Below are 140,712 nucleotides of genomic sequence, written 5' to 3'. Positions count from 1 at the left end.
CTTTATACCTGTGAGAAGTGTGTTGTTACACTCTGTAAGGATAAAATTCAGTTCTGTGCACTAGGCTTTTCCAAGAACCAAGGGCAGATCCTGATTTAAATCCTTAGAATAAGTGAAGATTTTATGATTAGTAAGACAGGAGTGTATTTCATTCACAAGCTCACAGTAGAAGTTGGAAAGACAGCTCTTTACAGAGCTGGTGGGTCTTTGCCCACTGAGAAGGTGTGTGTTCCTAAGACAGCTTGGGTGACAGTATCCTGTCCTCATTGTACTTATGCTATTATCATTGGTTATTTTAATTTCCTTAAGTTTGCCAGTCTGGGTTAGAAAATAATTCTTTTCACCAAAGAATTAAACAAAGGAAGGTAGCAGAAAGAATACAGAAGGAAAGAAATAGTAAAAGTAAAGGTAAGTAAAAAAGTCAATTGAGTATCAGGTTATCGATTTAAGAGATCTCATCTGTTCTTGCTCATGCTTTGTGTGATACATTTATTCCTCAAGGAACATCTGTTCAAATACACTGTCAGGGTTACTTCAGAATATTTATTCTTGTAAACAACTTGCAATTAAATACAGAAGGCCCAAGACTGGATATGAGTTTTAACCCAAATATTGGCTACGTTTTCCTTAAATTTGTATGCTAGTTTTTTTCTTCTGCTGAACAGACCTTTACAACAATACACATAGCATGGTGAAACGTCCTGAAAGGAGATATTGTGCATGTCTTAAGAATTAATTGCTAGTGCAATTTACTGAATGCTATTTCCCTGTTCACAAGAGTAGCAGAGGCTGATGAACCCTCAGGTTCAAACATAGAAATTGCTTTAAATGGACAAAGCTGACTTTCAGATGTGGAATTGACCCAGACTAAATTGCAAATTTGTTATGTCCTCCTGGCTCCCCTCATCAGATTGAGTTTTACGTCAGATTTACAAATATTTTTTGCATAGCTTTGCAAAAGTAAAAATGAAGCAATTCTGCATTTTCTTTTTCTCATTCAGAAAAACTTCGCACCTCTCAAACCATGGAAACATTGCATTTGCTCAAATGGGGTTTCTGAATCGTCCCTCTGTTCCCAGGTTCTGTCTTAATAACTCCTTTGGCAGAGTTCGTAAACTCCTGGTGACAAGGGGACCTCTGGGATGACACCCCAGTCTGTCCCAGATGACCTAATTTGGCAGGAATGGTTCTCTCTGAGCATAGCCTAACCTTTCCTACCGAAACGCTTAGGTTTCCTTTTCATAAAAACTACAGCGAAGGGGAAAAGGAGAGCTTGTGTGCACCTGTGTCCTGTTGGGAGCAAGGACGCAGACACATCCAGACACAGGAACTGGTATCATTCCAGCATCTAGCCTTATGGCCAAAGCTCATCATTCTTTGCAGTCAGTGATCTCCATCGGAGAGGAGAATTCATGGCATTTTGTCTCAGCAATTATAAGATTTAGGGTCTTCTCAGCTAGGTCATGTACCGTTTTTTTGGCTACTCCTAGGAACGTGAAGGTTTCCAAGTCAAAAATAATCAGCAAACAACGTGTACTTGAATGAGTAACACAAAAAAATAAGCTCAAAACTAGATGTATGTCTTGTGTCTTGCTGTAAGTCTTCCTAGGCTTTTTTTTTACTACGTAACTTCTTATTTAGTAAGTAGTTTTGCAGGGTGTAACTTTTTGCTCATGAAGCGTCCTACTACTTTGCCTCTGATTTCTTTTATCCTGGAAACAATTGGAACTTAAACACATGAAAGTGTTTGATTTTTAGTTGCCTTATATACCTTGTATTTCAGAAGCAAAATCACAAGACCTTTTATTTACATCTTCAATGCATACTTAATATCTGTGAATACTTGCAATTCTTCTGCCTTTGGGACTTGCTCCAGAAGAAAGGAACAGTCTGTTGCTATTCCTGGGGCTTACCCTGTACCAACTAAGGACCAGCTCCAATTACGTTGATATATTCAGAGAACCTTCTTACCTTCACCTGTATTGTAATTCTTTTCACTCCATTTAGGACCAAAATCTGAATTAAGTGCATGCCTAAGTCTTTGTCTAACAACCTGCATGAGTTTTCCCATTGAAATGAATGGAACACTTTATGGCAGCATGCACCTTCGCAGTGTGTGGGCATGAGAACTACAATTAGTTTTATGACGTTATATGCCACAGCATTATTTAGTCACTGTGTTTGACACCCGGTGATGCGCAAAAATGAAAGCGTCTTTCTGAGTTTGAAGTCTAATGAATGTACCTACCAAAAAACCCTGTAGATGCGTAACAAAAAATCTCAGAAGAATCTGAAGCTACGTGACAGGAGCACACTTTCATCGAGAACGAAAACTCAAGACTCTCTAAAGCAGGGGATCTCAGTCTCTGAAAGAGGGAGACAAAATACAGGAGAAAAATTTATTTACTTTCTTTCTTAGTTCCAACTGGGCTCTTCCTTTTGCAAAACGTAAGTCCACTTGTCTTTCCTTTCGCATTACTCATCTTAGCCTAGATTAGATTTTCATAGAATTTTGACTTTTTTAATCTAGATATGGGTTTTAAGGCCAAGGTCTGCTGTCCCTCCACAGAAAGCTACTGATTTTACTAGCCCTTTTAGAAACAGCAGTCCACACAGATTTCTTTCTTTCCATGGTTTGTCCTTCAGGGGATAGTTAAAAAAAAAAAAAATTGGAACCATATCCAGCTTTAAATGGACTGTTAGGCTTTGTGATAAATTATCATTTTTCTTCCCATCTGTACACCACAGCTACTACAGTCTGCTACTAAAGAAACATAGAATTTTAGTATGCAAACGAATGAATGAAAGCCAGAACGTTTGCAGGGTTCTACCACATTTTGTGGACAGATAGCAGAGCTGAGATCTGCATGCCGTGATTTCCGTGGCATCATTTACTGGTAAACAACCAGCACTAGTTGAATTTTTGTGGAATTGCACGCATGATTGACTCGCCTCTGAGACTTTTGACTTTAAATAGCTCAAAACACTGATGGTTTTCTATACATGACATAATAATAGTGTTTAACGTGAAAGACAAACTGATTTGTGAATATGCTGGAGGTATGAGGTTGAGTTTATTAATGTCCCCCGTGTTGATACCTCATTTCAGAAGCCTTTGCACCGAACTGCTTCCAGGACACCAGTGGCAGGACCCCAGCCACCCTCTGCTTTGAGCGGTTTACTCAATGGCCTTTCATTAAGAAATTCTAATAGGTAAGGGACATTCAGTTAACCTCAACGTTTAAGATTAAACATTTGAAAACATGGTTATTGTGTTCCTGCTAAGACTTTTGATATGCCGGGTGCCTGGTAACAAAAAGAGACTTTCTTTTTACAACAGAGACTGGGAAAGGTGCATTCCCATTTTGCAGTATGTTGTCTTAACTCTATTAATGCCAATGAAGTCTACGGACCTTTAGAGCTGCCAGGAAACTTCTGTTTGCATGAATATTGGCTACAAAGTTGATACAAATTTGTCCTTCCTTAATAACGATTGTACAACCACACTTCAAGCTTTGTGACTCAAAGCAGCAGGATATTTCTTAGAGACACAGGGGTATAATGGATCTCCACATCTCACCCGGAGTGAAATCTTCACAACTATTTCCAAATAGTTTATGAACAGGTTTAAAGAATATTTAAATAGTAACTACGTACAGACTGTGAACTATATAGACTGCCATATTTTCCTGTGTTTCAGATGTAAAGATAACTGGTATTTTGTTCAGAGCCTTCAGCTGTCAAAGCAGAGAAGACCACGAATGAGGTTCCTACAAATACTGAAATGACTTACAGCTTTTCTACTTGAGAGGTGAAACTTAGTTTCTACTGAAACAAGGCTACAAGGCATTATAGCTACATCCTCTTAATTAACCAATTCAGAACTGAAGGAATCATAACCAAATCAGCAGCAGTCTGCAGTTAAGTGCGTCACGATATTTTTTAAGACTTTTTCCTGTTGCTCATTCCACTGCCCGTATTATCATCATTACGGAGAGAAGAGGCTATTCCTGCAGCTCCTTTGATCTGCTCAGCTATGCAGCTTAGAATGACACGAGAAAGTCACATACACAGGATGAGACGCTCTTCACCTTCTATTTCCCGCTAGTCCGCATTCAGTATGAGTACCTGACACCAGAGCACTGACACTGATGCTAAACTGAGCCGATAAACAAATGAACTATCTATCTTCTTTTGGAGTACAAACTTGGAAGATTTAACTTATTCCAGGAATCACTTAAATTCAGGTATTTCCCTTGATAGCAATGGCATTTGTTGACACCGGTAATACTTAAAAGTTGTGGGGCTTTTATTTGTTTGTTTTCAATATTCACTTTTCATTATAATATTTTCAGTTTTAAGTTGAAATAATTGTCTATTCCTCCAGCATTATATTTTTGGACGCCAATAGAATATTAGAGACCTTTTCAAGAGTTAACTTCCCCATATTAAAAAACAATGGAAAAAAGTAAACACATTATTACAAAACCATGAAAAAAAAAACAAAACAAAACAAGTTTATTTCCAGATATACAAAACACCTATTCTCTCATTTCTCCATCTTCTTCCTCTTCTTCCACACCTCTGATGTACAAAACATTATTGCACCTGTAAATAAAAACAAAGAGTTCCCTTAACTATGTTTTAATTTTCCACCCCTTAACTACATCGCTTTATGCATTCCCCTTCTTGAGTGTAGCCTGGCAACAGCCAAATTCCGCCTAAGGAATTGCTGTTCACCTTGTGCAGCTTTCTGCAAGGTTCATAACAAGTGCAAAAACCTCAAGCTTATAAAAGCAGTAACTGGTTGACAATGCTGTACAAGAAATTTTTACTCTTCAGTTAACAGTTATGGTCAAGTTTAGTTCCAAGCATGCAAAATGTTTTCAGTAGCAATACACTAATATACTCATGCCGAGGAATTAATAGATGTACAATAATCTGGAAAACTAAAGTATTTAATTATCTGAAACAGGGATTGTAAATACTACTTTAAAAATATTTCAAAATTCATTTTTCCTCCCCTCAGTAGGGATCTCATAGCCTTCACGTAAGAGTTACATTGACACTTAGCGTCTTAGTTACACAAAAAACACAGCACCTAGCAACGCAAGTTTTAACACAAGTGATAAGAAGATTTAAAGCAACCCTTCCTCTGTCATAAATACCCCAATTACCTTATCAAAACTTCACCCAGGTGTCCAGACAACGCGCCGTCTATATACTCCTCTGTGTTTGCCAGCTTAGGAAGAAAACCAGCAAGACTCAGAACGGTTATAACAGCAGCGGCTTCGCAAAGCACACGCCGGTTTTGCTCGGCAGTGGGCGAACAGAAGGCGGCCAAGCGGCCCCGCTCTCACCGCCGATCCTTCAGAAGCGCCTCACTTTGCCCCCCCGCTCCGCCGGGGCCGGGGCCCGGCGCCCCCCTCCGCCCCAGGTGCCTCGCCGGGAACCCCGAGACGGCTCCTGCCCCTCCGCCGCCGCCCCGCCCCTCACCTGCATATTCATGTAGCCGTCGACGGAGACGAGGTAGCCCTTGTACTCCATCCCCCACTTCAGCTTCACCATCACCGGCTTCCCCGTCAGCCCGTTCAGGAAGGGCTTGGGGTTGAGGGGCAGGCTCTGCCGGGGAGAGCACCGGGTCAGCGCCGTCGCCCGACCCGCTCCGCTCCGCCCCTCCCGCCCCGCTCCGGGACCGTTAACGGCCGCGGCTCCCTCCGCCCGCGTGCCCCCCGTCCCCGTCCCCGTCCCTCACCATGGCGGCGGCGCGCGGCAGGCAAGCGCAGGCGGGAAGCCCTCGTGCGCGCCGCGGGCGGCGGGAGAATGGGAGGCAGCGCCGCTCACGGGCTTCCACTTCCGGGGCCGCCGCCGCTCTCACCTCTCACCCCTCACCCCCGCCGAGCCACACTTCCGATAGGCTGCGGCAGCCCCCTCACGCGCGAAGCGACAACCGGGGCTGCCCATTGGCTGGGCTGCGCCGGGGTGTTCTCTCTCATTGGCCGGGCTGTCAGCCCTCCCACCTGTCCCAACCAATCGTGTGCCGTGCTCTGCAAGGCGGGGGTGGTGCTGCCGTTGCCGGGCGCTTGAAGCTGCCATGGCGGGGGCGTCCGCCATCCTGCGCGCCTCAAGGCCGCAGGCCTTTCCCTCCCTCTCAGCTTGCGGTCTCCTCGCTGACCCCCAGCCCCGCAGGCCCCAGGGGGCCGGCTTTGCTCCCTCTCAGCCGGCAGCGAGCTTATTTTGCCTTTCGGTCGGACGGGCAGGGCAGCAGCTGCCCTCCCGGCCCGGAATGGACGCCCGGCTTCGGAGCGGTGGAGCGTGCGTGTGTCCGTGTCCTTCCCAGCAGGGTGTTGCTTGCTTTTCGCCCCGCGATTTACCAGTTTTGAGGGCCGTGTTCAGCTCCGCAGCAGTTAGCCCCTGTGTGTTTCCATCTCTCTTTATACCGGTAGATCTCCACGAGGTGGCAGTGCTCAGCTGGCACGATGGCTGTGGCACATAACGGGAGGCCTCTGATACACTCCCCCGATGTTACTGCGAGCCTTGCGGGCGGTGAAAGTGTGGCGACATCGGTTTGTGTTCAAGAATAACTTTGCGGACCAGTATGTTTTCGTTACTCCACACGCACGGATAGAAAACCACAGAGTTTATAAGACGCATAAGCGATGTCCTTGCCCATGCGCGAGTGCTCTACTCAGTCTCATTTGACTCACAGGTGAAGTTGCTGGAGCTTCCCTTGACTCTAGAGAGCATCAGCCTGCTCACACTCACGAAATGTCAGTTCTGCTGCAGCTATAATTTGTGACTCTTAACCTTTGACTGGCAAATATGTTGAACCAACGTTTGTACTGTGTAGTAATTGTCATGTCTATACTAATGTCTTCTACTACTCTATGTCTAAAGTCATCAAATGCCACAATGTGTATTTGTGTTCCTGCATACAGCATATTCCCTTCATCTTTAATGTATTAGATGCTGAATGTGGAAAACATGCATTTGGGAACTAACCTTGCTGTAACAGAACTGTTACACTTTTTTGTGCGCTTTGCCTTCCAAAGGTCAGTGTGGTACCCTAGTGTTGAAAGCAAAACCATCATCACCTGCTTAAATCTGAGTGTTTAATGCTGTTGACTCAACAACCAGTCTCTTCCAGATCCAGACTGTGCTCATGCACAGTGGTTGTGGTACCTTTATGGATGGGTAGGAGTGAATAAGAGTTGGAATTGTAATTATTTTTAACTAGTATTAAAACTAGTGTTGACAGTGCACTCAAATACTTGTTTCTATGATCATCAGAAATGAGTGTGGTTTTCTTTTTGGGTGTATTGGATGGTCATCAGAGACAACATCAAAATTATTCTAATAGTCTTTCTGGTAGTAAGACTCACTATGGGCCAGCTGAAAGAGTAACTAAGTTATAAGATTTCTGTAAGGAAGCCTGTGTTAAGCCTATATAGGAAAAGCATGAACACAATGGGAAATGGTATATATAGCAAAATTTTTCATGCTGCTTGGAGTAAAGAACAGCTGATTTCAAGTGATGACCTGTATAGTGTGTCAGAACACAATGAGCTTAGAGTGAGTGTCTTGGATAAAATCATATTGTGGGAGTAATTTTTGCACTTTTCTGACAATTGCCAAGGATAAATATGTATATCGGTGAATGGCAATATAACAGGTTTGGTATGTTATCTGTAAACAGCACTTCTTATTTTTACATATTGAACCAATTTTGATCACAACGCCTCCTACTCATGTTGGGAATACTTTTTGTGTACCAAGAAATACAGAAGCAATTACATTCACCTTTTAATACACTCTGTTCCTCTGACAGATGAGTAAATACTTCAGCCCAGTTGTTATAAAGTTATCAAAAAACAGAAGAATTTCCCAGGGTCATAGATATCGGCATAGAAGTCAGAGAGCCAGAGTGCTTGACTTCTGGTTTCATAATCGGTGCATGAAATCACGCGTCAGTAATCTCATCAGCTGTAGACTGGGTCTGCAGCAATTTTGTGTGGCGGTCGGGAAGGAAGGAGCACTGAAAGCACAGAATGCGTGACTACATCTGATGTAGTTAACTGGATAACTTGGTTAATCAGGAAACAAAATAGCTTTTGCCTTTTTTTCCCCCCTCTGAGGAATTTGCTGTTTACCTTTTTGACTGAATCATTCTGACTCAGAGACAGTTTGCTTACGCGGGTCTTCTCCTGACCTTCAGCACAGGGGTGAAGTTCACCTTTTGTCCTCTTTGTATTTCCCTTTGTAATAGGGGAAGTAATCGTTCGCATTCTTTTCTGCCTGTGGTTCAGGGTATTTAGGCTGCTGCTCAACAGGAAATGAACAGGAAAGAGTTTTTGTCATAGATTAATCCAAACCTTAGATCTTGGGTGGATGGATAGGATTTTCTCTTACGACTCAAGGGTGGGAATTTAGCACGACTGCCTACACTCTGTTCCTAAGGAAACACATTAAGCAGCTGGGCATCTGACAGCAGCAGTATTTCTGGTGGAGGGACTTACTAGATGTCGTTATCTCTGTAAGTGCAAATGCTCACCGACATCATTAAGACTCCATGTCACCATAATGCCAGGCAGAGAGAGCTAGCCCCTGTACCCTCACATTGCTGAGAGAAAGCTGAGCTGCCCAGAAATATTTCCTGATTGAGTGGAGTTTGCCGAGACAGGAACTCCCTGCAATAACCCCCACTTCTGCCTGCCGTAAACACATTTCTTAAGGAAACTTTCAGAGCTACCCCATGTTCCAGCTTCTCGACTGCACTTTAATGACCATCCAGTGCCTTTTCCTAGTGATATCCCAGTGTAAATGGGATTTTGATCTGCTGCGCTTTTCTCCCACATCAAAGGAGTTATTTCTGATACCACGCAGTTCATCTCCACTGGGGTAGCGGCAGCATCAACTTTGCCATCACACCGAAGACACCATGAGATGGGCATCAGTTACAATCACAGAACTTAAAGCAGCTGTGAAGGCATAGCCCTGAATTAAGAGTGGGGAGAGTTGAGTTAACAAAAAGGAAGGTCCACCAGGAGAAGGTATCTTCAAAGGACAGGTTTGCATCAAAATCCAGTGTAGTGGCACGGAGTTAGCCCAGCTACTCAATGAATTAGCCTCAGCTTCTGGTTCTGTTGGGTTCATAATTGACAAAGCAGTGTAAGAACCCGTTGCTCTCCCCATATGAACCTATCCCAGGTGAAGATGTACCATCCTCCTTCCTCCTCCTTGCCAGTGTCTGGTTCTTGAAAATGTGAGGAGATATGATGGCTCGGTCTAAGCTGGACAGTTGTTAAGTAGCCTTGTGCAGACCAGGAGTTGATTTCTGACAAGCTCTCTATTCTAACTACTTAGGGATGCAGTGGTTATCACGCTTACGGACCTAGAAGGATTTTGAGGCTGTGTGCACCCTTGGAGAGTTTTGCTGCTGTAGCAATACTGCTGAAATGCGAAGAATATCTAGGACTCAGCCTAAATCTTGCAATGAAATAAATTTATTTTTTCTTCAGCAATGGGCATAATGGAAGATTTGCCATTATAAATCATACTGTAATGGAAAATTTGCTCATGCCCACAAATTTTCTGTAGAAAGTATCTGATGAAATTTTGTCTACAAATCTTTTTCAATAAGGAATACAAATTTTTTGTATGTGCAAAGGATCTGTATCAGTTATCAGCTCTTGGTGACTTGGGAACTGCTGTGGCAGTATGTGTGGATTGTCAACAGACCTCACATGAGGTATAATCCTGACCTTCTGGGGCTTTGCCAGAATAAGTTTCTCATCAAGCAGCATTTTCCCAGAGATCACTATCGGTAAAATATCTTTCCTCTCTCTGTCGATTGTCATTTTAATAACATCATCTTTGATCGAATCTCCATGAATGAGGCAATAACTGTCCACCACAGACCTTCACTGTGGATGAGGACTGGGATCCCTGGAGATATTTAAATGATGTGTAGGCATGGCGCTTAGGGACATGATTTAGTGGTGGACTTCGTAGTGTTAGGTTAATGGTTGGACTCAGTGATCTTAAGGGTCTTTTCCAACCTAAATGAATCTATGATTATATGATTTTATTATCCAGTAGGTAGTGACATCAGGCTCCGGAAGAAGAGAGGTTTTTAATTTCTCTCTGACATCCTAGGATCATCAGCCAAACCAAAGCCAAGCTGTGCTGCAGAGGTGGGTATGCAGAATCCAAGTGCCAGGAGCCACAAAATTGGTCAACCTGTTTCAGGTTTGATCCAACTGACATGCCTCTCTCCGCATGCTGCCACATTCACATTTGTTGCACGGCTGTAGCCTAGGATAGATGTTTGGTCTTGCTGAACAACACTTGGAACAAGCTGAGTGATGTCCTAGTGATAGGACAAGGGATAATGGCTTCAAACTGGAAGAGGGTAGATTTAGTTTGGATATCAGGAAGATCTTTTTCACCATGAGGGTGGTGAGGCACTGGAACAGGTTGCCCAGGGAAGTTGTGGGTGCCCCATCCCTGGAAGTGTTCAAGGCCAGGCTAGATGGGGCTTTGAGCAACCTGGTCTAATGGGAAGTATCCCTGCCTGTGATTCTGTTAAGGGAAGGGCACAGAGGAACCCTGAAATCCAAGAGAGACTTGCCATCAGCTGTGTGTGCCTGGTGGTGGCTGGCATACTAATGTGAGGAAACACAAGCGAGACGCAAAAGTCTTTTTAAGGTGGACTTGCCCAATGAGCAGAGATCCTGCTGTGAAGGGCTCGCAGTGCAGGAGGCAGAGGTGAGCTTGGGAAGAAGGGAACGCAGTGTTTCTTCTTGGGTGAAGGATTTGTGTGCAGTTTTGCCTGCAGAGCGACGTAGGTATGAAATGAGGTTTGGGGGGTGGCAGGTATATGCTAACAAAAGCCCAGATCTTGATGGTGTCACAAAAATTTTTTGCCCCCCACCCCAGGAGGTTTGCCGGAGTGTCCCTGCTGTGAACCTGTCACCAGGCTGGCCTGTGCCAGCGAGAAGGGGCATGGGATGGGTATTGTACAGAAATTAAGGGAACATTAAAGCCTCCTTTTATGCATATTGAAAACCTTTATTTGTTGGTGCAAATAGTATTCATGCAAATCATGCAGCTACACTAATGGGAAGCCCTTTAAGAATGTGTCTCTGAAAACACAGGCTCCTTTGCCAAGAAATAATGGGACTTCCTTAATTATCAGCTGTTATCTTCTGGTTTTGGCAAACTTTTCTTGCTTTATGTTGTTTCTTTTATGCTTTGACATTAATGAATTGGAATTGAAATTATGTGCTGAGGAAAACAAAGTGATCTGTATAAATAATAAAATGGCATTCTTGTGTGTGTCAGAAAGAGCGGGGATCAAGCATTGTGCAGAAGGAATTTGGAAACTGTGCTTTCACACAAACATCTTAATGGAAACTAATAGCTGGCTCCAAATCACAGAAGTGCTTCAAGAGTTGGTGTTTTGAGAAATCTGTCTGAGCAGAGCTCAGAAAATCTGGCTGCAGTTGGAGGCTCTCCATGTTAGGTGGCAAGCTGTGTTTTAACAGAGGACCTCGTCTGCATCTTCTCTTGTCCTTCTGCTTCCAGCCATGGCTGAAATTCCAGTTGTGGTGGTGGTACAAACCTAACAACAGTTTCTAAACCTTAATAGTGTTTAGAAAAAACAGTTTCTAAACCTTTCTAAACCTTAAGTCCATGGGAGCTGATGGGATACACCCACAGGTACTGAAGGAACTGGCGGATGAGGTTGCTAAACCGCTCTCTATTATATTCCACAAGTCATGGCAGTCTGGTGAGGTCCCCACTGACTGGAAAAGGTGAAACATAATCCCCATTTTCAAAAAGGGAAAGAAGGAGGAACCAGGGACCTATAGGCCAGTCAGTCTCACCTCCGTGCCTGGTAAGATTATGGAGCAGATCCTCCTGGAGGCACTGCTGAGGCAGAAGAATAACGAAGAGGTGATTGGGTACAATCAACACGGCTTCACCAAGGGCAAATCGTGCCTGACAAGCCTGGTGGCCTTCTATGAGGAGGTCACAGCATCGATAGACAAGGGGAAAGCAACTGGCATCATTTACCTGGACCTGAGCAAAGCCTTTGACGCTGTCCCGCATGACATCCTGGTCTCCAAGCTGATAAAATATGGGTTTGATGGATGGACAATTCAGTGGATAAAGAACTGCCTTGACGGCTGCACCCAAAGAGTGGCTGTCAATGGGTCCATGTCCAAGTGGAGGCCAGTGACAAGTGGAGTCCCTCAAGGATCAGCACTGGGACTGGTCTTGTTTAACATCTTTGTCAGCGACACGGACAGTGGCACAGAGTGCACCCTCAGCAAGTTTGCCAATGACACCAAGCTGTGTGGGGCGGCTGACACGCTGGAGGGAAGAGATGCCATCCAGAGCGACCTTGACAGGCTGGAGAGGTGGGCCCATGCCAACCTCATGAAGTTCAACAAGACCAAGTGCAAGGTCCTCCATCTGGGTCAGGGCAATCCCAAGCACCGATATAGGCTGGGCAGTGACTGGCTTGAGAGCAGCCCTGAAGAAAAGGACCTGGGGGTGCTGGTGGAAGAGAGGCTCAACATGAGCTGTCAGTGTGTACCAGTGGCCCAGAAAGCCAATCGTATCCTGGGCTGCATCTGGAGAAGCGTGGCCAGCAGGTCAAGGGAGGTGATTCTCCCCCTCTACTCCACTCTTGTGAGACCCCACCTGGAGTACTGCATCCAATTCTTGAGCCCCTACTACAAGAAAGATATGGACGTGCTGGAACGTGTCCAGAGAAGGGCCACGAGGATGATCAGAGGGCTGGAGCACCTCTCCTATGAGGACAGACTGAGAGAGTTGGGGTTGTTCAGTCTGGAGAAAAGAAGGCTCTGAGGAGACCTTATAGTGGCCTTCCAGTATCTTAAGGGGGCCTACAAGAAAGGTGGTGAGGGACTTTTTAGGATGTCGGGTAATGGTAGGACTAGAGGGAATGGATTAAAACTAGAGATGGGTCGATTCAGACTGGACGTTAGGAAGAAGTTCTTCACCATGAGGGTGGTGAGGCACTGGAACAGGTTGCCCAGAGAGGTAGTGGAAGCCCCATCCCTGGAAGTTTTTAAGGCCAGGCTGGATGGGGCTCTGAGCAACCTGATCTAGTGGGAGGTGTCCCTGTCCATGGCAGGGGGGTTGGAACTAGATGATCTTTAAGGTCCCTTCCAACCCTAACAGTTCTATGATTCTATAATCCTTTATCCATGCTGAAGCCCTCTTGGACAAACTGAAAAACAGAGGGAAGTAATTTTTAACAGTGAATCTTGTGGGTCAGAAGGGGAAGAAGGAGTGTTTAGGCCACAGGGCAGCCAGATGGGGACACGGGTCACTGGGGGACCTCTGGTAAAGGGAGATCTGGTAGATGTCATATGAGAGGTTCCCTCACTATTTCAGGGAAAAAGCAGAAGGAAACTAGCTGTAGAGGAGAAAGTAAGAGAGAGAAGCACTGCTGGGTTAAAAGAAGGAGCTAAATCCAGGGCTCCTGAACTTCTTAGAAAACTCTGTCTGAGCCCAAGCAATATTCTGGAGAGACGAGGCAGAGAAATAGGACCCCAGGCCGCAAAGAAACCAGTGACTCATCAAGGCTGACTAGCAGCTGTAGGGACAAATGCATCCTGAATTCCCTCCATTACACTGTGAGGCTCTGAATGTACTGTGGTTTTATTAATTTGGCCAGATACGTGTATTTTTGTGATAGCCAAAGGGAAGAGAGATTTGGGGTTGGAGCCTCTGCAAAGTCTGCTGGGCTACTTGCTGTTTGCACCTCTCCCAGGGGAGCCAGAGCTGATCCTGGGGCAGCTGGGCCAGAAAATCTCATTTCCAGGAAGGGGCTGCAGACAGAAAAAATCCCCAACCCCCCCTGTACTCTGAAAATGTTCCAGAGGCAACGTCTGCATTTCGTGTTTGACTTGAACCTGAGCCCAGGGCCCACATCTCAGCTGGGAGGCAGCGATCGCTGCCCTGCATCAGAGACCGGTGACTTCTGCCTCTCCGCTAAACTGCTGGTCCTTTTGTGAGGGCCTTTCCAGGGCCAGGGAGTGGCGAAGGTCTGCTGTAAAGTCAAAAATACACGTACAAACCTTCCCCATGGAGCAGACTGGAGGAGAAGCTTTCACACAGCCAGTTTCTGGGCAGCTACCAGAACCTCTGAGCATCTTATTGCGTGCCTGAAACAGGCAGGAGTCCAAGCTCGCGTATATGGGCAAGCTTTTCTCAGACCCCACAAACCCCATGGGCTTAGACCACCCGAGATAGGGGGGGTTGCGGGGACCAGGAATTAACCGTGGGGATGGTCATTGGGTTAGAACCAGACACACCAGGCAGACAGCACAAAAGACTGCAGCGTGCTCAAGGCAAAAATAACTCAAAATCCCATGGTTCAACAAGCAACATCTGATACAAATCCAGGAGAGAGAGCATCGCTGTAGCTGTTTACGCTGGTTTTATGCCAACCGTTCCCAAATTACCAGTGCCCTGACTTTCATACTTCTTGGGGCAGTGCCCAGCTGTATGTGCTGGGTGCAGCATGTCACCACAGAAATGCCTTTCTTCAAAATGCTTTAAGAGTTCAGTAAGTCAGAGTTTTGGCCAGCCAAGTTTCCACTGCATCGTGGCAGCGGCAACAGTGCTCACTGGGAGCAACTTTACCTGCTTCATTTCTAGCTTGGGAGGCCATTGATGTGCTGGTGTTCCCTTGTCAAGTGCTTTCTGTAATGCTTTAGATTGCTATTTAGTTTGCTGTTCTGCCTTCATTTTGCTGAGTACTCAGTTAGATCACTTACACAACTGTTACTTTTTCCCAAAGTGCACAGAGGACGGGAGCTGATGTCTGTCTTTGCCCAGCAAGTGGTTCTGAGGAGGCAGCTGAGGTACCATGGGCTTCCCCGCTTGGGCACCAAGAGCCTGGAGAGCCACCACGAGCAGTTTCAGTGCTCCCAATGGTGCACTGGCAATTCTTGATACTCCTTGTACATCCTAGGTGACCTGACCTCGCTGCCACCCTGCTCCCTTCAGGTCTTTTTCTGTTCTTTACAATCTTATGGCAGCCACTGTCGCCTGTCTATCCTGGGGCACGGGTGGCTGCAGCAGCATAGCATGGACGTTTGCCTTCGTTTGGTGCCTTCCTTCTCCAGAGCAATGTCTTCTCAGTGGCAATTCACACCATGATAGGAATGGCCAAGTAGGTAAGCGGAGGGTGCTCTTGTAGTAGGACCCAGAGGCGGTCAATAGAGGATCCGTTCTTCCACCCAGGAATGCAGTGACAAACACACTTGCAAGGGTAGGTACTGACCAGGCAAGTGAAGAGAAGATCAAGCCCTGACCAAAGTGTTTACTGCAGTGCAGGATAGAGATACTTAAGCTAGTTTGGGTAATAAAAACAATTGAAAAAAGCGTGCTTCTCTGCCAACAAATGTACTCTGATGTCTGAGCCGGCTCGCTTGGATGAGCACGTGCAACTACGATAATTTGGAGGATTAGGGTATGTTCAAGGGTTAGACTGTATCCACATTTCAGCAGATTTTCACAAGCACAGCAAAAGGTGTACCCTTTACAAAGACCATTTATTTCAACACTCAACTCTTTGCTCCAAACCTCATTACTTTTCCAGAAGAAACATGTTACTTTTTTTTTTTTTTTTTTTAAATACGGGGAAAGGAACCTATTTTTTTTCCCAAACAACATTCTTGGAAATGACCTTCTTGGCTGAAATTTTCTTGAAAAATATCAGCTTGGTGCAGATATTTCCTGCTTCCAGGAAAGCTTTTCTAGAGATCTGCCTCCTGTAAATGTTTATACAAACAGTTAAAGGCTGCCAAAGTTATAAGCCACTAAGAAAGAGGAGCTTAAACAGAAAACAGTGAAACCTTAATAATAGCATTGCCAACTTCACTTAATAAGCAGACGCATTCAATATGGATTTGATATAATAAACGCTAGCTTAGATATGAAACTATTGTACCATTTTTTTTGCTACACAATATACAAAGATTTAGCATGTCCATGCACACTGTTGAGTATTTTCTGGCAAATGTTGTATTTCTAAAATCATCCTTATGGTTGGTCAATCAGGTGTAGGTTGATCAGACTGATATTGATGTTCCATTCATATGATGCTTCACATAAGGTGACTACTTGTTTTGGCAGATTGTAAAAGATACGTAATCAGAAGGGGAAAAGGGCTAGTTCATACCTGTGACACTTTATGGATTTGTAAATTTTTATGACTCTGTGAATTGGATATAAAACACTTCAGCTCATCTGTGGTTTTGTGGGTTCTTGCTTTAAATGTTCAAGACAAAGCTCTTATCATTTTTTATCTCTGGGAAAGGAGATCTCCAGGATCAAATGATACAATTAAAGATTTTTTTAACAACAGATATCAAATCCACAGCTAAACTGTCTTGTTTAAGTTTGATGTGCAGTACTATCACGTTGAAACCCCAAGAATTTTAATGGAGGTATGACTTTACATTAACTAGTTGATAAGATGATTCACAATAGAGTCAAGTGGATGGCAATTCCTCTGCCCCTCTGAACTGGGCCGTCCGAGGAGAAGCACGGTCATGGTGGTGGTGGGTGACACTGCTTCTGTCCCAGCATTGGGACACCAGCTCCCACTGGAAGACCCCAGCAGACGCTTTACCCATCCAGAAGATAAGAATGACTGGAAACCTGACTGGCGTGATACTTGTTCACCATTTAATAATTAACTGAATTTAGGTCTCTGCAGGACCTTTCCTGTAGGCCGTGTTGACAATGACCTTTATAATTCGGCTCTACTTTTTGTGGTGTTTGGGGAGCAACACTTACCTGACTTAAGAACCTGTATTTTGTGAGGTATCTTTGAGGTTATATATAACTGATCTCCATTCCTCTAATACACTATTCATCCAATAGATTTTCTTTATGGGTCTATTAGTTGCAGTGCTAAGCTTGACAGGATTTCAGGGAGTTTATTCGGAAAATAAAAAGTTCATCTGCATGAAACTGATTTTTTCCCCCCCTGAATAGTCAACGCGAGTAAATTAAGTATAGATGGAAAATACTGCAGACTAGTGTTTCTGATGCTGAGTGAATATATGAGTGTATAATAGCTTATACAAATGAAAAATACAACCTTTTTGATGTTGCCAAGTTGACTCCAGCCTCAGATAATGGGCTAAAAGGTGCAAGCTAAGCACATTGATCGGAGCTGTAATGTCTTTAGCAAATGAGGGAAATTGAATACCCTTTGCCTACATAACCTTTGCCTTCATTGGTTTTGCTTTATTCACATTTGGGAGTACACGTCGTCTCCAAGTGTGTTTAAATAGCAGCAGGATGGAAGTAACGACTGCGCTTTCAAGGGCAGAATGCCCCTGAGTTCCATGGGAACTGGATGCTAAATTATACTAAAAATTCATAAATCACACATGACTCAGACTTGCGTTGTACATCCGAAATGTTGTTGTAATGAAAAGCATCACTTAATTGTATTTTTTTATTTATTTATAGAAAAGGAAAATCCATTTTATATCATTTTAACATATGTTTTACTTTCCATATATTCTATGATTTCATATTCATATGTGTATTTTATATATATGTGATACCACAAAAGAGTGCAGACAATACCATGCATATTAAGCTATATTTCTGTGCTACGTATATGGATATACTCTATATTATTTACTAACAAGCATTTTATTCCAGACCTCAGAAAAATGTGGGATTCCGCTGTGTCTGAGAGCACTGATTACATTCACAATGGCGAACAGATTAACCATTTAGTTGCAGGTATCAAGGTTGTCACTCAAACTGGCAGCACCTCAGAATAGCTAAAGCTTATCAAAAATTGTCTGGATTGGAAATGACAGCCATACATGCATGAATGCGTCTGTATGGCTGGATGATTGTTGAAGTGTGAAGCGAAGAAGTTCACTTCAGTTTATTTTTTATCATAATTACTGTATTTCATGAGGGAACATTGACTTGCCACATGATAAATACAAGGGGAAACAGAAAGAAACTTCATTCTCTTATCATCTTTGTCTCCCAAAGGTCACCACATTTGAACAAAGCATATTTATTTCATTCCTTATGCATTTATGTAGCCATTTACTGTACTCTGTATAAGTGAAGCAGAATAATTTTTTGCGAGACTAATTAAAAGTTGCATGGTAGAAAATGTTTTTGTGATCACACCACCGTAACGAAATTGAGCTGTCTTTAGTGACGTGTGCTCCATTTACTGTGTTTTTAAAAACATATTTCCCACACTTTCAGCAGGTCATTGTTTTTTAAGAGCAAAAACATAGTCAAGTTTTTCATCCTAAGCAAAGCAATATCCTTAATGAACATATTTAGAAAAAAAAATCATGGCAATTTATCTCATCTTTATTCTATTTGGTGTGCAGGTTTATACTGCTTCCTCACTCTAGAGCATCTTAGAAAGCTTCCATGTCAAACCAAGAACAACCAAATTGCCCCCGAGTCGATAGGATCGATGCATAAACTTTATTTATCTCCATCCAAGTGGCATTAAAGTCTCCTTCAGTCCCAGCATAAAGTACCAACCAGGCAATTTTACCACGTGCTACATTTTGGATCCCACGTGTAATAAACATTTAGTGAATGGAAGAAGCCATTAATTTTGTTACATGATTTCATCATAGAGCATTAATGGAGTTGAGGGTTGCACTGAGAAAGCCTGGAGGTTTTAGCATGACAGGTGGACAAACCCAAGCTTTTATTAAAAAAAAAATTAAATTAAATTCCCCCAAGTTAGCGCAAACCACAGTTAATTCTTCCCAAAGACTGCCATAGGTGGGGACAGGACTTAGCTCTGTGGCTGACATTTTTGAGGGCAAAATGGTCTACCAAAGAAAAGAGAAGGTCCAGTTTTAACTGGCACAGCACTCCAAAGTACCCGTTTGGCTTCCACAAAGAATTTGGGAAGCTTTCTTTTTCAGGTGTTATGAGCCTAATTAAAATGGAAGAATTAATGCCGGCTGGGTATATACTTAAAGGCAACTGCTGTATCTGAACTGGCCAGTGGATAAAGTGTTGATAAGACCAGAAGTTCATACTGTGTCCCAAAAGACTAAAACATGTGGCAGCTTTGGTGCACTCTGTCATCATAGGCGTGGGGTCGGGGACTGGTCTTACCTCTACCACTGGTCCAGCAAGTGGCCTTCAGCAAGTTGTGAAACTCCCATTTGCGAAGCAGGGACATTTTTTATTATTCTGACTATGATCACATTATTTTGTGGATGCTACGATAGCACCTAGAAGACTTATGCAAGATTGAGGCTCTGCTGTGTGGGGCACCCGACAGAAAAGAAGAGGATGCCCTGCAGAGGTATCAAACCATGGGTTGGGGAAAAGGAAGCATCACTGAAAAGGTGGAGAATGCAGGCAAGAAAGATAACCTTAACGCTCTACCTGCCATTCCAGAAGTGAAAAGGACATTGCCAGGATATATTAGTTTTTGTGGCAAAGCTGCGACTGTCTAAAGTGCAAACCCATACGTATCTTTTTCCCTTCTCAGTGGCTGACCTCAAGAGGGAAGGCAAAATGCCTCCCTTTCCAAATGCGTGGAAATGGCTCTGAGATATGGATAGATATGGGATTGTCAACTCTAATTAGTTGGTGAAATGACCTACTGTACTTCTCTTCTATAGGTATTACAAAAGCCGTTCCGCCCATGAATTAGGCATCGGTGAGAAGCTGAATTTAAGCCCACTATTGTATGGGAATGTCCACTCCGCTTTGCCACACTAAAGATATTCAGGCAGGCAGAACACCCTCCGCCGACTCATTAGGGCATACATTAGAGGCAAACTCGCTGCGCTCGCCATGAACCCACAGTGCTCTCTTGAATGGTAGCCCTTGGTGGACGCTTGCAGGGCAGGCCGGTTCCCACAGCACCCCGCTGATCCCCTGTGAACAGATTCGCAGCTCCCCGCTGGCTGCAGAAATGGATTGCTTGCCCCATCCTCACCCGCCACTGACAGCCCTCATAATAATAACCTGCCCGGGAGGCGAGGGATGGGGACGGGTTTCTGACAACTCATTAGCCTGAGATACGGTCGGTTCCTGCCAGGGATCGCCACCACCACCACAGAGGCAGTGGGACGATGCGGGGCAACACCGGTCGGAGCCTTTTGGGGCCATCCTTTCCCGAAAGAGTGACTTTTGTCCTCAGAAAGGAGCACCTGCAAAGGGTGGCTCCGTGAAGAATCCTGAGGGGGGAAAAAAAACCCGAAAAATTGGCAGTGCAAGAAGCGCTGAGGAGAAAAATGAGGCCAGCAGGGGGTCGTATGATACTACAATGAAACCGCAGCTGCTCAGAGGGATGGGAGGCTGCCCTCCTCTGAGGCATGCTCGCACACCATCCGCCCTTGAGGCCGCAGTTCAGTTCTGAGGTCCTGGGTCTGACTTCTGTGGCGCTGTCTCTCCTCTTCCTTTGGCTTCAACAGGACATCACGATCAAGGTATCAGCCTGAGAAAAGAAATCAAGAAAAGAACCGGGAAGACTCTATTAAATATTGCATTTTGCTGTTCTCTGCAGTTTATCTTTTAAAATCCAGGTGCACTGAACTACCTGAAAACAGTGATTTTTTTGGCCCAGTCAAGAACTACACAGGAGATCCTGCCCACTCCCCGCTGCCACTGGTGTGGTAGACAGGTCACTTCTGAGTCTGGCAGAAATGCTCTTGGGGTGTAACTGGTCTATGAAAACCACCAACTAGAAGTTCCTGAGGCTGGTTCAGCAGGAGTGGTTGTGGAAGGCTGTCCACAAAGAGCCATTTTTTTCTGGCTGTCATGGAATGTTGTTACCTCCAGCTTGGAGGACGATGCTTGCAAAGGAGACATCTTCACTTGGAGCACCCAGCAAGAGCAATGTGGAGTAGATTGGTCACTACAAGCGAGAGATGCCCTTGCTTCTAATGGGATGGGTGCAAGACACGGGAGGTCACATATTTCACCTTTTGCTTTCTTTACTTTGATATCTTGTGTGACATCAGAGGCAAGTTTCTATGCAAACTGAAACCCTGGACTGCATGTTCTCTACCTGATGTTTTCTGGTTTAATCATTAGACTCAGAAAGAGCAAACCAGTTGATTTATAAGGTCTTTGTCTGGCTGCATACTGGTAGACAATGAAAATTTAATGAGTTTTCTACAAATTTTAGTGCAGAAACAAGAAACGGCTTCACTAAGGGAAGTAATTTTCAGCACTACTGCAGACAAATGCCATGTAGCAGAAATGGAGACAGTCACTCTAAAACAAATGCCAGCAAGACCAAATTTGTCAGCAAAGAAAGTAAAAACCAATTCAGGCCATAAATAAGTAAATAAATAAAAAGAATCATCACAGTGTGCTGTTCCCATAGCTCAACTACTTTGGAAATAAGAATGAAGACTCTGAGCCACAGCTCTGAAAGTATTCGAGTGTTGTGGTCAGGGAAGGCTCATGGCTATTGCTAAAGTTTTGGGAGAATGTAAAATCACAAGGAAACAACTTCTGTTTCAGAAGGGAGGGAAACAGGGAGGGGTGAATCCACACGTAGCGGTCTATAATTGTGTTATTTTGTTGCTTCTGTCTTCTAAACAGCCTGTCTTGTAGGCAGGACTTAAACTATGGAGATGCAGAGATATCCCAGGCACACTGGAGACATTCCAGACCCGCTAATAGTCCCCCTTAGTCATGGAAGCAACAACACATACTAAATCATATTGAAAGCCAATGAAAGGTTTTTAACAACTTTATTAATGAACTCAAAAAGGAGGAACATTACAATGACATTAGTAGAAAATGTGAAATTTGGATGTGCTGCAGGCAGAAAAATTGCTCAAAGGCAAATGTGGAGATTAAAATTATCAGGCAGAATTGATACGAAGTCAGTCAGTTTTCAGAACTATAGCTGTTGAAAAGGAAGACAGATATATAGATCTAAGTTTTACATTGCTCCTCACAACTTATGCAGTCTGTCCAGAGAGCCAGAGGAACCGACCTCTTGTAAAAGTAGAGGCCCAGCAGATGTACACCAAGGTGACATCACCTGATGGCAAGTGACAGCTGGTACTGTCCTGTTGTCCTAAAACTCAGCTATTGATGGAAAAAGGTGAAAAGAGAGAAAAAGAAACTACATCCAAATGAAATGGCTGGCTGACATGGTCTAAGGCTGTGGTGAGATACAGCTAAACCAGGCATGTGTTGTTCCCAGACTGTCTTGAGAAAGACGTGAAAAAACCTGTAGATGCCGTCCTTTGTGTGAGACTCAAACAGGAGAGCAAAGAAATGGCTGTGGATGCGTGCTTTGTCAAAGGCAGGGGAAGTCGGAGTTTGCTGTTGGGGTAAACCACAGAAGCATCTTGTCCTTCCCACCAGGAAGGCTCAGTTGCTAGAGGGAGAAACTCTAACTTTGTGAAGAAGGAATTATGATCAGTGGTGTAGGCAGGAGTGCAGCTGGGGTTTTGTACACAGTAAAACGGTCTTGGGAGGGAGGCAGCCGCATACAGCTGAGAGGCTTTCCTCTGGAAACCTTCCTCCGGGGGATTCACCAATGACACCAGTGTCCAGTTTTCTGGAGCAGATTCATATTCCTGAATTGCCTTTAAGCCCACAGTACAAAACACAAAAAAAGCTTTATTATCTGTTTCCGAGGAACTCTGGCTTACCAAACTGATATCAAAGAAATTTCTTCAAGTACTAAAAGCTTGCTCGTGCAGAAAAAAAAATTGCATGACTGTGAAAATGCACATTTTGTTGGATTTATTTGTCTTTAAGTGTTTTGTAAATAATGATCTTCTTGTATGTGGAAATTTCTTCTAGGATGGAAAATGCTGATCTTCCTGGAGATGATTATGTGTTTTTGAATTACCTTCAAATTTTGAAAGTGATTGCACTTTTGCTAAAGGCTGTTGTTTGAAGTGGTTGCTGCACTTGCCCATGGATGGACTCCAGCTGATGGTGCTACACCTTCCAGGAGTGCAGCCATAACTAGAAAAAAGGTGCTTTGTTTCCAAGTTCATTTTCTGCACTGAATTTGAAATGACTTTGAAAGACCAAGGAAAAAGGAAAAACAAAACTTGACTGAACCAAAAGAGAGAGAGTCCAAAGAGGCAAATATTTCAGCGTTGCATCTCAGAGACACTAAGAGTTGTGTTCGTTGCAGCCCTCCAGTGACACATGCATCCTAAAAACTCAAATAAAATACCTGCTCTGATGATCTCTCTATGATCCAGACCACGGATTTGCAAGTGAGGTGGAATCCAATGTTTGAAGCCAAATGTACCTGGAGAAATGCAGGAGTCTGGAGGGAAGCGAGTCAGCAGGAATCCACAGAGGAAGAGGATCCTTTAGAGGAGACTGATGCCAAGGGCCACCACCTCTGTGGATGCAACAAACAGCCGCTCACCCGATATTCCTCGGCGCAAAGGAAGGAGCTGATGTTACTTTTCCTAGCGCATGAACAGCTTCCCTTTCTGGGTCTGCGTTCGTATGGAAGTATATAAGACAAGGAAAAAAATGGTTTCAGGAGATGAGTCTTCCCGCTTTATGATATGGAGGATATATACAAAAGGTATTTTAATAATGTTTGGAAAGGCTTCACAGCAAGTCATTTTGATATGTTCCACTGAAACTACTGTTCAATGGAAAAAAAAAACAAAACACATGTAAAGAAAAAAAGAGGATGTTTTTCAAGCTCTCCAGGAGATGTTTTTGGCTTTTGTACACTTCCTTCCAAGCCCATTAAACGCTCTTTCCCAAAGTCAAAGCACTTCTTTCACTGCAACAAGCAGAATGAGTTCAGAAAAGCTGGCAGCCCTAAGTTCTCGGTGCCATTTCTGACCTTTCTTATAATATTTTAGATACCTCAGATATTTCTCCATCAAGCTCTCTGAAGGCAAGAACTATTAAGTCACATCTGTAAACCGAAGCATGGAGAATTCTTTACACGTGTAAAATTCCCTCTCATTATCTAGAGAGAAATAGTTTACAGACTGCTCTAAGTACAAGGAAATAACTCACCAGAACAATAGGAATAATATATACAAGCCTGTTAGCCTTGATGGTCTTGTTTGGCAACACATGTCTGAATGGCTTGACTGGATTACTTGAAAGTAACTAAATTAAATACTGTCTTTTGTTCATCAGCTGGGAGATTTCTTCTAAGCACTCTACTCCAGTCCTGAAACGCGTGTTTCAGCGTGTCCAGAGAAGGGCTACAAAGCTGGTGAGGGGCCTGGAGGACAAACCTTATGAGGAACGACTGAGGGAGCTGGGGTTGTTTAGCCTGGACAAGAGGAGGCTGAGGGGAGACCTTATCACCCTCTACAACTACCTGAAAGGAGGTTGTAAAGAGATGGGGGCTGACCTCTTCTCCCTGGTGACAAGTGATAGGACGAGGGGAAACGGGTTCAAGTTACGTCAGGGGAGGTTTAGATTAGATATTAGGAGACATTTTTTCACTGAAAGGGTTATTAAACATTGGAATAGGTTGCCCAGGGAGGTGGTGGATTCACCATCTCTGGAGGTGTTTAAAAAAAGGGTAGATGGGGCACTGAGGGACATGGTTTAGAAGTGGCTCTTGTCAGGGTAGGCTAAAGGTTGGACTCGATGATCTTAAAGGTCCCTTCCAACCTCAACAATTCTATGATTCTATGATTCTATGAAACATCTGCAGATAAATGAGAGAAAGAAAAGAAGGCAAAATAGTACATAAAGGGGATTTAACTCTCTCTTAAACAGAAATGCAAATGAAAGGATGCTGGCTAGCTTGAGAGATCCCTGCTCAGGGAGATCGATGCTGGAAACTGGGCAAGAATGGTATGAACATACATTTCTAAGAGCATCCATGTCACCCAGAGCTGCAAAACCGGGGGGCATCCATGGTCATATTCAGAAGACACGATAAATTATCATTTAGTAGTTATATAGGAAAATGTCAAAAGATCAGATCAGAAGCTGGACTCTCATGTGCTAGACTGAATTTAGACATATGAAGACACTCTCTTGGAGAGCTACTCCCCTCCTGAATACTTGAGATGTATGGAATGTACTAAGCTGTGTACATCTGTTGGTGCATAGGTTTGAGTGCTGTCTGACATATTTTCAAACATATCAAGCTCCGTGTATTCTTTGTGCACTCCTGCTGAGACAGCAAATCCCTGGATAAATGCCTGCACTGCGTCACTGAGTGGAAGACTCCCATATTTTATTTCCTCCAGTGCTCCCTGCATCACGTCTGTGCCCTGGTCAGAGGTGCTGCTCCGAGCCCTGTGGTTGCCCAGTCCATGATCTCTGAGGTCACAGAATCACAGAATGGTAGGGGTTGGAAGGGACCTCTGAAGATCATCTAGTCCAACCCCCCTGCCAGAGCAGGGTCACCTAGAGCAGGGTGGACAGGAATGCGTCCAGGCGGGTTTTGAATGTCTCCAGAGTTGGAGACTCCACCACCTCCCTGGGCAGCCTGTTCCAGTGCTCTGCCACCCTCAAAGTAAAGAAGTTCCTCCTCATCTTTAGATGGAACTTCCTATGTTCAAGTTTGTGCCCGTTACCTCTTGTCCTGTCCCTGGGCACCACTGAAAAGAGCCTGGCCCCATCCTCCTGACACCCACCCTTTAAGTATTTATAAGCGTTGATGAGATCTCCCCTCAGTCGTCGTTTTTCCAGACTGAAGAGACCCAAATCCCTCAGCCTTTCTTCATAAGAGAGATGTTCCAGTCCCCTCATCATCTTGGTAGCCCTTTGCTGCACCCTCTCCAGCAGTTCCCTGTCCTTCTTGAACCGGGGAGCCCAGAACTGGACACAGTACTCCAGGTGCGGCCTCACCAGGGCAGAGTAGAGGGGGAGATGACCTCCCTTGACCTGCTGGCCACACTCTTCTTGATGCACCCCAGGATGCCATGGGCCTTCTTGGCCACAAGGGCACAATGCTGGCTCATGGTCATCGTGTTGTCCACCAGGACTCCCAGGTCTTTTTCCACAGAGCTGCTCTCTCTATGGTCCAGCAATAGAAGATCTGTATCCAGGGAACAGCCAGAGCGCTGTGTCACAGCCATGGGGTAAACCTTCACAAGGTTTTTTTCCTGGACAATTCCTTTGTTTTCCACCTGGAAGCTTTGCTTGGGTGGCTTTTGCCAGCTTCCCTGTATGGGCCATAGATTTCCTGACCTCCCTCTCAAGCAGGGAGGCTGGACCATGCTGCACCTTCCCAGGCTGCTCCATAGCACTGGCTGCTCCGGTCACCGCAAACATGCCACGCCATCCCACGGGCAGGTATTTCTGAAGGGGAGGGCCAGGCCTGTGCTTGGCAGGGGCCATGGGCAGGCTCCCTCCTGCTGCAGCTGAGTGCCACTGCCCTCCCAGGCACCTCATCCCACCTGCGAGGGCTGACGCCCATCGTGGGACCCCAGGCATGCCATGTTCTTACATGCTCAGAGGTGGATGTTGAAAGGTGTGTTTTTAGAGTTACTAGCCATTTTTTTCTGAAGCATCTGCTCTGCTGCGTGCTTTCTTGCCGTCTCTTATTCCCTCAAACAAGGAAGAAGCCAAGGTTTTGCGAGCCAAGTCTAGTCCTGTTTACATGATGCTTTTAACTCCTGTATTACTAGTTCAAAGCATGTGTCCAAATTTAGAAGCAAGACTTACACAACCTCGGGCTTTGCACTCATCAGATCTCACTAATTAAGCATGTTCAGGCCTGGTCAGTGCTGGATGGAAAGTTGTCAAAAAATTATCTGCCTTAGCGAGGAGTGGTCTCAGAGGCTGCAGATGATGCACTTCTCTCAGTAATCAACTGCTCTCACAGCCACCCTCAGCTTGGCAGTTTTGAGCATCTGGAGCAGAGTTCGATTTAATTACATGCATAGAGCACTTCACACTCATTTTTTCCATGTGGAGAGGGAAAACCAGCCTGACTTTGAAGACCAGCACAGGGCTACTTGGCATTTAAATCCCCAAATTCCTGTCTGTAGGACAGAGGACTTTGATGCTGCAGGACATGCGTGCCGGCCATCTGCACAGCACCATCTCCTACAGCCATCCCTTGAATACATGATGAAAATGCTGACGGTTCAGGCTGGGCTGGTGCAGATGCTCATTTATCATCAGTAAAATACCAAAATATTTTTTTGCTAGAGGAAGGATGTTGATTGAGGTATTAAGCTCCAAAGAGAACGATTCTCTTCTTTTCTGTATTCTTTGTCCTACTTATCCATCTGATCCCTAAACTCATTTCCTCACGTTTGAGTGAAACTCAGCCTCTGTTAAAATGGCTAATGTGAGACACACGAACGGCCTGTATAAGACTTCAGTATGAACCAGATTTATCACTTCATAGCTGACAGCTGAGTTTAGCCCTAAAGAAGGTTTTGCAAATGGATTAGGGAGGATTGCAACACAAATGGTTGCAATAAACCGCTTTACGTAGGAGACACTATTTTGCCAATGACAAATGCTCTACAATTGCAGAAAGGTTAGTACATACGCATACAAAACTTTGCAGCAGAGTTTCTGCTACAAAGTTTTAACAACTCCGTAACTCCCTAGCTGTGTTGCAAACACAAAGCTCAGCCCATCAGGTGACAGAAATGCCCACAAGGCTCATCATCTTTGCCACAGAACTGATGTCTGGTCCAAAGCACAGGCAGGATCAACGTCTTGAAGTCATGACGTGCTTCTGAGTTCACCTGAATTGTACCAAAATCAAAAAGAGATAGAAGGTAAAGGGGCAATTTAGAGATCTAAACCAAAGGCAGATTCGTACCTACAATATGGTACTATCTTTAAACTCTTTGTTAAGAAACATTGTCACATTCATCACAGCTTTTGAGAGTGTCAACTGGCTTTTCTGTAGCCAGTAAAGGGCAAAAGTAATTATTTTTTTTTAAATACAAAGGTTTTTTGCAAACAGTGTCTAATTCTTTTTATATAATGCGGTCAAATTTAGAAATACCATAGCACCATAGAATGGTTCAGGTTGGAAGGGACCTTAAAGATCATCTAGTTCCAGCCCCCCATCGGTGTTCCTCTTGCAGCTAATTGCTAATTCTAGGTAGGCAGAAACTATCAATATGTTTCAATTTGAACATAAAAAGCTCGCTCTTCTTTGTTAGCTACATGCATAATCAGCGCAGCTTTGCTCATGTTTTCCATCATTTACTGTGACTTCTAGCACATCTGATTGAACAAGACGGTGTGTTAGCGGTGGATGTAATGACAGATCCACCTGTTATACGGTAGTCTAGTATTAATCAATTTTTTCCATTTCTACTTCTCCCAAGTAAGAAAGTACTCATCCAAAACCTGAGTGCCTTTGTAATTGTCATTGACCAGTTAACACTTTAAATGCCCGACCTTTCTCAGGGATCGCAGCTCTGAGAGCAAATCCATTTCAGTGACTAAGGTGAGTGCTTCTATAGCCCCGGTGAGAAAGCAAGAAAAGGAAAAAGAAGGTCTTGGTGTTGTTGGGAGTTTGCCACTGCAGTTGTAAACTAGCTTTGCTATTTCTCTGGCATACCAGGATTTCAGCAATAACCCGATACAAAGCAGGTATGGAAACATCTTGACTGCTGCAGGGGAAGAAAATCTTGGCTGGGGCACCATCCACCTTCAGTGTTTCCAAACAGAGATGTCATCATGTTTCTGGTAACATATCAAAACTTAAAGAGGGTTGGGCTTGAGGGTAACTTTTCTGGTTGGATTCCTCCTTCTCTGCTCTGGCCGTGCGCCCTTCGGTGGAAAGTGCTTAATCTGACGAGCCTTGCTGTGAATCCTTGCTGCGCTGGGGAAGTGGGAGCCCATCACCATGGGATGCCCCCAGCACCATGGGATGCCCCAGCACCTTTTCAACCCACAGGAGGGAGGTGTGTGTGCGAGTGGGCTCCCGTACCCTGGTCCCTGCTCCGTCCCCTCACTCCTCAGGTGGACTCCCCCTGCCTCTCAGCCCGCCACACATGCCGTCTCCTTTTGTAGACGCGTCAGTCAGGATAACGACCTTGACCAGGCAAATCACAGCCACTTTTCAGCTGGAAACAATGCTCGAGCCACAACGCGGCATTGTGCTCAAAGCGGATTACACAAGCAGGGCTGTCTGCCTGGCATGATATTATTATATCAATAAGACTTTTCTTTCTCCCAGAAGACGTAAGCTCTGTCATCTTTTAACAAAGAAACCCAATGCCAACCTGCTGCCAGCCGGCACTTTTAGCAAAACGCTGCTGTTTTTCTTGGAAAGCGCTAACAACTATGGCTTGTTCATGACAAAAGCATCGGGGGCTCTGGCAGGGAGAGAGGGGAGAACTTCATCAGTGGTCCAGATTCCTCTTTACAAATCCAGCGGTGAGCAAACAAAAAAAAAAAGGGTTCATGTGAGCAAAACCCTGCCCTGATGCAAAACCCTGCCCTGATCCGAAGCCCCTGCATGTTGGTGGAAAGCCCCCAGCCAGCAGGTGAGTGCAGTGGAGATGGACTGTGGATGGTGGGGTTTGTGTCCCTGCGGCATCCACGGGGTCCGTGTCTGGCGCTGATGGTGAGGCAGGAGGAGGAGGAGGCCAGCAGTTGTAGCAGCAGAAAAATAGCCCTTGCCAAGAAATACTTGCTAGTTCAGGGCTGTGTTTCTTGCCGCTCCCAAACGCTGTGGAGAGCTTCGCTGCTGGCTGACAGAGGGTCAGCAACAGCCAAAACATCCCCCCAGCTCAGCTTATTCCTCTCAGTCCTTGGGTTTATTACATTCAACAACTTCTAGACGCATTTTTCTCCCTGAAGAAATGTAGTACCACCATTGCCTTGCACCCTCTGTTTATCTCTGGCTCCATCTGGGCTATTTATTTCTCATTACATAATTCCAATCAAGTTTCAGAGTGCTTGATTCCTGTAAAGCGACATGAAAAGGCTGTAGCTGCTGTCTGTGCCTACTGATTTTGGATTGAAACAAACATGGTTCCATCTGGTTACATCAATCTGTCGTGTTCGCCCATCTGTGGTTTTGCCTGACAGTTAAATTCATTTATCGTTAGAATAAATTCCTTTCAAAAAAAGGGAAAGGAAAAGGGAGGCCATTTGTTGGGTTGAGTTTTGTTTAATTTGAAATGCCTGCCTGAATCTACCCAAGGAAATTTGTGAGCAGCATTCCCAGCCCATGCTGGGAAATGTGCCTGTCTTCACAGGTATTGGGTGTATCTGCTTGCCTGGGAGGGGTGGAAGACAAGCCAGATACATGCCCAGGTATTGCAGGAAGATTGTCCGAGGGACAGTCTGGTCATATTTGTGCACGTCAAAAGAAACCCTACTGAAATCGGTGCAGGGCATTGATATAAATCTAGCATATGCCTCATCAGAAGGCAGTGTGTTCAAAAATGCTAAGTTACCCCAGGTCCCATTTTCAAAGGTGACCCAGTAGAAGAGGCCAAGATTTGCCGGTGCCTATCAGCATCTGTAAATGCATATGTTCACAGTATAGAATCTATGCTCTTTAGCATAGATTTTTCCTGTCCTTCTCTATTGTTCATCTATGAGTTGTGTTTCCAGAGAATAATCCTTTTCCCATTTGAAATGACCTAATCCTAAATCTTGCAGTCCCTGCTGGCCTGGCAGTCTCTCCATGTCCTTCATCAACTTCTCTGCACTGCTCCTTGTTCAAGGTGAGGCCACTGACATTTCCTAATTCGATGTTTAGTTGCCATCTTCTGTGTGGTACCTACTCTCCCTGGGTCAGTGTTTGTAAAGCTGCTTGCACACCTTCTCTTGAAGATAGGAAGGGGCTTGGAGCCTTCACACAAGTCCTGGTTGCCCTGAGATGGAGCATGTGTGTGATGCAGCCAAGCACCAGTACTCCTGTGGGTCCTTGTCCTACAGCGGTTCTTGTAGCATCCTCAGGCACCCACCACCTTCCAGATGTGAAGCAATGACCCAGAACTGGGCCAGAGATGCTGGATGTAATGCTGGAATAAACTGCAGAGCCTCTAAACATGAATAAGCCAGTCAGCTGTAGTTCATTACCACCTTAGTCATTACTTTGCAAATATTTGGACTTCTGCCAGAATTCATCAACATATTTCTGGATTCCAGGAGTGTCAAGAATTCATACCAGCTGTTCATTAGTCACTGCTCACCACTCAACTTGCTCATGCTAGGAAACATCAGTGTTTGCTTAGGGAGCCAGAAACCACACTGGCTCACTCACCAGGCACCCCGGTAACAAAGGTTCATTAGAGGAACATGGTAGCCAACATTTTGCAGGACACTCATAGCTGGAAAATTATTTGCCCGTATAGCCAGCTAATGTTTAAAAAAAAAAAAATCAACCACAAATGCTTGAGACTAATTTCTCAAAACAACACAGTCTCTGCTGCGTGACTGCCCTGAGCGGCTCTGACCAGGGGATCTGCAGAGGGCTGGTACTAGGCTCCTGCCTGTCACTTAGTTGCTGCTCAAAGCCTTTTTGAGTGGCTACGTGGAATTTCAGGGATACTTCAGGGTCTAAAGTTCACATTGAACAAATCTCTGGAGCAGATCCCCAGAATCAGCTCCTGCTTCATTGCATTGCTGCATCTGAGTCTGTCTCATGAGATGACCTGACAGCCTCACCCAAGTCCACTTGTCCCTCCTTGAAGGTGAGGCTCGTACGCTGAGATGGCTCCAAGCAGGAGTCAGCTACTTCTCAGCGAGGACTCCCGTTTGATCAGACCAGCCTCAAAGCTTACCATTACCCAGTGACGGGGCCAGCACTCTTTGAGAGAAGGGAGAAGAGGTGAAGCAATGTGATCAAAACAGGGTTCTTGGCCTACTGCAGAGGTACATCAAAGTCCCCAGTATGCGACTCGACGTGCAAGCCTTGCTCAGACATATTCCCTAAACACTTGTACACTCCTGCGAAGCTTTTCTTGAAACTGAAGAGGCTGCAGCAGCTGCTCCTTTCATGTTTTGATACAAAACAAGTAAATGGCCACCTCCCAGTGACTCTGCTGGGTTCAGATTAGCCAAAGCTGCCGCCCACCTTGAGTCACCACAGAGTGGTAACGTCAGCTGGGACACAGCCTCTCCCATCAGCTGGTCCTGGATAGATTCCCTCCTCAAAGACAGCCCTTCGCTGTCTTTGTTTAGTGCCAGCATTTCCTTTCTCCTGTTTCACATACTCCTTCAGCATTACCGACCAAAGTGCATGGCCCTGGCTTACCGCTCAGCACTGCCCGGGGAAATAAACCTTTGCAAAGGGGCACGTGGTCCAGCTCAGCTTCCCTACTTTTGCTCTGGGCGTCCTTGTGCCAGCAGGATGCCACCTTCTGCCCTGGGCCTCCGGAGGGTATACAAGAGGAAGGGTGACTTCCAGGAGATCTCTTTATGTTAGGAGAATCTGCTCCAACAGGCAGCATCACCTGGTTCTGGTATTTTGGGTTGGATGTTTGTAAATGTTGGTCGCTGACAAGAGATGGGTTTGGGATGAATGTCGCCAGCATCCAGAAGTCTTTTCCATAAGCTCGCTCATGCCCATCTTTGCTAAAAGATCTCAATTGGGAAATTACTGAGGAGAAACTAAATGGTAAATGTGGAGTCCAGTGTACTACATATTTGTGCAGATGAAAGGAAATTGCCTCTATTACAGGGAGATAAAGAAGATACAAACATAGAATTTAACTAAATGGTTGATTTCCTTCAGTCAGTCAAAAGGAAAGCTTTAATTTCCATAGAAAGGACAAAAGAAAGAAAAAAAAGCACAGCCCAAGGGAAGGGAGGAAAGAAAGACATTAAAAAACATAAGACAGTACTTCCCATTATGAAAGGGGCTTTTTTGGAGACATAATACTCAGAAATACATTATTACAAGATTTCTTGTGATTTATGACAAATCTTATAGCTGACAGAAAATACTTGACATAATTCAGTTAATATTACAAAAGGTCTTTGGAACAAGCTAGCACAAGCTTTAAACTTTTAACTTAAAGTAAATTAAAATTCTTACTCCAAGAGCCCATAGAGACAGCGCATGTCCCAGCAACATCATGAATGTTACGGTTGTCATGTGGACATACGCAAACTGGTTGCTGGGTTTCAGGGGTTGTGCTTTAGTCTTCTTTTTTTCAAAATAATCTTGAAAATTAACTAGGGAAAAGAAACCCAGCCTGTGTTTCATATCCATTTTTGCTTTCAAAAACACAAGCCCTCATTGCTGCTCGCTGAACACTAAAATCGGCTGTCAGACAGTTCAGTGTCAATCCCACTGGACACTGCTTTCCACAAAATACAGAGCTTCTGTGCGTAGGAAGCCACAGATAAACCCACATGATTACTCACTGAAAAAAAAAATACATTGTCCCACACCAGAAAATCTAAGTCACTGCACTGAAGATCAAGACAGGGGACTAACCCTTCACAACTGCAATCTAATGAGTCACTGTTGACGTTTCTCCTGGCTCTGTTTTGAACCTGTGCTCTTGATTCTGCCTCTGCCTTCCTTTGCAGGCGGGGATAATTAGATTACTTTCATTGTGTCTTCATTCCTCTTCATAAAATGTATAAAAAACAATGCGTCCGACATCTCCTTGCCTTTCAAAGTTTGCTCAGATTTAGTGATGTATTGCTGCAGCAACGGGGAACGTGCTGTGTGTTCAATAAAGCAGCAGATCAAAATTAGTATTACTTCCTGTTGGAACACTTGAGAACAGAATTTTTAGTGAAATGGCTTAAAAAATATAGTTTCAGACAAGTATAATTTTTTTTTATTTAAGCCCTTGTAGAAAAAAATAAGTGACTTTCATTTTTGCTTCTTCCTTTTCTCTGGCCTTTCTATGCTAGAAAAGAGAAATAAAGACTACAGGGTAAGATGAGCAAACATGAAGGCAATATTGCTTTATACACTGGAGGATGGGAGGAGAAAGAAAAATGACCCCTTTAATACCTTTTAAACCATGTCAAACCCCCAAACTTGTTCTGCTTCCATGCAATATGGAAAGGAAATTCATGGCTTGACGTGTGTTTAGAAACTAGAAATTATTTTATTATTAAAATCAGAGACATTTCCAACACATCAACATGTTTTTATGGAACGAAAGATCCTTTTTCACCTGACCTCATTAGACACCAGTGCTGACATGGCAGTCCTCTGCTCAATACACATTTTGAGCTGGTGGTTTCATGCTTTTTTCCATTCTCCCCTTCAGCTCCTTCTTCTCCCCTTTGTTCTTCTCTGGGTTTCTGAACGGCAGCTTCTTTTTCTTGGCTGCCTCTCAGGAACGTCAGTTGACATCGGATCACTGGATCTCATCTTCTTTGATCTCAAACCTATTTTAAAGCCCATTAAAAATCTGAGCCATTTGTCCTGTGGTGTTCCCACTCCTGCCTGGTTTCCAGGAGCTCAGACCTATTTAGGCAAGGGCAGTAAGGTGCCAAAATACCTCCCAGCTCTTGGTCTGAGGTTCGTCCTGGCTGTCCCTCCCTTGCGAGTGCTGCGGTTACACACGGCTGCTGGAGCCCATGGCCAGGCCCCGGCCCGAAAAAGGGACCTGGGAGCACCCTGTGTCCCTGCCAGAGTTGTTAGAAATTCCCTCCCTGAAGCAGCAGGTTTCTGGGAGGCATCAGGCACGGGTAAGCTTCAAAGCTGTTATTTCAGTCTACCGACTCCCGTAGACATTTCTGTCCAAGTACCTATAGCAGGGTTAGGATATCACTGGCCTACAGGAGCTACAGGAATTCGTTCCCACCACGGGGATCTGCAGTGGTCCATGCGGGACATGGGGAGAATTTGTTACCCCCTTGCGCTTGGGAAACCCTCCCCTTGACGATGGTGAGGTAAAGCCCTGGCTTTTTCCCTGCTGAATTTCTGACAGCTTGCGTCCACGGCTCTGTCCAAGTCTCACAGGCACTCCAGCTGTTAGAAATGTCTAAATTTATCCTTTATGAAATGTGAATAAGTGGCTTCTTATCGGCTCGTATCTTTCCAGATGTTTGGGGATCTCATCTGTCAGGAATGTATTTAGAATTTTGTCCGATGCCAGAATCGCAAAGCTGTAAAAAATATTCCCAGCCTTACTAACTCCTGGATCATTCTGAATTTTCCTCTTAAGCATTGCTTATCTCTCTTCATGCTTTTCCGGTGCTTTCTGTTTTTAAACCAAGGAAGAGCATTATCTCAGTCATAATTCAGTCATTCAGAGTCCCATCTCTGAGAATGGCCGAGACCTGGTGAAGAGCCAAGTAAGCCCAGAATGGAAAACTGTGAAATGATTTGACCATAGTTAGAGACATTCCCCAGCGTTTAGTGTCTGTTCTGTGTCTTAAAAAAGTTTTTGATCCTGGCTATTGCTACAGACTGTTCATTCATATGCAACTATGTATGTGTTTATTTGCTTCCCTTAAAAATCTTAGCTTTGCAGGTCAGCGCATTCTGTTTTATGGTCTGTAAAGATACAGAAACCGGAGATGGAAATAAGAGTCTCTCATCTGTCTCGCCCTCTGAGTGCTGTGATATTCCTATATTGTGTTTTTTAATGGAGCTGGAAAACCCCTACAATTCTTTCACTTCTTCTTTCATTTCATTTTTCCTGGAATTCAGTTATGATTTTCTTTTGCTCAGCTGTGCTGCGCACTGTACTGCCTCGAACAGCCATGCCACGACTCGTATACCGTCAGTGTACCGTCAGTATTTCTCTCCAGTTGATGGTCAGCCAGATCAGACTTAGTTCTCTGTCTGTCTGGCAGAGGTCTGTCCTCCCCCTTTCATTCCTCCTGCTCTCATACGGATTCCATTCAGCGTGTCAGCATCTTTCTAACAGTGGGGTTCCCAAGGTGGTGATCAGCCCTCTAGGTCCCGTCTAAGGAGTTTTTCTGTTACAGAAAAGGTCTTAGGGCATAAAGAACATGAATCCATTGCCTGGGTTGTCGGTGGGCAGTGAGCCCAATCCCCACGTCATCATAAAACTCAAGCTAAAGGACTAGGATTGAAAGGCTTAGTGGTCCTTCAGTGAGTAGGAATGCATATTCCACTGGGACCAGGGCCACAAATAGATAGGAGTGTTGCAAATCTGAGCATCCTGTCATCTGCTTTTTAGGCATCTTGCCAACTTCTTGTCCCTGAGTGAGCTGTCTGTGCTCCCTGTAAGGGGACGGAAAGCGCTGGGTGCCTGGGAATGGGACTACAGGGGTCAGGGCATTAGAGATCCAAGATATGAGCAGGTCATGCTAGATGGATCAGTAGATCAAAGCAGCATCTACCCTACGCACATCCAAGGGTTGTTCTTTGGACTGTAATGTTCCTATCACACATGTGGCTTATAGCTGCCCAAATGACCGGTCATTCATGTGCCCCTGGGTGCTGGAGGGCTGCTGATGCTCACCTGGAGCAGAGCCTCCGGTTTAGTAGCCTCCGAAGGAAATCTCGTTCTACGTGCCAGAACTGCTCTGCAAATCCAACCAGTGAGCAGTAAGTGGAAATTATCAGGGAATTTGTTTACAAGCTGCACTACCACTCCTGCAGTGCCAAGACTACTCCCATGTTTGTCTTTCAGAGATTTTATGGGCATAACGTGGGAACATGCCACTGCATAGCTGGACTTCAATGTTTTCAGATGCTAAGCACAACAGTTACTTTGTCACTGCGGTACTGTGCTTGTCCTGTGAAGGAGGGATTTCAAGGCTATCAATGGACGCTTTCCAAGAGGTCTAGACTCATTTTATAACGACAGAAAGCACAAAGAGTGAGTATCTCACGTTTTTTTACTTCTGCAGATCACTTGGATTTTGGACTCATGCTTTGTAGAACAAGGTAAGGAATGTTATAATGACCCAGAAAAGTACAGTCTGCCATGCTTGGACATTTCCTTTATTATTTGACTGTCTGATATTCTTTAGGGGTAATTTCTTACACACAATCTTGTACTAATTTGGTAAAAAAGATACCAGCAGAAGGGAAATGAGGGAAGAAAAAGAGATGGGGATGCAGAAGGCAGGGATGAATGTCAGATCAGGGATGAGAAGACAGATAGCAGGTGTGGGCTACACGGGTAGGATTGGCTTTGTGAACAGGGGGGAATTAAAGACCATGATGGCAGGAAGTAAAGGATGGGTCTAGGCTGCAACATGGAAAAGCAGGGAAAGTTTGAGACTCAAGAAGAACTGATAGTAAAGAAAAAAACAAGAAGAGGAGATCAAGAAAGACACAATAGAAATGAAAGCTCATTTGTTTTTATTTTCCTGCCCAAACAAACCATTTTTTTTTTCTTAAAGTATATGGTATGTGTTTCAGCTGATCAGTTCAGGACAAGGAGAAAAAAAATCCCTGTCAAAGCCTTCATTCACTAAAAGATGCAGTTTGGAGTAGCTGAAAATATTTGTGGATTAAGCACATAGATTTGCCTGTAACAAGAAATAATGATTTGGAAATGCTGGAATACACCTTTTCATAATATCCACAGCAACTTTCATTTGTGATAAAGGCAAAAATTTAAATTCAAGCAGTAATAGTGTCAACACTGACTGCTACAGGTGTCATGCCAGTGGGAATAGCATTGCATCCAGGACGCATCCTTCAGGATGCAGGAGACCTTGGTTCAAGCCCTTTCTCTACCTACAGATGTTCTCACCTGTATCTCCTACCACGCTGCTCTGGGTTTTGGTGCACATTTTAGGATCTGCTGCTTTTGCTTGCTTCTGCTTGCTTCTGCTGACACTGTGCCTCTTTGCACATACATTTACTTTGCACGTCATGTATATTGTTGTAGAGATGGGCCGTTCTTCCTAGTGTGGTCCCCAAAGCACCAGGTGATAAAGCCATCCTCTCACGTACAATCTCTCTGCTGCAGCAGGCTGCGAAATTTGCTAAGGAAATCCAAATGAGCAAGAAAAACCACTGGGAACAATTCAGCCTGCAACAGCTGGTTGGTTAAGATGCTTTCCTGAGAAGGACGTTTAATTCTGCTCAGGGCTCAAACCAATGCTTTACTGTTCATGGGTGAGGGCATCTTTCACTCCTTCAGCTGCTTTGGGAACTTGGCATTTCAGTATGCTCAAAATGGCAAATAGCAAAACCTTCAGGGACCATAGCCAGTAACAACACCTAAGGATATGAAGAAAGGTGCTCCAAAAATCAGTGATGTTCAGATTTTCATTTCAGGTATGATTAGTGTTGTTCAAGATTCAAGAAACTGGTATGATTAGTGTTGTTCCTTTTGTTTAATGTGAGGTTGTCCAAGAAGAAAACCACATTTCTGATCAGATGATGAACAGAAAAAACAGCTACTGACTCAGTCCTAGGTAGCAGTTTTGATTTTCTTGAAAATGATGCTTCCATGGCCTTCAAGTGCTACAGAAACACCCTGACCTGCCGTGATTTCAGGGGCCCGCCAGTGAGACAGCTTGGAAATCCATGAGGATTGACAGTGTAATGTCTGCCAAGGACCTTCAGCAGCCTCAGTAAATGAACGATCTGAATCTCCTTAAGCTAGGCATCAAAAGCAATCACACTTCAAAGGGAAGCTGTGCCAGCTGACCCCAAGGAGAGATCCCACCTAAGGCTTAACAGCAAACCTGGCAGGGAACCAAATCAAGAGCAACAGCAAAAAGAGAGCAAGCCCTCCCATTCTTGGCATGTCCCACTCTAAGCATACATAGCAAAACAAACTCCTTCAAAAATACCGTAAAAATGTCCCAGTTCCCTACTGAATTAACGTATCATTATGAGCAAGAGTGTCAGGGCTGTTTATAGAATGGTCTCATTTGTACAAACTAAGTAGCGTCTGGCTGGTATCTGTCCCTTGTTGTGTGCTTTTTCCTCCCCTTCCAAGCAGTCACAGCATCAATGGTACTTGAAGAAGGTGCCAGTTGCCCAGCAAAAGTGGTCTTCAGCCACCAGCTATCAAAATTACCCTGCAGATTTCAGGCAGCATTTAAAGCAATCACTCAAAGAAGGCTTATTAAAATGTCTTTATATGAGTCCACAGGGCCTGAAAGATGTAGATAAACCTGGCTGCATTCAGATCTGGTGGTCCCTTCTGCCCTTATGTAGGACCAAGGCAAAATGGGTGACGTCTCAATATTGCCCAAAGCCCATTTGCAGAAGTAAATTGGGCATTTAAGGCATCCCAACCCTGTAGCAGCTATACCCTCTCTTCCTTCCGTTGATTTATCAGACCAGCCTCTGTCTATGCTGGATGAGAAGAGGCTGTGCAGAGTGAAGCTGGCTCAACTTCTCTTTCTCCCCTGGGAGCTCCTCCTAAATCTCTTGGGTAAAGGCACGTGGCCAGCGTGTCCTCTGATAACAATCTGTCATTTTGCTGGTATGTACTGCAAAATGTCTCCAGATCCCCATGTTCCTGCTGGATGTTGTGGAATCTGAGGCGCACACACCAGGGCCTGGAAATCTGAGCTGCTTTGAGGAGGATGGAGATTCCCCAGAGGACCCTCTCAGAGGAGATCAGGCTTCTTTCTGGCCATGCTGATATTTCGTGTCTTCACTGCTGCCTCCAGCATGGTTTAGAGGTACCAAAACTAGCTGTAAGCAAGAGCTTTATACAGGCTAATTTAGCTTAATTGCTCAATTTTCAACCAGAGCAAAAGTCATGAGGCCCCTGGCATCTTTAACATATGCCGGAATAAGGCAGCTGGGAATAGTGTTACTTAGGCTGGTTGCTTGGCTGTCTTCGCGCTCTGTACGTGTCCTACATCCACGGACACACTGAACAACCAGGGCTGTCATATTTAAGTACCTATAAACAATGATGTTTAAAAGCTCCCTAGTGATCCAAGCTTGAAAGCAGCCAAAGGGTGACTAGACTAAATGCAGACTCACACGCACGAGGTACGTGAATCCATAGCTCTGCTACATTATGCTGCCCCAAGAGTACAGACACAGCACATTCCACATTTGTGGAGCTCTTTTCGTTTAAAGAGCTAAGTGGTCTTCCATTTCCACTTATTAGAAGGTAATCCATTTCACTACATGATGTACTCCAGATCATTCGCTAGATAAGCGTTAGATGTACAGAAGAAGAAATTCCCTCTCTAAGGTGCATTTTCCACTATAAATTATGCCAGCATTCAGTGATACTCACACCCAGTAACCTGTAGCGTGAAGTACAACTGTAATGAGTGCACCTAGACTAGCAAGAGATCTTTCTGGCACCAAGTCTTTCTACTGCATCCCAACGTGATGAGTCTTACTGTACGCATTTTCCTGCACATCGGTCCCATGCGGGTCAAGGAATTGTAAATATGAAATGGCTTTTTCCTCTGCCTATGAAAAGAGAGGAGATTATTGTCAGAGACCAGAAATAGCCATGATGTCACCCTGCGTGTACATCCAGCAGAAAGCAAAACAATGTCTAGAGTGGGTGGAAGGGCTGCCAAGACCCCATAGCAAAGGCAACATCTGAGCTGAGATTTTAATGCTAAGGAAAGGGGCATGGGGATAGAGAGACTTCTCTAACATGCTGTGGAGCTCCAGATTTTAAAGACAGCCTTGTGGCTTGATCAAGAGAGTAGTTTATTTACCCTGTATATTATTCACACTCTCCTTAGTATATACAAGCCGTCTCAGATGTTTGATTTTCTGGTGGGGATGCTTAAGTCCCCTCAGATGTAAAGACCATAGGAAGCACTGATGATACTGCTGCATCACACGCATTACGTTTTGCAATTTACCTGCACAAATGTTACTAATTTTGCATCGGGAGAAATAGAAGCGTAGCAAAATTCAGTCCCAGTCTGTGCCATGAGAGCTCTAGCTCTCAGATAGATAGCATGACATACCTGACCCCAAAGAGAGGCATGACCAGCACACCAGAATTTGTCTATGCCTATGTGCCTGCATGGGTATCCTCCTCTGTGCCCAAAAGGTTCTAGTACATCTCCAGGCTGCATTTTTCTGGTTCCCAGTATGCCCACTCTGCCTTGCCAATCACAGAATCACAGAGTCACAGAATGGTTTGGGTTGGAAGGGACCTTAAAGATCATCTAGTTCCAACCCCCCTGCCATGGGCAGGAACACCTCCCACTTAGACCAGGCTGCTCAAAGCCCCATCCAGCCTGGCCTTGAACACTTCCAGGGATGGAGCATCCACAACTTCCCTGGGCAACCTGTTCCAGTGCCTCACCACCCTCACAGTAAAGAATTTCTTCCTGATATCCAATCTAAATCTCCCCTCTTTCCCCTCTTTCAGTTTGAGGCCGTTACCCCATGTCCTATCATTACATTCCCTGATAAAGAGTCCCTCCCCATCTCTCCTGTAGGCCCCCTTTAGGTGCTGGAAGGCCACTATAAGGTCTCCTTGGAGCCTTCTCTTCTCCAGGCTGAACAACCGCAACTCTCTCAGCCTGTAATCCACAAATGCTGGCTGTAAAAACGGCATTTTGGACCCTGAGCTAACAGACCAAAAGATGACGTTGACCCAGCAGGACAAATTACACCTTTTGCATCTTCCACCAGCACAAAAGGCATAGCCTGAGCCCACCATCAGATCCAGTGCCTGATGCTCCACCATATCCGTGCTGCCACATTCCTTTTACCTTAGCAATACTATGCGACACACTCATTCGCAAGCGGACAAAAGGACCAAGCTATACAACACTGAATTAAGACTTTGCGTGTCTGGGGATAATGCAGGGCTTTTTCTTGAGTCTCATGGAAAGGAGCAGCATTAGTCCTCTAGCAATGGGCATCACCGTGCTGGGGCTCACCAGACTGCACAGGTAACAAGACTGGGAATGGTAAAAGTGGCTGTGTGACCATGCTGGTGCCCCAAAGAGAGATTCAAAAAAACAAAGAAATCATCACACAATTCCCACTAGTAAAAAAGCAAAGCAGCCAAGGAGTGGACAAGGACAAAGGCCAAGGTTTTCCAGCTTGGCTTGACTTTCAGCGCCTGATTTTTGAATGCCCCCCCCAGAGACACGAAGAGGGTGGATGCAGATTGCAAGTATTCACACTGCATGTGCTCATTTTAGGTGCCTGAAAATGGGGACATTGCAGTGTGACTGAAAGTGCCAGTGGCAAGGTGCCACCATCAACCACCATCAAACCTTTCTGCTGTTTCTGGCATGCTGAGATCAGCAATTCCTGGGCAATAATTCTTACTGTCATACCAGGGTCATGTTCGACGGAGTAGTTTTTAGGCTGCTCGAGACTGCGCCCAGCACGTGCCCGCTCCTTGCTGTTACTGGCAGACATGAGTGATGTGCACCGGTCGGGTTGACACTGTGAAGAATGGTCTGGAGGCTTCCTCTGAACCAAATTAACCTGAAATCCATCCCGTGAGCCTGAAAATATGGCCTGAGAAACAGCCACAGCAGGGCTTCCGTGGGGCCCCATTTACCTTGCCAGGCTCTGCATCTCCCAGGACAGGTGCATTCCCAGCACATCCCTCTGTGAAACAGCCATTGGCAAAGACGGTGGCAGGACACAAAGTCCATTGTGCTTATGGCTACTTAGAAGCCAGGCTTTCGTGCCAGCATAGGTGTAATCATTAGACGAAAGGAGCTTTGTGTGACAGGGCTGGTATCCTCCGCTGAGCCAGGGCTGTGTCTCCTTTGGGTTCTTCCTGATGTCCTAGCTGAAGATACTCTGTTTTTCAAAGAAAGGAGGGAAAATAGACCTTCTGCAATTAACTTCTCTGTCAGGAGAGCTTTCCCACGAGCACAGGACAGACATAATTTCTGTCGTACTTTTGCGGAGTCTCTGCTACACAGAGGTGAAGGAGGAGGGCAGCCGGTCATGTCCCTGCCCTGTCTGGCCATGCTGTCCCCCTCAGGAACATGGCTCCTTCCATCTTTGCTACTGATTTCACCAGCACAAACTCCCCATTGCTCCTGTGTGGGGCTCTACCCGCCTTGAGAGGCTGCACCGCACGCCCTGCAGCAAGCCTGCTGGGCCCGTAGGGAGGGAGCCCTTCTGTGGCTTTCCAAAGGAACTCGGGATCAAGAGGGGACCAATGCTCACGGCACCTCTTAGACCCAGGGAGGAGCTTTCTATTCCAACAGCTCGTTCAATCAAAGGGCAATCATTTAGTCAATGTTTTTCCACATGCTGTTCTGACAGTCATTTCTGTTTCTTTTTCAATAGAGTCCAATGAGATCACAAAACCATAACCTACTTTCTCTAAACGCTGCCTTTATTGCTATGTTGGATAAAATGTCACTATTTAAATTGACCTGTAATGCCTGAAGGGGGTGATTTACAGCCACCTAACCCTCCCCAAGTTTGCCATAAAACCACTGCCAAATACTTCCTTGAGCATTTCTAAATTCAGTTTGTCATATTTTCATTGCTCATCCTGTTCGCCAGGCAGACAGAAGCACATTTTTCCAGTCTTGCTTTCCACTAATACCGTCTTTCCTCCGCATGAGTAGTGATTGTAACTGAAGGCTATTAAACCTCATTTAATTCAAATGTAATGTGGTTCTCAAACAGTCCTGCTGGGGAGGCAGGTTCAGCAGCGAGTCACTGTCCTGGAGGAAGCCCTGACCGTCTAGTGCCTCCTCCTGACTTATGAAGTTATATTTTAAGCCCATTTTCTTAATTAATTCTGTGTTTGCATCTGAGAGTCCTTGTGGCTGTCTCTGGTTAATTACCTTTCTGTTAAGTGAGCTGCAATAGGCTTGTGCATGCACTTCAGCACCAAATTCCCGTTAATCAGGTCACCGTGGAAGAGCTGGATGCTGTGACAGTCCCCGGGGCATCCAGCCTGCTTGGCAGCCCAGGGCTGAGGAGGATTATGGAAGGATGATGCTCAGGGACTCAACCAAGAGGCAAAGAGCAGATGCCAAAAGGGGTGGCACAGGCCCACCAACACCTGTATGCCCATAAACCTGAGCTCCTGCTAGTGGGTCCTGCTGGCAGATGCCCTGGTTAAGAGGTGGGAGCAAACACGGCTGCCCTGCCCTCCCTTCCACCTCTGGAGAAGGCACAGAGGGGAGCATGGCATGCTCTGTGCCTTCTGTCTCCAAACACGTATTAACACCCGCCGGCAGAGGACACATCTCTTGGTCACCCTGAGCCCCAGCTTTCGAGGTTTGGCTCGCCTTAACGTCAGTGGTGAGGCAGAGCTGATGAGAATCATTCCCCCGCCAAGAACTGAGCAGCAGGCTGCAGTACGCCATGGCCAGCCAGGCGTTTCTCAGACATGAAAGATGTGCTGACCCTGCTGCACTTGATGGCTTTCCAGCACAAGGCAGCATCCGGACCAGCTCCCAGTAGGGCTCAGAGGGTGGCGGAGCGGGGATAGCAGGTGTCCTCACCTAACCCCTTCTCCCTCTGGCCCCCAGCTCACTCCTCCTGGCCCCACATCCCACCGCTGCGGCCGCTGCCGGCTGCTGGGCTGCCCTCCGGCACCTCGGTCCCAGCTTGCGGGCCGGGCGCCAGGGCTGAAACAAGAGCCAGCCAGCACCCGGGAGGGATGTGCCCGGCCTCATCCTGCTGCCAGCCCCAATGCTGCCGGCCATGGACGGCTGCCTCACCATCCCAGCCACTCTCCCTGGCTGCTGGCAGCGTTTCAGAGGCTTTCTGCCAGCTCCATGTCGAAGTTGGCAGAGGTAACATCCAGGAAGCAGCCGGCAGGTTAATCCTCCTAATAATTTGTAGCATGCAGGATGGAGTGGAGAACTGACGTAGAAAGCCTGGGTGCTGTGGGTTTCTGTGGCATTTGAATTTCATCATTGTCTTGATATCTGCATATCAATTACCCAGGAAAGGAGGGAAGGAGGAGGGGCAGAGGTTATGTGGGAGCTAAGAAAACAGTGACGGCAATAATCCGGCAAGAGCGGGTCCTATTGCAAAAAATTATGCCAACTGCCTACCAACACTTTTCTTTCTTCAGCAAGTCCTCCCCATCTCTTTCTCTCTTTTGCTTCGCTTTTTTCCCTCCCAAATCCCCTGTAAAAGGAACATGGGCAGATTAGCTGGTTCCCCTTCATTCCTGCTTGTCCAAAATGGATGGTAAGAAGAGAGGGAGAGAGGGAGAGGGAAAAAAAAATCTTAAAATGCCTGGAGCCATGTCTCATGGATAAAAACCAGCTGCACGTGAAAAACAATTGATGCGGTTTTCAAGCTACTATGGGTTGGAGAATAAAATGCCAACCTCACCCCTTACTTTCAGAAAGGCAGCAGAACCTTTAAAGAATATTACTGAAAATAGGGGGTTGGGTTGGGTTTTTTTAGCAGTGGCTGCAGAGAATCTAATGCACCTGGATCCAGCCCTGTGTGCTGCCAGGCTATCCCCCGCGGCTATGGGCTTGGGGGCTGACCTCCCTTCCTAAAACAAATCCCTGTCAGAAGGCATTTCGGCACTGTTAATCAGAGAAGTGTAGCAGCTATCGGACCTCCTGGACACCTGAATGAGCCTTAACCCTCTCATCCCTCCCATGAATCCTAGGAGAGGACTGTAAGTGGAAGCGATACCTGATTTCATGACCAGGTGATGAACTCTTGCTGGAGTGCAGGGGTCCCTTTACCTGGTGCAAGGAGACCCTTTTGCTCACTAAAACTATAACCAAAGGGAGAAGGATTCAAATCTTTACCAGGCTACACAGTAAACGGGTTTGTCTGTGCTCAGTAAAGGGATTTATCATTACGTGCAATGTGCAGAAGTTTACCCAAGGACTGTGATGGTCTTAGCTTTGCCCCCATATAAAATGAACTGCAGTGTTTCCAGGGTTTCTTCTTCCTCTCTTTTTGAGGTTCCCTACTGCCCTTTTGCATTTTTCCCCATGGTGGGCAGAAATAGGGTCCTTTCCATCCTCATTACACAATTCTGAAGAGCAGCGCTATCATTGCCATAATTATTCTGTGACTTGACATTTAACTACCAAATCCCATGAAAGTGCTCTCATTCTTTTATATACACTGGTCCGGCATGCAAAATACTCCAAAATGTCGATCACCGAATATAGGGAAAAGTAAAGGCACTTCGGTTCCCTCATTTTCTCTAGATGTCTGTAGGGTGATGCCTTATATCAGAACTCAGCTTTAACAGGAACTTAAACAAGGAAATATGAAGCTTGAATCAGTAATTATTGCTCTGGATTATCCTTGGGTTTATTTTCATACAGAAAACTTAGGAATCAAGCTGTTTCAAAATGCGATGAGTCAGTGAAATGTTTTCATTGCTCATATGATGACGGTTGGAAGATTTTCAGTGATTTGCAAAAAAATGGAAAAGCGCAAGACTTAACAACAGATTTTATTAGAAAGGATTGAAGATGTGGTGCCAAAACAGACAAGAAGAAGGTGGCTTCAGACCCCTTCCAAAATCCACTGTCAAGTGCCATTGACTTCAGTGGACTTTGAATCAAGACCATCTGTCTGTTTTCTCGAAGCAAATTTCTATTCCTTTCAACAAAGCCATTTTAACATGTTTAAATTTGTATGTGGTATATTATCCTCTGTTCATGGCCGGAGGAGTGGATCGTCTCCTGAGAATAGCCACCAGAAAATCTGGATCAGCCAAATTTTCTCTGAAGTCAAAAGGACACTTTCTGCTGATCCAGTAGATCCCTCATAGAGACAGTAGCATCACCGTCTCCCACGCAGTAGAGCAAAGGACCAGGACCATACCACTTGATATTTAATATTGGTCACCCAAAACATTGGGAAAAGGCAAAACAGGTCAGTGAAAAGATATGGAGCAAGGCATAGTTGCCATGGGGAAGGGCTCTGCACAGGAGTGTGGCGGCTCTTCTTGCACAGCACAACACACTTTGCGCCAGTGTGAGGGGGGGATCCTTTCACCCCCATCTCTCCCACCAGCAACATACTGCTGAGCAGCGTGTGAGGTACATCCAGTCCTGCCCAGAGGACACCTGAAAGGGCTCCTCAATGAAAAATAACTACCGAACTAAAAATATGCATCTCTAGAGCTAAAGCATGGAAGTAATTGTTCAGCCAGAATTGCTGCCCTGCAGTTACACTCCTCAGCGGAGAGCGTTCCAATCCGGTCCCTCATCTTCCCGCTGAAGGATGATGCTCCATTTGGGTATCACCCCCGCTCCCTGCACAGAACCGAGCGGGCCATGCCCAGCTCGTGGAGGAGCCATGAGCGCACGGGACGGCGCAAGATGGTACATGTGACACCACTTGAAATAGTCAGGTGTGTCTGAGGGACTGCGTCGGCCCCAAGGGCCTCCTGTTAAACTGTAACAGGAGTCCTGCATACTTACGCGGATGCCAGTAGAGAAAATGGTGATCTTTGAACAAGCCTCTAGTTAAAAAGTAAATCCGATCTTTTGAATTTTTGAGATTTTTATGATAAAAGTCTAAGCCAGATGGCTCTGACTGGGCAGTAGGTGAGGAGTTCTCCTCATGGTTTGCTTCTAAAATTAGCTTCACACGCTGATTTGAAAATGTTAATCCCCACTCATGCCTACCCTTGGCAGGGGGCTTGGGAGAAGAGATTCACAGAGGATCCTCTCTCATCAGCCAATTCAGGGGCCAGGATTTCACCCTGACAGAAAAGGCCGAAGAGCTTCTGCTGTGTCTCCCCAGGGACGGCATCACACCCCTGGGGACATCTGTCAAAGCAGAGGGCTCTGCTCCTTCCTCCAGGTTACCTCCTCAGAGAGGCAGAGGCCATGCCCCGAGCCTGTCACTCCTGCTTATTCCTCTCTAACTTACTGGGACATATATATTCAGGGAACATCATAAGTCTTTAAAGACTTCTTAAGTGCAATTAAGAAATGCAGACACCAGACAAAGACAGGTGATCTTCACATTTCTGGGCCTTTCCATCTACCTGGCTACCATTGCAGGAACGACAGCTGGAAACATCTCTTGCTCTTCCTTAACCAGTAGGACAGTATGAACCCAAAAGCCTATGATCCTGAAGAAAGTTTGGGGAGAGCTGAACACTCTCCTCCTCGTAACTAATGTGGCTTTCTCTTCCAGCACCTCAAGAGGCAACAGTGACAGACAAAGAAAATAAAACTGTGCTGAAACATCTCTGTGTGCTTCCTACCCTCTGCTGAACTCCCACCAGCCCTGCAAAGCAGCAGGCAATCATACCTGCCCTGGGAAGATGCCCACAGCTTGTGGCATCACAGCTGTGCACAGCTCTGCAGGGGGTATTCACTCGGCCGCCAGCTTGGGTGCACTCATAGGCACGTGTTTGTGCAGGTCCCGTGAGGTGACCAAGAGTCACGAGAGGCTGTTGGGAGGACCTGAGCTGCCCGTGGCCAGGGTTGCAGACTGCATGGCCTCCAACAAGTAAAACAAATTCATCTAAGATGATCAAACAGGTTTTATCAGGTTGCAGAGCTGCTAGGCAGGGAAGTGCGTGCAACCCAATTATTTGACTTATAAGGACGAAGGCATGAGAGCCAGCGGCATCTCAAAGGAGCAGCCTTATGCTACCAAGGTGAGGGCAGTTCAACAGCTCTTAATTTTTGCATACTCCAGCTGACTTTTGGATGTCCTACCTAGGGTTATCTGGAAATTGTCCTTTATTCTTATTGATGATCAAAGGACTGGGAAGCCCGCCATACAAGGAAAGGCTGAGAAAACTGTGTTTGTTCAGCCTTGAGAAAAAAAAGCCTTAGGAAAGACCATATCACCATATTCCAGTATTTAAAAGGGTGGCTACAGAGAAGATGGATACTCCCTTTTTACAAGGAGTCACGTGGAAAAGATGAGGGGTAATGGGTACAAGTTACTCCTGGGGAGATTCCGACTGGACACAAAAGGAAAATTTTTCACCTTGAGAACAATCAGCCATTGGAATAATCTCCCCTGGGAAGTGGTGGCTTCCCCAACATTGAACACTTTTAAGATCCAACTGGACAGGGCGCTGGGCCATCTTGTCTAGATTGTGCTTTTGCCAAGAAAGGTTGGACCAGATGATCCTTGATGTCCTTTCCAACCTGGAATTCTATGCTTCTATCATTATCTCCAGTTTCCTATGCAATGGATCTGTTGCAGCAATATCAGACCTGCCTCTGACACTACTGCAAGTATGTCCTTACCACGTGCTCTTTCCCTCTCCTGTGCCAGTGATTCCTTACCCACCACGAAGCCTCTCTCCTCCCTTTTTCCCTGGCTGGCCACTGCTCTTCCCTCTCATTTCTAACTCATGACAGAGTCTGGTTGCTCTCTTCCCCTCCAGCCACTGACACCACCATTCACCTCCTCCCCACAGGATTTTGTGCAGTTTTTCAGTCTGGATCACCTCCTTCCCTCCTGCCCCAGGGATTTCTCCAGAGCCACCCTCTGCCCCAGCCAGCCCTTTCTTCTCCTTTCCATATAATTACTCCTCCTTCTCATGGACCTCAACCTGCCTTATGCTCCTGACGCCACATGGGTTGACACAGTAGTGAGCTTTTGCTCAGGTCTGCCCAGACTTATCACCCTACAGCAGACTTACCACCTGGCAATTTTGACGTAGGAGGAATTACGAGTGATGACTTACAATGGAAATAAATTCCACTTTCACTTTCCTAGACCTGCATGATGTGACTGCTGCAACTTGGCTGTAACAACACAAACCCCAGTGTGATTCCTCAGCCCCTTTTGCGAGGCGCGAGGCAGAAATTCTCCAGAACATCCTTTTCCTCTGCCATGGCCACTGCCATGAGGAGGCTCAGAAGAGTGGGTGCAGCTCTCGCCGTGACGGGCAGGCTGCAGGACGAGCCCCCAAGTAGCCCGCAAGCGGCCATGGGGGCTCGATGGGTGCCCGGGGGCTGGAAGTCCCTGTCTAGACGTGCTCATCTGGAGGGCAGAGAAAATTACAGCGGCAACGCAAGCAAAATACTTCTCTGTGGTATGTAAGTCAGCAGTGAAAAATTAGAAAGATGCCAAAGATCAGCCTGCCTGTACCTTTTAAGGTCCAGAGATAACACCGCCCCATGAGTCAGCTGTTCGACTGCTATCAGCAGATTATAGACTAAATACCTCTCACGGCACATTTTGGTGACCATATAACCCTGAGCAGCCCCAAATGTGTGGCATTTTTGAAATGTGTTGCGGAAGGCAGCATGGTGGCCTTAAGATGCCATCACGCTAGGTTTTAAAACAGAGCCGTTCCTAAGTTATCCCAGGTCTAAGTGCAGAGAAAGAAGTACGAAAACATTTTGTAAAACGCTTGCAACACGCTCATCTCCCAGGTTAGGTTCAGATAAGTTAAAAAAGTGACTGCTCAGAAGCGCTCCACCCTTGCTCTCCTAAAGTTCCTCTGCTGAGGTCTAAAAAGGTAATGATCTGGCGGTGAAAAATAGATGGAACTGTGTCTATTCCTATTTTCAGAGCCCAGAAACTTCTGTTGAGATATGATGACCAGTGCTATTGAACTGATCAGACTACATGGGACTTCACAGCTCTTAAAAATTGTGAGTTAAGCCACAGATTGCCAAATGATGGGAAAGAAGGGAAAACCTCTTGGGTTTTACGAGGCTCCATCCCTCAGTCCTTCAGTCACCCGAAAAGAGCTAATTAAACAAGGAAAGTCTTCAAAGTTTTGAGCAACTCGGGCTTGGCTTGGGGCTATTTAGTTCGCTCTGTCAAAGCCGAGCCTGGCCGGCGTTTCAAAGCCGGGCTCCCCCCGCCTCCGCCCCGACGGCGCGCCCGGGGCGCGGGTCTCTCTCCCGGGCACCAGCCCTCCCGCCCGGGGCTGCGGGGGCTGGCGGCGGTGGCGGCTGCGGTGCCCTCCGCTGCAGTACCGCGCCTCGCCGCGCACCGGCAACCGCCCCCCCGCGGCGGGGAGGGCGGGCGGGCGGAGTGTCGGCGGCGGGGCGGTGCGCGGTGGGCGGCGGGGCGCGGTGGGCGGTGGGGCGGTGCGGGGCGGTGCGCTGCGGGCGGGCGGGCGGGCGGGTGGTGGCGGCGGCGGGGCGGCGCGCGCCCGCCCGCCGGTGCCGCGCGGGGCGCTGATGCCGCGCGGGGCCGGTCGCGCCGCGGGGCGGCGGGGCGCGCGGGGCGGGCGGCCATGGGGCGCGGGATGCGGCTGCCGCCGCTGCTGCCGCTGCTGCCGCTGCTGCTGCTGCTGGGCACCGCCGCTGCAGGTGGGTCGCGACCGTCCGGCGCTCGGCGTACGAGGCAGGTTGCGGGGCCGTATGGACGGACGTATGGGCGCGTGGGCAGACGTACACGCGCGCGCGCGTGCGTGCGTGTGTGTGTGTGTATGTGTATACGCGTTATGTGCACGCACGCCTCTGTGCACCGCGTATCGCGTACGCCTGTGCGCACTATGAGCACACGCGTATGCCTGCGTACGCGCCTTTCTGTATACCCGCGCGTACGCGTGTACATACGCGTATATATATATATATATACACACGTACATACGCATATATGTATGCACATGCTGTGTATGCGTGTGCCCGCACACGCTGTGTGTGTAGGTAGGCGGTGTGTGTACGCGGGAGCGCTGGGGGGGGTGGGCCGGGGCTGCGCTCCCAGCCCCTCGCCGCAGACAAAGCGGGGTCCGGCCGCGCCGCGCCGCCGGCCGAGGCTCCCGAGGGGCGGCGGGGGGGGGGGGGGAGCGGAACCAGGGCCGGGCGGGCTCGGCTCCGGGGGGCTGAGAGCCGGGGAGCCGGGGGATGCCCACGAGAGCCGGGCACGGCTGCGGGGGGGACGCGGAGGAAAGACGGTGCGTGGGCTCCGCAAGCGCTTTGGGGCGGCGGTGCCCCCCAGCCGTCGGGGTGCGGAGGGCAGGGCAAGGCGGGCAGGGTTTTCAAAGCCCTTCTCCCGCAGCGTAAAACACTTTGCGGTGAGATCTGCCCGCAGCGGGGTCCCGCCGCGCCGCAGCAGAGGCAAATGGGCATAAACAGTTTGCGTAACGTTTCTTCCCCGGCCCGTCGCAAGCCGGGTGCCAACTTTCTTCTTTAAAAAGAAGAGAAAAACCCAGATGGGAAACAAACATTTAATCGGGCACAAGATAAAAATGAAACATCACAAGGCAAGTGTTGCTAAAATGCTTAAGCAGGAAGCATATGATTTTCCATGGATGTTTTACAGGTGAGTCATGGTATTAGCTGCATGCTCTTACTCATTGCTGAAGATCCCGGTCCGGTGGCATGTACAGTATATAGAATGGGAGTATTTAGTCGGGCAGATTCATTAAGTGCAAGAAAGGAAAAACACCTTTTCCAGGGCTGTGGCAGAGCAGTTGCGCGCGTGGGGCTGACGGCATGGAAATCTTTATCCTCTCATTTGTCCTTTTCCTGAATTCCTGTGGCAGCCAGCATTACACTAGAAAGCTGTCACTTTTCATAACAAGCGGTGCTCTGCATCCGTCGTCGTGCAACTCCTTCCAATTCAAGTGAAAACAAACACCCGTTTCAAAGGGGGTTTCCTCTCCCCACTTCCCTCCCCTGGGACGGGAAGTGGGGTCTGCGTGCCAGCAGCATTTCTCAAATCCTACTGAAGCCAAGGTCCCCGGCCCCAGATCTGGCCCCAGGTGAGGAAGGGACCCTCTGTGCCTGGCCCAAAGACAACTGCAGTCAGTGACCGTGTGTGACCAGGGCTGGAGCATACCAGGAGCTGGGAGCACTCGAATACTCTCAGCTCACAGGGTCTCGCATGGGAATTTGGTAGCCAATCCCTCCTGGACGGGCTCAGGCAGAGCCTTGCCCCTGCCCCGGGACAGCTATGCTGAGCCCTGCCACCCCTGTCACCAGGAAACCTCCCACTGACCAGCTCCTGCTCCACTGCCTCCTGGGGGACGGTACACCACCACGAAAAACAGAGGGACTTCACGAACACGAACAATAATCTCGACCTGTCTCAGGGTGCTGACTGAGCCCCCCTCTATTTACCTCTTCTCAAATCCGCCTTGCAGTCCCGCAACTGAGGGAACCGCAGTAAATGTTCATCTGTTTGTTCAGCGAAGAACTGCACTGTGTTACGTGTAGCCAAAGAATCTAGGAAAGCAGCCAAAGACATAAATTAGGCCAACTTGTGGCAAGCCTAACTGATAGTATGATAATAGCACTTACTTACCTACCCCTCAGGAGGACTGCGTAGGTTAGTTAATGTTTATACAACACTTTGAAAAGGATGTTCAGGAGATGTAAGTGATATTGCATTAATTTTACGGTTACATTTGTTTACTTTTCTAGACTAAACGTATTCTGCACAGTTAATATATATCATCTCAGACACAGTTTTACCGGGTCCCTGTAAGAAGCTAACTTGACTGAGCATTTCTTGTTCACTAAAAATTTCCCAAGACTGTTCACCTGGTGAAATCTAGAGACTGGATTCAGAAGTGCTTTGTAATGGGTGCATAACTAGCAGTGGTCCACATCTGTTCTGAATAATTGGTATAGAAAACCTGTATAGACCTTTGGTGGTAGAAATGTTTTCTTTCCAGTGTGTTTCTTGAGGAGCAGGAGAAGTGGGGAATGCTGTCAGGCTTTGAAGGCTTAGCCTCTGCTAGTGCGTAATATAGCTTAATTGCAACTATGAGCCTGTAGACAAAAGTTGAATAAACCCCAAATAAAGGATTTATTGGATGCTAAACTGAAACAACCTTTGGACGTGACAAAAATGCCAAGAAGAAGCAATAATAATTGGTGCACAAAGCTGACTATGTATGACTGGCCCGGTGATAAAAATGACATTACGTACCTCAGATGGTTTGGCTTGCCCACATTCAAGTCATCAGAGCCTTTTTTTTTTTTTAATGTTAAATAGTTGTTGTTCATCACATACAGCCTTGACCTTCTGTTACATTTATTAATAAAGAGGTGGAGAGCCCCTAATCAAACATTCCTGCACCAGGAGGGTTACATTGCAGATGTTTTCACACCAAACCCCATGGTGATTTTATTTTTCTTTGACACTTTAACTGTGGATTTTTAAATGGACAAGGCTTCCAGAGAAACTGGAACAAAAACCACAGAACATCAGCTGCGAGGCAGCTTGCCAGCATCATTTCAACCAAGGATTATTTATTTTTTTTCCCCCTCCTTTACACACAGCAGTGACAGCCTTTCTAAACTTAAGCGGTGCTTCATTCAATTCGACCCTGACCTCAGCAGCAGTTTGGGGTAGGGACGGAGGGCTGGGAAAGGGGGTGAAGATTTGAGGTCATTGGTGGCAGAAGATATTCCTGCAAGGAGGGTGAAGATTGAGGTCATTGGTGGCAGGAGATATTCCTACAAAGGGGGTGAAGATTTGAGGTCATTGGTGGAAGGAGATAATCCTACAAGGAGGGTGAAGACTGAGGTCATTGGTGGCAGGAGATATTCCCACAAGGAGGGAGATTTGAGGTTAGTGGCAGGAGATATTCCTACCAGCTCTCACACCCCTGGCACCCAATCTGCTGCACGGTGAGCTGGGGTACAGCAATGCTGTCCCCCTTGGCCGTCTCCTCGTCTTGGCTTCCCCGGTGTCGCTGGCATCCCGTCTTTCTTGTGGTTCCCTTCCTCAGGACCACCTGGATGCCCTTGGAGGCCTCGGGGCAGGGGTGGCATGGCCATGGCCGCTGCCCTCAAAGCCTCAGTCCTGCTCTGGGTTCCTCGGGGTAGTAGGGTGAAATGGAGGCATCTCTCCTCCCGTGTTGCCTGCTCTGCTCCACAGCTTCCCATAGGGATTTTCCCAAGTGCAGGGAAGCCCTGAGGGTTTTTTGGTTTGTTTTGCTGTTATAGAGACACTGAGCTCCATGGAGGGGAGAGCCGAGGAGCAGTGCTGCCCTCTCCCTCGGCCCCTCTTAGGGGTCTCGTTGGGGGACAGCAGCCCCAAAAAGTGTCCGGGGGATGGGGTGGGATGTGCCCACCTCGGGAGCCGGCTTCACCCTCCTCCTGCTCTCTATCTTGCAGGTCTGGGCAGCCCCTGCGAAAAGGCCTGCAACCCCCGGATGGGCAACCTGGCGCACGGTCGGGCGCTGCGGACGGAGACAGCCTGTGGGCGCCATGCAGCCGAGCCCTTCTGTGCCTACGCCGAGGATGCCCAGCGCCGCTGCAAGCGCCCGACTTGTGGCCGGTGCAGCGGATCCCATGCCGGGCTGGCCCACCCCCCCGCCGCCATGGCCGACTCACCCTTCCGACTGCCCCGCACTTGGTGGCAGGCGGCTCAGGACGCCCCCCGCGAGACCATCCAGCTGGACCTGGAAACCGCCTTCTACTTCACTCACTTGATCTTGGTCTTCAAGTCGCCCCGGCCAGCCGCCATGGTGCTGGAGCGCTCCCAGGACTTTGGCAAGACGTGGAAGCCTTACAAATATTTTGCTGCTAACTGCTCAGCCACCTTCGGGCTGGAGGATGACGTGAGGCAGAGGGGAGCCATTTGCACTTCCAGATATTCCAGTCCCTTCCCCTGCACCGGAGGAGAGGTAGGTCTGCTGGGGTCGGGAAGAGAAAGCCCTCGCTTCAGCCCTCTTTCACTCTGCAATCTCTGCACAGGCATTTATTCCTCCTTACCTCACAGCCATCCCTTGTCATTGAATGTATTTCGCAAGATGAATTCACATAATTCATTCCAAGCTGATAAAGGCATCGCCCTGCCCCTCACTTTGCTGAGGGGCTCGTAATCTCCCTCTTTTTCCTAAAAATTCCTCTCCCCTCTCCTGGGGAAACTGCCCAGCACAACTGCAAATAAGTCGGATGCTGCCGATTCCTCGGGAAAGCCAACGGGAACGTCATCGCTCTTGATGGTCTTCTCTGGGTCTTGCAATTGTGTGGTTTGGGGTGACGCAAATCAGTCCAACCTGGACCAAAATGCAACTAGGTTAAAATTAACGGTCACCACATTCACTTTTAATAGTGACCACCTTCGCTGAGAAGTAAGCATGTAACCAGTCAAAATAGCTACTGACCACACTGAAGTATGGTTCCCATAAACCAGATTAGCCAGGTAATTAAGGAACTTACAATTTATCTTTCTTTTTTTTTTTTTTTCTTTTCTGTGCACGCTTATGCTCTTGTGAAAAGAGCTTGACAAAATGAAGAAAAACGTCACATTTGCTAAGAGGAAAAATATATGGGAAGAAATCAGATTATTTTCAATATCAGAAACAGCAGATAATAAATCATGCATTTGGAGGTGCTACCAATAATGCTTTTCCCTTTGGTGCCTAAGCCTGTCCCGTGGTGCCAGAGAGCCTCCCCTGGGAACCACGGCCGTGGGGCTGTCCTCCGGGGTCCCCACTTGTGGGGAAGTCTCCCTAGTGACCAGCTCTGGACTTTAAAGGCTGCTCCCTCTAGTGGCCTTATTTAACGAGCTTGTCGGAGGGTTTAATGAAACTTAAAATTGCCCTCTGACCTAACTCAGAGAAAGGAGCAAATTCAATTAGTGAATCAGGTTATATCATTTTAGATTCTGCTGGTAACATGTTTTGAGGTGAAAGCCTGGTTCTTGGAGACCAACATTAATGTCTGAGAAAAATTACGTGTTCGGACGCCTTTGCAGTCATTTGGGGTCACCTCTAGCCATGCTCCAGCTAGGAAGCCACTCTCTGCAAAAATACAGAGAGCTGTTTGTTCACCAAAGTGCATCTCTTAGCTGCATCTCAGGATGCATCCAATGTCCTGCTCTAGGAGAAGCTGCTCTGTGCTCTTGTCAGCTCAGGAACCAGGATCTCCAGACTTACCAGACAGACCCAGGGTGGTTATTCCACTAGCCCAGAGAAGAGTTTAAATCAGATGGCTGGCAAGAGAAACTGCTGTCTTCCTCTATTCTCCTGCCTCCTTTTGCTCGTGCCCCCAAAAAGCTGCCTGAACTTCCTTTCACAGTGAAATATGTAAAGGGGCTTATAAGAAAGGTGGAGGAAGATGTTTCCCCAGGGCCTGTTCTGAGAGGACAATGGGCAATGGTTTTAAACTGAAATTGATTTAGATTGGATATAAGGAAGAAATTTGTTACAGTGTGGGTGGTGAGACACTGAAACAGGTTGCCCAGAGGACCTGTGGATTCCCCATCCCTGGAAGTGTTCAAGGCCAGGCTGGATGGGGCTTTGAGCAACCTGGTCTAGTGGGAGGTGTCCCTGCCTATGGCAGGGGCATTGAACTAGATGATGTTTGAAGGTCCCTTCCAACCCAAAACACTCTGTGATTCTGAGTCGGGGCTAACTACAAAGTGAGACCTAAAAAAAATGATGGATGTACCTTGATGGGAATTTTCCAGGCCCTCAGCATTCCTGCCAGTCTCTGTGTCCCACCACCTGAATCATAAGGCCTGTGATACAGGGCAGGGGCTGAAATCTATAGCTCTCAGGCCAGCCAGCAGGACGTGTCTGGGCTTCTCTGACTTGCACGCTCCTTTTTCAGCTTTCCCAGGGATAATTCTCAGGGGTGAGAAATGCAAGGCATCATGCAGGGCAGTATTTGTCCCGTTTGTGCTGGGTCCTGTGTAGCTAGCACCTCAGTGTGCTTTTCACCGTGGTCACCTCATTCATGTGCCTGCACACCAGGACGGGGTCTGGCGAGAACCTCTGCAAATTCCGACCTCGCGAGGGCTCCTCTGTAGGTTGGTGCAATGCATGGTGACAGTAGGATGGAGGTCTTGTGTGTAGAGACCGGTGCCTGTCTCAGGAGGGAAAGGAATTTGTTGTGTTTGATACATCTGCAGTAGCATGCTGCAAAACCAGACTATTTACCGAGCTTGCTCCTGTGGGATCTGTTCTTTTGGCATCGCTTTAGCTTGTGTTATTGCAAAGAAGCTATAAAAGTCAAGATCATTTCATTATTCCAGGTTTTAAACAAAAGTTGAGTCCAAGGGGCTGGAGCTTATAAGGTTTTATTTATATGGCACACTTCAGTTCCCTGCACTTAAACACCACTTTTTACCTGCAAAGTAATAACAGCAGCTTTCTGGTGACCAGATGGCAAGCCTGCATGCTTAGCAAATATCACATTTAATTTATTACAGTGCGCTACATTCCAGCAATTACTTGTAACTGCCAATGGCAACATGTATCTCACCTAAAGAAACATCAGAGTTTTGTGTTCTGTTTGGAGTTATGTTGTGCCGTACTCCCACTTCTGGTAGCACCTAATTTCAGACATATGGAAACAGTAATTTCACTTGAAACAGTGGTTTCAAATATGCAGTCATCTGAAATGTCCAAGTCTGAAGGGTATTATTTAATTGCAGCTCAGTTGCCGCCGTTTTCCTTAAAGCGCAAGCATAAGTTCTGCGAGTGCTACCGGATTTCTTTGTTAACTTTTTAAAGTTCTTTGGAATTGCGATGTAACAACTGTAACCCGTCATCCAAACTGCGCATCCCACCATCTGTATAGCACTTTCTCCCACTTCAAACGTTTCAACGCCACACGTGCGTTGCCAGGCGCAGAGTCGGGGCTCGCAGGGTTGTGCGGGACGGTGGGGTCTTTGCACGCTGCCCACAGCTCGGTCGCCTCCGCCTTGTCCCCCTGGATGAGCAATTTGCAAAGCTCAGGGGAAGGCTCAGGAGACAGCGTCTCACTCCAAATGGCGCCGGAGCTGATCCGCCTGCGTTTCTGCCGAGCATCACGGTGCCTGCGAGCCCCGTTTCAAGGCAGCAGCATGCAGAATCTCATAGTACTCGGGGGCTCACGGTCTCTTTTTTAATAAATCACGTGCTAATTTGGAACAAACATGTACCTGCTTCAGTTTTTATTGAAAAGAAAAGTCAGGCTTTTTGCATTTCTTCTGCCCTCGTCATCATGAGTCATTCCTTAGATGCCTAGTTCAAGTCTTATGACAAATATCCTCCCTCATCACAAATTTGCCATGATGTTGATTTTGAGGAGATTTATGTTACCGCAGAAAGCAAGCTGCCAGGCCTCTGGGTTCATTGCAAAGACCCAGAGCTCCAAGCTTGTGGAGAAATGAGAGATGCTGAATTGGCTCTGGGAGATGCCTTTCATCTTTCTTCTGTAGTAGAGTGGCTCTGGGCTTCCCCTTGCGGTGGTGGGACTGGGGTGGTGAAGGGCGCTGGGAGAGCGGTCTGTGCTCGGAGGTTGGCACCATGCTGCAGTCACCCAAGCTGGGTGCCACCACAGAGGTGGGGGAGGTAATGTCACATGCCATGTGTGGCACTTGGCAGGTCTACTGATGGGTAGAGTTACCTCAACAGGGACTTGGCAGGTCTCTGCTCTTCTTTGTTACCTGTCACTGATGCTGCAAAACTACCAGGCATGGTTGTGCTCTGCTTAGTGTGCACCTGAGTCCTCTACCCTGAAGCAGGCATGAGCTGGAGGATCAACAGCCCAATGGTGGGATTAGGAAGGAAAGGGCACATCCGGACAAAACCAGAGAGGAAAGAAGTTGAAGGCTGCATGGCACAGTGGTGATGTCAGGAACACTGGACCGATGCCCTGGGTTTGGTCTTAGAGGCTTTCTCAGTGGAAGTAAGCATGAGTTCACAGGTCAGCACATACTCAGAGACTTTGCCGATGCACATGCTGGAGCAACCTGGCCATAGTCTGGCCTCATGCGAAGAAGAACCACCCTTTCAGCAGCCAGGAAAGCTTCTCTGCAAGGATCCAGGAGCCAAACAAAACATCTGAGCCCCTCCTCGGTAGGGAACAGAGGAAACGAGGCAGATGGTGGGCGCCCACCTCCTGCCCCATCATCCCCAGGGACTCAGTCCATGTTCATAAAATCGCCTGCAGGCTGGCACTGCTTTTGGGACCTCTCACCACTCAACATCTAGGGCCAGGCTGTCCCCTGTCCTGGGCCCCATCCAGTATGGGTGAAGGAGAAGCAAGAAGGAGGTGGAAACCTCAGTACAACCAAGTTGGGTTTCCAGCAAGCTTCAAGCATCTGCCAGTTTGAGGGGTTGGATTTGCAACACTGATCAGCTGCACACAGAGGGGCCACTAAAGTCTTTCTCCATGCTTAATTTAGTGAATTAATTGTCTCACAGCAGCAGTTGGTTTAGCATAGGCAGAAACCTCTATATGCTGGCCTTATATGATCGGTGTTTTAAAAGAAAGGCTAAGTTTTAGCCTGAATCATCCAAATGTGCTACAAACCCAGAGTATTTCCACTGTTTTCCAGGGTGTAACCCTTCAGCCACATTATTGCAAGGGAAATCAGAACTGGATTCAGCAGCCAAACATAATCTGATCTAAGTAAACAAGATGCAGAAATAAACTCTCTCATGCTCAGATAGGAATGCCAATTTTTATTAGTAGGCGTAAAAGGCTGTCTTCCCTCCCATAGTTCAGATCGTATTAATATTTCTTCCTTTACAGCCTAATCTGATCGCTGTTAAGGGCTCATTGACAAGGGGCCCTTAGCAGATGTTAATTCTTTAACCGTGAGCGAGAGTGACTGTCCACTCTGCAATGCAATTATCTCATTCACTTTACATTCCCATCTGTGGTCAATTCAGATTAGCTCGCCTGAGTGTCCCCATTTAGACAAGCTCCAGGATAAAAGGACTTAGTGAAGCAGAGTCTCCTTGACAAGATTTTAGTAAATTAGTAACTTATTTGAGTGTTCATCTATTCAGAATACTGCTAATAAATCACTTTGAGACCTCAGCTATTGTTGCTGTTTGCTATTAATAGGAGAGGCGTATTTGCAGCTTGACTATATTCCAGCAACAAATTCTAATGTGCTTTTAACTTTTGAAACATCACATGCTGCTGTTTTACTGCGGGGTGTGTGTCTTGCTGAACATTTTATTGATCTCATGTGCCTCTGTAGCAGAAAAACCTTCAAATGTTTTGCCTCGCACTGTTACTGCATGCAGCCTGCCTCTTGTTCCTTAAGGATCTGGGCACCAGTCCTACTGGTTCTACCTGAAATTAGCTGCGTAGAGGACAATTAAATTGTGTCCTGCTACTCACAAGTTTGGCCCTGATAGACAGTAAGGAACTGTAACACTTGCCGATGCAAACAGGAGTTAAAGATGCTCAGTGATTTTTATTTTGAAGCCCTAATTTTGGGTTGTAGAAATACTATGTCGCAACCTAGAAGCCTTTGCCCATTTTTTTTGCCTGTCTTTTAGGCCTGAGTAAGGTTATCACTGCTGTCCTTAACTGAAGCTACATCTCCATTGCTCTGACATCCTCCAAGGATCTTGTGGGTCACGGGAGGTTTGAGTTCAGTCACTCGCAGGACTTGGGACTCCACAAAGAACCTGGGCAAATATGCAAGAATAACTTCAAAACAGCCTGGGATGTCAGCCCATTAGAAGGCTGCAAATGGCTTTTTTAATTGTTCTGTGCCACTGGTGTCTGCACAGAGAGAAAACAAAGGCCCAAACTGACACGAAGAAAAGAGGGAAACTGGCTGGTGTTCAGTTGTGCTCAGGACACATGAGGACGCAGCTAGGGAACTGTGTTTTCCAGTCCCATCTCTACACTTTGTAGAAGTGCATTTTGCGGGGGGGGGGGAACAACCACAAAAAAATCCTCTTTAACAGCATCTTCCTGTTCATTCGGTCTTTGGAAAAACACAAATTGTCAGTCTCTGTACAAAAATGCCACATGCGAAAGAGAGTTTGTTCAGCTAGGGGCCAGGGGTGATGGGGCTGATGGCCAGACCAAGCCCAACTCCTTGCATTATATCCGTGAATTTAGCAAAGCATGGGGGCCATTATTTCATAAGCACAAGAATAACGATTTCTAGGGGAAAATTTAATGAGACGAAGTAAACAAAGTCAGGCTGGAGTCAATGAAATGGTGTAGGAACCTGGAAATCCCAGGCTGCAGCAGCTGGCCATTCATCATGGGGTGGCTGGGGAGGGTTCCTGAGAGCCGAGCAGGATGCCTCCTTGCCGGCCCGCACGGCACAGGGCTCGCTGCTTGCAGCAGTGCTGGCAGCTGCGGCACACCAGCAGGATGCCGTCCCTCCACCAGCCACCTTGCTGATGGCTGTGGTGGGATGCATCTCTTGGCTTGGCCACCAAGCTTTCCCTCCTGGCAGGGAAGCCCGTCTTCCCAAGCCCTGTGCGGGGTTTCCACTGGCTTTAGCACAGTGAGGTGGAGGGGAGCTTCCCCCTTTAAATAATGGGGCAGCAAAAAGGGGATTCAGGGAAAAAGGGGAAACCTGAGCTTAATTTTTAATCTGTGCCTGAGAGGACAGGAGATGAGGGCAGTTCTGGCCACATGTGGAGACAAACCTTCAGTCTCCAGGGAATTTTACCATGAAAGGTACTTTCCCTCTAGAGATTGGGTGCCATCAGGGCCGAGTGACACAACTGCTATTTTCCGGGCACTGGCACCTGCTTTTTAAGCTTTCCGTACGTGGAGTACCAGGGATGATACTGTCAGGTCTCTGGGCCAGGTTGTGTCAAAACACTCCCTCTCTGCTGCAGGCAGTCCCAGAGCAGTGACATGTCCCTTTGCTGGGCCTCCCAGGTGCTCAGCATCTCTGGAGGACCAGGACACGCAAGGGGCAAGACGCTTCTTCAGCCTGCCTGGTGATCCTCCGCATGATTCTCCCCATTGCAGCTAGCCCACGGGAAGGTCTCATCATCTCCTTTTCTCCCTGGCTTTCCCAGTGCTTTTGACACTTGGAGGTTGGCCCTCCACTTGGCCAGCTCTTGAAATGCAGCCGTCCCTGGGATGGAGCATAGCCAGTGTTTAACAGTGCATATCGGCGGTCCTCTGTTGAGAACAGCAAGTTTCTAACAACGTGTGGATCAGAGCTTCTGGATCGGCCTCCAATTATGGCTAAAACAAATTATTCCTCAGAGTGAGCTTGACCGGTCTGTGAAAGGGGACATATTGTAGGCTGCCAACAGCAGGAGGGAATGAGTCCCAGGGCTCCAGGAGACCCTTTCCAAACTTCTTATGTAGGAAGTGAAGAGCACTGTACCCACACGAAACAAGAGGAATTTGGGTAGGCTGAATTTAATTCTCTAAATTGGCATCTGGCCTTGTTAGCAGGGACTATTGCTTCCCTTGAGAAAAGTGCTGAGGGGTTTTAGCAGCGCAGCCAGGGCTGCTCTTCAGGCACTGCACCCCACGGCTTCATTTTCACAGTTCATTTTTGGCGTGAAGGGCGGACTGGCCCACTTATTTGTCTCCCAGTTCGCTGGCTGGAAAGTAGGGCTGCCATGTTTCTCTTTGGGATTCCTGGATACAACCGGTTACACGGGAAGTGTGTAACCTAAAGCAGTGAATCGACACATCTCAGAAGTTTTGGATCAAAAGCTCATGGGGACTTAATCTGAGATTAATCGCTGTGCACAATGGGTGTCGGCGTGAGATATCCTGTCTACCAACATTCAAAATCCTACACAAATGGTGAAGTCCTGAAATTCTCCCTGGGCAACATTTCCAGGAAGAAAAGAAGTTAATGTCCAAAAACAAACTCACTAGACGCATATGCCACGGCTCCCTCACTGGTGTCTGCGCAGCGTCACTCATTGCTGTGTAGCCGTGAGTTGAAACGGCAGTGCTGTTTCTCATGGCCTTTTTGACTAGGCGTATTTACATATAATTCAGACAGGTGTTCTCTTTCCCAAAATTAAGTGTAGCTCATGGTAACTGGATGGTTTAAGCAGCCAGCTCTATAGACAGAAAGCCTTTTCATTATAGGCAAGAGCAATTGAAAAATATTCATGAAATCGGGTTACTCTTAGGTTGAAAGAAATCCCCTTGATCCCTAGTACTGTTGCAGGCATTCTTGCTGAAACGCTAACCTGCTGCCTTGCAGCTTTTGCAGTGCTGCATCATGCTCAGAAGCTGTTAAAGGAGTTATTCTGCAGCTCTGGGGAGTGAGCCAGCTTTTCTTACAGCCCTGCCTACAAACAAGCAAGTCCAGTTCTCTGTTGGGCTCTTTGGAGGCAGCTCCAGGTTTTCTTGGTCTTCCATATGCACAACAGGTACTGCTGGCAGGCCAAGGCTGAGAACATAAATCTTTGTGGGGATAGGGAAAGGAGGGGAATTGCTGGAGGGAAGAATATTTAAATACCATCTTTCTTGCCAAGCAGTCGAAGGACTTCTTCATATCATCAGCTGAAATGTGCTGGTTCATTTTCCTATGCGGGATAGTGGAGCCTTGGAAACGGTGATTCTGAAGATGAGAAAAAAGCAATAATTATTTTCCTTGATACTGCACAGTCAATGATATCATGCATCTGGAGGGTTTTGTGAGCCAAGAAACTGAGTGTTTTCTGTTTGATGAGTGAAGGTAGCGATTAGGCAAAATAAAACCATTGTGGAATAAACTGTCAATTCTTGGAGCAGCACTGTTAACTGGAGGTGAAGAAATCCAAGTGTTTTGAGCTGTTTGAGCTGGAGAGAGATTTTTCTGGTAAGAATATTGCCTCTGTGATCATCGTCTGCATGAAGACAGGCATGACCTAGCAGTGTTTCATTTTCATCTAACGGAATTGTGCTGAAGGGAAGCTGAGAAGATGACTCTTGTCTGACTGATTATTGCCAGAGATGTCATGGATCCTGGAGAAATCCCAAGGCTCTTGCCTATCTCTCCTCGTGCTTTTTCCAGCCCCCCAACCAGCTGGCTGCTGCGCATGAGTAGGAGTTCGTCCCATACAGCTTCTTGCCTTTGAGAATGGCATAAGAATGCCTTGAGTTTCCCAAAAGATAAACGTTGCCTTGGTATAAATTAACTTGCCGAGGTCCCCGCAAGGGCTGGTTATTTGAAATAGTTGTATTTTCCTCCTGAAATCTTCGTAAGACTGCCTAACTTTTGGATGGCGAGACAAAGGATTATTTGCCTTGTTTTATGCACTGTAAAAGATTGTAGAAGGTCTGTAGGCATGGGCCAAATGCTGTCCTTTGTTAAAATATATGAAGCAGCCATAACAGCTGCAGGAGTGCCATTTCTCCAGCATCTTGAGAAGCTCAGGGGCTGCTGCTAGTGGTTCGCGGTGGGTTTCTGTCACCGTTGCTCGGGGATGTGGACAGTGTGCTTTAGGCCGTTGCTTGAAGGACAGGCTCCACTGCTCACTTTGTTCTTAGTGTCTCTGATGGTCACCTCTCTGCAGTGGCCAGGCAGGTTTACCAACTTCTCTTGCTGTTTCATCTCACCCGAGTGATGCTGAAGTGTGCACCGTGAATGTGAACATGCAGGGGATGGTCAGAGGTCTCCAGGAGAAAAAGAGAATCTCTTCTTTCCTGCGATCCACTTGGTGTGACAGGCAGAAAACCATATTAGAGGAGCTGGTGGGTGATTATCTGCCCAGTTTAGGCTGATGAACTTCCCACACCATGTGAATTATTTACAGCATCTGCCAAAAAAATCTTTTTTTAGCCCAGGGTCATTGCAATGAACATAGCACAGAGAGGCACATGGGTTTCTCTCTTAAAAGCTCTTTTACTTGGTGTGGTAATACATCAAATAAGTCCGTTTTGTCAATAGAGCGTTACCAGCATTGTGGCTCTAGCAGTCTTCTTCACAGGGCAAGGAGTCCATGAGGCTTGATTTTGTGAAGGAACAAGATTGTTTTCATAAAACTTTTAGGAGCTTAACATCTTTAAGATATATTTTGCAAATGTTGAAGTTAGCCAGCAGTTTCAAAAGTTTTTAGGGTGGACTGATGGACAGGCACAGAGATACACATGCAGTGCAATGGCACAAGGCCTATTTCAGTAGGGAACTAATCTGAAAGATATGGCTGTAAAGGCTTTGCAAGCGAAACACTCCTCTGCAGGCACAGCTCTCCCCTCCAGGAAGAGCCAAGGAGACAGCCTGGCAGAAGGTGACCACACTGACGCAGAAAATGCTGGCATGGGGTTGAGCCCTCAATACTGAAACTGGGAGACAAGAAAAACCCATCTGCAGGATATCTGTCTCTCTCAGAGGATGTATGTGGGCAGGGAATATGGTGGTTGTTGTTGGCACTAGGTCTGGTGGTTAGACCATGCATCTGACAGATGAGACGCCTGAGCTGCTCCTGCTCTGGGAGGGCTGAGGGAGCCCTGTTAGACAGGGTGGCTTCTGTGCCTGAGGCTTCCTGATGTAAAAAGGGGTCCCCAAAGGTGTCAGGTAGGAATGTTGCTGCTCCCCGTAGGTACCAAATAGGATTTATCGCTGTGGAGTGGGTCTCACTGCTTGGCGCAGCAAACCTTGCAAGTCAAGCCATCCTCACGTGTACAGTAAGACAGTCTCACCTCAGTCTTGCATGTGTTGTTGGGTGTTAGGCTTAATTAGACTTAATTACTCTTTCCTGGGAAGGTGCAGTGGGATGAGCAGGGAGCAGTCCCAGCCCCAAGGCTCCTCTGTACCACCAGGAGGTGACCGAGCAGGGGTGAGCGAAGGAGGTGTGATGACACTCTCTCTGAAGCAGGAGCAGCTGGCTGGTGCTGGATTTTTGCAGCTAAATTTATATCCAATTCCCTCTGCAAGTGAAAAAAAGAAAAGGCTTATCAGGCTTTTGTGGTGATGATGCAGTTTCTTGGGTGGAAGGTGAAATCAGACGCCGTGGCAGGTTCGTGTTGTAGAAAGCCCCAGGGGGCACACACATGTCATATCATTGTTACTATTCTTTCAATTACCCATTTCTACAACTCAGCCTTATTGCCCCCTGTGAGCTTTCTGTAACACTTACCGGGAGAAATGATGACGACTTTTAACTTTTACATCTGTTGAGAAGGAAAACCTTAATTGGCCCAATAAAATTTCCCAGCTAAGTTTCTCCTGAACAAGACTAGCCAAGGCTGAAAGCGGTTGCCACTTCTGGGTAGTCCCTGTGGGAAGGGGCCTGGGCTGTTAGATGGTCTGGGCTGGCTGTGGAGAGAGGCACAGGGGGACGGGGCACGGGTGCAGGGACACAGGAGCTGGGGGTGGCAGAGGTGTCCTGGGCAGCGGGTATAGCTCGGAGCATCTCAGCTTGAGCCATGGTTGCATGCGGCTGCGAGCAACAGCCGGGGCCTGTGGGCACCAGCAGATGTGAAGCGATGCTGGGCACACAGCTGGAAATGCTGGGGTCGGGAGGTGGGGGACGAGGGCTCCCCTTCGCCTTAGCCCCAAGCGCCTGGCAGACGGTGCCTAACCTCAGCCATGTGCCGGGCTCCGGGGAAATTCTTCGGGAGGCAAAAGGATGAGGTCCTGGACGCGCTGGCAGAGCTCTACCACTGCCTTTACTGCCTACACTTTCAGAGCGTTGTCCAGGCACTAAATAAACCAGATAGCGTCGAGTGACATGGAGATTCAACAGGGCCCCATAATACAGGCCAATTAGCCACATTTATTTAGTGCCTGCGTACCAAGAGGCACTGCAGACTCCTAATGCAAACCTTTTCTGTTAAACACTTACCCAGATATCACATGCCCTTTTGTAATGTGGTGCATGTCCCTCCTTGCTTTTGCTCTCTCTCTACTTGGAGAAGATAGCAAACCTTACATTCTTTTTATTCTTCTTCTTATTTTTTTTCCTGTGTTCCTGTAAAATACATTGAAAGGAATAAAACCACCAGCAAAAATCAAATAAACCAGTAATGAATTTATCAAATGCCCATGAGCCAAATAGGTGAATCAAAAATATGGGTAGGTCATTATTATAGAGTGCTCACAGAGGCATTTTCATCAGACAATACAGGGTAGAGTCCATCAGTCTCTTTTGGCAAGAAAACACAGACACTTCATGCAGTGCTACCACCTTGGTTTTCATTTACAACCAAATAAAAATGTGGTTATGTTTTTAATATTTGTTTATTGCTTTTATTTCTGCTGTATTCCTGTTTGTTGGCTTGTTCCCATGCATATATGCTTGTTGAGCCTCCCGTCCGTTTTTTCTCTCTGTAATTTGCTAGTGTTGTCATTTTGTGAACCACCCCCTGATGCCTTCCAGGCTTGGAGGGGAGAAACTCTGGCCGAGGCCGGGCTCCCACTTGGAGTTTGGAGCGTGGCACCTCTAGCCAGGCACTGGGATCCGTGGAAGAGGCACGTGTTGGGGGGCTGCAGGTCCCTGTCCACGGCCTCTGTGGCTGTGCCTATTTTTGAAGGTCTGTGAGGAAGAAGCTTCTTGTGGATCAAGTGTGTCTCTTCAGTGTCGTGGCCATATGCGACCCAAAGGGCCCCACTTCATCAGTGTGGCCACTGGTATCTTGACAAAAGTCTGGGCCCTGTAGCTGCGGTGGGTGGAGGCTCCAGTGGTCTGAGACGCACCCGTGACTCATCGAGAAGGCTTTGCTGGCAGCAAATCTTTCATTGGATTTGTTGACTTCCTCAGGCAACCTTGACTTCAGAGCCTATTTTGTTGCTCTCAGCATCGTTCATTACCATTTTCCTTCCCACTGTGGATATATATAAAGATGTCCTTTCATTGCCTCTCGAGTGTAAACATACTAGGGTACTTCTTGCAAAGGGACTTTTATGTATTTATAAATCGAGGTCATTGTGGTGCAAGCGGTTACTTGAGTGCACCATGCTCATGGCTGCCGTTTTATTTATATACAGGGCTACATTATTGCATCTGCGGAATGGCAAGTAGCTAAGGCTTCTTGTGCCACTAAGACAAAATAAAGTGATCAACAGAGCAAGAGCTGCTCATGACAGCCCATAAGGAAATTGAAACGCTGTGAAAACGTATAAGAGGGCGTCTATGTAATGATGTGCCCGAACTGCAGACAGCTGGGAGCGGTCTGGCTGAAGAGCAGAATATTTTTACTCCGTGGCATAAGCAAGGCACCGCGGGGCAGTTTCTCTGCTCCCACTTCCCTGGGAGGGGAGAGGGCTCCCTCCTGCCACCCACCTGCCGGACATCCCACATGGAGGTGAACCCGACCTTCTTGAGGCATAGCAGTGGCATTCCTCACTCAGGGATTGCAGCCCATGGTTCCTATTTGGCTGTGTAGAAACACTTCTCCCCCACCAAAAAAATCCCCATGCAGCTTTTAAATCCCTCCTCCATTGATGGTCCTTCATGCAAAGGTTGCATTTATAGGACATGGAATCCAACAGCATTAATTCCATGTGACGTGGAAGTAACGTTACCCCAAATACTAGATATTTTGTTTTAAAGACAGAAGTTCTTTTTATTTGCCTCCTGGTTTGTTACATGTGCTGTTCAGATATGAGATATTGCTCGATACTTAGTTTTAAATGGAAGCTGAGATAAAGATTCGGTTCCTGGGACTGCGTTAAAGAAGAATCCCAAATATCGTAAGATTTACAGTGAGCTAGCAACACTGGGAATGAAAATGTCTTTCTGATAGGATATATTATGGCATGTCTAGCATAGAAGTCCTGTGGATTTTCCATTTATTACTTCCTACTTGTTCTACAAAATAGAAAATTTGGATTAGTGCATGCACATAAGAGTCACTGATGTAAAGATCCGAGTCTCCCACCCTTTGCTATCATACGTGGTGCTGACTACTGGGAGAAGTCACATCGTCTACCTAATGTTGTAATGATAGGTTTTGACACGTTGTTGGTAAGATACATACACAGAGACAGACTTGAGCAGAAAAGCTGCAGGTCTGGTCACCGTGGGGTGCTTTCTGATGAGGCTTGCTGCATGCAGATGGCCAGATTCTGCTGCCATTGCTCCACCGCCAAGGGGGTGTGTTCCCCTGAATGGGGTGGAGCTTTCTACTAGCAGATGCCTCACTCTGTGAAAACAAGAATGGTGTCATCTATCAAAAAGGAAGTTCTCCTGTACCTTATTGAGCTATTTATCTCCCTTGTGTAATCACAGCGCGGCTCTTTGGCAGGACCCTCGGGCACGGTTTCTTCCAGCACTTTTGGGATAAGAAGAGTAATGGACTTGATGGCTCTGCAGGCAGTGACTTCGCTGTGGGGGGGTGGGAGGGAACTGCACTCCCCCCGTAGTGTCTGGCTGAGGAGCTGCCCCAACAGCTAAAAAGCTGACATGACATGTGTCCGTGACAGCCAAGACCACGACTGCGGTGGCAGAGTCACTGGGGAGAGTTTCTCTCCCTGTTAGTTGAGCCTGGCACACATGGTTTCTATGTGGCTTTAGCAGGATAAACCCAGAGGGCTTTGGGAAGCTGTCAGGAAGAGGAAGTGATGGCTGTGGGTTGGGGACATAACCACGAGCATCCCAGAGCAGCTGGGGAGCCCTGGACCAACAGCGTCGATCAGAGGAGCTGGCTGCCTGCGGCCAGGCAGCGGGACCGAAGTCCTGCCCAGTGGCACCAGGGAGATGATGGGCTTGCAAAACCCCATCATCAGATGCACGTGTATGTCAGCAATGCATTCTTCTCAAATCCTGCCTACATGCTTCCCCTGCACCATTAAAACTAAAAAATATTTTCATTGAAGAGGCCTCTGGCTGTGGTGGCCAGGGGTGCCAGCAGAACCACAGGCGTGAAAACCCAGTCAGGTTTGCTGTGCGAACCATGGTTTGTTCGTAGACAGGATGCTGCAGTCCTGGGATGGTCCTGTCAGTGGGAGAATTGCACAGAAAAGTCCAAGGAGAGGTAAAAGCAGGAAAACTGTCACCCATGTATGTGTGTACGTGGGGCTGGGGTGCTGGGCAGCACAGGGGTGCAGACCCATAGCAGCTGTACGAGGGTGTTGTGGCCCCAGAGATGTGCTGACTTCTGAGACGGGCTGGAATAAATCAGCGAGGTTAACAACTGAACGGGGAAATCTTGCTGGGAAACACGTCCTTGACCTTATTATGCAGCCTCTGGGGGCTCAGCTCAATCGGCCTGGGGCAGAGCAGAGAATTGCTGTTTGTATGGCGTCCCACATGTTATAATGACTGGCTTGTATTTTATTAAAACAGAACTACTAGCGTCTGGGATGGAGGGATGAGGGTGTTTACTGTGTTGGCAGCGCTGAGACCAGGCTCACTGTGTTATGTTGCCCTGCTGCAGGGTCCAGCGCGGCTCTGGATCCGGGGCTGGGGATGCTGGGCATGGCGGGAGCGATACGGGGCAGCTGGGGGGAGCGGGTGAGAGCCCTGGGAATTACAAATGGGGCTCATGTTTAGCATCACTGTTTTCAAGTGGCCATAAAAAGAAATGTTTGTAACGTTTTAAAGCCTGAGAAGGAATACTGGCTCCATTGAAATCTGCGGTATAACTCCCCCTGAATTCCACACAGGCAAGATTTAACTCTCTCTGCACGAAGGCGCCTCAGGGTTATTGACTTCCTTGCTGTGATTGCCTTTACTAGAGCTGCAGGCATCAGTCACGCGCATTAAATGGGCATAGATAAACAAGAAAAACTGAAAATTATGAGAAGAAAGTCTGCTGCTAAATCTAGTGTTAAGTTGTTCCCATTTATGTACTTCCTTCACCATTCACATCCAAATCAGGACGAACAAAGAATTCTCTGAGATGCAATTTATATAATCGCAAGGAACCCAAACTGCTAATTTTTACTGAAAAATTTCAGCATGGCATTTTCCATCATCTCCACTAAAAGGAAATCAATGTCTTCAGTTTGGATGTTTCCCAAGGAATTTTCTTTCCATATGTGAAAGCATCTTGTGTTCACAAAGCCACTAACGAGTAAATGTGATCAGAATGACATTGATTTAAATTTGGGTAAATAACAAGCCTTGGGGAGGGGTGCAGGGCCTGGTAGTTGGGTTCTCCTGTGTTTCTGTTCATATCAGCTTGATATTTTTATTTTACGAGAGCAGAAAAAACTCTGTATGTTCCTGAAAGAGAGAGGGAAAAAAATGTTTTTAAAATGTGTCACTATTTACTAATATCCCTCATCAGACTCAACACTTCTGCACAAGGGGTGTAGCGCTCACCAGCCTTGCCCTCTGACCACCTCTCCCAGTTAACCTTCTCCCTTATCGACATCTTTCTGGCAGAAGACGCTGGAATACCTTTGGGAGGAAGCGTTTGCAGGATGGCAGCATGGAGATGCAGCCACGATGTCCGTGCCAGCACGCTGTGTCCAGCACCAGCAGGCCCAAGCCCCGCTGTCACTGGCACGTTGGTCGCGACCGTGCTTGGCAGGCTGACGGGATGCTCAAAAGCACACTGCTGCCATTCAGCTCCAAAACCAGCTCTAAATCTCCATCCAGGCCGGGACAAAGCTCCCTCCGGCTGGATCCTGGCAGTCCTGGAGAAAAGCCAGGTCGCGGCCAGGAGCGGTGCCAGCAGCCGCGGGGCTGGTGGAGGCGGTGGCTGGCAGGCAAAGCCCACGGGCAGGCAAGCTGGCAGCACCGGGGTCATTATTTCCAGGATATGTGAATCCTGGTGATATAAAAGGGAAGCCTTCGTCAGCTGAAGGTGTATCAGCCACAGTTGGGAGGAGTGGATTTAGGGAGAGGTAGCTGTGATCCCCGTAAGTGTTGCCGGCAGGCTCACACGCTTCCTTTTGCTGGGCACCTCCTGGCAAGAAACGATGGTCGCCCTTCGCTGCCTCACACCTCGGCAGGAGGCTGGCCGGCATTTCAGGTGGTGTGGGTGCTTATCGGCAGGGCAAGCAGGGTGGTTTGAGGAGGTTTTAAGCCGCTGCTGGGAGCAGTGCATCAAGCCATGAGACGGCATCACACACTCGAACACTCGTCGAGTGGCTGTTTGGATGTTGCTTACAAATATTGTAGTTCATCGGGCCTTTGGCGGCTACGCAGTGAAGAGCTATTTAACTGCTTAGAAAGTGTCACTGTAAATTAAATGTACAAGTAACTGATACACGTGTTGTAAATACGTTGTTTTATGTGAATGGTAGTTATATGAATTATATGCTGTTTCTGGTGTCACGCTTTAGGCAGCTAGACCAAGTTTAAAATAAACCTCTTCAAGAAAACTGGTTATTTTTATCCAGTGCTCTCAATTTTCAGCTTGAGCCAATATTTACCTATCCAATCAGGCCGAAGTTAAAATAAAGACTGACTGATAAGTATCTGTTTAAACTTCAGAAGCCCCCCACTTTTCTTTCTTTCTTATCTCGGTTTTCTCAACTATCAGCTTGCTGTCGCTAATTGCCATGCCTAATCACTTTTCCACTAGGAAGCAGCCTGGGACTGATAGGAGCCAAATATTTGGAAAACTGAGCTTTATTTGCTAAAAAAACCCCACCCATTCTGAGGGAGGGAAGATTAATGAAGAGTGCCCTGCCTGAGCATCACCTGCAGCACTGCTGGTCCCCGTGCTGGGCCACGCCATGTGCCAGCAGCACCAACCTCTGCTTTAAGTTAATGGCAAAATGTCGCTTGATACCCGTAGGGTCCAACCTTCATGTGGAAAGGGGCATAGGGGATCACAGGGGGTCACTTCGCACGCACTGGGGTGGAGGTGGATTTGCTGCTCCCACTGCTTGTGGAGGGGGAAGAGCATCACAAGAGCCTGGTGCATGCTCCCGGGGGATGCTCCCACCGCCATCCCAACCCCCAGCCCACCACAGGGCTGGCTGCAGTCAGCAGTCTGTGACTTCATCTACTTTGAAACAGGCTCAGTAGAGAGTTTATCAATGAACTGTCTAGTAAGACTTATTTATTTTTTAAAATAGCACCCCCCTAAATGTGCTCCCCTACCCCAACTTTCCATAGCTTGTGTCTCCCATGCCAAATGTATTGCTAGAAGTAGCTGAACTCTTCTAGTTGCACCTTCTGAAAATCAGCTTTGCAAATCTGAGTGTGCATCTGTATCACAAAAAAATGAAAACTGTCTTTAAACCAAAAGTAACAGCCTGCCTTGGCTATGTGCACTGTTATTTCTACCTTTTGTTGGATAGATACGAAACGATGATTAGTTTTGAGTACTCTACCTCTGCAGCTTATCTGTGTAATATATTCATGTATTTTCTTTAATTATATCCGTTTAACTTGATTAGTTATGGAGTTAAGACGTCCTCCTTTCTGCTTCCCTTGCTGCGTTTCTCTGCCCAGGTGATATACCGAGCCCTGTCACCGCCTTACGCCGCAGAGGACCCCTACAGCGCAGAAGCCCAGGAGCAGCTGAAGATCACCAACCTGCGGGTGCGGCTGCTGGAGCGGCAGGGCTGCCCCTGCCTCCCGGCCACCCCGGCCCCCCGGCCCCCGCAGCCCCCGCCGCCCCTGCACTACGCTGTCTATGACTTCATCGTCAAGGGCAGCTGCTTCTGCAACGGCCACGCTGACCACTGCGTCCCCGTCACCGGATTCAAGCCCGTCAAGGCAGCCGGCGTTTTCCACGTGGTACGTGCGCGCATGCAACAATGTCTGCACTGCAGGACAGCAGAGTTTTAAAAATGTTAGGGAGAAGTATAGAGTATGGTATAGGTCCAAGTAGATGGTATTTGACATGTGATGCCCTTCAGGTTTTTCTAAGTGGTGCCCACTGACAGAACAAGGGGCAACAGGCACAAGCTAGAACATAGGAAATTCTGTCTCAATATGAGGAAAAACTTCCTTACTTTGAGGCTGGCAGAGCACTGGAACAGGCTGCCCAGAGAGGTGGTGGAGTCGTCTTCTCTGGAGATATTCAAAACCCGCCTGAATGCATTCCTGTGCAACCTGCTCTAGGTGACCCTGCTCTGGCAGTGTCTAGATGATCTCTGAAGGTCCCTTCCAGCCCCTACGATTCTGTGAATTCCAAGCACAGTGAGCAAGAGCGGTGTTTACACAGGGGGTGGTCTGAGGCTGAGGTGCTGGACTTCTCTTGTGCCTCAGTGTAGGATCCACCGGGACTCTCATTCTTCAAGGGTGCTCCAGAGTAATTTAAGTTTATTTATTTCAGGTGGATTCTTAAAATAAATCAAAATTGCTGACTCCCTTCTTCCACCAAATGCTAACTCTCGATAACACAATATCTAAAAGATAATAAATGCAGGCTATTTTGATGATAGAGTTTTAATGATAGAGAGGGAGGAGAGCTTCCTCGAATGTACTAGGTATCTTGTGATTGCCATTGCTTCTGGAGGATCCTCAAATACTGAATTGTATCCTGAGCTGAAAGGCAGGAGAGCTGGGATTTGCCTCTCACTCCCAGGCTTTCCATTGCACTTTGTGATACCTTTCTCCGGATAAAAACCTGTTTTAAAACCTCCAGTTTTGAGGGGACTCCCATCACAAGAGCTCTGAGCTCAAATCCCTTGGGAATGACCAAGACCTGAACCCCAGTCCTCCCACATCACAGAGAAGCGAGAGCTGCTAACCCGTTGGGGAGGTGACGGGCACAGCAGCAGCTGATGTGTTGGACACCTGTGGCATGGCGTGCCCGCACCCTGCCAGCCCGGGGACACCCCGATCTCATTGCCCTCAACACATCATGTCCTTTCTCTGCCTGTCTTGGCTGGCTCTGAAAGTACTGGCTTTGGTGACGGAGGAGCAGTAGGGAAAGCCGGGGCAGTCAAACATATTGTGCTGAATAATGTTAGAAAGGGAAAGATCATAAAAAAAAAACCCAAAACATCAGGCAGTTACTCGAGGTAAGGAGGTCTGGCGTCTGGCCAGCTCTTCGGGGAACTCTCATTTCACTTAAATTATGGTCTCAGACATGAAGCAGACAGCATGTTTCCCTTCTAATAGAGCTAGTCCTGCAACAGCTCAAAAATACGGCAATTTGAAAGCGTGCAGCGCTATGATTGATAAGGCTGTTTCAAGTAGCGCCGCTCTGCTTTCCACAGATGTTCCCTGAGCGAAAGTCTTTGAAAAGGGGCTGTTTGCTCAGCATTATTTCGGTGGGATACAATTGCACGGGAGCATGCCTCGGAGCACCGCTGAGAGTTGTGACAGCCTTTAGCCAAAAACGCTTCTGGTGCAGCTATAGCCTATGGAAACCATAGTGCACAGGTAACAGGCGGTGCTGTGGGAAGGAATCAAGTGCCAGAATCGCACAGAAAACCAAAGCAAGAAATAGCAACAAACCCCTGCGCCAGCCCCGAGGGGACTGGAAATTCAACTCCGGTTAGAAATGTTTCTGTGGCAGGATTCCCAAAGGTGACGTTTCTGCAGTGAGGCTGACTCATTTTACTGTGCCTTACAGCTTATCCCGCGTGTCCCATAAGGGATGTGCCTGTGTAGGGGTGACGTAGCCCTGTGGTTTGCAGGGCGGGCCAGGGAGTGGTAAGATGTTTCCTCTCCCAATTCCACTTTTTCCAACATAGGACTGGGGCTTCTGGGGCCGAGCCCGGTCCGTGTCAGGCTCCTGCCTGGCATGAGGCTGCTGCCATTTGGGGACTGTGGTGGCACCGCACAAGGCTGGGGTTTGCCAGTATGTTGCTTCAAGATGGGAAGAGCAGATTATTTCCAACACGTGTGTGAATGAACAGAAAAGGGATGAAAGACTGTGGGGTGTGTGGCTGATTAGCTGAGAGAAGTCGGGGGAATTTCTGAAAAGAGAGTAGGACTCCAGAGAGGGAGCATTTTTGCACATTTCACCTGAAGAAGTCAGTTACATAAAAGACAATTCTGAAGAATTGTGGTCAGTCTGTCAAGTGTAAGATGGGGACTTTAGTCTTCTTGTCTTTATGTAACGGTATCTATAAGGGGTTTTGGCAGAACCTTTGCTGTAAAACCACAGACAGCAGAAGCTGAGAAACACATTACCATTTCTCAATATAGTTATAAAATCTAACTTCTTTTTTATGCTTGTTTTGACCAGAGCATTCCTGGAGAATATCCCCTAAGTTAGAGAGTCAAGATCAAAATTTAAGCAAGTTTAAGATCCTTTTAAAAAAAAAACCAAAACCAACTTTTCCGAAAAAGTTATACACAAGTTTTCTTAACCGCCTGCTTGGTCTTAGCCCACAGGCAAAATCTGACCTGCAGACTTTAGTTTCAGTCCCTGCTTGACCAGTGGAAGAACTGGGGATGATATATTTATTTTTCTCTTGGGCTGCTCTGGGCAGTAAGCCGGGGTGTCCTGGCAGCACTGGGCATGGCTGCCAGGTCTCGGGCAGATCTCACAAAGCCACCAGAAGCATTTCAGCCATCTCACCCAGAGAGGATCTGACCGAGCCACGTGGGGATGCAGGGATGCTGCTGGCTGCTGCTCAGGCCGGTTTGGTGCAGGAGCCTGACCCAGGGGGGCAGGACGCTCCACTCAGCCTGGGACGTTGGCCCGGCTTGCTGCCAGGGGGTTCCTACCATCAGATACATTTTTTCTTCACGGCAGGGCCATTGCGTGCTGGGAGTGCCTGAAGGGAGGCTAGAAGTCCAGCCTGGCCATGAGATAATACTGACCCAGGACATCCTTGGGGCATGGGAATGAGATGCGAGCAGGGTGGCTTTATGGACAATAAGGGGCTCCTTCCACCCCAGCAGAAGCAGCTCTAGCTCCATTCACTGGGGTGGGATAACCCACTTTGTGATCCCTCTGAATCAGGTCAGAGCAAAGGGGGACTAAAGTCCAAACACTTGCTGTGAGAAAAAATTGCTTCACGTTAGCCCCAACAGCAAAAGTCGATAGCCGAGACCTGGTAAGAGAAGAGGTTTGGTCCTGTGCCCTCACTACTCTCCATCTGCAAAACTCTTGCCTACGTCAAGAATCGGACCTGCTCTGTAATCTGCCCGTGATCTGAGTAGAATCATAGTTCATAGAATTGTTCAAGTTGGAAAAGACCTTTAAGGTCATCGAGTCCAACCGTTAACCTCTTACTGCCAAGTCCACACTAAACCACGTCCCTCAGCACCACATCTACACGTCTTTTAAATACCTCCAGGGACGGTGACACCACCACTTCCCTGGGCAGTCTGTTCCAATGTTTAATAACCCTTTCAGTGAAGAAATTTTTCCTAATATCCAATCTAAACTTCCTCTGGCACAACTTGAGGCTGTTTCCTCTTGTCCTCCGGAGCCATCTGATCTCTCTAGGCTCCTTCCGTAGTTTTGAAGGGGTGGGGGGATACAGTATGGCTAGGATCCCGGGTAGACCAAGCTACCATGCTAAAGCACTTCTGTATAGTCGTGAAGGGTGAATATTCCTCCCCCTTCCCACATGGCTAACCCAGTGGCTGTTATAAATTGTTATCATGCTACTGACATCAAAAGATGCTGAAGGTCTTCTCCAGCAGCACTGACAGAAGCCTATTGTACAAGGAATTAAAAAAAACCCCACCAGACAGCCCCCACACCCTGGACAACAAGCTTTGTATTCTTTCACAAGAACGAGATAGGATATGAGAATTTTCTCATGCATAAATTTGGTTGTCTGGTACTTTGGGAAAGAATACCTCCCTGCATGCTGACAGCAGCCAGTACACATCGGTTCTAAAGTTGGCACAGTGGCTCGACTGCAACACAGTTTAAAAGCTATCGTTACAGAGTCGACGTGAATGCCGTGATTTTCCTTTAGGCTGATATCATGCCCGTTTTCCATGAAAGTAAAAAAAAAAAAAAAATAGAGAAAATACAATTTTAGCAGTTCCAAGAAAGAGACTCTATTAAAAGCAGTCGCCCCTCCCAGCTATTTAGCCTATTTAGACTATCAGGTCTTTGGGACATTGTTTTTCTGTTAGTATGCATTTGTGTTGGACTCTATATAGTGGGTGAATTTTTGCCATATAAACCAATTCATAACAGGTGACTGAAAGCATTTTTCCCTCAACGCAGCATTTCTTTCTCACTGCCCAACATTTTGGAACATGATAAAGAGGGAGGAAAGTATTTTATAAGCCTCAACTAAAGAAGAAAACCCATGTATTTGCAATCTGAAAGGAAGCGCTGGAAGGTTATAATTCAGCAACAAAAGGCTCTGGAAGGAAGCATGCCCTAGCAACTGTCTTTGTATAGAGAAATCAGTCGCTCGTTTATCTTACAGAAGTCAACTTTTGTAACACTGTTTGCATTGTGCCCTCTAATGACTGACGTTGCGACGGGGCTGTCGAGCTAAGAAGGGAAACAGTGTGAAAGTGAACTGGGATGTAAAGGCCCATGACAAAATGAAAAATGGTATGAGAAGGCTTTGCCGCTTAAATGAGTCGAGAGCCGTGTGAATGCTTAAAGGGGGGAGACGTACTGGGAATTGTGTTTGTGTACTTAGCGATGCTCCAGAATGACCCAAGTGGGTGCGCCTTGCAGTTAAATGTAAATCGAAGCGAATGAAAAGGGAGGGAAAAATGTCCTCTTTCCCTTGTTGATGTGTGGGGGTCACATTCTGCCTTCCGAAAGGTACTGAGATGCCAGAGAAAATTCCATGGCCAGGTACATCATTTCCCTGCTCTACCTTGGGTCCCAGGAGAGCTGCTGGGCTGGTTTCTCAGCCCCGGCTCCCAGACGCTCCCGGGCATGACAGGGAGTTTACAGGGCATCGCAGTCTCGCATCTGGCCTTCCTACAGCTCTTACAGGCATTAATTTCGCCTGGTGTAGGCAGTCGGTTGGCTGTTTTTCACCTGCCACTGCTTCTGTTTTGCTTCTGTTACCCCTTCTTGTCCTTTCTTTCTCCTATTTTCAGCTGTCACAGTATTTCTTTATAACTAAAAAAAAAAAAAATACCTGTCTGCCTCTGGGCTGCAAGAAAGAGCTTGATAATATTCGCCTTCTTTTGTTGTTTCTGATGCATAAAAATCTCTTCTGTCATGCTGGAATTATGTAGAAGAAAAAAGAGATTTTCTTCAATGGGATAAAACTAGGATGGAGAGATATTTAAAGCAGAGCTCTTTTGGGGAGTAATCATCATAATGCTACGGAAAGAGAATGAATACATCAGCCTGAGGCAAGGTTTTTGAAGCACTTAGGTCCGACTTTCATTACATTTCTGGAAAAAAGCAATAGGGAAAAAAAGGTATTAAGTAAACAGTTGTACTGAGGAACAAGTTATTAAAGAGCTGGTTTCCCTCCCCTCGTTTGGTAGAGATGGGCCATTTAGCTGTTCAGCTTGTTCATTAGCAGGTCTGCACCCCGCTCTGCCTGGCTGAGAGGGGTCAGGGCCACCGTGGGACCCAGGGGGACCTCGCAGAAGCAGAGTTTTCTCAAGGTCCAGCCTGTTTGAGTAGCGCCACTGGATATCTACTCATCCTAGGCAGAGGTTTTGCCCCACAAAGGAAGAACCAGGGATAGCACAAAAACCATGAGTGACCTTTACAGGCTCGGCACCACGGGAACTGGGAACCCAGCTGCCTTTTTCAAAGCTTGCTCCCAAAGACCGGAGCCTGAGCGGCTGCATCTGATGCAGAAGCGGGGCCAGCCAGGCCATCGCATCCTGAGCCCGCATGGCTGCTCACCCGGACATGAGTCCTGCTGAGATTATGAGTCACTTGCCCCACGGCAAGCAGGGGCACACAGGTTTGCAGAGCGTATGGCAGGCTGGGCCACTGAATGGCCATCCCAGCCCACGCCGAGCTGAGCAGCTCCTGCAGAGGGGATGCAGGACCCACAGCAGGATCTGGGCTTGGGAGGGAGCATCTGTTGAAGATGCCGAAGCATCTGGTTGTGATAAACCCTGGAGGAAAGGAGACGGCAAAGCAGCACACTTACGATAAGGACCGGGAACACGAGGTTTCTCCTGACCCAGGCTGAGACAGCCCCTGCCGGGTGCTGAACAGTGGCCCTGAGAGGAGGTTTTCAGCTCCCACTGGGAGCCTGCACCCATGGACCACTGTGCTGGTCCAGTACTTGCCATTACCCAGAAGTCAGAATTGTGCTATTCTGTTATTTTTTAAGCTTTTCAGCTAGACCATTCATTTCCTTCCCCTAGGTGCATGGTACCTTTACAAGCAATCAATACCAGGAGCATCATGCCCTGCTCTGCCTTGGGGACTCTCTAAACACTGGCTGGCTTGATTTGCACCATCTCCAAATTTGGCTCTTTTGCAGCACTCCTTGCCACAGCAAGTGAGAGCCCACAAGCCTGCTGTTGCTGCAGCAGTTTTTTAAGTTTATAAAACCTCTTTCTTTAGCATTCACATACAGATTAAGAAGTTGGCGCACAGCTATTCAGGGGTTTACTTATTAGCTCTGCATGCCAAATTAATGGCTGCACATCAGGTTCTTGGGATACCCATCCTCTTCTGTTTTATTTTCCCCCACCTCCCCCTATTCTGGCAACGTGGCATGCTCTATTATACAGTACTCGGCCTTTCAGAAAGTGTGGGCTCTTATGCCTTGGGACCGTGAATGCTCCTCGGCGGGGAGTTTTGCCCTGCTCTGTGCTGGTGTCTTGGGTTGCTTAATCCTTTGAGGGATTCTTAGGTGCTGCTGAGTTTCAGAGTCGTATATTATTAATGCTGAGCAGCCGCTGGCTGATTGATTAAGTCCCCACTGATTCTTTGTGCAGCTTTGGCAAGGGGAGAGTTGAATTTGAGGGGTGAAGCTGCAGGCTGCAGGCACAGAGGCACGAATCCCCACAGTAATCCCAAGAGTCACCGTGTCTGAGACATAGCCTGTTTGCAAGTCTTCTCCCACATCTCCCTTACTTCAGCATTATGATCACCAAAGCACCAAAGAACCACTTGGTTTTGACCATGGCACCCTCTGGCTCCCTCAGGTTGCCTTCCCAGGTCTGGTTGGTCCCTCTACCCTAAGAGCTCGGGCAGTCTGGTGAGGAAAGAGCTGAAGGATTTCTCTGGCCACAGGTGTGGTTCAGGCTACTGCAGCCTGTTTAGCGCTAACCGCTTAATGGCCAAAGGACTTGCAAGAAACCCCTACCGAAAATAGCATCAGAGTTAGGGCTCCATCAAAACCAGCAGAAAAAAGATGACCTCGTGACTAATACAAGTTTAACCAATTTCTGTTTCCACGCAGGTGGATCATAGAATCATAGAATCATAGGGTTGGAAGGGACCTCTGAAGATCATCTAGTCCAACCCCCCTGCCAGAGCAGGGTCACCTAGAGCAGACTGGACAGGAACGCATCCAGGCGGGTTTTGAATGTCTCCAGGGATGGAGACTCCACCACCTCTCTGGGCAGCCTGTCCCAGTGCTCTGCCACCCTCAAAGTAAAGAAGTTCCTCCTCCTGTTTAGATGGAACTTCTGATGTTCAAGTTTGTGCCTGTTACCTCTTGTCCTGTCCGCGGGCACCACTGAAAAGAGCCTGGCCCCATCCTCCTGACACCCACCCTTTAAGTATTTATAAGTGTTGATAAGGTCCCCCCTCAGCTGTCTTTTTTCCAGATTGAAGAGACCCAAATCCCTCATGCTTTTAAATATGTGTAAAGTATCTCTGTAACATTGGTTTGTGTGTGGACTTTGCCTAAAAAATATATGAGAGAGAAACTTCATCAAAGAGTGATAATTTAGGAAAGCAAGGCATCTGAGAGTTTGAAGAAGAATGCTTTGTAGGTGGTAGCAAAAATGAAAATGTGAAAACATGAGACACACATTGAGATCTAAATGTTCCCTCTGCAAATTTGTTTTGTTTCCTTTCTATATTTACTTCTCATTCTTTTCAAACATTAGCACACATTCAAGCATATGTCAATACAATAAGCCAGACAGACCAACTAGTATCTGTGGTGAGACCAGCTGCTCAATGCGACGAGGCCAAAACAGCACAGAAAGCAATGTTATCTTGGTATTTGCGCTTTAGCTCAGATGCTTGCATGTTCTGTCTGACCCCATCTGTACCTGTCCATTGCTTACCCAGTCCAGTTGCTGTACTGTATTTTCTTTATTCCTACTTTGATGATCCAGACATTTTAATAAGGCAGGAAAGGATCACTTGAAAAGTTTTCAAAAGATTTTGTGGTTTGCATTGCTGCTAAAATGTCTTTTAAGTACCTTCAAGATAAATTTTGAAGTTTTATCTGTACTGATTACAGCTGACCCCTGTGAAATAGCAGCTAAAATCTATTTGTGAAAAAGAAAAATCAGAAAGTCATCATTAGTCAGGAGTGGCGGTGCGGGGGTGGTGCACCTACGGAACAAGCGGGAGCTGTTTACAACGTGCTCAAGGTCCTCTTCTCTTTTGTTTACTGGTCAGGCTTTTCATAGGAACCTTTTTTGTGGTAGGTCTCGGCAGCAAGTCATACAGTTAGGAACTGCACACTTGTAAAACCACAACTTACACAGAGTGGAAGGCAGCATTTTCCAGTAGCAGTTGAAGCCACGCCCGAGCTCCGGGCTGGATCACCAGCTGCCGCTGCCCGGCTCCCGATGGCGAAAGCAGCTGGAGCTCGTGCAGCTCCCCAGCTCTGCTGGTTTTATGGCCAACCTGTGGCATGAGCGTGGGGCCACACTGGCAGGTCAGGCTGAGGTCTCCGGCTTCTACCGAGCAGCAGGAGAAGTGAACCACACTTGGTTTATTGCCTTCCTTTCTCTATCACTTTCCCTGAGAGTGGTGGAGGAAGGAGCACCAGGGTGGTGAGGCACCGCTCAGCTTGTGTTTCATCAAACAAGATTTCAAAGCCAGGCTGGATGGGGCTTTGAGCAACCTGGTCTGGTGGGAGGTGTCCCTGCCCAGGGCAGGAGGGTTGGAACTAGATGATCTTTAAGGTCCCTTCCAACCCAAACCATTCTGTGATTCTGTGAAACATAGGACACCGGTCGTGCCTTTACCCTGGCCATGCAACAGATGTCTGGAGACACTTGCAGCTAAAATGCTCTTAGTAAAACTGTATTTAAAAGCAAAACTTTTAAAGTAAAGCTGCAAGCACAGGCAGCCACCAAAATAGCTATGGTAGGTAGCTGCCCACCACCCTCCATGGAAAAAGGCAGGGCCTTCAGCCTTGCCAGCAGGGCCACACTGCTGTGGAGCTCGATTTCATTGCATCTGGGGGCTGCCGGGCTGCTCTTGCCCTCTGGCTACATCCTGTTTTCTTTGCATTTGCCAACAGCGTGAGTAATGCCAGCAGCTGACAGGGCAGCTGGCATCGAACGTGCTACGCTGGCTTTTCATCCCTAATTACCCCCTTGCACTACACTGTCTAGCTGTTAAATTACCTATCTGTCATGAAGATATCCGAGTATAGTCACTCATGGTCTTTGTGCTATCCCTTCCTTTGTGGGGCAAAAACACTGCCTAGGATAAGTAGATATCTATGGTTCAGGGGGCTGAATTTCTTTTTTGCTCATACCTATTAATGTTGGGGATGTCTGGGCACATGGAGCTGGGTGCTGAGGTTGTGTGTGCTATTCCTGCAGGTGTGCAAAGGTGTGTTGATGTTTGGGAGGGTGAAAAAGAGAAAGGTTTTGCAGGATTTCCCAAGGATGCTTTGGATCTTGGCTTCTTTTAATCTCTCCTGGAAATTCATGCTGCAGCTGGAAACTCTCTGCTAAACGTTCTTTTACATCCCAAAAAATAAAAAAAGCTGCGATTATACAATACCATGACATGCAGATCCACAAATACTAATCTAATTGAAAGTTAACTGCAGAATATTTGCCTTTGACTGAATTAGAGACACATCATGCTAGCCCTCTTTCCAGATAATAGAATCATAGAATGTGTTGGGTTGGAAGGGACCTTTAAATGTCTAGTCCAACCCCCCTGCAGTAAGCAGGGACATCTTTACTAGATCAGATTGCTAATAGCGTCTGTCAAATAGCATTTAGCTTGCGTGGTATCTCCTGTACACGGGCATTACTCGTGCCCCGGAGACTCTTTGGGCTTTGCTGTGGGTCATCCTTGCTCTCTTTCCCCTACTAGGTCCATGGGAAATGCATGTGCAAGCACAACACAGCAGGGTCCCACTGCCAGCACTGCGCCCCGCTCTACAACGACCAGCCTTGGCAGGCTGCCGACGGCAAAACCGGAGCCCCCAAAGAGTGTCAGTGTAAGTAGCCAGCCAGGAACAGCATCTGCAGAGCCTCTGTGGGAGCAAAATGCTTCCTTCCTTGTGTGCCTTTCTTCTGTGTTTCCAAGAGACAGCAGATAGTGGGGTGGTGGGCAGGTGCTTGTGAAGCAGCTCAGCGAGTGGACAGCCAACGCCACATTCCTGCCCGGCACAGACCACATGTTTGTACGGCGGGGACAGCCCTATTCACAAGGCTCCTCACTTGGAAGTCCTCAAAAGACCTCTGTTAGTTTGACCTTTCTGTGGGACCCAAGCACATCTCCTTGAGATATGGTCTTCTGCTGTGGGCGGGCTGCAGCCTTCCAGGGTGCCTTGGAGGTGACGGGGGGCCAGCAGTGTCCCTTCCATGGGTACCACTGACAAACGCATTTGCGGGAGGTATGGCTTTCTGTTGCTGGATATGGGCTGTGCTCAACCCTCAGGCACTCGGGGCAGGAATAGCCACAAGCTCTGGGGAGGTTTGAGGATTGCTTCTGCGGTGCCGGGGAGGGATGCTGAGGGTGAGTGCAGGCTGCAGGGGATGACAGAGGTCGTGGGGCGATCTGCTTCAGTAACGGCAGCAGGCTGGCCAGAAGGGTGTTGAGGATTAACAGCATCACCCCAGGAAGTTTTGCAGGCATGCTGAGTGCTGTCCTGCCATGGCTACGATGCTCTCAACACTTAAGCTAGTGTCAGCCTGCCTATGGAGGCTGTGGTCATACTCACTGCCGTATGGATGTTCCCCAAGGGAATGACAGTGAATCCCTGTTTCCACCAGCAGCATTTGATGAGCAGGGCTTGGAACACATCTCACTTGGCCCCTGACTTCAGGCATGTGGGCATCCAGACTTTACTCCACTGCCTGCGCAGGGAAAGGGGGATGCTCGCCCTCTCTCACACACCTCTCCTCCGTCTGCCTTTTCCCTCCTCAGATGCAAGGAGCATCCTGACAGCACCCACACGGCAGATGCTGTACAGGGCACTGCTGATTTCTAAAGCAGGGAGGGAAGGATCCTGCCCCAACAGGACCAGTGGGAGCTCTCCCTGCGCCAACCTGACCATGCTGCTGTCCTTGTACCGGGAAACCCATGCTGGGAATAAAAAGAGATAAAGAAATTATGTTTTTTTAAATGTCGCCTCTAGAGGTTGGGAAGTGTGGATGAAAATGTGATGATACTTGATGCATTTGAATGAATAACAGGTTCATAGGTCAGGTCTCCCATTCCAAAACATGGTTTGGAGTTTTGTGTCTCTTTTTCATAAATCAGCATCTTTCACTGCCTTAATGAGTCTTTCTGTTCCCCTTGGCCTTGTCTCAGCGTGCAAGTGTAATGGGCATGCCGACACTTGTCATTTTGACATGGATGCGTGGCTGGCATCGGGCAATCGCAGCGGCGGTGTCTGTGACAACTGTCAGCACAACACGGAAGGGCAGCACTGCCAGCGCTGCAAGCCGGGCTTCTACCGGGACCTCAGGAAGCCTTTCTCTGCCCCGGATGCCTGCAAACGTAAGTCAGCGATCTTTTACTTGTAAAATGCTTCTCAAGTGGCAGGGTGGCAAAGAAAAGGTGAGAGCTTCCTGCCCCTCCTTGAAGCAATCTTCTTGCTTCAGTGAAGGACAGGCAGCTCTTTGAATTCCCTTTTTGATGCTGTTTGCAAAAAGCAACGGTGCGGTTTGCAGGGCAAAACCTTGCAGATGCTGCTGACAAATCTATCCCGAGGCAAATCTCCTGTAGCTTGGAGGCAGGGGAAGAGAGATGAGTCATTAACTTTCTCCTGCTATTTTTGGAGGGCAAAAGCTGCATCATGTTTGCATGCTCTCCTTGTTTGGTGCTTGCTGCAACCTCAGAAGTGGGGTGCCTCAGCTGACAGGGGTGCAGCTGATAAATAGCATCGCCCACCAGTACGTGTTCACAGCAGCAGCAGGTGGGTACGGGGGGAGAGATGGGAACACGAGTTAAGTGATATTCCAGAAGGCGTGACAGCGAGGAGGCCCGGCCAAAAGCAATGACTTGGCCACATGTGAAATTAAATATTTCCCAAGCAAAAGCAGCGATCCAAAAGCCACGCTCCCCAGGGACCCCAGTGAGCAATGGTGACTCACCGCGGGGGACTCCGGATCCCCAAACTGGGCTGAGCTCGTTACTCTGGTCAGCTAAATATAGGGTGCTGGCATGCTCTCTGCTCTGCAGCCACCCACCAGTTTCACCAGATTTCTCCTCACTGACCCCAAATCTAGAAGAGGACCCTCATGGGTGGCAGAAAAAAAGTCCAGCTAACACCCTGCTTGTGTCATCTGCGGGGGCCCCGAGCATATCTCTCACCTCCAAAGGAGAAGTACCCTCCAAAGGAGAAGACTTTTGTCCCACTCCCTTGCTGTGCATCATCCTTGTGAGACTCCCGGTGTCCCCAGTGTCCCCGCCAGCCTGTCGCAGAAGCCCTCCTCCTCTCCACCTTTCGCTTGTTGCGAGGAGGAGCAGCAACAGCTGAACCGCCTGTTTTACAACCCTAATTCTCTTTATGAAAACAGAATTGACCACAGTTCTCCATTACTTGTGTAAATAATTATTTCACTGCTGTAGTATGTACACAAATTTGTTTTTTTAAACAGTGAATTTAACGACTTTTTAAAGCTCCTTTACCTACTTGTGCACATTGAAGTCCCAAGTCTCCTTCTCTGAAACATCAGATAGTTTCCCTCCATAATTACTGACACAACTTATACAATAAACTTTTGTTTTGGGGTCTGATTAGTAAAAAACCAGGTTTAAATCTTGCACTTAAATCCAAAGCAGGGGTCTGAGGAGCTTTTTTTAACACCCATGGATTCAGCCTTGATGATTTAAAAAAAAAAAAAACTGCATTAGGTGACTCCAGGTAGATAATGCAGGACGAAAGACTGAAATAAATTCTGTATGGGATTGTCAAGCTCCGAAATGCACTTTTACTGGGGTTGTGCTCCTTTGCTAGGATTGTAATTCCTGATGCTCTTTGTGTGCCAGTTCCCATCAGGGAAGAGCACGCACTTTTCTGAGGCCACTGAAGCCAAGTCAAGCTTTGGCACTGATTTGAGTGTAGTCTTCTGAACAACTGAAAATAACACCCTTCACATTGGAGGTGGTAGAAGTGTCCGCCATCTCCTCCGATGTCTCGTGCAGTCCATCAAGGAGGTGGAGTTTCACAATGGACCCATCATAGCGTTTTCCTGGTGCCAAAACGCTCAGTCTAAATCCTGTGGCTGTTTGGAGGGTCTGAGATGAAGTGATAGAATCATAGAATGGTTTGGGTTAGAAGGGACCTTAAAGATCATCTGGTTCCAGCCCCCCTGCCATGGGCAGGGACACCTCCCACTAGACCAGGAGGCTCAAAGCCCCATCCAGCCTGGCCTTGAACACTTCCAGGGATGCATATCCTGGGCCGGCCAGCACAGAGCCTTGCAAAACCAGATGGAAACAGAGGTCTTGGGACATATCGCTGCAAAACAGCCATGGCTCAAAGGGAAGGCTGCCAACAGTGTGCGCATGCCTGTGTGCAAGTCAGACCAGCGCTAATGAGGTCAGGCATTACATCATGTCATTAGCTATATGTTAGCCAAATCCCAGGGGACTTGATTAAAAAGTTTCTCCCAGCCCTTCTGGGCCGGAGGAAGCTGTGGAGATGAGATGATTAATGGGTATTTTTGTTGACGTGTGACGGTGCTCAGTCCTCTTGGATTTCTGCATTCATCTCTAAATCACTAGCTCATGGCATTCCACTTCCCACTTCCCCCCCCCCCCCCCCCCAAAAGTGTGCCTGACATAAAGACTATAAATTTGTTTCTGTTATTCTTTAATGCAACAATCCAGCCTCTTTATGGACCACTATGTATTCATGAACTCTGGTGTTTAAAGGCCAAAGATAACATATGTTTGACAAGAACTGTAAGACAGCCTTGAGTACAGTGAGAAAAAGTCTACGTTTATTTACCTTCTGCATTAAGTACATCTACTTTGTTGCTCTATTTTATTTTTTTTTGGTATTTATAAATTACAGAGCATGAAGTACTCAACATCTCAGGGAGACAACTTTCCGCGGCATAAACTGGGTTCCACAAAAATGTTGGGATTGTCTGAATGCTTTCCTTTCAGGGGCCTTATTGCTACAAAAACATGTATTATAACACAAACCCTCACAAACTCTCTCCTCCCTAAGAACCCTTCACCGTTTTCCTCCTGGTCTCCTGCTGCCGGGGCTTCTCCATGTACCCGGGGACCCGGCATCTCGCAGGGGAGCCCGAACGCTTGCAGGGCCGTAGCAAATGGCTAATGACTGTTAAATTAAATTATATAAGACCGATTACAGCCTATGCCTGGCACGTTTCCAAGGACCGTGCCATGGTCTGCAGTAACAAGGGATGTGCGTGGTGTCCTGTTATTTTTTCTGGGAAGGCCACAGCGTTGCCTGCTTGCCTTCTGGCTCAAGGCACCATTATTGCTCAACCGCGGGGTAGCATTGAAAATTTAAAAATGCCAAGGTCAAAGCAAATAAAGGAGTTGTTAAGCCATAATCTTTAAGGATACTTTAAAGATTCTTGTAGGCAAAGAGTGTATATAATATTTGCTCAGGAGTAGGTGTGTACCCGATAAAACGAGACGTTCTACCGTTTAAAACAGCAATCTGATGACTCTTTCCCCCCGCCATACCTATCGGTCCGTTTCTTTACACCCCTCATGAATTTTTAAGCCTCAACTACAGTATAATTGCAGACAATAAATCAGGTTTTATAATTGCCGAGTTTATTTTTGCTTTTCAACTGTAGGTTTTTGAGGGTAAATATTTGTAATTTCCAAAGGTTAGCTGGCAGCTGAAGAAAACACAACAGTATCATCGATCCCAGGTGGGGAAATCCAGCCCCGCTGGAGTCCCGCTCACTGGGTTTCGATCCCAGTCAGCAGATGCAACACTGGGACGGGAGGTTGTTAATCCGTATGTACATGTAAAGTCCCATGCAAAATATTGGTACGTAGTACAGGGTTGTAAATTGGCATTTTAACGATGCTGCTTACAAATCAAAAAGAAAGGAAAAAGATCAAGCTTGTGGAAGGTTTCTCTTGGTCCCAGGCTAGTGGTGCCCAGCCAGTCCTTCTCCCGCTGGAGCTCCCTTGGCCATGGAAACCCCCAGCCTCCCCACGGCACATGAGAGAGGCACTGTCCCGAAGTCTCACGCTCTGCGCCTGCGTATCCACCACAAAGTGACATCCAACACTGTCTGTAGCTGCTTTATCTGCTGCGCGGCTGCTCCTCTCACCTTGCCGGAGGTGGGTCTCCTACTACCTGTGCTACAGTGAGGTGCAGATTGGGTGGAAAGAGGAAAACCGGGTCTAAACCCAACACTCAGCACAGCAGCCCGTGAGGGAGCAGTAGCTGCAGCTGCCAAAATGTTGTACAATCTGTCCTGCAGTCCTTTTCTTCCTGCCATTGCCATGGTATAGAAGCACTTCGTCCTATTTTCATACATTTCTTTCAAAGCCGGTACTACACACTCACATTTGAGCTCCAGAATCTCATTTCTGTGCTTGGTGTGTAGTGATGGGCTGCCCTTTATGTCTCTGCATTGCTCAGCACATTGCCACTGCAGCACATCACAAACGTTTACCGTGTTGTACATTTGCCACCCAGAGCACCCAGATAAACGCCACTCTAGTGTCATCTTGGGCCTCCAGCCAAGGTGCAACACCAAAAAGCTTCAATTGACCGGCTGCCATTGGAAAGCAAGTAGGTGCTTTGGTAGCTCACAGAGGAGCACCCAGAAAGGACAGGGTCCATGGACGTGAGTGCACAGCCCTTGTAGAAATGACCAACGCTTACAACACATCGCTTTGTAGCTTTTATTAAAAGGTATAGCCAACTGCATTCTTGTTTTTAATTGCCATTTGAATTGCCTATGAGCTTGCTGCTGTACTTTTCAAAATAGCTTTTGTAGATTTCATATTCTTGCCTCACCATGGTGTTGCCACTGCCATTAAATTTTCCATTAGGAAAAAAAAATGTGCGAAAGCATTGTCTAAAACATAAAAAACCTCCAACCCCAATAGGGTTGGGTGTAAAACTCAGCTGAAACCCAACCGAAACGGGACCCTCTGAAACTCTCTGAGCAGTGGGTTTAGCTCACTGACTGCAGGAGAATAGAAGAGCTTTAAGTGCTTGATATTTCCCCTGAAGGGGCTGAGGAATGCCAGAAATACCCACCGCATCTAGTCAGAAAAGAGAGCATTTGGCTACATGTGTCAGGTGTAAAACACTTCACAGACTTCAGGAGAAAGGTATGCGAGTCTCGGTGAGCGCCGTTGAAAACTATGCTATTAAAGGAGGTCACTGCCTGCAGCTAGTTATGCAGTTTGTGGAGAGGCTTTCTAATCTTTTAATTTTATATAATTATATTTGTTTGGGAATCGAAAGGGCGGGGAAAATTTGGGGATTACTTTGGCAAGGATTTTGGAATCGTAGTCGCCTCTAAGTTAACTGCCAATATTAATCTATCCTTTAATATTTTGAAACGACACTCCAGGTATGTCAAATCCTTGAAACCACAAAAATGTTGTCAGAGCAAAATTAAATATACGTATGCAGCGATAAGTATTTTAAGAGAAAGAAAGGTTGTGTTGCATGCAATGGCTTTGCTGCTCTATTGCCTTCACAGCTGCAAGATAAAAATATTCATATTAGAATTTGGTGAAAATTTTCTCTCCGAATGAAATTTTTATGTAAATGGAGTTTTAGACAAAGGTCTGTCAGCAGGGATTCCTTTGCTATAATGCACAAGGCTGACCGTAACACGTCCTGGTCAGAGAGCCAAACCCTGAGGGAAGGAGAGCACGAGTCACCCGGCTACTGGTCCTGCGGGGCACCGCATTGCCAGCTGGCCAGGCCAGATGGCCAGAGGTTTCACTCACGCTTTTGATAACTGTATTTCTGATCTTTGAAAAGATTAACATCTTTGGGGGAAAAAAGATCGTAGTCTTGCAACAGACACAAATTCCATTTACGCAAAAGAAAAATCCTAAGAAGTAGGTAAGGAAAATTTCACACCGCCTATTTTAGGGCATCCTTCCTGATGTGTGAGAATGACCATTTCTCCCAGAGTGTCCCAGTATGCTTCCAGGGCATCGTTCTGCTGCAACGGGCTGTTGGGGGGGGAGGAAAAAAGAGCAGCCGGTGTTTCTGACATGCACTCTGCAAACCCGTGTCCCGAAGTATAAATCTCTGCATCTCTGAGCCATCCGTGGCCTCGTTCATTTCGTAATGTTTTGAAATGATGGCTTTAGAAGAAAATCAGACAAGAGGCAGAGGGGTACCTTTTGCTCAGCCTCCATTTTAATTAAAATAACCATTCTGAGGGGTTTTTTAACCTCCTGGCAGCAAGGCAGCTGTTACTACTTTAGAAAGCAGTTGCGCTCTGATCCATTTTTTGCAAGGAAGCACCTCGACCCTGATTCCACAACTACTTAAACATCTACCACAGAGCCAGGCACATCCCTGGGTACTTGGCTGGATTGGAGTCCAGATGCTATAGGGATAGTAATAAAGGCCTGTTTGGCAAAACATAATGTGAAACCAGGGTAAGTTGACTAATTAAGATACTTCACAAAAGTTAAAGTTTCTAAAGGGCAATTCTGGTCAGATTTGTATAAGCAAGAGGGAAAAAAAGCCCAGAAACATCATTGTCCCTAGGCAGAGCGGTGGTTTTGCAGGCATCTCCTGCGCCTTCGTCCCGTAGAGCTTTTGCACTCACACACTCTTCCCCCACAATGTCCCCCGCAGCCTGCTCCTGCCACCCCCTGGGATCGGCCACGCTCCCCCTGGGCCCCCGCACCTTCTGCGACCCCAGCACCGGTGACTGTCCCTGCAAGCCTGGCGTGGCAGGGCCCCGCTGCGACCACTGCCTCCCCGGCTACTGGGGCTTCGGTGCCTACGGCTGCCGCCCCTGCGACTGCGCCCGCAGCTGCGACCCCCGCACCGGCGACTGCCACAGCAGCAGGTGAGTTGGGGGCGTCCCAGCCACCCCCCTCCAGTCTCAGCAATCCCCCCGTGACCTCCATCCCAGGGAAGGCACTGCTCCGACCCGATTGATGCGTGGCAAGTGGTCTGAAAAATATCCATTGTATAAAATATTTGAGGTTTGGTAGGGTCAGGAATTGGGGATGGGGCGGGAGCTGAGGCTGCAGTTCACCTGGGTGCCTGGCACACCGTGGCAGGGCGCCAGCCAGGTGGGATTATTGGCTCTTGGTGCTGATGTTAATGCGTGGGAGAGTTCCCACAACCTTCATCATTGCTTCCTTCCTCTCCATGAGCAAAATGTGAGTCTCGGGGAGATCCGAGTGAGAGGAGACCAAAGGGTTAATCTTGTTGCTGTTGCAACTCAGCTTGCATTGACTGCGCTGGACTTAGAGTCAGTCTCTGACTTTTAGAAGACAGCACATTTTAATAATACCCCACTCTCTGGATCTTATGTGTTGCTTTTTTTTTTACCATGCTGGGGATATTTATAGCATATAGAATCATGGAATGGTTCAGGTCAGAAGGGACCTTAAAGATCATCTAGTTCCAACCCCCCTGCCATATATAAATCCCTATAATGCATTTTAAACCTGAAATGGATTCATGACCCACTCTGGCAACAGTCAACCTGTTTGTTCACGTTCCAAAACTGACCCTTGCGTTTAACACCACCAAGATGTCCAGTCACATTGTGCCCAGAGGATGGGTTGGCTGTGGCCCAGCTTTCTGCCAGCTCCAGGAGGAAGGCTGACCATCTCTCTTTCCCCCCAACAGCTCGGATGTGACCTGGCACAACGAAGCACCTCCTTTCCAGGCAGTGCTCAACGAGAGCGAGCCTGCTTGGGACTGGGAGGACGAGCAGGGCTTCTCGGCGCTCCGGCACTCCGGTAGGACGATGGCTTCTCATGTGTTTCCCTGCCCCATCCCTCCTGCCAGCAGCCAGTGTGGATACAGTCTTCTGCACTGCCTTGTAATTAGTGCCCTGGCAGTTGCAGGAGGGAAAGGACGTTCCCCCGTTAATGTCCCGTGTGACCACCTCCTTCCCCTCCACGAGCCGGAGGAGCCGTACAGCTCATCCCACCAATGTGAGGACGGGCAAACTCCGTAGGGAGATGCTCCGTGCTGCAAGCCGGCACCCAGCCTTTAGCTGTCGGTGAGGCAAGAGTTGCCTGCCTGAGTTTGCAGCCCCAGCTCTGAATTTCAAGGCTGAACACTCTCTTTATTTTCATGATTTAAATGTGGTTTTGTATTCACTAGAACTCCTACATGTTGGACAAACTAGCAACGTTATTTAGAGGGTGGCTTTTGCCACTTCACAGGCAGGGAATTGGAAATTTCCAAATTTCCCCGATACCCACAACAATTTTTGGCATCAGTTGCAGCTTATGATGCAATTCGAGATTGCCTCGCATTTCAGCCATGGTTGTTTGTTATTTCCCCCCCGCTAGTCTGGAGGCGGCGGGTGCTGCGTGAGGATGCTGCGAGGCAGTTTGTCCCCGCGGCGCAGCGTCAGCCCGTCCTCCCTTGCAATGGCTGCATGCAAGCAGGCAGGCGTCATTTCCTGCGCTTTCAGAAAGCGGCATAATAAAATCGCAAAGATACAATAATTGAGTTAATTGAGGGGAAAGCTCCGTCGTTTGTCTGGACAACTTCATTTTAAACGTAAATAAGTATATCATGTTATTCTTTGTTCTAAGATCACGGAAGTCATTAATCTGCCTTAACCTCTGCAACATTTCCTTTTAAAATTTTGTCTGGGACATTACGGTGTGGAAAATACCGCGGGCAAAGACACGCGTGTTATTTGCATCCCGAGGCAAAATAATAAGGCCTTTGTTTCCCTTCGCTTCAAATTGTAAACAAGGAATAACTGCCCTTGGACTAAGATTGCATATTCAGCCTGGATCTGAAAATAGAGGGTTTTTTTGCATGGGGCTTTTGGACCACATGAAAACCTCTGGCAGGTTCCAGGCTCTCCGCACGCAGGCTCCCGTCTTTTAAGCACAATCCACACCTGTTTGCTTCCTTCTGTTTCCCCAGGTAAATGCGAATGTAAAGAGCAAGTTTTAGGGAATCCCAAGGTCTTCTGCGGGATGAAGTACACCTACGGTGAGTTTCGGGTGAGGTGGCAGGGGCGTAAAGGGAGGTGCTGCGAGGCAGCGCAAGAGCGCAAAGCGTGGGAGGTGCTGCTGTGTGCACTGCTCCATCGCTGCAAACCCAGGGGCTACTTAGCCTGGGCACGGGTCTTTGACCTTTCCAAAATATATAGGTAACGTGGTGCCAAGTCAAGGTGGGTGAAGCGTCTTGCTCTGTTACCCACCTCTCTTGCTACCAAAATACTCTTGTGCCGAAATCATTGGGAGGACAAGAGCTGGAAGGGTCCCTAAGAGGTTGTCTAGGTCCCAGACAGAGTGGAAAGCACCATTAACAAAAACAGGTCACTAAAACTCTATCTGTGGACCAGATGTCCCAAGAATGGTCTAGAAATCGCTAAATCTGAATTACACTGCAGGTAAGGAGGGACAGTGACCACCACACAAGCCAGGACATGGAGGAAGTGTCTCTGGCAGCTACTGAAGCCTTCCCCCTGTCAACAAAGTTCAGCTGTTGCAATGGGGGGATGTATATTGTCTATGTGCCTTTTGGGTTTAAATGAATGAGAGGAGGCGCTTTGTTTCCCAAGACCTCTCCGGTGTGTGCCAGTGAACCGCCTCCTTCATACCACAGCAGAGCAAGGAATGCTCTGTGGAGCACTCCCTTCCTTCACAGTCTTCCAGGGGTCTCTTGCACCTGCTTCGTCTCGCACTGAAGTTGAAAATGCACAGAGAGATAACCCCTACCTCTGCAGGCGGTGGAGCGACCCACAAAGGGAAGTTCAAGGTGCCGCCAGCTGTTGAAATATAGCCCTGGCTTAGCGATATTAGGAAAAAATCTGATTCTGCTTTGCTTTGCTCCCTGGCTGCGATAGCGACCATGTTTAATCTTGCAAAAGATAAGAAATAAAAAAAAAAAAAAAAAGTCACAAAACCCCCAAGTTCATAAATCTTATCTAAAGTGCACTCAGGCTTCCCACCCTTTCATCACTCAACATGCAAAGGTGTCAGCTAAACTGGAGAGACAGGTGAATTATGGGGCTCATCATGAGCTTCAGGAGACCTCCTACTGTAGGAGGAGAGCTTTCCCTGAGCTTCCTAATGTTCAGCACTGAATAAAGCACCACCATACGGTGATACCTACACGGCATCGGCACAGTCGGGGGGAGGCTCATGTGTGGGACCTGAGCCCTAAGCCTCAAAAAATGACCTGAAAATCAGGTCATTGGACCTCTTCTACTGAGGTCCAGCGTGGCAGGTCTAGGGGCTGTGGCCAAACCAACCAGCAGCGTTCCTGCCCAGGGGTATGGAAACGTATGTGCTCCCCCGGCAGCTGCGCTGACCCCGGGCTCCCGGGCAAGGAGCATTGGGCTGACTCTACTGTAACGAAGTAATTGTCCTTAATGCTTTGCCCAGACACCTGCATTAGACCAAAAAAAACGGAAGCAAACAAAAAAGACTTGTAAGTAGTTGATATATTCCTGGGTTTGAATTTGTGTCTTCCCAGTGATCAAGACAAAGATCTTGTCAGCTCATGACAAAGGCTCCCATGCAGAAGTCAATGTGAAGATCAAGAAAGTCTTGAAATCTACAAAGCTGAAGATCCTCCGGGGCAAGAGGACACTCTACCCTGAATCCTGGACTAACAGAGGCTGCACTTGTCCCATCCTCAATCCCGGTAGGTTTGAATCCCTGAGCGGTACATCTCCACCACATTTACACAGATTTCATTCCCACCCCTTGATCCCCTCATGCCAATGAGCTGAGATTACAGCCCAGTGTTGATTAAATTACTAGCTGTTACTTCATTTGTATTCCAACAGCAATCTTCATCAAATTTGGATTTTTTTAGATAAAGACTTGGTTCATTCTATAGACTTTCAAACATAGGATTCTCTTTTTGAAGCTTAATGACAGTCTTACATCTTTACCAGTCTTAGTCTGTTCCCAGGCAGAGGTCACACCATGGCCACGTTACGTATCTTTTCAAAACTAATGCTAATTTGAATCCATAAAAATGCATTTAAATCTAATTTGAGTCATGATATTGTACTGGAGTTCTAATCTACACTCAAGGGAAGATGTCTCTTTGAAAGTAATACTAATTTGCATCTACAAGATTTGGAAGAGATTCCCTTATGCAGTGAGAGGGTGGTTTTGGCTTCACAGTTTTTTCTCATCTTTGACTGAAATGGAGTATAACCAGTGGTGGCTAAACTGCACATGCAGTCTCTGGTGCGGACGAGGAGGTGCAGAATCGGGTTTCTTCAATAGAACAAAACTAAGCTCCAGCTGACACACCTTTCTTTACAAGTCCGAGATAAACCGACAGTTACCAACTCATTCAGACAAAGGGTTTTCTTTTCGTGAGGCGCACACTTCACTTGGAAATCACCGATCGAAACGTCGCCTTCGGTGCTGAGAGGTCCCTTACGTGTGCAGCACTAGGAACTTACTTGGGGGGAAAGGGCTGTCTGTGAGGCTGGATCACAAACAAGAAAGGTTACTCATTGATGAGGTGTTTGCAGTCTTCTTTCATCTCCACCGGAGGGACTGTCTTTGGCTTTGAAGGCAAGCTGCCGTGATAGCACAGCTGTAGTCAGGAAGCCTTGTCAGGTGCAAGGGTCGGATGAATCAGCAGCATTAGGCAGGACTTTACTGTTTAAGCACAGTAAGACTTTGGATATTGGTAAAGCACCATAACTCTATAATTAAATAGATACAGCTGGTTTATTTTTCCATACGCAATGCAAGCGCAAGCAAGAAAGTCTTAATATGAACCTGGAGGAATGCTGTGGAAGCTGTCAGACATTGATTGTGCAGGGCAGCCCCGCACCTGATTCAGAGGAGCTTCACTGATTTTCCCCAGCAGAGGAAAAGACAGCAGTAATCACAGAAGATCCCTTGGACATCAGTGGAAGGGTGGAAGTGCAATTGTCTTTAGGGACAATCCAGGCATCTGACCCATCAGGTGTTACCCCCTTGCCAGCTCTCATGATTTACACTGCAAAGCTTAGTGTTTTCTTGAAATGCAGCTGCTGGAGTCTCATGAGTATAAATTAATCTCAGCTTTCATGTTGGAAAGAAGTTGTGAAGTTTGGTCCTAACAAGAAACTTGAAAACATCATCTGAGTTCATCTTTAAGATTCAGTCATTTCAAAGCGGAAAAAAAAAAAGATCACAAATGTTTTTTAAGATTTCATTTTCTTTAGCTACCACATTCATTTCTGGATGGTCAGCGATAGTATACTAGCAGATTAAACCCTCTCTCTGAGTAAGAGCTTCTGGCCTCCAGATGAATAAACCAACAGCAGCCCGATAAAAAGCCAAGCTGACATAAAACAATTTCCTGACATACAGCTATAATGGAAACTCCATTTATCAAATCTCCACGGGCTGTTTTCAGATGATGAATGTGCTTATGTTCCCGTGAGAGGATATTCACTACCCTTGCACACCTTCCCCTGTGCATGCACCCACAGAGGCAAGCTGGACTTCTGGGGGGACACTGAGCTGAAAGGTTTAAAGGACTCAGAAGCCCCTTCCCCTCCTCGTCTCTGCCAAGCACAGACACAAATACGCAGAGAGCTGCCTGCCAGCGATGCAGGGCAAAACTCACAGCCTCAAGTCCTGGCTTGTGGCATCTCGGTCATTTGATTCCTTTTGTTGTTACCTTTCTGTAACGTCTGGTTGAAAACCTAGAAAGCCCTACTGCATCAGCAACCACAGCAATATCTGCCTGCTCTCTGAGGGTGCATGCCACATTCCTCTCTCAAGGGAGATAGATTTGGGAACCCCTGAAGAGTGATGTTTATGACATTGGCTTGACATGACCAAAACAAATGTCTTACAACGGGTGATACTGCCATACACATATCCTGTGTTTACTTGGCAGAAGAGAGGATGTGTGTGCCCAAAAACTCAGATGAAGTAGATAACAAATTGTACTGAATTAAAGAAAAACATGCTTGACCTTTAACTAGGGGACACTCTCCTTTTATTCTGAACCATAAAATGAAAATCCAAGCAAACATGAGCAGACTCCCTGCTGTGGCCGGGACACAGAGGGGTGACTGAGAGTGCTGGGGGAGACCCATCACCCCCAGGCTTCTTTGTACCACCATGTGGTGCTCCCTGGACCAGCGCAGGGAGGAGGGTGTACAGGGAAGGTCTTATGCTTGCCGTACCCTAAGCGTGCTGCAGCAGGATGCTGGCCCTGGCAGGGAGCTCCTCCTGCTACGGGAGGAATTATTCTCCATCTTATACCAATTTATGTAATGTTTGTGGCCCATTTAGGCTGTTGGGGTCACAGAATCACAGAATCACAGAAACTTCAGAGTTGGAGGGGACCTCTAGAGATCATCTAGTCTAACTCCCCTGCTAGAGCAGGATTGCCTAGAGCACATTACTCAGGACTGCATCCAGGCGGGTCTTGAAAATCTCCAGAGAAGGGGACTTCACAGCCTCCCTGGGCAGCCTGTTCCAGTGCTCTGTCACCCTCACTGTAAAGAAGTTTTTCCGTGTATTTGAACGGAACTTCCTATGTTCCAACTTGTGCCCATTGCCCCTCGTCCTGTCACTGGGAACCAATGAAAAGTGTCTGGCACCATCCTCCTTCAGCCCACCCTTTAGATACTTGTATGCCATAATAAGGTCTCCCCTCAGCCTTCTCTTCTCCAGGCTAAAGAGTCCCAGCTCTCTCAGCCTTTCCTCATAAGGGAGGTGCTCCAGTCCCATAATCATCTTGGTTGACCTACGCTGGACCTGCTCCAGTAGTTCCCTGTCCCTCTTGAACTGGGGAGCCCAAAACTGGATGCAGTATTCCAGTTGTGGCCTCACCAGTGCAGAGTAGAGGGGGAGAATGACCTCCTTTGACCTACTGGCCACACTCTTCCCTATGCAGCCCAGGATTCCATTGGCCTTTTTGGCAACAAGGGCACACTGCTGGCTCATGGATAATTTACTGTCTACCAGGACCCCCAGATCCTTCTCCTCAGAACTACTTCCCAGCAGGTCCACCCCTAATCTATACTGGTACTTAGCATTCTTCCTCCCCAGGTGGAGGACCTTGCACTTGCTTTTGTTGAACCTCATTAGGTTCTTCTCTGCCCAGCTCTCCAGCCTGTCCAGGTCACACTGGATGGCAGCACGGCCCTCTGGAGTGTCGGCCACCCCTCCCAGCTTGGTATCATCAGCAAACTTGCTGAGGATACACTCTGTCCCATCATCCAAGTCATTAATGAATATACTGAACAAAATTGGACCGAGTATTGCCCCTGAGGGACACCACTCGTTACAGGCCTCCAACTAGACTCTGTGCCGCTGATCACAACCCTCTGAGTTCTGTCACACAGCCAGCTCTCGATCCACCTCACCGTCACCTCATCTAGCCCATACTTCCTCAGCTTCCTAATGAGGATGTTGTGGGAGACACTGTCAAAAACCTTGCTAAAGTCAAGGTAGATGACATCTACAGCTCTCCCCTCATCCAGCCAACCCGTTATAACATCATAGAAAGCTATCAGATTGGTCAGGCATGATTTGCCCTTGGTAAATCCATGTTGACCACTTCCAATAACTTCCTGTTCCTCTACGTGTTTGGAGATGACATCCAGAATGAGTCGCTCCATTACCTTCCCAGGGACAGAGGTGAGACTAACCGGCCTGTAGTTCCCTGGCTCCTCCTTCTTGCCTTTTTTGAAGATTGGAGTGATGTCAGCCTTCCCCCAGTCCTCAGGCACCTCTCCTGTTCCCCATGACCTTTCAAAGACGATGGAGAGTGGTCTAGCGATAACATCTGCCAGCTCTCTCAGCACTCGCGGGTGCACCCCATCAGGGCCCATGGATTTATGAATGTCCAGCTTGGCCAAGTGGTCTCTGACCCGGTCCTCCTCAACTAAGGGAAAATCTTCCTCTCTCCAGACCTTCCCCCTTGCCTCCAGGGTATGGGATTCGTGAGAGGCAGCTTTAGCAGTGAAGACCGAAGAAAAGAAGGCATTCAGTAGCTCTGCCTTCTCTGTGTCTTCCACCACTAGGGCACCCATCTCATTCATCAGTAGGCCTACATTTTCCCTAGTCTTCCTTTTTCTATTGATATACTGAAAGAATCTCTTCTTATTGTCTTTAACTGCAGTGGCCAAGCTGAGTTCTGATTGAGCTTTGGCCCTTCTAATTTTCCCCCTATATAGCTTTGTTATATCTTGATAATCCTCATAAGTTGCCAATCCCTTTTTCCAGAGAATGTAAGCTTTCCTTTTTTTCCTGAGGTCCAGCCAAAGCTCTCTATTTAGCCAGGCTGGTCTTCTTCCCCGTCAGCTCGTTTTTCGAGACATGGGGATGGCCTTCTCCTGTGCTTCTAAGAGCACCTGCTTGAAGTATGACCAGCCTTCCTGGGCACCTTTGCTCTTCAACACTGCCTCCCAAGGGACACTCTCGACCATGCTCCTAAACAGGCTAAAGTCTGCCCTTCGGAAATCGGGTCTGTGGCAGTTTTTCTTTAGCTAATTCAAGCCAAAGGTCTCGCTCCATTCCCCCGCTTAGCAGTTATTGCCTGGCTCCAAGCACTCTTTGAGTCATCCCCCGAAAGCCAAGCTGAGATCTGGATGCCTGGGGCGAGCCCTGTGGTGGGGCGCTGCGGGACTGTGCTCCAACCCTTTCTGGCAGCTTCTGGACACCAGGCAAGGCTTCACCAGATGCTGCTGCTGTCATGTCTCTAAAACATCTGGCGGAGGCGGAAGTTGATGCAGCTCTTTTAAGTGTGACTGCCACCGCCTCGGGCTCTTCTGGGGTGCTCGCGCTGGCAAACCTAGTATTGCCTCTCGTCAGAGTCCGGCGTGCCTTTGCCTGCAAGGGGGCACTGGCCATTTTGAGCAAGACACCAGCACTGGGCCATCCTGCACTGTCATTGCTGGAACATGCTGAACTGACCCATTTCCAGGCCAAGGTATATTCAGGGAGGCATGAGGCAGGTGGCTGCCAAATGAAGGTAATAGCAGTTCACAAACAAAGTATAAAAACTTGTAGTGCAGCCCCAGACCTCAGCTTCCATTCATATTTAGAAGCCCCCCAAAGCAAAGTTTGTATGCTGCATGTCACTGACAGATAGGCCACAGAGATCATTTTTCCATAGATACAGATAGAGGTATAGATATACAGATATATGAGAGAATCAGTACGTATAAATATTTCTTCGTGTGTTTTTTTTAAATGCTACTAGATATCCAGGTTGAGTTTTCAGTGTCAATAGGCCTCTTGAGCATAGTGCTGTGCAGTTCCTGACCACTTTGCTGGTTTGCAGGCTTGGAGTACCTTGTGGCAGGACACGAGGACGTCCGAACGGGCAGACTCGTCGTCAACATGAAAAGTTTTGTCCATCAGTGGAAGTCGGCTCTCGGAAGAAAGGTCCTGGAGATTTTGAAAAGAGACTGCAACTAGAGGTGCGTGAGCGCCTAAGGGCATTTCTTTATGCACAAAATGCAACAGCCTTCACAGAGAGAAGACCTCTAGGATGAAAACTGGAATGTAAGAAAATAGTGCCAAAACCTGTAGCGAGGCATTCGGAGTTGTAAGCGCTGTCTGATTTAACCCTTCCTGGCCAATGTTCACTCACTCACCTGTAGCTTCCTTGCCAGGGGCTCACCTGAGCCCAGCTCATCACTACGTTGAGGGAAACAAGAGGAAGGGCAGACACTTGTCTTGCTCCAGTGAGATGTTGGAGCAACTCGAGTGAAATGATGAAGCCACTGGTTGCCCCAGACTAAATTGCCACCTTAGAGAGGGAAGGTATGCCTGTGAGCTACAGCTGAGAAGCAAAACACTGCTGCCAGTGCCACCAGCATGGATCCTGAGTGACTTCCAGAGGCTCCATGAGGATGCTGTGGGGAAGATGACGGCTGCAGCGGTGGGCAGGCACTGGTGGCAGCGACAACCGCGTTTTAGAAACACCCCCTCAGGTTAGGACATGGCACCTGTCAAAGAGAATCGAGCACCGCGTGCGTTTAACCTGGTCACCCCGCTGAAGGTTTCGGGGGCTACGTTCTCTGGTGGTGCTGGTGAGAACGGAGCTGCTGGAGTGAATCGAATCCCTCTGCCATGGCACAAGCGCGGCGCGAGGCAGAGGCCAGCTCTCCACCCACCACATGGCCACAGAGAAGAGCCGGCTCCGGAGGGTGCAGCATCTCTGAGCTTTTGTCCTTGAAGTGTTAAAAAAATGAACCTAGCCCTAGTGTAAATATTTCATCGTATAAAGCACTTTACTGCCTGCCACTTCACGGTGTGGGAAGACTGTTTGTGTTGGGGAAAGAAGAGGTTGAAGGCGGCACGTGAAAAAAAACCTCCCTGAAACAGAAGCACTCCTGAAGACACCCGCCCCCGGCTGAATGGCGTTAACGGTATAAAGGGAACGGCCAGCCTGGCACTGGCCACTCAGAGTATCTGAGGATACAATCTGAAAGATAAAAGTATTTGCACTGAAGTCCCAGCTTCAGACCAGCACTTGGACCCCGTGGGCAGGACTCCAGCGAGACTTCCCAAGCAGCATGAGAGGAAGAAGAGACTTTGAGACAAAAAAATGCAATTGCCAGAGGAGAAAAACTCTGCCTGCAGGAAAAGGAGTGGATGCGGAGAACGGAAAGGACTCGCATTCGCATATCACAACCCAGTGATTCATGGTGGGCCTGGAGTTTATTTTATTTTTATGTTAGTATTTAAAACCGAACATTTTATTTGTTTTCTTCTGTGTTATTGTTTGCAATATATACGGCCATTATACTTCCTTATTAACACCAGTATGGAATATAGCACAGTTTACTGCAGTTTTCAGCACTAAAATGTATCTTTTCTGTAAAGCATCTTTAAACCACATTGCATAGAGTGTATTTTGTTCATGAGTGTGAGGGGAAAAAAAAGAAAGACATACAACACCAGAAAAGTCACGAGTCTACCAATCCGCTTTACGTATGTATTTTTCTTTCAAGGTCCTGTGGACTCACAAAAAAAAAATGATACTATTTTGGTAATTTGTTTTTATATCTCATGTATGTAATAAATATAATATGATTTCAACATCATCATCTCCTGTTACTGTTTACGCCACTGGCAATGCAGTCTTCATGCCTGCACTAGGAGCACAGCGAAGATGGCGATGGGTAGGGAGAAGCTGCCATGGGGGATGTTTTCCTTTCTGGGGAGTAATATTGACCGTATGAAAAAAGCCAAGCAGTGCGGGCGGCTCACAGAAATCCCATTTCACCTCTATTTTGTGAGGCTTAATCACAGGCTCTTCTCAGAAGAAGGGGAATTGCACCTAAATGTTTTCAAAGCTGGCCAGATCCTTGCATCCACACAGGCCCGATGGTTGACCTGCACAGCAGTTACCCACAAAAAGCAAGCCGGGCGTGGTGGAAATTAGGCTTGCTCCCTACATTTGAAACATTGGAAACTGTAAAGGGCAGGGGGAAAAAAGGCTGTGGGAGTCGAGCACTGGGGCAAAAGGTCTATAAAAACACCACAGAGTGAAGTCAAGCATCAGAAATGAGCAGCCAGGGGGTCGAGGCGTAACCCGCAGCGTGGGCAGCAGCTCCCCGGGCAGGCGGTTAATGAGTGACCACTGGGGCAGCAGCCGGCTCCCCGGCAGAGGAGAAGAGGGCATTGAAAGTCTTCTCCTGTGGCAACACTTGGACACTTAAGAGCCTCCAGTATCTCCATTTCGATGTAAAACTTTGTGGTTTTACCTGCTTGACATAGAAAATATTTTATTTTAATGCCACCAAAACTACATTTGCCAGGGCGAGCTGGTTAACGTGGCATCGTGAAAGCTGGAAGGTATGAGCGGAGAGGCCCGCAGTCCCAGCTGACTCAAGCACCGCCGGGAACCAGGATGGCTTCCTTCGGTAGTGGACGCTGCTCATGGCATGTTGTCTGATCCCCGTCCTAACCTTGGGTCTGGGCACTGATGGTTTTATGAAGGAAAGGGATTATCTTCCATAGGGCAAATCTGCCCATGAGAGATTTCTGCGAGCGAATTTTGGCTGGAAGGAGAAGTATCCCCTTACCGAGAGCAGGGCAAGCTGGATATCCCTCCGTCCATATGTGACAGGATGGCCAGCCAAGCCCTTCCCAGCAAGAAAAGCTTGTTCGGACAGTAAATCTTTGCAGCTGAGTTCATGGAAGCAGCCTGCTTGGTTTACCTGTTTAATCCCATCTGTTACATGGATAAGAATAGGATGTCTTCCCCTGCCCACCTGAATAGTGGATTTGTTGTTTGACAACTCCGGGAGTAGCAATGCCTTCACCGGTCCTGCTGTGTGACAAAAGTCAGTGGCAGGAAAACCAACCCGATCATAATGAAGTTGGCAGTGAGCTGGTTTGGGTGCACAGCAGTATCCACAAAAGCGTCTTTTCTTCCACAAATGACCCTCTGGCCTTACAGACAAGAGCTGCTGTTGGAGGCAAAGCTGGCAGCTTCCCAGAGGCTGAGCTGCCCCTCTCTGGACTGTGCTGCTCCTGGCAAGAGGAAAGCAGAGGTGGGTGCCAGTGTTTCAGGGACCAAAGTGGTGACAGTGGCACCAGGAGCTGCAGCAGCTCTCCCCAGAGCATCCCCATGCTGTCCTCATGCCTCGCCTGCACCTAAAGAGCAAGTACCACCCTGCCACTGAAGGAAGCACGGCGGTGTCTTCGAGGCATCCCTGTTTCCCATGCAGGCTAGATGTAAGCAGTGGCCGGGCGACAGTGACAGGGGCTAGGGCTGGCTGCCAGAAACCCCATGCTCCTGGTTGTCTGTCAGCATTGCAGGAGTGACGCTCAGATGGCGACACACAGCTGGGTTGGAGGAGGTAAAGCGGGTGTGTTGGAGCCAGTTGCCACCACAGCACAGACCCAAAGCAGACTGTATTTCCCCCGCCAGTGTGTCTGCATATGGCCCAAACCTGCAGCAGATGTTATGGTCCAGAGAAGGGGAATGCCCAGCCCCAACAGCAAGTTTTCAGTCCCTCCTTCCACGGTACATCTCTCCGAGCTCATATCCTGGTGCCATGAGGGTTCTCAGGACCAGGCACTAAGCTAAATCCATATGCTGCTGTGCAAGTGAAGCTTTCTCCACTGTCCTCTGACACCACTGCTACTTATGGAAGAAAGTGGGATGAACCACCCAGATCTGCTCATTAGTTTTCGCTAACTTGAAGCTGGGTGCTTGGAGGAGGCTGTACTCAGAGGTGTCCCACATCCTCCTTCAGGGAGGTGACCTTACACACATGATTGCTCACAAGTAAACATTTGCAAACGGGGTGAGCGCTCCCCTGACTCTGCAAGGTCTGTGGGATGGGTGCTTCTGCCCAGCCTGTTCAGCAGGAATTAGGAGGTGACCGGACAGAGGTGTTCAGGTGAAACATCTGCTTTTATTCTGCTAAAGAGCATTTTGCTTTTCAGACCACCTCAACAGACATCAACTGTGCAAGGAGGGACGGGGGAGAAGCCGCCACCAGCCCTGGCCACATCTTTTCCTGCAGCAGCAGCTGGCCATAGGGGTACTGGGCAGCCCATGGACCCCAACAGCATGTCCCATCACTTTCCAGGAGGTCATAGAATCATAGAATCATAGAATTGTTGAGGTTGGAAGGGACCTTTAAGATCATCGAGTCCAACCTTTAGCCTACCCTGACAAGAGCCACTTCTAAACCATGTCCCTCAGTGCCCCATCTACCCTTTTTTTAAACACCTCCAGGGATGGTGAATCCACCACCTCCCTGGGCAGCCTATTCCAATGTTTAATAACCCTTTCAGTGAAAAAATGTTTCCTAATATCTAATCTGAACCTCTCCTGACGTAACTTGAACCCGTTTCCCCTCGTCCTATCACTTGTCACCAGGGAGAAGAGGTCAGCCCCCATCTCTCTACAACCTCCTTTCAGGTAGTTGTTGAGGGTGATAAGGTCTCCCCTCAGCCTCCTCTTCTCCAGGCTAAACAACCCCAGCTCCCTCAGTCGTTCTTCATAAGGTTTGTCCTCCAGACCCCTCACCAGCTTTGTAGCCCTTCTCTGGACACGCTCCAACACGGAATCACGGAATCACGGAATCTTCAGAGTTGGAAGGGACCTCTAGAGATCATCTAGTCCAACTCCCCTGCTAGAGCAGGATTGCCTAAAGCACATCCCTCAGGGCTGCATCCAGGCGGGTCTTGAAAATCTCCAGAGAAGGGGACTCCACAACCTCCCTGGGCAGCCTGTTCCAGTGCTCTGTCACCCTCACCGTAAAGAAGTTTTTCCGTGTATTTGAACGGAACTTCCTATGTTCTAGCTTGTGCCCATTGCCCCTTGTCCTGTCGCTGGGAACCATTGAAAAGAGCCTGGCTCCGTCCTCCTTAAACCCACCCTTTAGATACTTGTAAACATTAATCAGGTCCCCCCTCAACCTTCTCTTCTCCAGGCTAAAGAGTCCCAGCTCTCTCAGCCTTTCCTCATAAGGGAGGTGCTCCAGTCCCATAATCATCTTGGTTGCCCTACGCTGGACTTGCTCCAGTAGTTCCCTGTCCCTCTTGAACTGGGGAGCCCAAAACTGGACACAGTACTCCAGTTGTGGCCTCACCAGTGCAGAGTAGAGGGGGAGAATGACCTCCTTTGACCTACTGGCCACAGTCTTCCCTATGCAGCCCAGGATTCCATTGGCCTTCTTGGCGACAAGGGCACACTGCTGGCTCATGGATAATTTACTGTCTACCAGGACCCCCAGGTCCTTCTCCTCAGAGCTGCTTCCCAGCATGTCCGCCCCTAACATATACTGGTGTTTGGCATTCTTCCTTCCCAGGTGCAGGACCCTACACTTGCTTTTGTTGAACCTCATTAGGTTCTTCTCTGCCCAGCTCTCCAGCCTGTCCAGGTCACGCTGGATGGCAGCACGGCCCTCTGGAGTGTCGGCCACCCCTCCCAGCTTGGTATCATCAGCAAACTTGCTGAGGATACACTCTGTCCCCTCATCTAGGTCATTAATGAATATATTGAACAAAATTGGTCCAAGTATTGACCCCTGAGGGACACCACTCGTTACAGGCCTCCAACTGGACTCTGTGCCGCTGATCACAACCCTCTGAGTTCTGTCACTCAGCCAGCTCTCAATCCACCTCACTCACCTCGTCTAGCCCATACTTCCTCAGCTTCCTAATGAGGATGTTGTGGGAGACAGTGTCAAAAGCCTTGCTAAGGTCAAGGTAGATGACATCTACGGCTCTCCCCTCATCCAGCCAACCAGTTATAACATCATAGAAAGCTATCAGATTGGTCAGGCATGATTTGCCCTTGGTAAATCCATGCTGACCACTTCCAATAACTTCCTGTTCCTCTATGTGTTTGGAGATGACATCCAGAATGAGTCGCTCCATTACCTTCCCAGGGACAGAGGTGAGACTAACCAGCCTGTAGTTCCCTGGCTCCTCCTTCTTGCCTTTTTTGAAGATTGGAGTGATGTCAGCCTTCCTCCAGTCCTCAGGCACCTCTCCTGTTCCCCATGACCTTGCAAAGACAATGGAGAGTGGTCTAGCGATAACATCTGCCAGCTCTCTCAGCACTCGCGGGTGCATCCCGTCAGGGCCCATGGATTTATGAATGTCCAGCTTGGCCAAGTGGTCTCTGACCCGGTCCTCCTCAACTAAGGGAAAACACCTCAATGTCCCTCTTGTAGCGAGGGGCCCAAAACTGAACGCAGTACTCAAGGTGGGGCCTCACCAGTGCCGAGTACAGGGGGATGATCACTTCCCTAGTCCGGCTCACCACACTATTCCTGATACAGGCTAGGCTGCTGTTGGCCTTCTTGGCCACCTGGGCACACTGCTGGCTCATATTCAGCCAGCTGTCAACCAACACCCCCAGGTCCTTTTCTGTCGGGCTGCTTTCGAGCCACTCTGCCCCAATCCTGTAGCGCTGCATGGGGTTGCTGTGACCCAAGTGCAGGACCCGGCATTTGGCCTTGTTGAACCTCATACCATTGGTCTCAGCCCATCGGTCCAGCCTGTCCAGATCCCTCTGCAGAGCCAACCTACCCTCAAGCAGATCAACACGCCCGCCCAGTTTAGTGTCATCTGCGAACTTACTGAGGGTGCATTCGATCCCTTCATCCAGATCATTGATAAAGATACTAAAGAGAACCGGCCCCAGCACCGAGCCCTGGGGGACACCACTTGTGACTGGACACCAACTGGATTTAACTCCATTTACCACCACTCTCTGGGCACGGCCATCCAGCCAGTTTTTTACCCAGCAAAGAGTATACCTGTCCAGGCCATGAGCAGCCAGTTTCTCCAGGAGAATGCTGTGGGAAACAGTGTCAAAAGCTTTGCAAAAATCCAAGTAGATAACATCCACAGCTTTTCCCTCATCCACTAAGTGGGTCACCTTATCATAGAAGGATATTAGGTTTGATAGGCATGACCTGCCCTTCACAAACCCATGCTGACTGGGCCTGATCACCCTGTTCTCCTGCATGTGCCATGTAATGGCACTGAGGAGGATCTGTTCCATGACCTTCCCAGGCACCGTGGTCAGACTGACTGGCCTGTAGTTCCCCGGATCCTCCTTCTGGCCCTTCTTGTGGATGGGTGTCACATTTGCTAACCTCCAGTCAGCTGGGACCTCCCCGGTTGTCCAGGACTGCTCATAAATGATACCAAGGTCCTGCTGACGGAGATCTTCTCCATCCTTGACACCTGCCAGACCAAGCTGGTGAGCTGCAGAAGCGGTGTCCCCTCCTGCCACCACGAGAGCCGGGAGAGGGCTCTGGGCTGTGCTGGCTGCACGTGTGTGTGGCCTGTCTGGCCAGCTATTGCTCGCCCCAGAGGAATGTGATCTTCCAGTCACAGTGGAAAATTACAGGCATGTTTAATATAGTTGCTCCGTCGGGCTAAGTCTTCTGGGATATGACCATGTTGCTGAAAACGACTGAACATCTGGTACTACTGGCCTGCCTAAATGGAAGGCCGGGCTGGTATGGGTAAACATAACAACTCGGGAACAAATAGCTGCACTGTATTTTATTATTTTTTTTAATCTTTATTTTTAGTTATCGTATTGACTTCAGTATCAACACTGGATAGAATAAACATCTCAAAAATGTCCGGTGGCTGCTGCCCCAGCATCCAGAGGAGCCCTCTCTCCGATAAGGCAGGAGGAGATCGGCTGCCTGTGGTCCTTCTGGGCTGATGTGTTGACTTTTTGATGACGGTCTTTCCAAAGCATGCCCTTGCCCAGGGGTCACAGCTTCTTGCCGCTCTTTTCCCACAGTTCAGCATGGAAACATCACGAATGCCTTTTATTGCTTCAAGGGAAGGCAACGAGGCCTCGGCAAGGCTCACAGGCTGGGAAATATACTATATATGGGAAACTTGTTGGCATACTGAAAATGTTAGCATGGCCGAGAGGCCGATGTGCCGCGGCCAGCATTGAGAGAGCCGCTCTCTGTGCCCAGCCCTGCTCCAGGCTGTGCCCATCTCCTCTCTTCTCCATTACTCTGGTTGGGTCCTTCAGCGCAAAAGTAATGCTGGGCTGCTTGCAGATGTGATGTGCTCATGGGTGTGATGCGCTCACGGCTGTGATGCGCTCACGGATATGCTTAGGCCCAACTGATGCACGCAGCCCAGGGAAAATTTTGTCGTGCCCAAGCCTTGTTGCCTGCGTTGCAATCTGCAGCCCAAGACATCTCCAAGCTCTACGTGTACACTTTCTCAGCAGCAGAAGATGCATAAGAGAAGTTTATCAGGCTGCTGAGAGGTCAGGGAGGGGTGTAGGTGTGGGCGCGGGTGCGTGCATGTGCGTCCCCATGGGACCGCTCACTGCTTCATTTCCCAGATGGCGTTTTCTCTGCTCACGTCTCTGATCTCCCCCTGTCCGGGCAGGTTGCTCACACTGCTGGCATTTCTTTCTTTGGCCTCTTCTCTCAGTCTTACACATAGAAGTCATATATATTTATTGAGCACAGGACCTGGATTTTAAGTCATCTGGAAAACAGGGCTGGCAAAAGGCCCTCGGATCTGTATGAAAATTGCTGAGAAGAATAAAACTGTTCCTAAACCTAACCTAACCTAAATTAGTGAAGTTTCCCTGAACTGACTTGCTGTAGACATGGATATGCACCCTTTCAGTGGGTGCAAAGCACAGTCTGGCTGCAGACTCAGGACACACACTGAGGTCCTGAAACTAAGAAAAAACAGGTAAAAACCGAGCAACCAGCCATTAGGATGGCGTTAACCTGGGGTAAAGAACGTTCATCACTGTATTTCCCACGCCTGATTCACACAAGCCACCACTACCTGGTTCAGTAGGAGATAGTTCTAACATTATAAACATTATAACCTTAAAACGTATAGCTGCAAAAAACGCAATTGCTCTCTGTCTCTGCTCTTCGTAAGAGCTGGTTTTCCGCTCCTTTGTTTGCATCAGGTGCAGCTCGCTCCCGGACCTTGAGCATTTGTGCAGCCTCCGTGTGGTCAAATCCGCTGCATAATCTCTACTTGGGCTTTATCTGAATAACACCTGTAGGAGATAAGGAAACATTATTTCAGATTTACAAACGAGGACTGGAGATTCGCCCCACCTAACATGAGGTGGCAGTCTTGCCAGGATCCCCTGATCTCCCCAGGGCTGCAGAAGAGACCCAGGAGCACCCCGAGGGGGCCATTACAGCTGCCCAACTGCCCCACAAGGGCAAGTCAGGGGCAGGAAGGTGCACAGGTGCTTTTGTAGCTCGAAGAGCATCACCAAGATGCTCTCAGCAGAAGAGCAGGGGATCAAACACACCTTCCACAGGGGCAAGGAAGTTAAACAGAGCAGAGGCCCAAGCGGGGACATCGTGCAGCCTCTTCTGCTGCCTCCGCAGCTGTAGGCAAATGCAGGGACAAGGGACCCCAGCAGTGGGAGATGAGGAAGCGTCAGCCATCGCTGCCGTTTTCCCTTGCTTGGCACGGCTGCCCAGACCTGAGCAGCCCCTTCCCCCAAAAGAGCTGCAACGGGGTGTCATTTCTTGACCTGCAAAGCAGGTCTTTGAAGAGCTGCTGGGGTGACAGGAACAGGGAGGACGATTTGGGGGAGCCTGAGCCTGGTCACTGCAATGCACACCGGTGGCAGCCACCTTAAGGAGGTTGAAAATGCTTGTACGGAGCTGCATGTGCAAACTAAACGTGCCCATGGCTGCTCTGCTGTGCAATCAACACTCCTCTGTGCCACCAAACACCTCCAAACCAGACATTTTGGGAGGGACCCTGGCCCCCGGCAGCCCCCAGGCCAGTGGGTCAGGAGGGGACGCAGTGGCACAGGCCACAGCTGTGCCAGCAGCCGTGCTAACAACTTGGCGGCACAGATGATCACCTTCCAGCACCCGGAAAAGTTCCTGAAAACTATGTAATTTATTCGCATGTCCATGCCTCCAGAGAAGCAGCACATCCTGCCCCGTGACTTGGCCCCAGCCGCAGCCAACAGCTACAAAGGCAGGAGGAAAAAAACAACAACAAAAAACCAGTAGCCAAGTTATGCAGCGCGGGGCGGGGGGGGTGGAATATTTCCCTGGTCGCAGCGGGTGACCGACAGAAACCCCAAAAGGGGCTGAAAATACAATGCAACATGGACAAACAGCCCGGCCCCGGCTCTCCTTCCCCGCGCCCCAGGAGCCCGATGCCCCACAGCAGCACTTTGGGGACGGGGACGGTGGGACAGGCCAGCACTCCCAGTCCTGCTCAGGGACGTAAACAGGACGTCCCACCCCGGGCTGATACCGATCAGCTGGACGGGGCAGAAGAGGGAAACAAGGCCCCCGCTGCGCCCTGGTCACCTCTGAAATGACAAAGCGATATTGCAAGTGACAAAATAGGAGCAAGATTGCAAAGAGCTTCAAGACTGAAGGGTGAAAGAAGGAGACGGCCCAGAGGACTTCTGCCACAGGCTGTCCCCTCTCCTGCACTCCACGCTGGGGACTATTTAACTTCAACACATTAAAAGCGATAGCGACCGAATTCTTCTGAGCAAAAAAACCACTTATAATTGGATAATGGCCACTGAGCATCAGTAGCTGGGTTGCCTAACGCCTGAAGGAAAGCAGGAGAATTTTTTTTCCACCCACAGACCTATTATGAAGCTGACAAGGTCCTGCTCTCTGCAGTTCCCATTAATTTCACTGCTGGGCTTGAAGATTTATGACAGCTTTGTCTGACATTCATGAGGCAGACAGGTATTGTTACATGCCGACATAAGCCAGGTAGCAGCCACGGGTTGTTCTCCACAAATGACTGCACTCCAGCCAGCTTTGGAAAACTCCCGGCTTTTGTACAGGGAAATACTAAATAAATAAGAATCGCTCTAAATTCCAGTCTCCCTTTCCACCCTCAGGGAAGCCCTACACATGCCAGAGAACAGGGATCACTGCTCATCTTGTATTCAAACAGCAGGCAAGCTTAAATCCTTAGAAATCCTTGAATACCCAGCACATGATGACATACACCAAGGACATACCATACCTGTCATTTAAACCCTCTGTGATTTGGAAAAAATCAAACACGCAGCAGTTATATTAGCCAGGGGCAAAGGAGGAGTGACCAGCGGGCATCCTCATTCTTCTCCTTCCAGCACTCTGTTTTCTCTAGCTGTGCAGTCTTTTTTTTTTATATATGTAAAGTCAAAAATAGAGAGAAAACAAACAGAACCAAAATAGCAACAGTACAAGAGAAAATACCATCAGGAGTTCCTGTTCACAAGGCTATCCTGGCATTTATCTGGGGCTGTTGACATATTTAATAGCCATCTGGTCTCTGCCAGCTGGATGCCAGCTTCAAGCTCGAATCCACAACTGAGATAACTTCTTGCTTCGTGCTACAAGTTCTGCACTGTTATTTTTCCTGTTGTGTGAGTTAGCAGCATAGCTGGGGCGGGGGGCAGCTTATCCAAAAGCATCCTGAAAAATAAACCTACGTGCCGAATACCTGAGTTTCCCTCACCTGGGGAAGCAAGGATTTTGCTTTCATGTTATGTTAAGGATGGGGTTTTTTCTGAGTGAATTGCAATGAAGAAAGCCTGTTGCTTTGCTGGTGAAGGACTGGGAGTGTTGCCATGATTTTAGTATAGTTTCTGAAATCCTCTGAATCTTCAGTATACTAATAAACTTTTTTGTTTTAATTATCTGTAGTCCATGGAGACACATCCATGGAAAAAGGCTGGGGAGTACCAGAGCTATAGTTTTGCCAGTCGGTGCAGCAATTGCACCCAGCTTGTTGGTGGAGGCTGGTGGTGAGTTATGCTAGATGCTGCCCAAAGAGGTTTTCCCCCAGATTGCAGGATCTGAGGGCTCCAGGGAGACCAGGGCTTTGGGGAGAAGTGGTGTCACCCTTGTCTTGCTGGGAAGATTTTTTTTTCCTTCCCTGGGATTACTGAGGAGCAGAGCAGGGCTGAGCTTTTTTGACCCGCATTGTTCTCATGGTGAGACCACCACAACTCACACTTGCCGCAGTCCCAACACAGATTTTGCAGAAGCTCGGAGAGTCCATCCCCTCCACTGGCAGGCCACTATCGAGCAGCAGATGCCATGGGGGCAGAGGCAGAGCCCACCGTGTGGCTGCAGGACCCCAGGTCCCAGGGAGCACATGTGCTAGCACCCAGCTTGCTGGTGAGGGCTCTGCTGCTGTGAAACAAGCCTTCAAACTCTATATGGTTTTAAATCCCCTCACCTTCTGTTTTCCAGAGCACATGAAAGCCATGACAAAATGCAAAGCATGGATCCAGAGCCCACCACAGCCCACCTCTTGTAGGCTTGGGGCAGGGAGGATCACTCTGCTGAGAGAGTGTGGAGGTTTGAAAGCCAGCCGGGGGTCACCTATTGAAAACCAGAGGTGCTACGGGCCCTAGTTGCTGTGGCCAAGTGCGTTTATCCTAATGACTCGCAAGCTGCTGAGCAGTGACATCCACTCCAATTCTTGCCTTGACGCTCCTTGAATAAATGCTATTTTAATAATAATGAGCCATAAAGGTTACTGACTCGTCCTTCCTCTTCCAGTTAAGGAAATGAATTGGTCAATTATCTTAAGACTCACGTAACTCAAAAAAGCAAAGATTTCTGTCAAGGGCTCCACTGTGTTGCCCATGATAAACTGAGAAACAACCTTCAGGTATCAGTTCCCAGCCAACACCACATTTGTATGTGTTATAATTAGGCAAGGGTTTTGTTGCTGCACAGTCTCGCGGTTACGGTGCTTTCCACTGTAAACCCACTCGAACTGTGTGACTTAGCCAATGACTCTGACCTTGTCTCATCAATGAAATACAATATAAGTTATTTTTGAGAGAGCTGGTGCCTCTGAATGCTTTATTTCCCTTGACACTGTCATGCAACCATGATTACTTTATTAAGCAGAGGGGAAAATAACAACAGTGGCCTATTCTAGTGTATACTGGGAAATATTTTTATCTTTTTTAATGCAAGTGGTACGCAGTAAAATCCATTTTGATTCTGTATCACGTTATGTGACAAGAGAGTGAAAAAACAGAGACAGCTACCCTTCCCATGCAAACAGACACAAATTAACACAGTTAATAAAATTTTTCCTTGACTTTGCCTCCCTCACATTCACAGCCTTGGAGCCCTCCGGTATCTTTAAGCTGCTGATACGGCGGATCACCATTCCCCATGCTGTGCCCATCCCTTCAACGCTCACTGCCCTGGGAAAGTCCCTCCTGGCCCTGGCCACTGTCACATCCTTCACACAGGAGCACCAAAGTGGGTCCTTAGACCTGTTTATCTGTGTCATTCACAGCAGCGTTCAAGGCACACGTTTCAAGGCACCCTGGCACAGGCAGCAGCCCTGCTGGGGGACACCCCTATAGGCAGTGGGGGCCACCAGCAGCCACGGTCTTTGAGTGCAAGGGCAGTGCTGGTGCTGAGGGTGAGCGTGGGATGTGCTGTGCTTGCTGAATGTCGGAGTGCTGGGGTGCTTCTCCAAACCTGACTGCGAGCAACAGAGACGGGGAAGGAGATAAAGTGATAATAATGTCCAAACGGGACAGATCTGATTGATCGCTGTAGGCAGAAACATCCCTGCTATGCGTGGGTACCATGTATGGGCATTGTGAGCTTCTTAGAAGAGTGCATGTAAAAATATCCTTTTAAAAAGAGAAGAAAAGTGACAGACACCGGTTGGTTGCAAGGAGGAACCTGTAGAAAGACAGCAAGTATGGCAAAAAAACTGGAAGCGGGCAGAAAAGACAAGTGTTCAAAAAAACCATCTCTAATAACTTAGCAGGAGCTGGTACCCAAGGGCTTGAGCACTTAAAAGAGCTGAATATCCATAAGTCTTGTTTTGGTCTCCATTCCAAATGCCGCTTTACAAACAGTGACAGCTTGCAGTTCATGTTTAGTAACGTGTCTGAGAGGTGCACAGGCCTAGGGGAAACTCTGAGCAGCCATCTCAGCACAGGTACCTGAAGACTTGTCTTTTTTTCAGCTGTCCCTCTTGGTTTAGTAAAAAGCTTCACTCCTTGATGTGTACCTTCTTTCACCTCTTTCCTTAGACCACCACAGGCACCATGTTAACGTGATAGCATTCCAAACCGCAGCTCCCCAAAGGCAGAAATGGTTTCACCACCACCACCACCACCATCTGACCCCACTTGGGTCAGGGTCTGGGTTGTGCCTGCAGTCAGCCAGGCACAGACTGGGAACGATGCCCACAGCGGGAACAGTGGCCTGGCCAGCGTCTCGCCGGCCTTGCTCCCGGGCAGCCGAGGGCAGAGCTTGGCTCCTCGGCTTGAGTGCCGTGCCGAAGGTCTGCAGGGCAAATTGCACCACGCTACCTGGCGCTCAGCAGGGGGCACGGATGGGCAGCCGTGGGCCTGCAATTTACATTTAAAGAATTAATAAAAATTCCAGGCCAGAGAGCTTCTGTGGGGTTTATAACCTTGACATTTTTTTATCACCCCCTGGCTTGTTTCTTTTTCCCTTTATAACCAAACAAACCCATACAAATTAGTATTTAAAAATATGCAATTAGCAAGCTGCTCCTGCAGCTATGCAGTTCTCCTGCCACCCAGTTTCCCAATGGGGGGAAATCAACAATGAAGAACAAAGAAAAGAATTTGCTGCCTCATATTAATGACTGCTGTTTGAGGACAGCATTTGTATTTTAAATGAATAGCTTGCTGAGGACAAAAAGGTCAGAACTGCATTTTATGGTAGCGATAGAATAGCAGGAGGACAGAAGAAAGGCGAAAGCTGCGAGCAGACAGGCGGAACACCACGCTCTGCTTGCTGGAGAGGCTGGGACCAGCGCCCGGCCATGCTGAGGACAGGCATTCAGGAGTCAAAATACGGGCACAGTCCTGAAAGGTGGTGAGGACGGCGGTGGGAAGGGAGCACACTCACCTCCCAGACAAGTCAATGACCTCTGTGGCTCACAGCGTGGTTTGGGAACCATCAGCTCAGCCCACTGATCCCCTCACAAATCTCCCTTCTGCAAAGCCAAATCGATCCATCTCCTTACACGTGGAATTTTTTTCATCAGCTCTGACGCCCTGAACACACTCTGTCCCCCACGACGCTGCCTGTGGATATGCAATAAGACCCTGCCAACGTCCAGCAAGAAAGCCTGTGCCTACGCGTTGAGCGCAGCTACCTGGGAATGTGCCCTTTGCCACCTTGATGTCTTCAAATTGCCTAAAGTTAAATCTGAATTGAAAAACCCAAATGAAACACGATGCTGGTTCAAGCTATACTGCAGAACTCCAGCCCTCATAAGTGGGGTACTGATGGATACCTTCAGGAGACTCATCCTGCTGCCTCTCTAAGGCTGCAAGATGAGACAGTATGCGGCTATTTTAACCTATAGTATGCAATGAGAATGAACTAGCCACACCACAACTGATGATAAAGCTAGCCAGAAAGGAAAGCAAGTCTCCAAAAGGGCCCTGGGATCCCTGAGGTGGACACCTCCTTGGGGTGTTACCTGAGCAGAGCAGAGCAGCCAGCTTATAGCCAACTTCTGCAAAGCTGTCAAGAGGAGGAAGAGGCTTCTCCAAGCTCAAGGGCTTGCACCACTAACTTTTCCCAGTGTGAAGGAGGCCCACAACACCTCTGGGACACAGGGACTGACTGGATCCCCCCAAGGCTCTGTCTGTGAGGCATGGCTGACTGCCGGGGTGCCGGTCCCCTGGGTTGAGATGTGCCACGCGTAGCCCTGGCACCCACAGGCCGTCTGTCCTCCCTTGCACATCTTGCTGTCAGAACATCCCCAACCTCCCGGGGAGCCTCCTTGCTTCTTCAGACCGCAGCGCTGGGTCCACGCAAACTTTAGTGAGGACCAGGCCATCAGCGACATCAAGCTGGTATGCCGACAGAGGGAGGGCAAAATCCAGCACCTTGCCCCCACCATGCCTTTCCATTTCCGGAGGTTTTATTCCTGGTGCTCTTCAGTGCCCTCTCCTCCTTCCTGGCCTCCTTCCCATTGCTGCTGTCACCTCCTGCTCGTTGCACATCTCCTGGCTGCTCTTCCAGGTGCCCACAGTGTCCAGAGGGGTCCTGGGGTGTTTGTACCCATGTAGGGCCTTCCTCAGAGGACAGACATCCCTCTTGCCCCAGCCTCACTGCCGCTCTGACTCCAGGGCAAAGCTTTTGAGGAAAATGTAGGATACATTAAAGCTGAGTGACTGCTGAGCTCTCTTATTGACTATAATAAGACGGAGAATAACATTTCATTAAGTGCATGTTTCTGCCAATGTAACAAGCCTTTACCTGCAGTCGTGTGTGAAGCACAAATGGCCCAAAGGCATCGCACCTGAAGGAAAAATTCCAGTCCCTTCAATAACGTATTAACATTTTTAGCATACATTCAAAACGTTTAATGCAGTAGGAAAAACACGTGTTCTGGTCTCGGCAGCCTTGATAATCCATAAGAGACAAGAAGGAAGACTGTACTTTTTCATCAGTGACTTCTTGGTGTGCATCCTTTTTTTTTGAAATGTTAAAGCCAGGGCAGAAATCAGGAAATCAGCTGGAAAACAAGAATGGCCGAGCAAAGTAATGCAGACTCGTTCTGAACATATTCCTGGAAAGAGTGACTGTAAAACTGTGAGCCAGATGAAACCAGTCCTCTGCCACCCTGAGCCCCACACCCCAGTGCTTCTGCTGCAGCCGAATTACCCAGCGGCTCAGAGATGCCTGAGAATCCCTCTTGGCCTCTCTCCAGGCACTTCAGCTATGAAAAGGAGTAGCTAAATGTGTATCTCTTTAAATAGGTGTTCCCATGGTACAGGTTAGTCCTTGTTTTGAGTAGAGCTGGCAAATAACCCTGCTCCGGGCAGCGAAGGGTGGGAAAAGGTGTTATTTCAGGAATTTTCACCCAGTAGGACTGGCAAGCTGTTAATACTGTATTTTCAGCTGTGACGGAGCTGGAGGGAAAGAGGTGCTGGTGTTGGACAGGGTGCAGAAGCAGGAAAGTTCTGCTTTGTCCTCCCACGGTGACATGCTGTGCAGGGTCCTGGCTTGAGTGTCGCCAGTACCGGTGGCCGAGCACTGCTGGGACACCTGCTCTGGACCTCTGCATGGACTGGTGCTGGCTCTGTGGAGCACCAAATGCGCCCGCAAGAGCAACTGAATGGATGCCACAGGTTCAGCAGCATTTGCTGGGTGTCCCCAGGTGCTGGGGGGCACTGGTGATGGCCTGGCGTGACCCACGGGCAGGGTCCCCATGTCCCTGCCCCCCTGAGAATCAGTGGCATCCCATCACGCAGCACTCCTCTCCTCCCCTCTCCCAGTCCTACCACAGGCTTCTGGAAGCAAAACAGCTTGGCCTTGATTTTTCAATTGTTCTTATCTTAAAATCCCAGTTCGTTTCTGACTTACTGATATCAATAGGAGAAAGGTGCACGGGTACAGTTAAACCGCTTCAGGGATGCAACTCGCAAACATGACTTACATTTTGCCTTTTTTCTATGCTTGTACCAAGGTTTCACCAGCCTACAGCCCAAAGGACTGCCTGTAACACACAGAAACATTCTGCATAAACTGTGCCGAAGTTCAGCAAAATCAATTTGCCTGGCACATGCAAGAGCCTGGAAGCAAGAATTCTTGAAAAATGCTAAAAATGTCTTAAACTTGAACTATTCTTCTCTTAGCTGGGAAACCATTCTGCTTAAAATAGAACAGGCAGAGAGATGACAGAGAATTTTTATGGCAGCCCCTGAGCCACAGGACACAAGCAAATTTTGTTCTGCTTTGGGGTGGCTCAGAAAACACTTTCAGCCCTTGTGCACAGGTGAACTTTCCATTTTGTGGAAGGGAAAATATGAAGATTACTGGCCTCTGGTTACATTTTCAGCCTTTGTACTGCCATGGAGATGGAGACACATGATTTGCATCCATTTTCCTCCATGTTGCATTAATGTGAACGAAATACAATCGCAGTGTGTAAATAGTGGACTTAGCACAGCAGCCCTGCTTGCATGAATAAGTCTTTTAAGCTCCTCTGCCCTTTCTGCCCCACGGCTGCATAGATAAATAAAGAAAAGGCCTTATTATATTTGTGGTGGCTAAAATTAAAGGTCTGTGCTAAACCAAGTAAACTAAGCCTTCACACTTGTCCCCTATCACTTGGTGCTCCTTAAATCCCTTGGCTTAGGCTCTATAACCTTGTGGGAGAACACTATTCTGGGAGAGTGTTAAAGCTGGAGAGAACAGCAGGGTCTTTGCCAGATACGAAGCCCAAAGTCCCACAGCTGATGTTCTGCAGCCCCCTCATTCACATAAATAGACAGAGAGCACTTTATCCAGGGTTTTTTTATAGGTGCTGAGATGTCGTTAAAAAGGAGAGAGAATCTGTGACAAATTTTCACAGGAAAACACTTGGAAGCCCATCTGGTTTGAACATGGTCGGTTGGGATATAATTGTTTGGGGGGTAATCCTGGAAGAGGACAAACCAGTCACCCCTTGCCAATTATCCATCCATCCATCCATCCATCCATTTATCCATCCATCCATCCATCCATCCATCCATCCATCCATCCATCCATCCATCCATCCAGGTGAGGGCTGCTGTGGTTTTTTGGAAAGAAAAAAGAGAGGAGAGGGGAAGCAAAGACTGCTCCACCCCAACATCACCTTCTTCCTCCTGAATCCCACATCCTTCTTGACCCAAAGCCCTGGTCGCCATCCCACATACTGCAGAGTTCAGCCTTGTCCCTCACATGCATCTCCGTTGCCTCCAAGGCATCATTCCAGTCTTGTCCACAGCCGACAGTGCTTCCCAACTGGGGCACTGCACTGTGTACACACACACACCCTTTCCCAGAAGCCCTCCCATCTCCTGCATCCACGTTGGAACTACCGTCCACCCCAGAGCTCCCCACCTCTCCACCCTCAGGTCCCAGCAGTTGCTCCCCCTTCTCCCTCCAAGCCCCTTCAGTCCTCCTGCCCTCTGTCCCAGCCCTGCTCCCCAAGTGTTTGTCCCCTCCCTCTCTTGTTGCCCCCTAATGCCGTTCCCTCCACGGTTGGTGTAGTCACCTGCCCTGTTCCTTGATGGGTTCACAGATCCTGTGTCAGTGGGTGAAAATCCCAATCTATGGCACTGTGCATCCTTCAGGCAGCTCCACAAGACCACAAGTGGAGCCAAAGTTTCTAGGGGACACAAAGCTAGAGCTGGGACATCAAAAGTCCCAAATCGCTGATGCCTGCATATATGAGAGACCTTGCCTCTCACTTGTCCTGACCTCCCCCCCACTGCCTGGACTCCTTTGCACGGGTCCAGTCCTCTCCTCAGGAAAGTGTTTTGTTTTCCTTTAAGGAGTGGGAGAAACTGCAGGGCCCGGAGCTCCAGCCCTGTGCCCTCGCTACCCATAAAGTGTTTAGGAGTCAAAATTAGGGGCTGAAAGGCATGGTGGAGAAGGTGCTGGGGATGGGTGGGATGAACACCCTCAGCATCCCTTGGAAACTCTTTGAGAAGCATGCAGCTTCCCCAGGGTGCTCTAAATGCAACTAAATGCAATCTAAATCTTCAACAAGATTTAGATGCCTAATGGCTAAATTGAGCTCTTGGTGGTTTTGGCAGAGGGTAGGTGCCTGGTGCCACCCCCAGGTACCAATCAGCATCTTTCTCTCCTCAATCCTGGTGACTTTCAGCTTCATGCCTGCTCCCAGCAAATCCTCCCACTTGGCAAACCTTTGGCTTTGCAGACTCAGAGCAACTAAAATTTACTGTTCACAGTTGGCTTGTATCACACTCCTCTTCACCGAACTAACACTGTGGCCACAAGCCTTACCATGCCTTCCAGGTGCTCAGCTCCCCATCAGACCAGAGCGCGCAGCGCAAAATAAATTCAGTCCATTCTTTTATATCATTCCAGTAATTCCTTAGGGGATGAGAGCATCTCAGTGTGCGGGCAGACAAAAGAGCCAGCACTAATGCAGGGCTTCATCCTTTCCGCACTCACTGTCCTTACAGCAGAAATATTCCTGCTGTGCTAATGGGATTAAAAAGATGAGTATCCAGGCACTAAGAATTAAGAGAATTTGGGTTCAAAAGACCATTGAGTTTTCTTTTGAAATGGCTGTGTAAAACACACAAATGATTAGCAGATAGAGATCAAAACTTCCACATTAGTAAACACAAAAATGGACTTGGCACTTTTTCTTAAACTAAAATGTTATGAATGTAGTGAATTTTATTTGTAGGCCAAGGCTTTATCATTACAGAGCATAAACTCTTAGGGCAGCCAGTTATCTGGCATAATAATTCTGTCTTTACTTATTAACAAACATCAGCAATTCCGTGCTGTAGACACCAATATTGGGAAGTGTCGGGTACAGTGGCTTCTTTGTGAATGAATGGTCTTTCTCTGAGAACTGGACCGCCGGTAATTAATTATCTCAATGTCTTTGATCTATTTACTTTGTGCATATTTCATCTGTTTTGGTTTGTTACTTGCATTTCAATGATCTCTCACATTACGGAGCAATTCCTTCTGTTGGGAAAATTGCCTTTCCTTTTCCCATGGGAGTGTAGCAGTGGACTAACCGTCCACTGAGATGACCGAGATGACAGGTCCATTTTTTAATTCTGTGAGCATGACTGCACTGATTTAAGGAACTGCACTGATTTAAGGAATCTGCCCGTATACAGCTGAGGAATTCAGTTTGCTCTTATGAAGCCTCTGTGTGCATTTATAGCAAACTGCAAACTCCCTTTGGGCGCCGAAGCTGTTTGCCTGCTCCCTCAGTTTCAAAGGTAGAAAGGTAGGCAGGCATGGCAAAGGATCACTGTCATTAAAGTTCCGTCTCTTGCTCATCAAAAGCAAGATCACCTCTATTGCTAACCACTTAGCACTTAATTGTATTTAACACAATAATTACAGTAAGACTGACTGTGTATTTGATTGACCTCAGATTTTCCCAAGAACAATTTTATCAACTATTACATGTTGTGAACTTGAGCTCAAAATAAAAGGATTGCTCTTTCATTTTTTTGCCATGACAGACAATAAACCCATGATGATAGCATGGGCGGTCAAATGTGCCATTCCTTCTGTCTCCTTCCCCCAAAAAAGCCTTGAAATCAGTGTGGGTTTTTTTGGATTATTTGGGTTGGAACAGGTTGGGAATTTTCAATTCCTTCCTCCCACAGGCTGTTATTTCTGAGTATTTGGTGTTTTATCTTTAACAATTCATGTTATTGCATTATACGTGATAGTAAAAGCGGACCTGAGGGCGGAATATCAAATGTTTTATGTATTTTTGGTTTCCATTCTTGAAAAACAACATTGAAAAAGGCACAGCAAACAACCTTTAACTGGAACTATTGACACCAAATCAGAGCTAATTTTGCATCCGAAAGCTATGGCAGAGCCCAATTTTAGCTTGCTGTAACCCCGCCCATTCCCGTACAAATCAGTACCTCATCCCAGAGAAAATTATCTCTAGGTTGACCTGTACCGGAGACACTGAGCTCAAGACGAGGAGAAGCTAAGTAGGGCAGATTACCAGAAGACAAGTTTTGTCACCTGGTCACCGCAGGAGAGGGACAGCAGGAGCGGGACAGGGCTCTGCTGAGGACGCTGGAGCGCAGTGTCAGAGAGCACGGGGAGCAGCACGCGTGCAAGCCCTGGGTGGGAAACAGGATAGGGCTTCAGCCTCTTCCCACATTGGAGCAGGGGGAGGACTCATGCAACCCAGAAGTTCATCTGGTAAAATAGGACAAACCCAGAATCGGCAACTTAAACTACAATGGGCTCTGACTCAAAGCTCCCTTCTGATTTTCACCATGCATGAAGCCAGATTTTGCTATCCCAGCTAAAGCACATCTAATTCATGCAGAGGCACTTATCTAGCAAACCCCTAAGGCTGTAGTGATTGTGGGAGGTTAATGAGAACTTTATTTTCTTAAAACCTAAACTATACCCAAAGAGACTCTGCAGTACATTAGGTGCACGGATACTTTTCTCCAGCATCACTGGACAAATCTTCCCAGAGCACACTCAAACCTCTTTGCTTGGTAGCTTCAATAAACATCAGAAAGAGCTTTTGAAGGTTTCTCAGCCTGATGGTACCTTACAGCACAGCCCAGAGAGCACAGCTCTCTGATTTCATGAGAGCAATTCACACCATACGTCTGGAGGCCAGGGGTTCGGTCTCCTGCCCTTGAGTGCTGCTGTGGTTTGCACGTGAGCCTGCTTCTGTGCTCCAGTGTCACACTGTCACTGGCCGCCTCTGGTGTTTGCCTCCCTTTGTGGTTCTTCTTGCAGGAGAGGCTGAGATTGATTATTTTTGCCCTCCAGGGTGATACTGGAACATAAACAACATTTGTTCTCTCTTCAGTTTTTATTGCCTGAACAGCTGCCCTTGAGCTGTGTCACGAAGCAAATGTATTTGCCTAAGCTAATAAAAGTGTGAAATGTACCCTGTATAGGATAAAGAGCATAGCAAAATGATGTTTTCACAAAAAAAAAAAAAAAAATGTTTTGGGCTTGCTTTGAGCCACTGTGACCCAAGCTAAGGAGGGAAGAAGAGGTGGCATCCCACCAGCGCTCCCAGCTCTGGAGCTGAAGCTTGCAGACAGCTTTGGGGTTGTCCTCTCTGATGCTGCCCCACCAGTCCCTCAGCAGTGCCTTGGGAGGCAGCAGCCTCCACAGCTTTAATCCTTTTTCCCCCTGGACTTACCTTTTGTGCCAGGGGGTGGCCAAGAACAGCAATCAGGGTTGGGGTGGCAGTGCATTATACATCTGACATGGAAGGGCAGCGGCGTTTTAAGGCACTCTGCAAGAGGCAGCCAGTGAACAACGCTGTGGGAAGTATTCTACATCCATTCAGCAGTGGCTTATGCTTAGGGGATACAAGAGCCTTGGCCAGCACCACAGGAAGACAAGTTTGGGCTTAAAGAGGATGGAATTTTGCTCTTCCAGACCCCAGCAATCAGACTAGCAGTGGGCAACCTTTCAAAGCCCTGCGCCAGGCCGGCTTTTTCTTTTCCAACATTAGAGATTATGCGCACTGGGAAAAACACAGCAGGAACTATGAGGGTCATGGTTGCCAGTCCTCTTTTGTCAGGACCTGGCCTCCTTACCAGGGAGCAAGACCTGAGAGCTCCTTACAAACATTTCTCTGAAGATGCCGTAGTGCCCCTTTCCTGCCTTGCAGTAGCTCTGCACTTTCAGCACGAGCATGTGCTGCCGTGGTCCACTTACCAAGTTAGATCACACAATTTTTCCTCTGAAGGGAAAATTCAAAACCCACAGTCCCAGTAGGAGAATACAGCTGTACAAAGTTGAATCTCATCCCTCTGGCTCCTGAGATGGGGAGTCGGACATCATTCTATGTTTCTTGCAGGAAAGCAGGAACTTCATTGTATTTACTGTAAGTGCCCTCCTCATTCTGTGTCACTAATTACAAAAATCCCTTCTAAAGTTAAATACAAGATGTTGTTTTGAGACAAGTCATTTATTCCTATAAATCTCTTGGTTTTTTTAAGTAAAAACTCATGTGTGTACAAGATAACTTACATATGCAGTTATCTCAGACTGCCCTCTTATGGCAAAATGTTAAACTGTCGTTTTTCTCAGGCTTTACAAAGGTTTTGCAAGTTCAGTTACTGAAAATTTTAGTCTTAAAAATTACTGAACAACAAGACAAGAGAAGTCGTGGTTGTCCAATTCGTTTCTGCCCCACACAGGTTCTGTCACCAATTCATCCTGCTGTGCCCAAGCACTGCCAACCCCCCGGGCGGCAGCTTGACTACCACCTGGTACCCTTGTGCTCGCCCACCCTTCTTCCAGCAGATGTGTGCCCAGCTGGGGGGGGCGGTTAGGGAAGTTTTCTAACACACTTGTGCATGTACGCACACACACACTCTGCTTTTGCAAATGTAAAGAAGGCCTGACTTCACAAAAGTGGGTCTTTCATGTAGGATGAAGGTTGTCAACGGTCTCCAAATCCTGGCAAACTAGAGGAGTTTCTCAAACCCAGGGGTCAGCTGCCAACAAGGCTTTGCTGCAGCCACGGGTGAGCTCTCCCCTGCCGCAGAAAGCTCCAGAAAACCAGGGCAGTAAAATTGCTGGCCACTGAAACGATCCTGGAGGCCATCTCAGTTGGCTGCAGATGAGTATGCAAACATGGGAGCGCTCGGCATGGGTCAGCAACCCCAGCCATGGGTGGAAATGACCAAGTAGGGAGGGTGCCCACAGGCAGGACAATCTTCGGCTTCCTCCCCAGACCTTCAAAGCTGCTCTGCCCACTTTGGTTCTGGCTGCTCCTCCCCAGGGAACTCATCTTGCCCCACACATGGTGGTCAGCATGGGGCTGTGAGTGAAGAGGGCTACATCCAAAGGAGTATCTCACTGTTTTAAAGCAGGGGAGGGGAGGAATCGGTCTAATCTGTGGATTCATGATGTCCATTCAATGTGCAAATGCTTTAAAAAAACCGCAGTCACTTACTCCAGACACGCAATCTACACAAATGGTAGAGAAAGGACTCTAGAGAGTATGTTTTCGCTGTTACTTAAGCCTTCACAGTCCACGCCGTGGTGGCTGCCTGGACACTTGGAGCCTTGCGGTGGTGGCACTGACACCTCATGTCCTTCAGGTCTAGAGCTGTTACTCTTGACTTAAAGTGTTTCCACCAGAGATGGCCCCTTGCAGCACGCCTGAGCTCTTCCGAATCCCCCCGCTAGAGGACAGCAGGAGGGCGTCACGTAGCCAGCTGTTCATCACAGCTGCACAGGCATGGCGAATGCATTCATGTGTGTATAAACACATCCAAAATAGCAGAAAGTAGTTCGTATGCACGACTGCAAGGAACTAGTGGCTGGAGTGACATTTTGGTAGTAAAGTCTGGCTCAGGGAGGAAGGCCAAAAAAAAGCCTCAGCCCCAAAGTGGTGTCAGTGGTTTATTTTAAGACAGTGCCCTGGGTCTTCTGTAGGTGTGTGACCAGGAAAAAGGCCAAGGATGTTACCTGCAGCATACAGATCCTTGCAAAATGCTCAAATGCCCAGGCAGAGAAAGGAAACTACAGTGGCAGCATTACTTGTACTGGCAGTGACCTGGAGAGAAACTCTGTCTTTTATTTCCAGCCATGCAGAGCCAGAGATTATTTAATCCAGGATACATTTACATCCTCCTAACCAGCACCGGCCCATCTGAGGTACAGCCCTCTCCTGACTGCAACTATTTACAGGCTGGTGAAGGGACATACATTGCCTGCATGACAGTACAGCCCTCTGGAAAGAGTTATTTCCTCCTACAGCTGACTTGTAGATAGAGAGGTAGGTGGAGAAGGTGAACACATACTTGACTCATCAACATTTTTTTCAGTCCCATTTGGCTCCCAGCTCTTAGCGTACGTTACCTTGCCTGAGTTATGAAGTCTCAACGTGACCTCTTTTATTTTGATATTCAATCTGGAAAAGCAGTACCCAAGGCTTTAGATTTCTAAACCAGGAGTCGCACCTGGTTTATGCATTACAGTCCTGCATGGAGTGAGGAGGGAGCCTGTTTATACCCCCCAAATAGCAACTTTAAAACTTTTCTAAGGATTTGATGTAAGAAATGGTTATATTGCATAAATGTCAGCAAAACACCTTCCTTCTTTGAAATTAGAAGAATATGAACAAGAAGGCACTGAGTTGCCAGAAGACCAAAATTCAAAGCATGAAACCAACGAGGAAGCAAAATAAATAAAGGTCTGGTTCTTTTCTAATGAGCAGGTGCCCCTGCTGTGAAAACGCGCGCCCCCAGGAGTCATCCGCTTACCTGCTGACTCCTCAGCTTGGGAAATGGGGCTGTGCTCCCTGCCGGGACTTGGAAAGAGTCATTTCTCTCCCTCAGCCATCTGCTTTCCTGTGTATAAAGTGGAGATGATCATCATTACTTTTACTGCCTTTATTCATCTCAGATGATGGATTGCAGGAGCATGAGGACTTTTATAGGCTCTGTTCCGCTTCTGTGGGGAATATAACATTTGAGACCCTACTTTTCAGGCTGCCAGCTTCAGCACGTGAAGCCCAGACTCCAGCCCCTACCATGCACCTCCCAAACAAGAACAGGTTCGAACATGAGACGTTAAAGCGTGGCTGTGCCTGCGCTGAAGGAGGTTCTGCAGGGTCCCCTGTGGTTCCCCTTCCAGCTGTTTCCTCCGGAGCCGCTGGGAGTGGAGTTTGTTTCCTGGCTCTTGTCCTCAGGCGCCCTGAAATCCAGCAAACCCTGACGGTTTGCAGACAGGACCCACAGTTTTGCCCCGGTCCCTGAGCCAGTCATCTCTTCCAGGCCACAGCTGCCCCGATGAACCTTTGACAAGGTTTGATGCCGAACTGGGGCTGCTGGGGGCAGAGGCACGGGCTCTGTGTTTTGTCTGTTCTCAGCTGTTTTCCCCCACGAGTGGCTGCAGGCAGACAGCGTGACGTCTCTCCTTCCTCACCCTTGATAAAGTGGCTCAGAGCCTCTGGTAGCCTTCATGATGGGCAGGCAGCATCCCATGCGTGCTCCCTTCTTCAGTGAGGGAGGGGAAGCTGTGCCCAAGGGGTCCTGGGTAAATACATTTTTTAAAAATGGCTTTCAAATCATCAAAAATATTAAATGTGTGACATAATTCCTTCATCTCCTTTCTCTCCCAAGCATAAAGCAGATATGGGGCAAGTAGGAAAACCCCAGGAAAAATTCTTAAACTCAGGGCAGGCCAATTCACTGCAGTGCAATTGCAGCCCACCACGAGGATGAGGAGATGCCTTCACTCCAGGCTAACCTCTCACCTGGACTGGCTTGGTCCAAAGCTGGCTTTGCCCAGCCTCACCCAGCAACGCTTGGGTATGTTCAACTTTCTCACACGTGCTGACATCCAAGACATCTGAGTCATTAGTATTTCTCAGATGTTTTGAGGGCCCGAAATGAAAACACACCAGAAAGATAGCATCCTTTCCCCACAAGGTAAGAGTAAAATCTCTGCTTGAGCTGTCCTGGAGGGAGCCTGCATGGATCTGGCCCTGGGACATGTACTGGGAGCAACACTGGCAGCTACAGTTGTGGACCCACAGGGGTCGGTTTACAACCAAAAAATCAAAGTCAAGATTTCATAATGTTGGTCAGTGTTTAACAAAACTGAATGCCAAAAAAAAACCCAAACATCACAAGTATTTTTAGTTTTAAAAATAGTTTTGTTAACTGAGGACATTGGAAAAAAAAATGGACAGTGACTGCTTTGTTTCCCCTACAACAGCCTGGATGCCTTTGCAAATGCCTACAGACTCCTGCTGGGTTTACCTTTCACTTTAAATGACAATTTGAAAGCTCATCACTGTGGTCACCATCCTTCCAACCACAAACTACCTACAGTGATCACCACTGGAAAGCCCCAGCGCTTATCGCCAGTGACCACACCATTTAAGGCCTATGCACTGCAATTCACGGCACGGCAGCAGTCCAGCAAGTCTGTGCCATGCCTCTAGTGCCCTGCCCAAGATACCACATCTATAATTAGAGCAGGAAATGTCTGTGGCATTGTGATGAACACTACCAACAATTTCCTTTCTGCTGCTGCTTGCGCGAGGTTGCTGCTGACATACCCAAGGAATTACGAGCCTAGTTGAGTTGCAAGAGCAGTGTTATTTTCTCCATCTTCCTTCCTACTTCCCTGCCTGTACTGATATTTTTTTCTTTGCTTTTCATTTAGCTTAAGTGTCCCAGCGGAGGGACCACCTTTTCATCCTACAGTTACAGCATCCATGACCATGAGGCCCCAATCCCTGATGGTCACGATGACAAGGTAACTGTTCTGTGTTAGCGATGTGCATCCCGCCGGTGAGGATGAAGAACAAGCACTAACTCTCCAACACAGCACGGCAAATACGCTCTCCCTGCAATTCAGATTAAAACTGACTCCTGTAAAGTTCCCCAGTGCATGTTGATGGGCCCAGAGCAGATTGCAACAGTAGGAATGACTAGGTCATACAGGAGCACAAATTCATAGCATAAGACTTATCCCTCTGCTTCCTAGTTTAACATCTAGAAAAAGAGGATTTTTAAAAATATACCAAAATATGCCCTTTTCATAAAGATTAAGGCCCCACAGTGTCGGAGTAGCCGTGTCCTGTTCTTTTACCCCCATATCCCACCATTAAGTTCACAACATTGGAGTACATTAGCCAGATCCATCTTGCAGAGATAACTCCGTCGCAGGACTGTGGGACCCTTTTTGGGGACAGAAAAGTCACTAGCAAAGGTGAGAGCAGAACCCTAACTCCTGATTCCTAGGGCTCTGATGGTTGGAGAACAACAGGACAAGCTGGAGCCCCCATGAAAACCTGCTTAAAAGCAGGAATAAACCACTACTATGTCTACTCTGATACAGATTCACCTAAATTATTTTTAAAAATTAAGTGAGAGAGAATCCATGACTGTGCCGGTTGACCAGGCACCACTCCACTGCCTGTACACTTGAATGTTTTTCCCCTATATATAACCTGCATCATCTGTATTGAAAATTGTGTGTAATTTCTATTTTCTTACTCCCAATGGCTATCAAAGACAAGTGACAACCACCGACAATATAACAAACCTCTACCCATCAGAAGATCTTTGTTACCATTTCCCCTCACTCCTGCTCTACACATACTCCATTCATTTCCAGCTGAAGGAAATCCAGCGCCTTCAGCCTTTCCTAACAGATCAGCTTTCATCCTTTTGGTTGTCCTCTGTACCTGCTCTACCATGTTTCTTAAATGACAGTGCCCACAGCTGGATGCAGTGGCCAGGGCAAGGCCCTTGCTGGCAGCAGGTAGCATGGGACAAGTACCACGTCACACCTCCTCAGTTCCTGCTGGTCAGGCCAGCCTGGAGGGAGGTACAGGTCTCATCTACCTGCCCCATGAGGAGAGGATGAGGGATGGGGGGCTGGCTCAGCCCGGAGCTGAGGCAGCTTTGGGGGGACCTAACAGCAGCCTCTAATGGGAGGGTTATGGAGGAGGAAGAGCCAGGCTCCTCACTGCCTGCTGGGAAGATGAAAGGCAATAGGCATGAGGTGAAAAATGCGTTTCAGGTAGAATATAAGGACATAATCTCTCCCCATGAGAACACTCAAAGAGTGGGATGGGCTGCCCAGAGAGGTTGCCCAGTCTCCGTCCTTGGAGTTTTTCAAGACCCAATTGGAGGATATCCTGAGCAACCCGGTCTGATCTCACAGCTGCTCCTGCTTTGGGTGGGAGGTTGGGCAAGAGACTTCCTCATGTCCCCACCAGCATTAAGTAACCTACGGTTCTGCGATCCTATGGTCTTCCAAATGGCAAAATTGAATACGTATACTGTATAAGCCACTCCCTATAGAGGATATACATCTAAAACTAAAGCAGAAAGATGTTTGAAATCGAGCTTATGAGGTGTATAGAACCTAGTTCAGCACTGTATTCCCAGGTCAGTGGGCCTTTAGCAGGCCTCAAGGAGAAGCCTACCAAAAAGCTTGATTTTGGTAAAAAGTCTGGGAAGTCAGAAAGATGTCATTGCTTTAAAATCTAGTCAATTAAAAAAATCAAAGTTGTTTCAATGGTCGTGCCTGCCAAATGCCCTTTGCCACCATCAGTGGTTTCGCAATCTTGTCCTCCAGTTTTATTGCAGTATTTTGTCACCTTTATTGCATAAAAGACTCACTTGTGTGGTAGAGCACCAAAACACCCTGAACAACTAGAAAAAGGAGACAAGCAGTGAACCTCATTAAGCCCACAATGTTGTTGAGGGTTTGAAGTAAACAAAGAGAAAAGACATTTCCTTGAATTGCTTCAAGTTCCAGTACACTAAGGAGGTAGTTTTACCCATATTAGGTGAAATATTTTCAGAACTGGGTCTTCAACTGGTGTTTCTTAAAGTGATATCTTGAACCTCTCACTGCCTACAAAGAGCACATCAGAGTCTGCAACGAGCCCTGGTTCCTCAGTCTCTTGGCAGTAGAACCACAAAAATTACACCACCGCCTCCTCTATGTAAACTAGAGTGTCTCATCTGTTTTGTAATTGCAGCTTTTATGAAACTTCACTGCAATAGCACTGAGTGACTGCACAGTAAACTGTGCTAAATGTCAGCACTGGATAACTAGAAGTTGTCAAAATTCTAGGTTAGCCTCAAAAATCAATGCTTGATTTTTACATTTTTCCCTGTGAGCAACAAACGACGGAGGAAAGAGAAGCCTCCAAAGAGTTTAAAAAAAGTGAAACATAAACGTAAAACTCTCTAGCACCACTGTTATTAAAATAGCAGGCATGCATTTAAAAAAGAAAGTTGTTACAGGCAGGAAGGTGTGTGCCTTCATGCATGTATAAAACTGGCCTCCAGGGGCTGCCTTTGGGGGCTGAGGGAGGACCTCTGCTCCTGGATCTGGCCATCCTTCCCCTTCCTCCGTCTTGTTGGCGGCCAAGGTTCGGGTGCGCCACGAGGCTGACTCCTGAGCTCCTTCCTGGGGAGTGTCCAGCCTACTCTGCTCCCCCAGCCCCTCCCTGTCATCTGGGGAGGGAACTTCCACCCTCTGAGGAAAACATCATTAGCTTTCCAGCATGTTTCCAGATGTTCATTATTTTTCTTTTTTCTTCTTTACATAAGGGCTTTCTAAAAGGCACCTCAAATTTTGGGAAGCCAGCTGTCACCCAGAAGAACTTACTGGTACTTAGCCCCATGCAGGTGAAGCAGCCCAAGAAGCATGACAGCTACAATAAATTAATACCATACGCTTCCTCTCCTATCCCCTGTGTCTTTATCATCAACTTAAAACACAGCCTCTTCACTGCTGGAACTTCCTTTTGCTGTGCATTTCTACCACGCCTAAAGGAGCAGGATGCTGCTGTCAGTCTGTCACATCTTGTGGGAGATGAACATAGGTGCTTGCTTCCTTACCCTCTGCTGTGGAGCTGCCCCTCATGCTCTTGCAGGGCTACGCTGCAGCTCCCCACCCACCCCACGCACCCGTGCTGTCCTGACATAGCGTTGATATGCCAACATCTTGGAGCTGGTAGGGGAGACCTGAAAGGAGAGAAGCAGTGGTAAGAGCATGCATCTCCTCGTGGGCCTTAGGAGTAGTTTTGGGGGAGCCTGGATGAGAGGCACGTGCAGAGGCAGACCTGCAGCCCCTCTTCGGGCATCCCCCTTTGAGGATCTGCTGGCAGCTGCCCACTCCTGGCATAAGGCTCGTGCGGAGACTCAGAGGGCAGGTCATGCCAAAGATCCACGGTCAGGGTCTGGTACAAATGTTCTGGTACACTGTTCTGGTGCAAACGAAAAGTCATGATTATTTGTTGTGTGAGTTACACACCATCTTACTTCCATATTTATACATGTACGTGTATGTGGGCATACACTGATTTTCCATTCAAATTTGTGAATGTTTCCAAATACACAAATACCACAGCAAAATAAATATATGAAGCATAAATCATCCTTCAAGACCAGGTCTGTGATTCTTGCGGATCCTCAGGCTCCCACTGGAGTCAAAGGAAATATAGCAAGCACAAAAAGTGCACGTTGTTCAGTAGATATTTATTTCTTTGCCTTCAGTGCTGCATGATGGGCTCATGTGAGGCAGCTGTTGGCTCTCCACTCCCAATGTTTAGGCAGTAACAGAAGGGAAGCAAAACAAAATGTGGCCTAAACCCCTGGAAACACACAAGTTGATATAAACAGCCGGGATGGAAGAAACTTTTTTTTCCATGGCCCCACTGAGGTTTTCTGATCTTTGCTTTTCCCACAGAGGGATCGCTGGGTGAGAGAGATTGCAACCACTAGAGGATATATTTGAATTATTTGGAAGTCTCACAAAGTTTGTATACAAAACTGTTCGTCTAATTGCTGCAATTTGGAAAGGTGAAACTTCCCAAGGCTTTTTTTTCTCTCTTTTTTTTTTTCCTCTTTTTTTTTTCCTTCTAATGCAACTTCTTTTTCCTGACTTGAAGCCCTCATTTAAACATGCATGAGGAGCATTGTCTGCAGAGAGTGGACCGAGCACACTGCAAACAGAGAACCAGGTTTCCAAAAGTTCATTCTGGGGGACAGTATCTATGTCAATGGCAGATCTCTTGCAGTCTCATATGGATGGACTTTCCATCTGATCAGACTCTGGGAAGGGACCAAGGGAACCTGAGGGCCTCCATTCACACCCTAATCCACCCCACATGACAAATGCACTATTTCGTGGCTTCTCCTTATTTCTACCATCCTCCTTGTACGCCTCACCATCTCCAAATTGGGGATAACGAACAGCAACCATTTCAACTGCTGTTCTACAGTCGGGGAAATTACAGCCAATTTTGTTTTTACAGGCGGTTATCAAAACGCAACCACTTTTACAGCCAAACTGCTCTTATTTCATCTGCCACTTTAACATTCTGGTTTTGTTTCCTCCCTCTGTAATTTACCCAGCGGGGGAGAAGCATATAAATTTCCTGTGCATGCTCCCAGCAGTTTTTGCCCTTGAAAGCTCAGATCAGCAGGTAGGGAGCTGGGGGCTCCTCGGGATCAACACGGGAGCCGCAAAATCAGCGCCGGGATCTGTAGGAAGCAATGAAATGGCATTAACTTGGTACGGGTGCAATTTAGGAAATCTCTCGTTGTCGCATGCCTTGGAAAATAACAACCACAAGACCCGCAATAAGTAAGAGTGATAGCAGCAGTAGATAGTGGTATCTTTATAATTCAAGTTCAAAAAAAAAAGAGGGGACAAAAAAAGCGAAAAAAAAAAACCCAAACAAAACAGCCTTTCATTGTTTCCCAGAGCTGGTCTCTTGCAACTTGAAATAAAGTACCGGAGCAATATACTGTTCTCTAGGGGTTAATGTTGCATTAATCAGAACTGACAAGCATGAAAATCATTCTTTGTTGTCTTTAAATTGCTAATTTAAGATTGAAATCTAAAACGCTTGAGCACTGATCGTTAACACTGACGCTCAAACAAAACCCAAGTACAATCTTCTCTCCTATGGGCCACTACACAATTGTTTTACATTTGGTTGAAAAAACAAATGCAAAGTCTGTAACTAAATCCTAATGTATCGTTTAAGTGTTTCCATTCACAGGCTTTCTTTGGCTAAACTTCAACGAATTGTACTACAGTTTAATTGAAAAGCACAGACATTTACATCTGAAGGCAGAAATACTGACATTGTACCATGCAGCGCAATGGCAGCAATAATTCCCCAAAATCCAAATCATTTTTTCCCCAGTTATTATTTTTACAGTTGCAGAGGTATTTTAATGAGCTGATTCTCAGCTGAGGTGACCAAGCAAAGCCTGAGATAGTCAGTAACAAAATGTTTATTTAAAAAGCTTATTAAACTTTTAAGAACCTATTAAAGGGTACAACGTGTGGCTACAAAACCAACAAAAAATACCTAGTAGCAAAACAAATGGGACAAACACGTCCTCCTCTGCCTCTTTAAAGGAATTATACATTGTGTTAGGAGCCGAATCAAGTCCAGTTTCTTCTGCCAGCTTGACTATTCGCAGGTTCAGGTCTATTCGCAGACGCAGCTCCCACTGAAGTCCATGGACATAGGCACTTGCAGCTGAAATAAGGTGAATCTTCAGCTTGGCTGAAGTAAACTCTGTGCTTTAAAATCATTTCTTTAACTCCAAACCCATCAGCGGATCTGGTTTGGTCTGGTCCCTTGTGATAAGGAAGAAGAAGTAAAGACGTCTGTGATAGTCACACTGTATATATGGATGCTCCATCGGAGGCTGGTGAGGATGAAAGTAGGAGAAGGGCTGGGGGCAAAGCCAGCTGTGCCCTCATTCTTCCCTCTGAGGAGCCAGTGAGCTACAGTAGCTGTGATATCCAGCATCCAGAGTGAAGAATGACACATTTATCACATCTGAGCACTTTGCCTTTCTTTGCAATTACAGTAAAGCAGGGCTGAGCTATGCAGACATACTTACCACATCCATTGACCTCGATGGGAGATCCATAGCAAATCTTAGGGCAGAACTTGCCACACAAAGGACGTGTTAAAGACACAAGCACTGTCATGCAGAACAAGCTCTTAGCGCAGAAGAAAAGGACTCAGCATTTGGCCAAGGAGTGGGGTCATGCACTGAGGGTGCTTTGTATTCTGGGGAGGACGTGGGACGATGGCTCCCCAGGCTCACGCAGAGCAAAGGCGGCGGAATATAGGGCTTAGGGAGAGAGAAAAGGAATATAGGGTTTAGAGAATTAGAAAATGTGAGAGATTCTCAGCACTCTCTTATCTGGCAGCCAGATCCGGAATATGAAGGTTCCTGCAGAGCAGGGCACTTCTCTTTTCTTCTGCTCGATAGGGTAGGAACGTAAAACTGCCCTTGAATTAAGAGGTAATCTGAGCAACATTCCCTTGTTTGTTAACCCCAACATCACTAAGAAATCTTCTGGTGTCTAGAGTCAAAAGTCAGATCTAATGTAAGTATAACAAAATCAGATGTTCATCACATTGCACGGTCCTTCGCAGCAGCCCTTGTGTAGGGCAGGTCCCAGCAGAGCAGACGAAGAAAATATTGACAAGCGTGTTTTCACCAGAAGGATATGTTGGATTCAGGGTTCAAGGGGACGACTCCTGAGTTTGAAAATCAAAACCACTTTTCACTGTACGCTTGTCCTTACAAGGAGCGGTTGCAAGATTTGATTGATACACTTTTTCTGCATTAAATTCTGTCTCTTGGCACTTCCAACGCATGTTTAGTTGGTTTATATGAAAGACTGTCAGGAAGACGACCTGTTTGAGCATCTTTAGTAACAATATTTGTGTTAGAGCTGGCACTCAGGAGCTCACCAGTGGCACAAGGAGAACAAGCCAAATGCCTGATAATGAAAAGGAACCACAGAGCCTCAGATCTTTCCTTTAAAATCAATAGCACCTGCCTAAACAATCATTTGTTAAATTTTTACTTCTATTTCAAGCTATTTTAAAATGAGAAATAACAAGCAAAAAAATTCAAAGTGTCATTAAGCCTTTTGGTGTATTTAACATTGTCAATAGGCCTTCAAAGCCCTAGGTCTAAATACTTCCTTACTGTTAAACCATTTTAACCACGGGGATGGGTTTGTCTGCATTTGCCTGACAAAGCCAATGTGAAGAAGTGAAGTCGAATGGGAGGAAAAGGAGTGGAATAAACATGGCATTAACCTTGACAATGACAATTTTCCCTCAAATCAGCATTAAAATTAGTATCTTCGGTTTTCCTTATTCTTATACAGAAAAATAGGGCAATTCTTGGAAAAATATCTAGTGATTCGTAACGTCATATGTATGCTTTACATTTTTTGCTTTGTTTTTAAACCTGCACATCATTTAAAGACTCAGGAATCCTCCCAAACTTTCATCCCATTTGTGAAAAATACTTATTTGCAAAATATATCTTCTATGTTTGGAAGTTCGATGAAGCGAATAGGGGTGGGATCCAGTGCACTGGGCAGACACCCAAACCTAAGCATCCACGCACAGGCTAAGTGCAGGATTCAATTGCCTAAGGAACTGAATAAGGAACCTGTCACCACTGAGGGACCTGGGCTGGGGAGAGGTCCAGGAAGGTTTGGTTCTTCTGCAGACCCTCCATCGTGCCAGTCAGCATTCAAGGATGCCTTTGGTGCCCATGGCCATCTCTAGGGCCTACATTTAGGCAACTAAATGTGTCTGCATTCCTGTTACAGCTGATGGAGATCCAAGGCTTGATTCAGTTGCCTACACGTTGGCATCTAAAGCGATGTGAGAACCCCTAAGGTATCTGAGACATATCTCTGGAGGTAGCAGATATGGCACATGGGAACTGATGCTTTCCAGAAGGGTAGCCTGAGACCAGATAGGTCATCCCACAGCTTCTCAAGTGGCATGAGATGTTCACAGAACTGACTGAGCTGTTGGTCCATGTATTCAAAGGAGTCTGGAGATTGACTCATTTAACTGTCCATCAGCTATTTGCTTAGGGTCATCCTAAGAAGATCTCCAGTGCTCAGTTCAGCTGTCTTGGCACCCAATACCATTTGAGAGGCTAAAGGCTACTCCATCTTGTCTCCAGTTGCTGCTCCAGAAGGGCGCTACAGTCCTGTAGATTGTGTGCCAGGTTGGCCAGCCCTGTCGGAATGTCTCACGCACCAGAAGTACCTCAGATATAACTGATGCAGGACTCCCTTCCTTCCCCAGCTCTACTGGGAATTAAAACACCTAGCTCGTATGTAGACACCAACATGTGCGTGACTTCATCTTGAACTGAACTGCAGCCCAAAAATTTCATGGGCACTGGAGAAAATCCTGTGTTATTTTCAGGGTCGCATACACAGATAATTTCTGTTTGAGTCCTGAATCTATTTATAGATAAATTAAAGCATTTTGTTTGTATCGAGAAACACGGCAACACAACAAATGCCCAGTGCAGATGTTGCATGAAGGTAAGCATGCAAACATTCCCAAAACATGTAAATAACGGTGTACATGTGTATCAAGCTTTTAGACGAGCTTTCCAAGATTCCCTTTGTTATGTGCTGTTTTAAAATGCTCACACTGTTTTAGAAAAAAAAAGTTTTCTGTTCATCATCGAGAGCTGAACTGGAAACCATCAAGCTGCTTGTATTAATATACACAACTTTGTGATTTATTATGGGTCCCCTCATCCCATCTATTTCCTGCGCCTCAGATGTGTAATTAACTCCATATTGTGAGCCCCATCTGCTTAGGTCTACACAGGACATGTCTGTACTGTCATAAAAGCAAAAGAACAAATTTCCCAATCACCAATATTGCCTTGCACTTCAGGGAAGCCGGCTGGCTCTCTGGGAGAAATTTCATGTAGGAACATCTTGAACCCGAAACAGTTCCTGGTGCAAGCAGTGTGGATGCGGGCAGCTTGAGACCAGAGTGGTGACAAACATGACCTCACATCCCAGCAGTGTGGCCACCAGGGTGACATCATACCCTGCACGCGCAGTCGGGATGCAGGGGCACCACTCCTAACTGGGGCGCTGCAAACAACTAACGGTGTTCACATCAGCAAGAGCAAAAGGTGGCTGCATATTTGTTTAAAGTTCATTTTTCATTTCCTTGCCTTATATAAGGCTTTCTCATTGTCTCTCCCTTTTTGCCAGTTCTGAACATACAAACCACAAAACCAGACCCAAACCTAGTGGAGACAAAGATGCCTCTGCATCCAGTCTTCACTGATACGCTGTGTCACATCAACTTTCTTTTCAGACAGACTCAGAAGGTTTGGTTAACCTACCCCTCTGTTGTTCTGGAGTATCAAAACCTATTACTGTTTTATAATTATGTTTATGTTTGATAGAAATTTAAAATTTCAGGCATTTGTAAAAGTTTAGGTGCCTCATTCGAAATAACAGCTTATGATGTCTGTCTCCATCCATCAAATGAGCTAAGTAAATATTTTTTCAGTTTTATTAATGCAGTAAGTGCACAGAGGGTATACAATGCACAGTGTATCTAATGCTAGGGACCATTTTAAAAACACATTAAAACTATTTGCTGTATTGGAAAGTTTTTAACACTGAGTCAGAAGTGGTGTTTTCCCCTCCAGAGAATGTTTTTATACATAAGAGGAAGAGAGGAGGTTACATTACTTTTAGGGATTTATTATATTTGCTTGCTTCTTGGCTATATATTATATATCTGGCATGCATTTTCATAAATGCCCAATGAATTTAAAATTAAATTACATTTGGGAAATCAATTTCTGGCTGTCTCAATAAATCACAAACATTCTAGCTGTAACGTCTGGATGGTGGCAAGGAGCTGGGTCTTATGTGTGTCCCTAAGGCTCAGGAATTCTCTTACCAGCCTTGAATGTTTTTAATGTGGCCATTATTTAGGAGAATAAATACGCGACTGTGAGAAAGGTTAAAGCAAGGTGAAAAATGTTAAGTGGGATGTCACTAAAGGCACACATGAAGCAGGATATATATGGTAAGACCAGCACATAGCAATTCAGTGATTTGCCTGTTATGTCGGAGACAAATTCTAACTCCAAATCAATACTTTGCAATGGATTAGCCAACGCGTCAGGAACGGAGATTGAAGGCTGCCCTAAGCCAGTAAGGGTATGAAGTGTGCTTAGTAAAAATCAGCGGAAACGTTGTCCATTAACACAGGGAATCCACCCAAACAAAAAAAAAACAAAACCAAACAAAAAAAAAAAAAGAGGAACTTTATTCTGCGTTGAATCAGATACTGCAAGAGACAGGGCAAATCTCTGCTATCACTAGAACAGGGTTTTGAAAGATAGGCACTATTTGGTGAAAGAGAAAAGGGTAGCAGTGTGCATTAAAGGGATGATAGGCATAAAAATACCATAAATAAATAAGAATTTTTGAGGGTCATAATCACTTTGGGAATGGCTGCTAAAAGTGGCCATTTAGGGCATAAAGGGGATTGGTGACAAGGCCTCAGGCTGTGTCTGGATGAGTAATGGGCTCTGTAGCGGCATTAAGCATATGCATGGCTGAGAGCCACCATTTCCCATTTACATTGCTGGTCCTAGCCTTCCTGTGGGCAGCCCAGGATCAGAGTCTCCCTGGTTGCTTAGGAAAACCAGGATTTGGGATTATTTCTCAGTGCCCTGAATGGCAATACCCTGAGCCTCATCTAGACTTCCTCCACCCGCACAACATGGATAAGACCTCCAGTGTGTGCGCAGAGCCACCAGGAGCTTGGGCTCTCCCCCTCTAGAGAGTTATGGGAGCTGAGGAGCTCAGGTGAAGGTAGCCTGTAAATGCAGCCGAAGAGGTTACAGTAGGGAGCCTGTCCGGA

At 47.4% G+C, this 140,712-nt stretch overlaps 2 protein-coding genes across 2 annotated transcripts; one reads left to right on the top strand and one right to left on the bottom strand.

Annotated features, from left to right (window-relative positions):
• Positions 1 to 4,491: 4,491 nt before the first annotated feature.
• On the bottom strand, positions 4,492 to 5,915 carry SNRPF (small nuclear ribonucleoprotein polypeptide F). The gene is made up of 4 exons (XM_074575456.1): positions 5,756 to 5,915; positions 5,497 to 5,622; positions 5,178 to 5,242; positions 4,492 to 4,608 (listed from the first exon to the last, which is right to left on the bottom strand). The coding sequence occupies exons 1-4, from the start codon at positions 5,756 to 5,758 to the stop codon at positions 4,542 to 4,544; spliced, it is 261 nt and encodes an 86-aa protein (XP_074431557.1). The 5' UTR covers positions 5,759 to 5,915; the 3' UTR covers positions 4,492 to 4,541.
• Positions 5,916 to 50,860: 44,945 nt separating this feature from the next.
• On the top strand, positions 50,861 to 103,547 carry NTN4 (netrin 4). The gene is made up of 10 exons (XM_074575444.1): positions 50,861 to 50,991; positions 54,754 to 55,265; positions 73,608 to 73,895; positions 84,226 to 84,352; positions 85,672 to 85,860; positions 92,153 to 92,369; positions 93,164 to 93,276; positions 94,430 to 94,498; positions 95,990 to 96,160; positions 101,780 to 103,547. Exons 1-10 carry the CDS (start codon positions 50,916 to 50,918, stop codon positions 101,914 to 101,916), a joined length of 1,899 nt encoding a protein of 632 aa, XP_074431545.1. The 5' UTR covers positions 50,861 to 50,915; the 3' UTR covers positions 101,917 to 103,547.
• Positions 103,548 to 140,712: the final 37,165 nt, after the last annotated feature.

The sequence above is a fragment of the Larus michahellis genome, chromosome 1 (genome assembly GCF_964199755.1).
Source record: "Larus michahellis chromosome 1, bLarMic1.1, whole genome shotgun sequence".
In the NCBI taxonomy this organism is placed as follows: Eukaryota; Metazoa; Chordata; class Aves; order Charadriiformes; family Laridae; genus Larus; species Larus michahellis.
Note: the sequence above shows the minus strand (reverse complement) of the source record. Positions and strands in the feature narration are given on the sequence as shown.

Coding starts and splice junctions, on each gene's coding strand:
- SNRPF (XM_074575456.1), bottom strand. Junction 5,243..5,496: donor ACGGCTACATGAATATGCAG/GTGAGGGGCGGG, acceptor TTTCTTCCTAAG/CTGGCAAACACAGAGGAGTA. Junction 4,609..5,177: donor CTGGGTGAAGTTTTGATAAG/GTAATTGGGGTA, acceptor TTTTATTTACAG/GTGCAATAATGTTTTGTACA.
- NTN4 (XM_074575444.1), top strand. CDS start 50,916: ATGGGGCGCGGGATGCGGCTGCCGCCGCTGCTGCCGCTGCTGCCGCTG. Junction 50,992..54,753: donor GCTGGGCACCGCCGCTGCAG/GTGGGTCGCGAC, acceptor TCTATCTTGCAG/GTCTGGGCAGCCCCTGCGAA. Junction 55,266..73,607: donor TCCCCTGCACCGGAGGAGAG/GTAGGTCTGCTG, acceptor TTCTCTGCCCAG/GTGATATACCGAGCCCTGTC.